At 37.2% G+C, this 144,179-nt stretch overlaps 2 protein-coding genes and 1 pseudogene across 3 annotated transcripts in view; 1 reads left to right on the top strand and 2 right to left on the bottom strand.

Moving 5' to 3' along the window:
• LOC306668871 (sperm motility kinase 4A-like) overlaps positions 1 to 1,660 on the bottom strand; it is a gene marked incomplete at its 3' end in the record, with an annotated part of 1,948 nt that extends 288 nt beyond the window's left edge. The window contains exon 1 of the mRNA XM_079152630.1: positions 1 to 1,660. This exon is cut by the window's left edge and continues 288 nt beyond it. Coding sequence (XP_079008756.1) covers positions 1 to 1,254 — 1,254 coding nt within the window. The 5' untranslated portion in view covers positions 1,255 to 1,660.
• A 6,566-nt stretch (positions 1,661 to 8,226) lies between these two features.
• Positions 8,227 to 9,006, top strand: LOC306668870 (developmental pluripotency-associated protein 2-like; annotated as a pseudogene). The gene has a single exon. The product of its transcript is annotated as a developmental pluripotency-associated protein 2-like (transcript).
• A 27,082-nt stretch (positions 9,007 to 36,088) lies between these two features.
• STK31 (serine/threonine kinase 31) lies at positions 36,089 to 122,781 on the bottom strand (the record flags this gene model as incomplete). Its single annotated transcript, XM_079152629.1, has 24 exons — positions 36,089 to 36,319; positions 39,526 to 39,594; positions 51,307 to 51,429; positions 54,498 to 54,647; positions 55,860 to 55,946; positions 56,134 to 56,259; positions 56,863 to 56,988; positions 59,006 to 59,086; positions 60,429 to 60,530; positions 62,094 to 62,225; positions 63,582 to 63,701; positions 68,464 to 68,580; positions 69,172 to 69,351; positions 76,968 to 77,090; positions 78,974 to 79,133; positions 81,850 to 81,965; positions 83,556 to 83,730; positions 84,938 to 85,296; positions 107,945 to 108,103; positions 111,808 to 111,882; positions 115,974 to 116,072; positions 120,149 to 120,201; positions 120,291 to 120,337; positions 122,732 to 122,781. 24 exons carry the CDS (start codon positions 122,779 to 122,781, stop codon positions 36,089 to 36,091), a joined length of 3,060 nt encoding a protein of 1,019 aa, XP_079008755.1.
• Positions 122,782 to 144,179: the final 21,398 nt, after the last annotated feature.

Here is a 144,179-nt window from a genome sequence, read left to right as displayed (position 1 = left end):
AGGGGGTGGGTCCACGAGGAAAAAGCGGAGGGGAATGGCAGGCACGCTGGCACTGCCACCCCCCTCCTGCCAGGTCCGCCTGGCCTCGTCGGGCTGCTGCTGCTCCCAGGGCGAGGGAAGGGCAGGCTCGCTGGAACACCTCTTGGGGAGGAGGATGCGGGGAGGCCCAGGGCCTGGGCGAGGCCCGAGCCCTCGACGCCGCACGGGCTTCACCTGGCACTGGCAGCCCGCGCCCTGGCTGCGCTGGTGCTTGAGCAGGAGATACGTAGCCATGGCGTTGTCATACCTCTTATTTGACAGGGACACCCAGATGTCGTAGGGGTCGTAACCCAGGTCGAACATGGTGGTGACGATGGCGGGGTCTGGGAGGAGAGGGGACGCCTCGCCAGGACCGGGTGTCGCTTCCGCGCCCTGGCTCAGCCACGGGTGCCCCAGCACCTGCTCCAGGGTGGGCCTCTGCGCGAGGTCCACCGTCAGCATCTCCCGGATGAGGCTCTGCGCGCCCTGGGAAAGGTGCGGGGGCAGCTCGTAGGCGCCCTCGGTGACCCGCCGCCTCACCTCGCGGGCCGTGTTGGCCAGAAAGGCGCGGCTCCCGGTCAGCATGAAGTAGAGGACGACGCCCAGGCTCCAGACGTCGGCCGGGGGGCCCTCGTAGTCCTCCCGCCGGGCCACCTCGGGGGCGGAGTAGAGGAGCGTGCCCCAGAACCTGCTCAGCTTCTCCCCGGGGCTGAAGCGGGTGCTCAGGCCGAAGTCGATGAGCTTCGCTTGGCCCCGGGCGTCCAGCACCATGTTCTCCGGCTTGAGGTCCAGATGCACGATGCCCTTCGCGTGGCAGTACCGCACGGCTCCCGCGATCTCTCGGAACAGCCTGCGGGCCTCCTCCTCCGGCAGGCCTCCGGGTTCCGGGACGAGGCTCCGGAGATGTCCCCCACCTGCATGTTCCATGACAATGTACAGATACCTGTTGGTCTCAATGACCTGGAAGAGCTGGATCACGTTGGGGTGGTCCAAGCTCGCCATCAGCTCAGGTTCACATAGGAAGGGGAGGGTCCAGACTCTCTTCGCCACGACCTTCACCACAACCTCTGTCCCCGTGAGGCGATGGCGGGCGAGCTTCACCTTGGCGAAGCCGCCTTCCCCAATGCCCTGCAGAACTTCATAATGGTCCGTGAGGGCCGGCTCATAGGAGCCCGGCCCCTGGGGCTCTACACTGCTCTCACTACTCTCACTGCTTATCCTAAAACGGAACACCATCTTAGGATGCTAGCTAAAAAAAAAATAATAAACTAAAACAAATAACCAAAATAAAAAACCAAAAAACGAAAGCAAGCAAAAAAACAAAGGGAAAAAAAACCCAAATCAAAAAACCCAATCTCCAAAGACCACAACCACCAGCCACCAACCACCAACCGCCAACCACCACCAAACGCGCTATCTATCTGGGAGTCCGACAGGTCACCACCAAGAGCTTCCTGTACTTATGGACAAAAACCCACCTGTGGCCACTCTCTTATATACCTGCCCTTTGACATTCCCTCACAATGGCTCCTTGTGAGGTCAGAGCAAGCAATGACCCAGTCACACCTGGGCATAACCCCCAGCGGTCATCTCACTTTGGGGCCTCCATGACCTTTTCCACTCTCATAGTAATAAGAAGAAAACACTCTGGAAGGGTTTTTTGTTTGTTTTTTTTTTTTTTTTTTGCTTCAGTGGGTTATGGATACTGATATTTACTTCTTCAGAAATTAAAATTTATACGGAACTTTTCATTTTGAGTCTGAAAATCTGTAATAACTTTTTGGCTATGGAAGACCTCATATCTACACTCAAGGTTTCCACTTCTCCCCTGCCCTGAACTGAGCAGCTTTCTTCCACTGGGCCCTTCTCTAATGATGGACTCCCACACCTTGGGCAGAGCAATGGAGTCAGCTGTCTATGAACTGAGAACTGTGAGACTGTTAGCACCAGAGGTGCTTTTCCTCCTCCAAGTTGTTCTTGTTGGGTGTTTTGGTCACAGTGACAAAAAAAGCTAATTAAAACACAACCACACACACACACACACACACACACAAAAGCTATAGGTAACCACTACACTAAAGAAGTTATAGTTGTATGAGTTTTCATGGTACCAAAGAGTCTGAATATCTGCATGTCCATGACTAAGTAAGTACCACTAAAATTTCCTAAAATAATTTCAAAGAGTGATTAACATAAATATATTTGCTACATAACTCAAACTTTTTACCTGGAAGCTATGAAGTAAGAAAATGATGTTCCATTTAAGAGGATGTATGACAGAGAATTTTTTTTAACAAAGAAAATACATACCCCATATATAAATTGAGTCCTTAAAATCCTTCAAGGATGCAGTTTTAGATTCTGTGTCAAGGATAATTTTAAAACTTTACATCTAAATGAAGGATAAATTTATTGTAGTCTCCCTCACCCAAATAACTCTGATTTTTTTGTTTCAAAATCACCTTTACAAAAACCTTCCCTGCCGAAGCCCACTGCAGGATGCTATGGATCCAGAGCTACACCTGGTGGCCATTTACAAATTTACAAGAAACTTTTCCAAACCGCCATAAGTTAAAATGTATCACTGTTAATCAAAAATCTCCCCAAACAACAGTACATTATTACTTAATAGCTGAGGAAATTAAGACTTTCAATGAGAAGCAATTTTTAATGAAAAAATGTACCATGGAACAATTCATTTGTTCCACATTTTTTCAGTTTCCAATTGTACATTTATATATGTGTAAATTTGTTTCTGTTAAACTATAATTCAAAGACAAATTTTTAAGACTGATATCATTGGAATCAAAAGAACAAATCATTTTATAGCTCATAAGACATATGACCAAGCTACTTTCTACCCCTGTCACACTGATCTCACAAATGAAAACCTACATCAATGTGATCAATATTACAGAACCTAGATACTTTTAATTTTGCTGCTTTACTAAGCATAAAATACTATCCAAGGATTAATTTGACTTCTCTGAATTTTTTTTACATATGTATTTTTAGTTGTAGGTGAATACAGTATCTTTATTTTTTAAATTTTTGTGTGGTGCTGAGCACCGAACCCAGGGCTTCCGGCATGCTAAGTGAGTGCTCTACCACTGAGCCACAACCCCAGCCCTACTAGAATCTTAATTTATAATTTTTTTAAATTTCTTTCAAATTTGAATAGTTATTTTATGTGCTTTAACTATTAACCCTTGGTCTCCTAAACACATGCTAAGTTCTTCTGGTCAGCTCTCATTCTTTATTTTCAATATGTTTTTACATTTTTTAATTTATTGGTGATATTCATGATCTTGTCATCTATTCCAAGCTAAGAAATATACTCTCTCTCCACAAACATGACAAACATTTTAAATTTTGTTTGTTTTAATGTATGCACATTCAAAATCAGAGCAAATCTTCCACTAAGATGAGGGAAATAAATGGAAATGTAACTGGTAAAACCCAGAGTGCATTCTTCCAGGGCATGACTTTTACATTAATTCCCAGATTAGCTACATCAGAGATACTTAAGGATACTTGTTATAAATATAGATTCCTAAGTCACAACTCTGATGTACTGAGGCAGAATCACTGGTATAAACACTATTTTTTTTCCTTTTGAACCTATTTTTTATAGATAATCAGGTCATAAAGGAGTAACAAAGAAACCTAATAATCAGGAGTCTCTCAAAACAACAGATAGAGCCTGGATTCAGCAGACCATGGACTGAGACCTCTGAAACCATGAGCCAAAATAAACTTTTCCTCCTTTATGTTGTCTTGTTGAATCATTTGGTTATAGGCACAAAAAGCTGACTAACACACTTTACTATAAACTGGTTAAGTTGTACTGTTTCTTCTTTTTGCACAAATAGCTCCTATTCCTTGTATTGTTTCCAGTACAGACTTTTTCATTCTGTCCTTATTGTACCATATTGTCTGAATAAATTTAGACCAAATAAAAAAAAACTTTACTGATATAACACATCATGTTTTCTTTATAAAATGTCTTATTTTTTAGTAAATTGTATGAATTATATGTATTAATAGGGTTCGGTGTGGTATTTCAACAAACATGAACAGTATGTACTAACAGTGTCCCTTCAATCCACCCTCCCTTTGACCCTTCCCAACCTCTCATAATCACCATTCTACCTTCAGGTCAGTATTTTTCAGTTTCCATACATGAACAAGAACATGCAATACTTATCTTTCTGTGCCTGGCTTATTTCACTTAACATAATATCCTCTAGTTCTACCCATTTTGCTGCAAATGATCTAATTTCATTCTTCTTTATGGCCAAATAATATTCCATTGTGTATATAAGCCACATTTTCTCTATCCATTCATGTGCTGATGGGCACATAGGCTGATTCTGTATCTTACTCAGTGTAAACTGTGTCACAATAAAACAATAAAAATAGACCTGCAAGTATACTGATTTCATTTCCTTTGAGTATATACTCAGAAGTGGGATAGCTGGATCATATGGCAACTCTATTTTTAGTCTTCTAAGAAACATCCATACTGTTTATAATAGCCGTGATAATTTATATTCCCACCAACAGTGCATGAGATGTTTTTTTAATCCATATCCTTGCCAGCATTTGTTATTTGTGGTTTTTTGTTTTGTTCTTACAATAGCCATTCTAGCTGGAGAGAGAAGATACCTCACTGTAGGGCTGGTTGGTTCCTGGTGCTGAAAATCAAATCCAGGACCTTGTCCATGATAGGAAAGAGGTCTACAATGAGCTCACAGTGGTTTTGATGTGCGTTCCCCAATGGCTAATAATATTAAGCATTTTTTCATATATTTGTTAGCCACTGTGCTTCTTCTGAGGTGTGTCTGTTCAGACCATATACCCATTTTAAAATTAAGATGCTTTGGTTTTCTGTTGTCAAGTTTTTCAATTTCTTATATACTTTGGATATTCTTTGTCAGATAAATAGTTGGCAAACATTTTCTCCAATTCTGTAGGTTTTCTCTTCACTATTTCCTGAGGTGTGCAGAACCTTTTGGTTTGATGCAATTCCATTTGTTAATTTTTGGTTTTCCTGTGTTTGGAGGTCATATCCAAAATGTCATTGTCTATACCAATGTCTCAATATGTTTTCCCTATATTTTCTTCTAGTTGTTTCATAGTTTCAAATATTACATATAGGTCTTCAATCCATTTGGAGTTTATTTTTGTACAGAGAGATATAAGGATTAAGTGTCAATTTTCTGCATATCAATAACCAATTTTCTCAGCATTATTAAAGAGCATATTCTTTCTTTAATGCATATCTCTGGCACTTTTGTAAATGATCAATTGGCTTTATGTGTAGGTTTATTTCTGGCATCTCTACTTTTTTCCCTTGGTCTATCTATTTTTATGCCAGTACCATGCTGTTTTCATTTCTAGGCTCTACAGTATGTCTTGAAATCAGTTATTATGGCTCCAGTTTTGATCTTTTTATCAAGGTTGCTTTGGCTATTTGGGGTCTTTTGTGCTTCCACATGAATTTTACTATTTTTTTCCATTTCTGTGAATAATGACATTGAAATTTTAATAGTGATTACAACTGATCTGTAGATTGCTTTGGAAGTATTTTACCAATGTTAGTTCTTCCAATCCACGAAAACCGGATATTTTTCCTTTTGTTCTGGCTGTTACAATTTCTTTCATCAATGTTGTATAGTTTCAGCGTACACATCTTTAACCTCCTAGGTTGTATTTATTCCCAAGTATTATAATAGGATTATTTTTGTGATTTCTTTTTCAAATAATTCATTGTATATAGTGTATGAAAATACTAACTTTTGCATATTGATTTGTACCCTGCAATTTCATTGAATTGATTAACTCTAAGAGTATTTTTTGGTGAAATCTTACAAGTTTTCTATGTATAAGATCTTGTCATTACAAACAGAGACAATTTACTTCTTCCTTTCCAATTAGGATATCTTTTATTTCATGTTCTGCCTAATTGCTCTGGCTACAATTTCTAGTACTCTGTCCAATACAAGTGGCAAGAGTGGGCACCTTTATCATGTTCTGGTCTTAGAGTAACTGAGAGTAACTCAACTTTTCACCATTGAATGTGATGTTAACTATGGGACTGTCTTAGATGGCCTTAATTATGTTGAGGTATAACCCTCCCATACCTAATTTGTTGGGTATTTTTATCATGAAAGTATGATTAATTTTGTCAAATGCTTTTTCCTGTGTCCACTGAGATCATCTGGTTTTTGTCCTTTTTTCTGTTAATGCAGTGTATCACACTTATTGATCTGCATATGTACAACCATGCTTGTATCCCAGAATAAATTCCACTTGATCATGGTATATGGTCCTTTTAGTGTGCTGTTGAATATGGTCCATTATTATTTTGTTGAGGATTTTAACATTTATGTTCATCAGGGATACTGGCCTATAATTTCCTTGTAGTGCCTCTATGTTTGAATGTACTGGAAACTTAATCAGCAAATACATATGTTAATGGCATTTGGAGGTGAGATATTTGGAAGATGATCGGGTCATAAGGATTCTACCCTCATTAATGGATTAATCCATTTGTAAATTAATCAATTAGTGGGTTATTGAGGATGGGCTTTGTTATAAAAACAAACTAGCATGCTTGCTCTGTCTCACCATGTGACACCCTGAACTATCTCGAGATTTTACAGCGTACCACCAGCAAGGCTCTTACAAGATGTAGTTCCTCATCCCTGAACTTGTTAATCTTCAGAACTGTAAGAAATAGGTATCTTTTCTAAATTTTCCAGATTTTCATATTCAATTAACAGCAACAGAAAATTGACTAATATGATGTTATCAGGTAATGCTGCCTTGTAAAATGAGTTTGAGAGTACTGTTCTTCACTTTGGGGGAATTTTGTTTTTGTTTTCTTAAGAGTTTGAGAAGAACTGGCACTAAATCTTCCTTAAATATTTGGTGGGATTCACCATTGAAGCCATCGGGGTCCAGGTCATTTCTTTTTTGTGATTTATTTATCATCAGTTCTTCTAACTACCTATTTTTTATCTGTCCAAATTTTCTGTTTCTTCATGATTCAGTTCTGGTGGAGTTGTATGTTTCTAAGAATTTGTCCATTCATGTAGGCTATACAATTTATTGGTGTATAATTGTTCATAGTAGTCTCATAATGCTTTGCCTTTCTATGGTATCAGTTGTAATCCTGCCTCTTTCATGAATAATTTTATTTTTTTCTTAGTCAAGTTTAAAAGTTTGGCAATCTTATCTTTTTTTTTTTTTTATTGTAAACAAATGGGATACATGTTGTTTCTCTGTTTGTACATGGCGTAAAGGCATACCATTTGTGTAATCATAAATTTACATAGGGTAATGTTGTTTGATTCATTCTGTTATTTTTTCCCTTCCCCCCACCCCTCCCACCCCTCTTTACCCTCTATACAGTAGTTCCTTCCTCCATACTTGCCCCCCTCCCTAACCCTAACTCTAACCCTTCCCTCCCCCCCATTATGTGTCAACCTCCACTTATTAGCGATATCATTCGTCCTTTGGCTTTTTGAGATTGGCTTATCTCACTTAGCATGATATTCTCCAATTTCATCCATTTGCCTGCAAATGTCATAATTTTATCATTCTTTATGGCTGAGTAATATTCCATAGTATATATATACCACAGTTTCTTTATCCACTCATCAACTGAAGGGCATCTAGGTTGGTTCCACAGTCTGGCTATTGTGAATTGAGCAGCTATGAACATTGATGTGGCTGTATTTCTGTAGTATGCAGATTTTAAGTCCTTTGGGTATAGGCCAAGGAGTGGGATAGCTGGGTCAAATGGTGGTTCCATTCCAAGTTTTCTAAGGAATCTCCACACTGCTTTCCAGAGTGGCTGCACTAATTTGCAGCCCCACCAGCAGTGTATGAGTGTACCTTTCTCCCCACATCCTCGCCAACACCTGTTGTTGCTCGTATTCTTGATAATCGCCATTCTAATTGGGGTGAGATGGAATCTTAGGGTGGTTTTGATTTTGGCAATCTTATCTTAAAAAAAAAAAAAAAAAAAAAAAAAAAAACCTCACAGTCCGCTGCCTTTGCCTTCTTGCAGTATTCCTGAAAATGCCAGGCTCAAATGACAGTATCACTGAGAAGAACTTCTTTGAGGAGGAATTAGATGAGGAAAATGTGACTTGAACAGTGGTCTCCGTTATAGAGGAACCTAAATAAGAACTTCTCATGGAAACAAGTGTTTCTTCAACTGCAGATATCAAACATGCAGTTGACCTACCACAAACTAATGAACAATTCAAAGCTTGCCCAAATCCTAACTGTAAAATATCACTCCTCCTCTTGCCAACCATTTTGCCTCTGATTAATAACGTTTCTCGGGACATTTTATGAAACTGGTGCCAACAATTTGAGTACCAATGGCCAGAAAACAGAGGTTTACTTGAGGTTCCAGAAGCATGCACACCCCAGAAAAAATGATATTCCCGAGACATTTCAGGAGGCCAGATTAAAGCCATGTTCCAGGAAATGCAAGGCAGTGACCGATGCAACAGGGCTACAGAAAGGTCGTAATAAGAAAGAGGAAGAGACTAATATAATTGAAGTGGTAACTTCAGCTCAGGAGTCCATGTTGGCATCTTGGGCAAGGATCACTGCCAGAGCCGCTCAGCCAAGGTTGTGAATTCATGTCCCATCCCTACTTCTGAGGAGGCCTTTTTACTGCAAACCTCTGGTGTCAGGCGGTGTGTGGTTCATGGCCAGCTTCTCTCTGCAGACAGCAGGCTGGATTCGCCTGCAGTTCCATGCAGGTTAGACCTGGGTGCCTAACACTCCCAAGAGGATGATTTCTCTCTTCCTGTTACCAATCTGTACCTTCCCATCCCCAGGACTAGAAGATACTAGTTATGCCCTGAATGTGTAAAAAGGAATAAGATGATGATGAAAGGATTAATTATAACGGGAGAGAAAAAGCAATGCATTGTAGAATATGAAAAGGTGTCACCTTAAGCAATGTTGAAGTCTTATTTTGATCTGAAGGCAATTGAGAATAAACAGAAAAAGATCTTTCTGCCTTCCCACTATTGGCCCCAAAACAAGACATAAATTTTGCAAAAATTCTTCCCTACTAGGACAAGTGGTGGACAGCCCATAGGTAAACTGTCACGCAGCTTGATAATTTCTGGGTTGTGTCCTGAACATCTTCATCTTCAGTGTCTTCTAATTACTTGTGTCAAACTCAAGTATTAACTATAAACTTTTTTTTTTTTTTTTTTTTTTTTTTTTTTTTTTTTTTTTTTTGGTACTGGAGACTGAACTCAGGAACACTCAACCACTGAGTCACATCCCCAACCCTATTTTGCTATTTTGTATTTTATTTAGAGACAGGTTCTTACTGAGCTGCTTAGCTCCTCACCATTGCTGAGGATGGCTCTGAACTTAAGATCCTCTTGCCTCAGCCTCCTGAGCCCCTGGGATTATAGACATGCACCACCAAACCCAGCTACACTTTTTTTTATTTTGAGAAGGGCTAGGTGTCCAGGGAAACTGAGCAAAAGTGTTCTCATATACTTCTCTAGTTGCCACTTGTATTATTAATTTTTTTCTGTGTACTGAAGATCGAACCAAGGATACTCTAACACTAAGCTATAACCCTAACCCCCTGCCTCTTTGTTTGGTACTGGGGATTGAACCCAGGGGTGCTTAACCACATCCCCAGCCCTTTTAATTTTTTAGATTTTGAGACAAGATCTCACTGAATTGCTTAGGTCCTCGCTAAGTTGCTGAGGCTGGCTTTGAACTTGCAATCCTCCGGCCTCAGTCTCCAGAATCATAGGATTACAGGCAAGCACCACACCCAGCAAACCTAGCCCCTTTTTATTTTAAGAAAGGGTCTCACTAAATTGCTGAATCTGCCCTCAATCTTGCAATATTGCCTCAGCCTCGTAAGTAGCTGGGATCATAGGTGTGCACCATCACACCTGACTTCAATATTAACTTCTATTAATGTGGTACATTTGTTACAATTGATGAGTCACTATTGGTACTTATTATTAACTGTCTACAATTTACAATTTATATTTGGTTTAATTCTTTTTGTTGAGCGTCTTACCTTTTTTTTTTTTTTTTTTTTTTTTTTTTTTTTGGTACTGGGGATTGAACTCAAGGGCACTTAACTACTGAACCACATTACCAGTCCTTTTTTGTACTTTATTTGGAGAGAGGGTCTCAGTGAGTTGCTTAGGGCCTCACTAAGTTGTTGAGGCTGACTGAATTCTCCTGTCAGTCTCCTGAGGTGCTGGGTTATAGGTATATGCCACCATGCCTGGCACATTTTAGGATTTTGATTTGTGTGTGTGTGTGTGTGTGTGTGTGTGGTTCTGGGGACTGAACCCAGGAGTACTCTACCACTGAACAATATCCACAATCCTATAAATTTTTTTATTTCAAGATAGGGTATCACTAAATTGCAGAGGCTGGTTGGGTGTGGTGGTGCACATCTGTAATCCGAGAGATGAAAGGACTACAAGGTTGAGGTCAGTCTCAACAATTTAGCAAGACTCTGTCTAAAAACAAAAATACTGGGGGTATAGCATGGTGGTAAAGCACCCCTGGGTTCAATTCCTCATACCAAAAGAATAGTTGCTAGGGCCGGTTTTGGATTTGCAATCCTCCTGCCTCAGTTTCCCAAGTAGTTGGGATTACGTATCTGTGCCACTACACCAGTCACTGACCAATGTTGGATGACATGTATGCAACATGATACTTCATGAAGAACAGCTTCACTGCCCTATTCCTCCACCCATCAGGTCTACCTGTTTCTTTCTCCTGTCAGTCCTCTGTAAATCACATTTTATCTACTATTCTCATTGCTTTGCCTTTTCTAGAATGCTTTATACTTAGAATCATATCATGTGTATTTAAGGTCTCTCCATGTTCTCATGGATTTTTTTTTTAGTGCTCAGTAATATTCCATTCTTAAGATATGCCACAGTTCATGTATGCATTCACCTACCAAAGGACACCTTGGTTGCTTCAAGTTCTGGCAGTTAGGGATAAAGCTGCTATAAACAACAACAACAAAAATTCTCTCAGTCTCATTAATCTTTTGTATCATTTTTATAGCCTCTATTTATTTTTGTCTAGATCTTTACTGTTTCTTTCCTTCTGCTGATCTTGGTCTTCATTCTTTTTCCAATTCCTTGAGGTATAAATTCAGGTTGCTTATTTGACATCTTTCTTTTTTCTTAATATATGTTTATTTCCATGAATATCTTAAAATTGCTTTTGTCTCATAGGTTTTGATATGTTTCCATTTTCATTTGTCTCAAGTTATTTACTTTCCTTGTTTTCTTCTTTGATTCATTGGTTATTTGAGTGTGTGTTAATACCCATATATTTGTGAAGTTTTCAATTTTCCTAATATTCTGAATTCTAACTTCATACCATTGTGGTCATAAAACATTCTTGGTATGATTTTAATCTTACTAGATTTAAGATTTGTTTCATGAATTCACATATAATCTGTTCTGGAAAATATTCCTTGTACTCTTGAAAAGAAAGTGTATGCTGTTTCTGATGGATGGAATGTTCTCTGTATGTTAAATCCATGTGGTCTATAGTGTTCATGTCTGAAATTTCCTTATTGATTTTATCTGAATGTTCTATCATTGAAAGTGGAGTATTGATATTCCCTATCATTAAACTGTTGTCTATTTCTCCCTGCAGTTTTTTAAACATGTTTTATATAGTCAGACGATTTGATATTAGGTGCACACATATTTATATAATTGATGAATTTACCCTTTCTCACAAACTGTCTCATGTGGCAGGTTTTTACTTTTAAATAAACTTTTAAGTTTATTTTGCTAAAGTATAACCACCTCTGCTCTCTTCTGGTTAAAACTTATTACATGAAATATCCTTTTTCATCTCTTTACTTTCAGTCTGTGTTATCTCAAAACAAAAGTAAGCCTCATATAGGCTGGATTTTAAATTTGCTTTTTAAATCTATGCAGTCATTCTTCATCATTTGGAGAATTTATTCTTTCTACATTTAATCATTAATGGGTAAAGACATGTTGGACATTATATTGTTTTCTGAATGTTTTGTAGTTCCTTATTCTAGTCATCATCTCTTACCTTCCTTGTGATTTGATGATTTTTCATATTGTTGAGCTTTGATTATTTTATCTTGCATATACCTACTACAAGTTATTTGTGATTACCCTGAAGCTTACACAAAACATCATACAACTGTATGTTTTTAGCTGATAACAACTTGAACAATATGTAAAAACACTACACTTTTAACTTTTCCAGTCCCACATTTTATTACTGAGGTCCCATTTACATTTTTTATATATCATTTAGATTTTTTATATAAACATTTTTATATATCATCTGTTAGCAAATTATGACAGCTATTTTCTACTCTTGCTTTTTAACCTTTGGAGTTAAAAGTGTCTCATGCACCACCATTAATAGTATTAGAGTATTGCCAACTTGACTATACTCTTACCTTTATAGTGATATTTACACTTTAATAAGTTGTTAGTGTCATTTGACTTCAACTTAAAGAACATGATATAGTGTTTATTTCATTCTTTTTAGATATTAATGATAGTGGATGTATTTTGACATAGTATACATTCATGGAGTATAACTTACTCTAATTACAATCCCATTCTTCTGATTATACATGATGTGGAGTTTCACTGGCTGTGTATTCATATACGAATGTAGGAAAGTTATGTCCAATTAATTTTCTTTCCTATTCCCAACCTCCTTCCCTTCCCTTTATTCCCCTTTGTCTAATCCAGTGAACTTCTATTCTTCCCTCCCCTGCTTATTGTGTGTTAGCATCCACATATCAGAGAGAACATTTGGCCTTTGTTTTTTGGGGACTGGCTTATTTCACTTTGCATCATAGTGTCCAGTTACATCCATTTACCAGCAAATGCTGTAATTTCATTCTTCTTTGTGGCTGAGTAACAGTCAATTGTGAATATATACCACATTTTCCTTATCCATTCATCTTTCAATAGGGCACCTCAGTTGGTTCCATAGTTTGGTTTTGTGAAGAGAGCTGCTATATACACTGTAATATGCTTATTTTAAGTACTTCGGGTATGTGATGAGTTCTGGGATAACTGGGTCAAATGGTGGTTCCATTCCTAGTTCTATGAGGAATCTCCATACTGCTTTCCAGAGTGGTTGGACTAATTTGCAGTCGCACCAGCAATGTATGAGTATACCTTTGTCCCCACGTCCTTGCCAACATTTGTTATTCATATCCTGATATTGCTATTCTGACTGAACTGAGATTGAATCTCTGTAGTTTTAATTTGCATTTCTCTAATTGCTAGAGATATTGAACATTTCTTTACATATTTGTTGAACGATTGTATTTCTTCTTCTGTAAAGTGTTCAGTTCCTTTGCCCATGTATAGATTGAGCTATTTGGATTTTTGGTGTTAAGTTTTTTGAGTTCTTTGTATATCCTGAAGAATAATGTTCTATCTGAGGAGCAGATGGTGAAGTTGTCTCCCATTCTGTAAGCACTGTTCACATTCTTGTTTACTTTGCTGTGAAGAAGCTTTTTAGTTTGATACCATCCCACTATTATTGATTCTTGATTTTACTTCTTGTACTTTAGGAATCTTATTGTGGAAGTCAGTTCCTAAGTCGACATTATGAAGGGTTGGGCCTACTTTTTCTTCTAGAAGGACCAGGGTCTTTGGTCTAATAGCTAGGGCCTTGATCCACTTTGAGTTGAGTTTCGTGCAGGATGAGAGATAGGGATTCAATTTCATTCTACTACATATGGATTTCCAGTTTTCCCTGCACCATTTGTTTAAGAGGCTATCTTTTCTCCAGTGTACGTTTATAGTGCCTTTGTGTAGTAAGAGATAACTGTATTTATGTGGGTATGTCTCTCTGTCTTCTACTCTAATCCACTGGTCTTCAAGTCTGTTTTGGTGCAATACCATGCCCTTTTGTTACATAGCTGTGTGGTATAGTTTAAGGTCTGGTATTGTGATGCCTTCTGCATCACTCTTCTCACTAAGGATTGCTTTGGCTATTCTGGCCCTTTTATCTTTCCAAATGAATTTCATGACTTCTTTTTCTATTTCTCTGAATAATATCATTGGAATTTTAATAGGCATTGCATTAAATGGTAGTATGGCCATTTTAACAATACTAATTCTAGAGCATGGGAGATCTTTCCATCTTCTAAGGTCTTCTTCAGTTTCTTCAGTGTTCTGTAGTTTTCATTGTAGAGGTCTTTCACCTCTTTTGTTAGATTGCTTCCTACGGTATTTTTTGTTTCTCTGTTCCGTTTGTTTTTGTTTTTTGAGGCTATTGTAAGTGGGATAGTTTTCCTAATTCCTCTTTCAGTCAATTCATTATTGATATATAGGAGCACAATTGATATATGGGTGTTAATTTTATATCCTGGTACTTTGCTGAATTCATTTATGAGTCCTAGAACCTTTCTGGTGGAGTGTTTTTTTGTTTTGTTTTGTTTTGTTTTTGTGGTGCTGGGGATCGAACCCAGGGCTTTGTGCTTGCAAGGCAAGCATCTGGTGGAGTTTTTGGGTTCTTCTCAATTAAGATCATATCATCAGCAAATAGGGATAGTTTGAGCTCTTCCTTTCCTATTTGCATACCTTTAATCTCTTTCTTTTTTTTTTTATTTTATTGTAAACAAATGGGATACATGTTGCCTCTCTGTTTGTACATGGCGCAAAGGCATACCATTTGTGTAATCATAAGTCCACATACAGTAATGTTGTTTGATTCATTCTGTTATTTTTTCCCTTCCCCCCACCCCTCCCACCCCTCTTTACCCTCTCTATACAGTACTTTCTTCCTCCATACTTGCCCCCCTCCCTAACCCTAACTCTAACCCTAACATTAACCCTTCCCTCCCCCACATTATGTGTCATCCTCCACTTATTAGCGATATCATTCATCCCTTGGCTTTTTGAAATTGGCTTATCTCACTTAGCATGATATTCTCCAATTTCATCCATTTGCCTGCAAATGCCATAATTTTGTCATTCTTTATGGCTGAGTAATATTCCATTGTGTATATATACCACAGTTTCTTTATCCATTCATCAATTGAAGGGCATCTAGGTTGGTTCCATAGTCTGGCTATTGTGAATTGAGCAGCTATGAACATTGATGTGGCTGTATCTCTGTAGTATGCTGATTTTAGGTCCTTTGGGTATAGGCCAAGGAGGGGATAGCTGGGTCAAATGGAGGGTCCATTCCAAGTTTTCTAAGGAATCTCCACACTGCTTTCCAGAGTGGCTGCACTAATTTGCAGCCCCACCAGCAGTGTATGAGTGTACCTTTCTCCCCACATCCTCGCCAACACCTGTTGCTTGTATTTTTGATAATCGCCATTCTAATTGGGGTGAGATGGAATCTTAGGGTGGTTTTGATTTGCATTTCTCTTATTACTAGAGATGTTGAACATTTTTTCATATGTTTATTGATTGCTTGTACATCTTCTTCTGTAAAGTGTCTGTTCATTTCCTTAGCCCATTTGTCGATTGGATTATTTGTATTCTTGGTGTAGAGTTTTTTGAGTTCTTTATAGATTCTGGATATTAGTGCTCTATCTGAAGTATGATTGGCAAAGATATTCTCCCACTCTGTAGGCTCTTTCTTCACATTACTGATAGTTTCCTTTGCTGAGAGAAAGCTTTTTAGTTTGAATCTATCCCAGTTATTGATTCTTGCTTTTATTTCTTGTGCTATGGGAGTCCTGTTGAGGAAGTCTGGTCCTAGGCCGACATGTTGAAGATCGGGACCTACTTTTTCTTCTATAATCTGCAGAGTCTCTGGTCTGATTCCAAGGTCCTTAATCCATTTTGAGTTGAGTTTTGTGCAGGGTGAGAGATATGGGTTTAGTTTCATTCTGTTGCATATGGATTTCCAATTCTCCCAGCACCATTTGTTGAAAAGGCTATCTTTCCTTCATTGCATATTTTTGGCCCCTTTGTCTAGTATGAGAAAAACGTATTTATTTGGGTTTGTGGCCATATCCTCTATTCTGTACCATTGATCTTCCTGTCTATTTTGGTGCCAATACATGCCGTTTTTATTACTATTGCTTTGTAGTATAGTTGAAGTTCTGGTATTGTGATACACCCTGTTTCATTCTTCCTGCTAAGGATTGCTTTAGCTATTCTGGGTTTCTTATTCTTCCAGATGAATTTCATGATTGCTTGCTCTATTTCTGTAAGGTACGTCATTGGGATTTTAATTGGGATTGCATTGAATCTGTATAGCACTTTTGGTAGTATGGCCATTTTGACAATATTAATTCGGCCTATCCAAGAACATGGGAGATCTTTCCATCTTCTAAGGTTTTCTTCGATTTCTTTCTTTAGTGTTCTGTAGTTCTCATTGTAGAGGTCTTTCACCTCTTTTGTGAGATTGATTCCCAAGTATTTTATTTTTTTCGATGCTATGGTGAATGGGGTAGTTTTCATAATTTCTCTTTCTGAGGATTCCTCACTTATGTATAAAAATGCATTGGATTTATGAGCATTGATCTTGTAACCTGCCACTTTACTGAATTCACTTATGAGTTCTAACAGTTTTTTGGTGGAATTTCCTGGTTCCTCTAAGTATATAATCATATCATCCGCAAATAGGGATAGTTTGAGTTCTTCTTTTCCTATTCGTATTCCTTTAATTTCCTTGGTCTGTCTAATTGCTCTGGCTAGAGTCTCAAGAACGATATTGAATAGGAGTGGTGAAAGAGGGCATCCCTGTCTTGTTCCAGTTTTTAGGGGGAATGCTTTCAGTTTTTCACCGTTTAGAATGATATTAGCCATGGGCTTAGCATAGATGGCCTTTACAATGTTAAGGAATGTTCCCACTATCCCTATTTTTTCTAGTGTTTTGAGCATGAAGGGGTGTTGTATTTTATCAAATGCTTTTTCTGCATCTATTGAAATAATCATGTGATTCTTGACTTTAAGTCTATTGATATGGTGAATTACATTTATTGATTTCTGGATGTTGAACCAACCTTGCATCCCTGGGATAAAACCCACTTGATCGTGGTGCACTATCTTTTTAATATATTTTTGTATGCGATTTGCTAAAATTTTATTGAGAATTTTTGCGTCAATGTTCATTAATGATATCGGTCTGAAATTTTCTTTCCTCAATTTATCTCTGTCTGGCTTGGGTATCAGGGTAATATTGGTTTCATAGAATGAGTTTGGGAGGGTACCCTCCTCTTCTATTTCATGGAATACTTTGAGAAGTATTGGAATGAGCTCTTCTTTAAAGATTTTGTAGAACTCAGCTGAGAACCCATCTGGTCCTGCACTTTTCTTTGTTGGTAGGCTTTTGATGACCTCTTCTACTTCATTACTTGAAATTGTTCTATTTAAATTGTGTATGTCCTCCTCGTTCAATTTAGGCAATTCATATGTCTCTAGAAACTTGTTGATGTCTTCGAAATTTACTATTTGGTTAGAATATAGATTTTCAAAATAGCTTCTAATTATGTTTTGTATTTCAATCGTGTCTGTTGTGATATTTCCTTGTTCATTCCGAATTTTGGTGATTTGGGTTTTCTCTCGTCTTCTCTTTGTTAGAGTGGCTAAGGGTTTATCAATTTTGTTTATTTTTTCAAAGAACCAACTATTTATTTTGTCAATTTTTTGTATAGTTTCTTTTGTTTCAATTTCGTTGATTTCAGCTCTGAGTTTAACTATTTCCTGTCTTCTACTACTTTTGGTGTTGGTCTGTTGTTCTTTTTCTAGGGCTTTGAGCTGAAGTGTTAGGTTGTTTATTTGTTGATTTTTACTTCTTTTATTGAATGCGCTCCATGAAATAAATTTTCCTCTAAGTACTGCTTTCATAGTGTCCCAAAGATTTTGATATGTTGTTTCTTTGTTCTCATTTACCTCTAGGAATTTTTTAATTTCCTTCCTAATATCTTCTGTTATCCATTCATCATGTAATAGCATATTGTTTAATCTCCAGGTGTTGGAGTAGCTTCTGTTTTTTACTCTTTCATTTATTTCTAACTTCAAACCATTATGATCTGATAGAATACAAGGTAGTGTCTCTATCTTCTTGTATTTGCTTACATTAGCTTTGTGGCATAATATATGGTCTATTTTAGAGAAGGATCCATGTGCTGCTGAGAAGAAAGTGTATTCGCTCTTGGTTGGATGGTATATTCTATAAATGTCCGTTTAAGTCTAAATTATTGATTGTGTTATTGAGATCTATGGTTTCTTTGTTCAATTTTTGTTTGGAAGATCTGTCCAGTGGTGAGAGAGGCGTGTTAAAATCACCTAGTATTATTGTGTTATGGTCTATTTGGTTTCTGAAATTGAGAAGGATTTGTTTGACATACATGGATGAGCCACTGTTTGGGGCATAGATGTTTATGATTGTTATGTCTTGCTGATTTATGGTTCCCTTAAGCAGTATGTAATGTCCTTCTTTATCCCTTTTGACTAGTTTTGACTTGAAGTCCACCTTATCTGAAATGAGGATGGATACCCCAGCTTTTTTGCTGAGTCCATGTGCATGATATGTTTTCCCCCATCCTTTCACCTTTAGTCTATGTGTATCTCTTTCTACGAGGTGAGTCTCTTGCAGGCAACATATTGTTGGATCTTTCTTTTTGATCCAATCTGCCAGTCTATGTCTTTTGATTGATGAGTTCAGGCCATTAATATTCAGGGTTATTATTGAGATATGATTAGTATTCCCGGTCATTTGGTTCATTTTATTTATTTATTTATTTATTTATTTTGAGACGACTTGGTTCTTCCTTTATTTGACAATTCCTTTAGGATGGTTCCTCCCATTGCTGATTTGTTTCTTTGTTTTTCATCTCTTCCTCGTGGAATATTTTGCTGAGAATGTTCTGTAATGCTGGCTTTCTTTTTGTAAATTCTTTTAGCTTTTGTTTATCATGGAAGGATTTTATTTCATCATCAAATTTGAAGGTAAGTTTTGCTGGGTATAAGATTCTTGGTTGGCATCCATTTTCTTTCAGGGCTTGAAAAATGTTGTTCCAGGCCCTTCTAGCTTTTAGGGTCTGGATTGAAAAATCTGCTGATATCCGTATTGGTTTCCCCCTGAATGTAATTTGATTCCTCTCTCTTGCGGCCTTTAAAATTGTCTTTATTTTGTATGTTGGGCATTTTCATTATAATGTGCCTTGGTGTGGATCTGTTGTAATTTTGTGTATTTGGAGTCCTATAAGCCTCTTGTACTTGATCTTCCATTTCATTCTTCAGATTTGGGAAATTTTCTGATAGTATTTCATTGAATAGATTGTTCATTCCTTTGGTCTGTTTCTCTAAGCCTTCCTCAATTCCAATAATTCTTAAATTTGGCCTCTTCATGATATCCCATAGTTCTTGGAGATTCTGTTCATGATTTCTTACCATCTTCTCTGTTTGTTCAACTTTGTTTTCAAGGTTAAATATTTTATCTTCAATGTCTGATGTTCTGTCTTCCAGGTGTTCTATTCTATTGGTTATGCTTTCTATGGAGTTCTTAATTTGGTTTGTTTCCTTCATGTCAAGGATTTCTGTTTGGTTTTTTTTCAATATCTCTAACTCTTTATTGAAGTGATCTTTTGCTTCCTGTATTTGCTCTTTTAACTGTCGATTGGTGCGATCATTCAGTGCCTGCATTTGCTCTTTCATCTCGTCATTTGCTTCCCTGATCATTTTAATTATGTACATTCTGAACTCCCTTTCTGTCATTTCTTCTGCCATGCTGTCGTTGGGTTTCATTGATGTAACATCTAGATTTGTTTGCAGCATTTTCTTTCCTTGTTTTCTCATATTGTTCAGGTATCAGTTGACCGCTGTGATATTGCAGATTTCCTCTATTGTCTTATAATATCCCTGAAGATTTCTATTATATCCCCTCTTAGTCTTCAGTAGCCTGAAGTCTTGGAGAAAGTTGATAATGCAGTGCTCCACAAGGGAGCTGACTCCCTAGGGTGGTGGCCTTCCGGTGGGGTATATTCCCTGCTAGTGGGCAGAGGTACCTTCACTTCCTGATGAATGGTCATCCAGAAGGGAAGTAGGATGTGGGCTGATGCAAGACCAGTTTGGGCCTGTGTCTCTGATTTTACAGTCCTTTTGGGAGAACCTCACCCAACAGGGAGGAGTCACCCGGTGGGGAGGTCTCGCTGGTCGGTTTTCCTCCCAGAGGTTCCGTTCAATTCACAACTACCGCCTGAGCTGGGCAGCCTTCTTCTGCAATGTTCCCAGGGACCCAGACCTACCTCCTGGGCCTGGAAGCCTCACCCTTCGCAAACAAATCTCCTTCGGCTGCCTCTCCTCAGAGAAGCTGCCTGCAGTCCTGGAGCCTTCGCTCCGCCCCTCAGTTTGTCTGTGGGGCTCTTCCACCAAGAAGCCGTCTAGGACCCTGCTCTGCACTTTTCGCCTGGCTATGCGGCCCCTCCTCTGAGCAGCCACCTGGAGCCCCTTACAATCGCTCCGAGTCCCAGTGACCTGCCACACGCCTTTTCCTCCGGCAGCCACCGGTTGTTCCATGCGGTCGCTCTAAGTCCAAGTGACCCACCACGCACCTCTTTCTCCACCAGGCAGTCACCCAGAGATCTGGTGTGTCACGAGTCCCAAGAACTCACTGTGCACCTTCTTGTCCCGACTGCCTCCCGTAGCCCTGGTGCAGTCACTTCAAGCCCAAGCACCCCGCCGCGCTCCTCCTCCTTCTCCAGACAACCCCCGTGTTCAGGAGCAGATGCTCTGGGACCAAACCACTCACCACACTGTTCCACCGGATAGCCGCCCAGAGCCCTGGCGCAGCTGCTCCAATTCCAAGCGACGTGCCGAGCCCGTATTTCTCCTTCTCCTCTGGGCAGCCCCCTGTGTCAGGGGTGGTCGCTTTCAGTCCAAACAGCTCACCAAGCACCTTCTCCTTTGGGCAGCCTCCCAGAGCCCGGGTGGGTTGCGCCGAGTCCAAGCGCTGTGGTGAACAGCCACCTCTCCAATGCTCACAGTTGTCTGCGATCACTGCTCCGGCGGGGGGAGGGGCGTCTCGCCGGCAGCTCTACTTCGCAAAGATCCCTGATTTCAGGGCTACCGCCCCGCCCGGGACACCTGCCCCGTCCGGGACGCCTGCCCAGTGGGAGACTCTCGCCCGGCTGCTTTGAGTTGGTCCCAAGTCTCTCTATATCTCCTCTTCTTGAGTCCTGAGTCCTGGAGCAACACGAAACGCAGCCACCCTCTAGTCCGCCATCTTGAATTCCCCCTAATCTCTTTCTTTTGCCCGATTGCTCTGGCTAGAGTTTCAAGGTCTTTGTTGAACAGAAGCGGTGAAAGAGGGCATCCCTGTATTGTTCCAGATTTTATAGAGAATGTTTTCTATTTTTCTCTATTCAAAATGATGTTGTCCTTGGGTTTAAGATACATAGCATTTACAATTTTGAGGTATGTTCCTATTATTCCTAGTTTTTCTAGTGTTTTGAGCACAAATGGATGCTGGATTTTGCAGAAAGAAGAATGCTTTCTCTGCATCTATTGAGATAATCATGTGATTCTGGTCTTTAAGTCTGTTGACGTGTTCCGAATGTCAAACGAACCTTGCATCCCTGGGATGAACCCCACTTCATCATAGTGGACTATCTTGTTAAAATGTTTTGTATGTGATTTGCCAGTATTTTGTGAAGAATTTTTGCATCTGTTTATTGTGGGTATCGGTCTTAAGTTTTCTTTTTGTTACGTCTTTTGTCTGGTTTTGGTATCAGGGTGCTACTAGCTTCATAGAATGAGTTTGGAAGGGTTTCCTCCTTTTCTACTTCATGGAATAATTTGAGGCATATTGGTGTTAATTCTTCTTCAAAGGTCAGGTAGACTTCAGCTGAGAATCTGTCTGATCCTAGGCTTTTTTGTTGGTAGGCTTGTGATGGCTTTTTCAATTTCATTGCTTGAAACTGATCTGTTTAAATTTTCTATGTCCTCCTGATTCAATTTGGGTAGGTCACTTGTTAATGTCTTCATGAGTTTCTCTTTTATTGGAGTGTAAAGTTTTCAAAGTAGTTTCTGATTATCATCTGTATTTCAGTGGTGTCCGTGGTTGATATTTCCTTCATCATGGATTTTAGTAATTTTAGGATCTTTCTCTTCATTAACTAGTCTGAGAATTTGTCAATTTTATTTTTTTCAAAGAACCAACATTTTGTTTCATCTATTTTTTAAATTTTTTTCAATTGCATTGATATCAGCTCTGATTTTTAATTACTTCCTATTGTCTTCTGCTTTTGGTGTTGATTTGTTCTTTTTCTAGGGCTTTAAGATGTAGTTAGGTTATATTCGGTGACTATTTTTTTAAGAAATGAGCTCAATGCAATGAACTTTCCTCATAGAACTACCTTCATAGTGTCACAAAAATATTGATATGTTGCTATTCTTATTATTTCATCCATTTCTTCTGCTATTATTGTTCACTCAGTAGTGCATTATTTAGTGTCCAAGTATTAGAATAGCTTATATATTTTATTCTATGGTTGATTTCTAATTTCAATCCATTATGACCTGATAAAATGCAAGGCATTATCTCTATTTTTGTGTATTTGCTAAGAGTTGCTTTGGGGCCTAAGATATGGTCTATTTTAGGAAGGATCTATGTACTCCTGAGAAGTATATTCAGTCATTCATGGATGATATATTCTATGTATGTCTCAAGTCTAAATTATTGACTTTTTAGTTCTATAGCTTTAGTTTTTATTTGGAATATCTATCGAGTGGTGAGAGATCTGTTAGTTACCCAGTATTATAGTATTATTTTGTTGTGATCTAATGATTTTTGAAATTGTGAAGGGTTGTCTGATGTATGTAGATGCTCCATTGTTTGGGGCACAAATATTTAAGATTGTTTTGTCTTGTTGATATACAGTTCCCTTAAGCAGTATGAAATGGCCTCCTTATTAATTTGTCACTTTGTCTCTTCTGATTTTGACTTGCAGTTCACTTTACCTGATATGAGGATAGAAATCCCTGCTTATTTATGAGATCCAAATAAGTTTTTTCCCATCCTTTTACCTTCAGTCTGTGGATGTCTCTGCCTATGAAGTGAGGCTCTATGTCTTTTGATTGATGAGCTTAGGCCATTTACACTCAATGTTATTATTGAGAAATGATTTTTATTCCATTTTATTTCCATTTTTTAATTTGAACTAGTTTCTCCTTGACTATTCCTTTAATGTAGTCCATCCCTTTGCTGGTTTTCACTTTCATTTCATTTCTTCCTCACAAAATATTCTGAGTATGTTTTGTAGTGCAGGCTTTCTAGTTGTGAAGTTTTTTAACTGTTGTTTATCATGGAAGGTTTTTATTTCATCATCAAATATGAAGCTTAAATTTGCAGGGTATAATATTCTTGGTTGGCATTCATTTCTTTCAGAGTTTGGTATATATTATTCCAGGATCTCCAAGTTTTGACAGTCTGGTTTGAATAATCAGCTGGGATCCTGAATGGTTTCCCTCTAAATGTAACCTCTCATTTTTCTCTGGCTGCCTTTAAAATTCTATCCTTATTTTGTATGTTGGGCATTTTCATAATAATGTGCCTTGGTGTAGGTCTGTTGTAATTTTGTGTATTTGGGATCCTGTTTGCCTCCTATTCCTAAGGTTTGGAAACTTTTCAGATATTTTCACTGAAAACACTGTGCATTCCTTTGCTTGTATCTCCAAACCTTCATCTACCCCAAGAAACCTTAAGTTTGGTCTTTTCATGTTATCCCATATTTCTTGGAAGCTCTGTTCATGGTCTCTCAACATCTTTTATACATAGTGAAATTTATTTTCTGGATTACATATTTTGTTTTCATGGTCCAAAACTCTGTCTTCTAAGTGGTCTAGTCTGTTGGTGAAGTCTTCCAATGTATTTTTAATTTGGTTTATTAATTCCTTCATTTATAGAATTTTTTTTTCCTGAATCTCTATTCATCTTTTGCTTCCTGTGTTTCCTCCCTTACATTGTCTTTTTTCAACTATGGACATTCTAAGCTCCATCTCTGTCATTTCTTCCACTGTGGTGTTGATGGATTCTTTTATTGAATTATATTTCTTTGAGGTGATTTGTTGCCTTGCTTTTTCATGTTGCTCATGTGTCTACCCATTTGACAGTATGGTTTTGGGGCAGTAGAGTTTTACCCTGTGGACTTACAGTATCTTTGAAGATTTCCAGGGTCTCACAGTTTAGGGGAGACAGACAATAACAACAACCAATGTAAACAATTTACAGTATCAGGCCAAGTATTTCCTGCTTTGGTATCTACTATAGTAATTGTCAAATAAATGGAGATGATATGATTAGTTATTGCCCATGTTAAATAAGTTTACATACGGATTTACAATTTTAAGTTGTTAACAGGGACAGAAAAAAAGTAATATAAGATATGATATTTGTGAGGGAAGAGGAGAGAAAATAGAAGTAAAAGATAAAGAATGATAGAGAGTTCAATAAAGGTTGACTGTTAGCAGTGGAAAAGAAAGAAAATCAAGGGAAACAAGTGAGAGAAAAGATAGAAGAAAAATTAAGAATAAAGAGTACAAGAACAAAACATATATTGTAATCAAACATCTTAGTCCTCAAAATATTGATCTATAAGAAATAACTGCCTTTAAAAATGCTAGGAATGAGGGGAAAAAAACAGGTATGATTATGTGTAAGTGTCCATGAACCATTCAGTTCACAATTGTAGAGTAGAAAAAAATAAAATAAATAAAAATAAAAAAGGATCTTCATGAAAAGTTAAAGAATTGTTTTTGTTGGAGTTCTTGGCTTCAGAGATGGTAGGTGGGGTTGCTGGAGTGTGTTGGGAGATCCCATAGGCAGGATTCCTGTCGGTGGGGTTTAGGTTTAGTTTACCTCCGAACTCTTCCTCAGATTGGTCTGAAGATTTTAAATCAGTTTACCTTTCAGACTGTGCAGATGTCAGACCACACTCAGAGGCTGTCCCCCAAGAAAAACGACTGGATTTCACTCCTGCAAAGGAGGGGGCAATTCTTGTTCCCCTGAGTACAAGTGAACTTCATGTTTTTAGGACTCTCAGGTTCAGACTCAATCAATTCCTCCCCTACCCTTCAAATTCTCAGCTGGATGCAACTTTCCCAGCCAAATTTTCAAGCCACCTAATCTTTCAAGCAGCTGTTCTGGAGGAGGCAGGAGGAAGCCAGCCAGGTGTGTTTCTCAGACCAGTTTTCCCCTGTGTAAACCCCTCTCCACTTTTGATTTTCTCCTGGACTCTTAGACACCACTATGCTGTGCACTGTGGGTTTGCCAAACCTGTTTTGCAGGTTAGACACAGTTGTTAGGATTCAGATCCCCCAGCTGCTGTTCCACCATGGTGGAGCTGCAAAACAGTTCCTTCCCCTGATTTCCCTGGTAGCCAGGAGAGATTTGGCTTCTTCCTCCCCCCCCACCCCCCCCATAGTATTGTTGTGCAAGATACCTTTCAGGTTAGTATGACCGTATCTTTTATCTCCATATCCACACACACCTCAGACCTCCTAAAATTGGGGGTTCCTTTAATTGATTACTGTTCTACTATTTTAGAGAAGAGGAGACTATACACCCTATACCCAGCAGCAGAAGCACTGGGGGATTTCTTTGTTATACCCAAATGCCTGAGTCCCTGATCTGCTTTGAAGTCCAGAGTTAATTCCCAGAAAAGTTCCCCTCTCACCTTGCTGAGAAGCTGTGTCTGAATTCTTGTTTTCATGCCACAGAGCAACCAGGAAAGTGACCTTCTCTAATCTGCCATTTTGAGTGACAATGGTTCCCTTTTTAATTTTTAACTAATACATAAAAACTGTATGTATTTATGGCACACTACATGATGTTTTGACACATGTATAAAAATATGTAATGTTCAAATCAGGGTCAATCTATCTCCCCAATTATCATTTTGGTGAAAACACTCAAAATCCTTTCTTACAGCTTTAAAAAACAGTACATTATCATTAACTACAGCAACTGAACACCAGAACTTCTTTCTCCTAACTAAGCATAACTTAACACCCATTAATCAACCTTTCCCACATACTTCCCTCTGATTCCCTTTAGTGTTCACTATAATGACTGAAAGGGCTTGTTAAAAGAAATTGTTAAGACTCCATTACCCCAGAAATTCTGATTTGGGAGAGAAGTAGAGCCAAGAATCTGCATTTCTAACAAGCTCCCAGGTGATGCTGAGACTGCTGATAAAGGAACCATACCTCAATGGAGGGATTCATTCTCTCAAGCAACATGAAATCTTAAGGCTCGTACAAAGGTTCCAAATTAATAAGGAACACCAGCTCCTTCTAACTCATTCTCCACCACCTTAGTTCATGGCTCATATCTTCAAGGTCACCTCATTACCCAAGGGAGTGGCTCAATTTCTATTAATCATGTTAGCTTTTAAATAGTAGGAAAGGCGTAAAAGCAAAAGAGTACATGTCCTACTTCATTAAGAAGCCTTATTTGCAATAACCTAATCAAACTGCCTCAATTAACAAAGGTAATGGTAAATGTAGTCTTGCTAAGTACACTACACCCCAAATCAACTACTGGTGTCTACTGCTAAGAAAGAAAGGAAAATTGCATATTTAATACTCAACTAGAAAAATGCTATACTACTTTAGGTTACATACATTTCAACCACCATGTCCAGTAATTTTGCCTAATTACTTCATAAATCTGACCCATATATTTCATCTCTATATCTACTTCCCTCGATCTTGTTTCATCACCTCTCACCTACTTTGATTACCTTCTAACTAGTCTCCCTACTTCCTACCCTGATAAGTAGAAAATCAACTATGAAGAAGTTAAAGCTGCTAATTCTTCGATGACTCCCTCTTTTCTCCAAAAAGAAATCAGGTATATAAGCATTTTATTTTCATATAGAGTCCTAATCTATACCATTCTACATTTTTAAATTACTAACCCCAACAAACTGTTTCTACCTTCACCTTTTTCTAGCAAATTAAGATACTCTTGCTTCTCTCTTCACATTTACTACTCATCCTTGAAGATTTAATTAAGAGGTTGGAGTGACGTTCAGTAGTAGAACACTCTCCTAGCATGTGCAAGGTCCTGGGCTTGATACCTGGCACCACAAAAAAATGAAAACTCCATACAATTTCAATGTGAGTAATGGGGACTAACTAGCTAGATCAGTCCAGAGTTCATTTAAAAAAAAAAAAAAAAAAAGATTTAATTAAGGGAGAGGTAGAGTAAGATGGCAGCTCAGTAAGATCCTCCAATGATCCTCTCCCTCAGATACACCAAATCGAACAACTAATAACAAATTACCTTCACAAGAGCTTAGGAAATCAGGTAAGAGATCAAGTGCCTGATTTTCCTGTAACAAAATGAAGAAGGCAGGTAGGAAAGAGTTGCCTAAGTCACCCCCACATCCACCCAACTCCAAGCAGCCCAGCACAAGAGACTCTTCTCCCTTGGGGGAGGAAGAAAGAACTAAATTTAGACCTTAGACTTGAAGTCTAGCACCCAGGCATATGATGGTAAAGCCCAGTGCTGGGCAAAAACCCTATGACCCCTACACCACCAGGCTAATACACCCACTGCTGCTGCAACTATTAGGCTAGTCAGCTAAATGCTCCCTCCACCCCTCTTCCAAATCTTGGGCAGCAGAACAGGGAATAACACTCTACCCACTGGAGAGTAGGGTATGAAAGTTAGTACAAGGCTTTGTCTTGGAGCCCAGAGGAAGACCAACCACAATAAGACCAAGCAACCAATAAAACTAAAGGCCCTATAGCAGATCAGAACTCACAGATGGGAGCCTCTAGATCAACCTCAGCATTAAATGGAAACCTATGCACCAGTGGGACAGACTCAAGATTCAGTTTGCATTATTTCCAGTGTTGGATTAAGTCCAGGATACTCTTTCCCTCCTGAGACTATGCAGCTTAGCATCAGCCTTGGTGGCCAAGGGACTGGTCACCAACCTTGGGCAGCACAGCTATCACCAAGTCAGTGGTCACAAATGGGTCTCTAGCACTGCCCTACCACCAGGCAAAGACCTGTGTCCCAGTGAGACAGAATCATGTTTCAGTCTGCATTACCTCCAGCTACAAGTGGAATAATCAGGCCTCAGTGCAACCCTGAGACTATGCAAATCCTATCTTCAAGCTCAGATGCAATCCAGCCTATCATCAGTCAAGGTAACCAAGGGACTGCCATCACCAACACTACCCTACCCTCAGGCAACAAAGAGTAGTAAAAGACTCTACTCACTGGGGGTAGGACAGGGTAGTATGCACAATACTTTGCCCTTGAAATTAGTGCCCAGTTGGTGAAGCCTAACACTGGGTAAAACCGAACAACTCCCATCCCTAGACCTGCCCAGGCAAAGAACCTGTAGAACAGCTCCAAATACCAGAAGACACATGAATGCAATCTACCAGACTTCTGTTGCAGCCATCTTCATCTGTTGCTGGGTGCAGCAGTCATGGGCCATGAGCCCATCTCAGCAACAGACAGTCCACTGAAACATGGGCCTTGGTTCTATCCCAGTGTTATGCTGGTGTTGGTGGGCTGTGGACTCAGATGTGACAGTATGGCAACACTGGTAACCACAGGGCTGACTGAGACACCTGGGGCTGGTCCACAGAAGGTAACTATGCCCAGAGCTAGGCATTCTTCTGCAGTGCCTGAACACAGGCTGGGAACTGCAGTCAAAGCATCTGACCTACCTCAGCCCCAAGGACAGTCTTGTGGGTAGAGACTACTATTTCTAGGTACTCTCTTAGTTCTTTTTGAACAACACATAACAGTGCATGTATCTGGAACAAACCTGGGTTTGTACTGCCCTCTACTACAGCAATAGTAAGAACACACCAATAGCAGATATCCAGAAAATCTGGACCTGGGTTTCATCCAATGCTAAAATAGTGGAGATGACAACAAGCTCAGAGAAAATAATAAGCCTACATAGAATAAGGAATAAGAATATAAGAATAAGATAGACACACCATCAAATTAGGAAAGCTGAAAAAATGCCTAATACTTCAATGCCCACTTGACATCACATACCAACAAGCATCAAGAGCTTTCAGGAAACTATGACATCATGTAATACTCAAAATACAGTGCCAAAGGAAAAAGCAGCCAAAATTTTGGCCTTGTCCTCTAAGGTCAGCCAGGGCCCAGAGAACAATGGGACTCCTCTCTGGGCCCTGCAACTCTGGTGAGTAACCTGATCTGCCAATCAGGGAGATCAAGAGGACCCTAGAGAACAGGAAGCCAACCAGTGCATATTCTGCAGAGAAGGGTCACTGGAGAGGGAAATGCCCTGATGCTCCCAAGAGAAGCCACGTATGGTCAGTAAGACTGACCCATCCTGGTACAGAGGAAAGCTACAGGAGCCAAGAGGAGTCCCCTGTGTTTCTCATTTGATAGCAAAGCAATAACTTTTTTTTCCCTTTTGTCAAAAAAAAAAAAAAAAAAAAAAAATACAAGAGTGATCTCTGAGGAATCTCAGCTAATTCTTAAGAGTAGATAGGAACAAGGTCAGTTTTGACCAATTTGGTCTTAAACACCTGGCAGGAGAGTGTGGCCTAAGCACAGTCCTATAAGGACATTTAAAAGAAAAAACAATAGCTTTTTAGATGTAACTTAATAAGTATACTTGTGTCAGCCCTACTGGAGACTTTACTTACTTGTGTGGGAATCCTAATAATAATGATTACAAAGGACTCTAGAATTGCAAGTTTGTCCTGAGTTAATTTGATCCTGCTCTCATAGACCTACAAATCTTCCTAAACTCCTACACTGATAAACTCAATCTGTTTTTCACTGATATGATTGTAAGTTACTGTCTTTATGGTTTTCAGAGACTGGCTGAAATACTAATTGCTTTTGTGCTATTTACAAAAAATGTAATGCTTTCTTGTCTTACTTACTGTTGTCTTGGCATGACCCCTGCTCTATGTATGCCTTGTCCAGTCACCTGTTGTCTACCACTGTGGACCCCTGAACTGCTCTGATGCTGAATACCCTTAACTGTCCATGGCCCATCTGATAGAGAAGAGGACTTTAGGTACTTCCCCCAACTTTGCCCTTTTTCAGCAGCAAGCAGCTTGGAGATGGTGTCACCCATTTTTCTATAGAAATGGAATGTAGAAATTGACAGTGGGGAAATGTAACAGTGGTCCACTTTGTGCTTTGAATAAAGCTCTGCTGCTGTGCCTCTGCAATTTAATTTTTTAAATGGACATGTTTCTTTCTCTTCCTCTTTCCCTGCTCCTCCCTAAACTCTCCCCCTCCCTAATTTCAGGGAAAACAGGATTACCCTTCTTCCCCATCTTAGGCAGAGTTATCGGTCCTTGAGTACACACCCAAAATAGGAACAAAGTAATTCAGACTTTGGGGATGATACCAGAAGATCTCAGAAATGACTATCTCCCAAATTAACACGTGAATTACAACTTTAACAGAGAACACGTGGAATATAGCCTTTGAATCACCTCTTTAAAAGCCATCTGTTCCTGCTGATGGACAGAATCACAGCCTCTGGGACAGGAGTCCCCTGTGTTTCTCATTTGATAGCAAAAGAATAACTTTCTTTTTCCATTTTCTCAAAAAAATCAATAAATAAATAAAATAAAATATAGTGCCAGAAACTGACCAGATAGTAATCAGTACAGGAGAACTCTCAGAAAATTTAAAACATCTGTTTTAAGGAAACTCAATGAGCATGAAGAAAACAGAAGCGTTTTAATAACCCATAAAATAAATTTAACAAAGATGGAAGCAATTTAAAAAGTCAAACAAATTCTTGGGCTGAAAATATACTCAGCAAAATTAAAAACACATAGAAGGTATCAATAGCAGGATAGAGAAAACAGAAGAAAGACATAAAATAGTCTGTAAAATATCCAGTTGGAAAAGAATGACAAGGAATAAAACTTAAGGCAACTTTGGGACATTAAAAAAAACAAATGTCCAGGTTACTGGAGTTCAAGGAGGACTTGAGAATGCCAAATGGGTAGAAAGTTTATTCAAAAAAATAACAAACTTTTCAAACCTAGAAAAGGATACAAATATCCAGGTACTAGAAGGTCAAAGCCTACTCCAAGATCTAGTTAAGCTCTCAAAAGTGAAAGATAAACAGAAGACTCAAGACGGAAAGAGAGAAGAAATGAATAAAACATATAGGTGTCCCAGTCTGCAAGACAGCAGACTTCTAAGTAGAAACCTCACTGGCCAAGAGAGTGGCAGGAAGTTTTCACAGTACTGAAGGAAAAAAGCCTGTGAACTAAGATATATTGTATCCATCAAAGCTATCCTTTAGAAATGAAATGAAGATAAAGACATTCCCAGACAGACGAAAGCTGAGAATATTTCTATATCAGAACTGTTATCCAAAAAAACAATAAAGGAAGTTCTTCAAACACACACACAAAAAAACAATGACTAAGAAGAAAACATCAGAAAATATAAAACTCACTGGTAAGGGTAATTAAATTTAGAATGCTCTACTATTATAAGCATAGTGCATAAACCATTTTTTTAGCATGAGAACTAAAAAAACACAAAGATAATAATAAGTACATTAATATATTAGGAGACAGGCAATATAAAAAGTAAAATGGAATATTAAAATTCAAATGAGGAATGAAGTGAAACTAATTTTCTTATTAAAATATTTTCTCTTGTTAATCTGTTTCTATTCTTATCCTTATGATGTTAAGTTGCTATCATTTCAAAACAGCTTGTTACAATCAAAAAATGTTTTTCTTAGCTTCATGGTAACCACAAAAGTCTACAGTAAACAAACCAAAAATAATAAACAAGGATTAAGACATACTACAGTAAATTATTTTACCACAAACACTGGCAAACAGAAAAAAGTAAACTAAAAACTAGAAAAAAAGTTACACAATGGCTGTAGCAAGATTATACCTATCAATAATTACCTTGACTATAAATTGATTACATTCTCCAATTAAAAGAGTGATTGAATGGTTAAAAAAAAATAAAAAAAATAAAAAACCAACTATATATTGCTTACGAGGAATTCCCTTCACCTGGAATATCACACCACACAGATGAAAGTGAAATAATGGAATAAGATATTCCATGTAAGTAAGGTAAAAAGAATGCAGGAATAGCTATACTTAAATCAGATAAAATAGACTTTAAATCAAATGCTGTAAAAAGAAAAAGTAACGTCATATAATGATAAAGGGGTCAATTTAGCAAGAGGAAATAACAATTCTAATTGCACAGGCAACCAATATTGCAATGCCCAAATGTAAAAAGCAAGTATTAATAGTCCTAAATGAAGAGATCAATTTCAACACAATAGTTGGGAAACATAACACCCCAGATTCAACAATGAACAGATCATCAAGAAAGAAATTCAACAAAGAAACAGCAGAGGTAAAATTCACCCCAAGTCAAATGGACCTAACAGATATCTATAGAATATACATTTTTCTCTTTAGCATATGCAACATTCTCCAGGATGTGAAAGGCCGCAAAACAAGTCAACAAATTTTTAAAAATTGAAATCATATTGAGTATCTTTTCTAACCAAAATGCAATAAAACTAGAAAGCAATTAGAAGAAAAATTTTGGACACTATACAAATACACAGAATTTTTTTGAAAACCCGATGGATCAAGGAAGAAATTGAGAAGGAAATTTTAAAATTTCTTGAAAAAAAAAATGAAAATCAAGACGTAACATACCCAAACCTATGGGATACAGCAAAAGCAATACTAAGAGGGAAATTTATAGCAATCAATGCCCACATCAAAAGAAAAAACAGACTTCAAATAAACAACCTATCACTGTATCTCAATGAACTGCAAATTAAAAAAAAAAAAAGACTGAACCCAAAACTAGAGGGAAAGAAATAATAAAGATCAGAGCAGAAATAAAATGGAGACAAAAAAAAAAAAAAACACAAAAATTCAACAGTCATTTCTTCAAAAAGGTAACACAATATATAAACCATTAGCTACACTAAGAAAAGATTCAAAGAAATAAAACCAATAATAAAAAAGAGGAGACATTAAGCCCTAAATAACTTAGGGAGACCCTGACTCAAAATAAAAAATAACATGAGCTGGGGATATGGTTTGGTAGTAAAGCCACTCTGAGTTCAATCCCCAATACCAAAAACAAAAAGAGAGACAGATATTACAACTGACATCACAGATGCATAAAACAGCATTAGACATTATTATGGACTATATGCTGACAAATCTGATAACTGAGAAGAGCAAATTCCTAGACACATATGACTTTACCAAGACTGAATCATGATGAAATAGAAAACCTGAACAGAACAGTAAAAGAATAAGACTGAATCAGTAATAAAAAGCCTCCCATCAAAGAAAAGCCTGGGACCAATGACTTTACTGCTAAATTTTACCAAATATTTAAAGAAGAAATAATGTGAATTCTGAACTTATTCTACAAATATAGAAGAAAAAGGAATTCTTCCAAACACATACTACAAGGCCAGCATTACCCTGATATCAAAACCAGATAAGGACATAACAAAAAAAAAGAAAACTACAGGCCAATAGCCTCAATGAAAATAGACACAAAAATCCTCTACAAAATATTAGCAAGGTGCGTCCAAAAGCATATTATAATAAAGGTTCATTCACCATCATGATCAAGGGCATTCATTCCAAGGATGCAAGGTGGTGGTTCAATATATGCAAATCAATAAATGTGATATACATTACATAAACAAAATCAAGGACAAAAACCATATAGTCATCTCAACAGATGCAAAAAAGATATTAGATAAAATTCAACATTCCTTCATGATAAACAGTGAGCAAATTACACATAGAAAGAACATACCTCAACATAATGACATTTATAATAAGCCAACAACTAACATTACAGTGAATGGGGGAAAGCTGAAAGTTTTCTAAGATCTGGAATAAGATAAAAATGCTATTTGCACCATACTTCTTCAACACACTGCTGGAATCTAGCCAGAGGAATCAGGCAATAGAGAGAAATAAAGGGCATCCACATTGAAAAAGTCAAATTACATTAGGCTTAAATGTAAGACTGAAACTATGAAACTACTAGAAGAAAACACAAGGAAAATGCTTCAGGCTAATGGAATGGGCAAGAACTTTTTGGACAAGACCCCAAAAGCACAGGAAACAAAAGCAAAAATTGAGAAATGGAACTACATCCAACTAAAAAGTTTCTACACAGCAAAGAAAACAAAGAGACAATCTACAGAATGGGAGAAAATATTTGCAAACTACAAATCTGAAAGGGGGCTGATATGCAGAATACTTAAGGAACTCTATAAAAATCTCAACAGAAAAAAAAATAAATTAAAAACCTGATTTTTTTAAATGGACAAATAGACCTCAACATTTTTCAAAAGAAGACATACAAATGACCAACAGGTATACGAAAATGCTCAACGTCATCAATCATCAGGGGAATACAAATCAAAACCACAATGAAGTATCACCTTACCCTAGTAAGAATGGCTAAATAACAAGTGCTGGCAAGGACGTAGAGAAAGGAGAACTTTTGTACACTATTGGTGATAACATAAATTAGAGTGATTATGAAAAATAGAATGGAGATTCCTCAAAAAATTAAAAACAGAACTACCATATGATCCAGCAAGCCTACTCCTGGGTATATAGCCAAAGGAAACTAAATCAATGTATCAGAGAGACATCTACATTCCCATGTTCACTGAAGCCCTATTCACAAAAGTGAAAACAATGTAATTATCCATCCACCAATGAATGGATAAAGAAAATGTGGTATATACACAACAGAATACTACTCAACTGTTGAAAATGAAATCCTGTCATTTGTGGCCATATGGATGGAAATGGAGGTCTCTGTGTTCAGTTAACAAAAAGACCAGTATTGGGCTGGAGTTGTAGCTCAATGGCAGGGCTCTTGCCTAGTGTGCGTGAGGCACTGCATTCAATCCTCAGCACCACATAAAAATTAATTAATAAAATAAAGGTATGTGTGCATTTACAACTAAAAAAATTTTTTTAAAAAAACTAGTACTGCATGATCTTACTCACACATGGAACCGAATAAAGCTGATCTTATAGAAGCTGAGAGTAGACTAATGGTTATCAGAGGCCAGGGAGAATATGGAAAGGTGGGGAGGGTTGAAGAAAGGCTAATCCATGAGTACTAAGTTACAGTTAGGATAAAAAAGTTATGATGTGCTACTTCACAGTGGGACAACTACAGATAATGTACTGTACATTTCAAAAAGCTAAAGAAAGAATTTTGAAAGTTTTCATCATAAAGAAATGTGTGGAGATGATGTTTAACTTGATTTAAACTTTTGTATGCTTAAATGTAAACATGTATATGTACACATGTATGGGAACATTACATGGTATTCCATTAATATGCATAATTTGTTTTTAATAGTTAAAATAAATTTTAAAAGAATTTTAAAACAATAAATAAGATTAAGTTATCACATTCTCTAGAAAGTTTTCCCTAACACTACTGCTCGGCAGGATGAATACTCCTGGATAATCCCATAATGCCCAGTGCTAATACTGGATATTCCATATTGTATTATGAAGATCTGTTTATATATCTGAATCTCAATAAACTGTGGGTTTTATAAGTGCAAAGACCATGTTTTAATTACCTTTATGTTTCCAGAACTGGACACAAAGTACATGACAACTATCATTTGTTGAATAAGTACCAGTCTTCATCACCAACCAGCCAACATACTGAAAATCTGTGTAGAATATGAGTCTAGCAATCTAATCTAATCTAATCTAATCTAGCCTTTCAATTATCACAGTCTAATTACTCAATTCCAAAAATCATGGACAGAAAATCCTTACTTAATAACTCCAAGTTAAGCAAAATCTCAAAGCATACAAACAACTTTTAGGCATAGCCAAACATTTTTTATTTTTCACAACCTGAATACCAAAGATGAAATCCAACTAGTTCCAGAACAATTCCAGATCTTTGTTCTATTAACCAAACTAAACAAAAATTTTAAAAGGAAGATCTGCAACATCAATAGAATTAGTATTTATAAATCAATGTTGGCTTCACCATTTCTTGTCTTTTCTTTATATTTATCCAAGTTTTCCATCTTTAATTCGTCATCCTTTTTATATTGAGTATATTCAACCTCTTTTTCTGGGTTTGGAATTGATTTCCCCTTCGGTAGCAAGAAACATTCAGCATTCAGAACTTGCTCAGCGGTCATTGAACTTCTAAAATATATCAAGCTACAGAGGAGGGATTTGACATTATCATCCTGCAAGGAAAAACAAATGTAAAACAAAAAAAATCAAAATCAAAACAAATGAACAAAAGGACAATCTGTCACTGACAGAAGCTAAAGTCAAATTATCCTAATTAAAGATTCCTATCAACTTCAACTACTTTTTAATGTAAAGGGATAAAGCAACAGAATCTAATTATTGGGGGGAAATGCTGAAATCTCTCAAAAAAACAAGTGCAATTTCAACAAAGGACATTTTCCCCTTTTCTGTCCTTTATTAGGCACTGATTCGAGTTTCACATCATGAAAATTTCACACTAAAACTCCTCTGCTTAGAAAGTTAAACTTCACCTGGTCAACTAGTTTTGGTTCCAGTTTTGAAGTGTTCACCTCTAGGAACCCTTCTGTGACCACTACCATTATCATCACCATTACAGAAGCCAGACTTTATTATGCACCACTATTTCAAATAACATTCTCTGTATTATCATAAGTAAACAATTCTAGGACATTACCACAGAATTACTTCCACCTCCAAAGGCATCGTGGTTTGTCTTCTATTTGCCCCCTATGATTGCTCCAACCAGAGTACATATTACACAGAATTAAAAGCATCTATTTACTATTAATGCACTTACTAGACTCCAAGGTTCTAAGGTCAGAAACTTCAGTTTATTAATTCATCCCAAACAATGAGCAATGTTTGAGATACAGCACATATTCAATATACATTTATAAGTGAATGAATACCACTGTCCACACAGCACTACATAGAAAATATTTTTAAACATATTTAAAGAATGTATCTTCAATAGCTATAAACAACTGAAAAATTAGAAAATCTAAATGAGAAAAATAACACACATTCTCTAAAACCACAAAAGTAAATATAGAACAAATTAAAGTCTTATATTCTTAGACCAAAAAAAAAAAAGAGACTAAAATATATGTGCCAATTTCAATTTATGAAGTTTATATAACTCCAACAAAAATACAATGTTTTTTTTTTTCCTTGAAACTAGAGCAGTAAACTTTAAAGCTTTTAGAAGAATAACAAGCAGGAATAGTTCTGATTATTTTAAAAAATTAATAATGGGGAAGGATTACCCAAAATTCTGATGTCTTTATGGATATAACTGTTTTCTTTTTTCATATTTTTAATGGTGCATTATAGCTGTACATAATGGTGGGATTTGTTATTGCACACAATATAACAATATAATTTGGATAATATTATTCCCCAGTAATTCCCCTTTCTCTCCCCTCTTCCCTCCCCGTGGTCCCTTTCTTCCATTCTACTGATCTTCCTTCAATTTTCATGAGATCCTCTCCCCATCTTTCTTTTCCTCTTCCCACTCTAATTTCCACATAGGAGCTAAAACATAAAACCCCCAACCTTCTGAGTTTGGCTTATTTCAACTTAACAATGTATAACTGTTTTCTTAATTTCATTTTTGGGTTGTTCATTGCAAGTGTATAAAATACAATCAATTTCTGTAACTAATCTTCTATCTTGAAACTGTGCCTTCCTTGTAATTAGTTCTAATAGCTCTGGGTAAGACAAGAATGCATTCTGTCACCACTTATAAGTGGTGACTTATTCTGTCACCACTTATAAGTGACTTATTCTGTCACCACTTAAGCAAACCATATGCTTAATAAGGAACTTAAACCTTGAAAATATAAGCAACTCCTATGATTCAATAATAAAAAAATCCAATTTAAAAATAGGCAAAGAATCTGCATAGGCATTTCTTCAAGAAAGACAAGAGTAACAAGCACAGGGGAAGACAGTTGACATCATTAGTTCCTAAGAAAATGGAAATCAAAACAATGATGAAATACTCTTTCACACCCACCAGGGTCACTAGAAAAAGTCTTACAACTTGAAGTGTTGTCAAGAATAAGGAAAACCTAAAACCCTGACACATGCTGGTAATAATGTAAAAAACTACTGCACTGTTTTTGCAAACTAAACAGAACTGTGACAGTAATTCTACTCCAAGATATTTATCAAAGTGAAATGAAAACATGTCCACACAAAAATCTGTATAAAAATGTTTACAGAAGCATTATTTCTAAGTGCAAAAGGCAGAAACAACCCAAATGTCCATCAACAGACAGATACATAAAATGGTAGAAAATAACTTTTCTACTAAACTAGAAAGAACAAGGGTTCCAGGATGTTCACTGTGGCGGAAGCATAACTTCTGAAAGAATGCCATCTAACAGCAAGTAATATCAATCATAGACTTTTCAAAGTGGAAACCATTATCTTCTTTGTTATCTCATTCTGTACAGTCAGAATGCGTAATGCAGTTTCATGATTTCCCAAAAGTTGTCTCAAATACTTTTATAAAAAAATTTTTTAGTTGACAACAGGCCTTTATTTTATTTATGTGGTGCTGAGAATCAAACCTAGTGCCCTGTACATCCTAGGCAAAAGTGCTCTGCCACTAAACCACAATCCCAGTCCTCAAATACTTTTTACTACTACCCAAAAAGTATGGCAAACATCACAAACATTATCTCTAAAGTGTTTTTTTTAAACGAATTCATGGATATTACTATCAAAAGACAAAATATTTCTGCGGTCAAATAAGATTATTGTCTTAAATAAAGTTATGTGTATTCCCTCTCTGACACATATCCAAACTATTAAAATGGCATAAGAACTTTTAGAATCAGATATTTACACTTTTAACCTTTTAACATGTGATCACACTATACTCCTTCCTTCCCTGTATAATTAAAAATTAGCTTCCCCAGAACTACTTCATATTCTATTTTGAGATCTTGGTTGTTTACTTATTCACATTTCTAAATTGTTAATTTCATTTTTAATGCTACCATCCTTGTAAACCCAACACCTAGTTCAATTCCCAGGACAAGATATAATCAAAATATTTTGGCTGAAAACATGAATTACAAAGCAATTTAAATGACAGGTGAGAATTTTTTAAAGATGTAGATACTCATAAAAAGCTAAAACATTAATTTCAATATAATCTTGAAACATTAAACAATATTTTTCCTTATTAAATATAGATATAGATATATATAATATATGTGACATACAACCTCGTAATATTAACTATTTGACAAAGGTATAAAAAGTAAGGCACTTGAAGTTTTTTCAGTACTCTTTACTATGAATCTCTCTTGGACATTTTCAATCAAATACTTAAGTTTACATTATTATACATTTCAAACCAGTAAATGACAAAAAGGTCACATACCAAATGATACTGATCCACTTTGGGGATTCCATCTTCATTTGTCTCAAATTCCTGATTTTGAACAGAAAGCTGTAAAAGAAAATAAGTATGAACAGATTTCAAGTTTATCAAAATATTAATCCTATATGAGAGTCAAATATGAAACTCTTTAGATCCTGGTGAACAGAGAAAAGCTCATTTACAAAAATACTTAATCTTGCAGGATACAAAAACTTTGATAATAACTACTTGCTCACAAGCAACCAAATGGTTCCTGAGGTTCCTGAAGTACTAGTCAGAGTTTATGAATATATTATAAATGATAATACTTCCTCATAACAAAATGTGTTAAAACTTAGTAGTCTACATTATTCTGGCTTCAACAATACTTAAAAATGAAGTACCCAGAAAATAAATCAGGTAAGTTTCCTTCCACTCCAATACCTAACTTGTATTCAAGAAATATAAGCTAAATTAAGCAACTATGAAATATGGAGATTTCTTACACACACAAAGGTATTCTGAGTTCCATATATAACATCACCTAACCCTAACAACCATCAGTCAGTGACTACTCTTGTCCTATGCACAAAACCAAATATGTTACTTCTAAGGAAAATCCTAAGCATCTCTTAATTTCATCAATAAATATTTTAGTATATTACCTCCAAAAGATAAGGTATATATCTTATTTATTTTGACATTATCCCCATAAAAATAACTTCAATATCAAATACCCAGTTTTCAATTCTTGAACCATCATAAATTATTTTACTTTTTACAATTCATTTAAATCCAGGTCAAAGTAGTTCCTCACATTATAACCTAGAAATAACATAAAATGTAACCAAAGGAAAATTCTGAAGGATGAAAAGAAAAAATTAAGCTGATTAAGAGACTACAGAGAGACCTAGGTCGGTGCCATCACTGGTTGGTCACAGTTGCGGAGCGAGCTGGCGGGAGAGTCAAGCCACTTGCATCGTGGAGGTAGCAGACGGGCACCCAACCCGCCTGCCGTGGGGAGCTGGGTGGAGGTGGCCAACCCGTCCAACCACCAGGCCAAAGACAGATGCCATCACTGAACAACCCCGACTGACCACCATGCTGAGATCTTTCACCATCACGGAGTTAGCCAGAGGCTTCTTTACAGACTGGTGCAGGCATTTTGAATTATTCCCGAGGGCATGGCCATCATCATTGGAAGGGCAACCCCCTTCCTGAGACACCTACAGGGAGCTAGAGGACCTTTGACAAGACCCAGGAGCCAAGAAGAGGAGGTACTGAGAGACTCAGGACCAACTCAGAGTCACCAGGGAATACACCCCACCTGAAGTCTACCACCCCTAGAAGGCCAGCTTCCTAGTGGAGTACCGCATTATCAAGTTCCTCCAAGACTTCAGGCTACTGAAGACTAAGAGGTGAGTTACTGGAAATCTACAGAGACAATATTAGTCAATAGAGGAAATCTGCAATATCCCAGACTTTCACTATTAGACGGGTAGTTACCTGAACAATATGAGAAAACAAGGGAAGAAAATGTCCCAAACAAACCTAGATGGTATAGCAATAAAATCCAATGACAGCATGGCAGAAGAATGTCAGAAAGGGAGTTCAGAATGTACATAATCAAAACAATCAGGGAAGCAAACAAGGAGATGAAAGAGCAAATGCAGGCATTGAAGGATGAGATGAAAGGCCAAATGCAGGCAATGAATGATCGTACCAATCAACAGTTAAAGAGCAAATACAGGAAGCAAAAGATCATTTCAATAAAGAGTTAGAGATATTGAAAAAAAAAAACAAATCCTTGAAATGAAGGAAACAATAAACCAAATTAAAAACTCCATAGAAAGCATAACCAATAGGATAGAACACCTGGAAGACAGAACCTCAGACACTGAAGACAAAATATTTAATCTTGAAAACAAAGTTGACCAAACAGAGAAGACAGTAAGAAATCATGAACAGAATCTACAAGAACTATGGGATATCATGAAAAGGCCAAATTTAAGAATTATTGGGATTGAGGAAGGCACAGAGAAACAAACCAAAGGAATGAACAATCTATTCAATGAAATAATATCAGAAAATTTCCCAAATCTCAAGGATGAAATGGAAAATCAAGTACAAGAGGCTTATAGGACTCCAAATACCCAAAATTACAACAGACCCACACCAAGACACATTATAATGAAAATACCTAACATACAAAATAAAGACAGAATTTTAAAGGCCACAAGAGGGAAAAGAATCAAATTATATTCAGGGGGAAACCAATATGGATTTATCAGCAGATTTTTCAATTCAGACCCTAAAAGCTAGAAGGGCCTGGAACATTTTTCAAGCCCTGAAAGAAAATGGATGCCAACCAAGAATCTTATACCCAGCAAAACTTACCTTCAAATTTGACGATGAAATAAAATCCTTCCATGATAAATAAAAGCTAAAAGAATTTACAAAAAGAAAGCCAGCATACAGAACATTCTCAGCAAAATATTCCATGAGGAAGAGATTAAAAAACAACAATGTAAATCAGCAAAGGGAGGAACTACCCTAAAGGAACACCCAAATAAAGGAAAACCCAAGTCATGTCAAAGAAAAAAAAAAAAATGAGCCAAATGACCAGGAATACAAATCATATCTCAATAATAACCCTGAATGTTAATGGCCTGAACTCATCGATCAAAAGACACAGACTGGCAGATTGGATTAAAAAGCAAGATCCAAAACTCTGCTGCCTGCAAGAGACTCATCTCATAGAAAGAGATACCCACAGACTAAAGGTGAAAGGATGGGGAAAAACAAACCATGCACATGGACTCAGCAAAAAAGCTGGAGTATCCATCCTCATATCAGATAATGTGGACTTCAAGCCAAAGTTAGTCAGAAGAGATGAAGAAGGACATTTCATACTGCTTAGGGAAAGCATAAATCAGCAAGACATAACAATCATAAATATCTATGCCCCAAACAGTGGCTCATCCATATACATCAAACAAATCCTTCTCAATGCCAGAAATCAAATAGACCACAACACGATAATACTAGGTGATTTTAACACACCTCTCTCACCACTGGACAGATCCTCCAAACAAAAATTGAACAAAGAAACCATAGATCTCAAAAACACAATCAATAATTTAGATTTAATGGACATTTATAGAATATACCATCAAACAAAGAGCAAATACACTTCCTTCTCAGGAGCACATGGATCCTTCTCTAAAACAGACCATAAATTATGCCACAAAGCTACTGTTAGCAAATATAAGAAGATAGAGATAATACCTTGTATTCTATCAGATCATAATGGATTGAAATTAGAAATAAATGACAGAGTAAAAAACAGAAGCTCCTCCAAAACCTGGAGATTAAATAATACGCTATTGTATGATGAATGGATAACAGAAGATATCAGGAAGGAAATTTAAAAATTCTTAGAGGTAAATGAGAACAAAGAAACAACATATCAAAATCCCTGGGACACTATGAAAGCAGTTCTTAGAGGAAAATTTATTTCATGGAGCACATTCAATAAAAGAAGAAAAAAAAATCAACAAATAAACAACCTAACACTATGGCTCAAAGCCCTAAAAAAAGAATAGACCAACACCAAAAGTAGTAGAAGACAGGAAATAGTTAAACTCAGAGCTGAAATCAATGAAATTAAAACAAAAGAAACAATCGAAAAAATTGACAAAATAAATAGTTGGTTCTTCAAAAAAATAAACAAAATTGATAAACCCTTAGCCACACTAAAAAAGAGAAGAAGAGAGAAAACCCCAATTACTAAAATTCGGAATGAACAAGGAAATATCACAACAGACACGAGTGAAATTCAAAACATAATTAGAAGCTATTATGAAAATCTGTATTCCAACAAAATAGAAAATCTCAAAGACATCAACAGTTTCTAGAGACATATGAATTACCTAAACTGAATGAGGAGGACATACACAACTTAAATAGATCAATTTCAAATAATGAAACAGAATAAATCATCAAAAGCCTACCAACAAAGAAAAGTCCAGGACTAGATGGGTTCTCAGCCAAGTTCTACAAAACCTTTAAAGAAGCGCTCATTCCAATACTTATCAAAGTATTTCATGAAATAGAAGAGGAGGGAACCCTCCCAAACTCATTCTATGAAGCAAATATCACCCTGATACCTAAACCAGACAGAAACACATGAAGGAAAGAAAATTTCAGACCAATATTCTTAATGAACATTGATGCAAAAATTATAAACAAAATCTTGGCAAATCGCATCCAAAAATATATTAAGAAGATAGTGCACCACGATCAAGTGGGTTTTATCCCAGGGATGCAAGGTCGGTTCAACATCTGGAAATCAATAAATGTAATTCACCAAATCAACAGACTTAGAGTCAAGAATCACATGATTATTTTGATAGATGCAGAGAAAGCATTTGATAAAATACAGCATCCCTTCATGCTCAAAACATGAAAAAAATAGGGACAGTGGGAACATTCCTTAACACTGTGAAGGCCATCTATGCTAAGCCCATGGCCAATATCATTCTAAATGGCGAAAAACTAAAAGTATTCCCCCTAAAAACTGGAACAAGGTAGGGATGCCCTCTTTCACCACTTCTATTCAACACTGTCCTCAAAATTCCAGCCAGAGCAATTAGACAGACCAAGGAAATTAAAGGGATACAAATAGGAAAAGAACTCAAACTATTCCTATTTGCTGATGACATGATTATATATTTGAAGGAACCAGAAAATTCTACCAGAAAACTTTTAGAACTCATAAGTGAATTCAGTAAAGTAGCAGGATATAAGATTAATGCTCATAAATCCAATGCATTTTTATACATAAGTGATGAATCTTTGGAAAGAGAAGTTAGGAAAACTACCCCATTCGCAATAGCCTCGAAAAAAATAAAATCCTTGGGAATCAATCTAACAAAAGAGGTGAAAGACCTCTACGATGAGAACTACAGAACACTAAAGAAAGAAATTAAAGAAAACCTTAGAAGATGGAAAGATCTCCCATGTTCTTGGACAGGCAGAATTAATATTGTCAAAATGGCCATACTACCAGAAGTGCTATACAGATTCAATGCAATTCCAATTAAAATCCCAATGACATACCTTACAGAAATTGAGCAAGCAATCATGAAATTCATCTGGAAGAATAAGAAACCCAGAATAGCTAAAGCAATCCAGAAGAGTGAAGCAGGGGGTAACACAGTACCAGACCTTCAACTATACTACAAAGCAATAGTAACAAAAACAGCATGGTATTCGCACCAAAAGAGACAAAAGATCAATGGTACAGAATAGAGGACACGGACACAAACCCAAATAAATACAATTTTCTCATACTAGACAAAGGGGCCAAAAATATGCAATGGAGAAAAGATAGCCTCTTTAACAAATGGTGCTGGGAGAATTGGAAATCCATATGCAACAGAATGAAAATAAACCCCTATCTCTCACCCTGCACAAACATCAACTCACAATGGATCAAGGACCTTGAAATCAGAAGAGACCCTGCATCTTATAGAAGAAAAAGTAGGTCCAGATCTTCAACTTGTTGGCTTAGGATCAGACTTCCTCAACAGGACTCCCATAGCACAAGAAATAAAAGCAAGAATCAATAAATGGGAAAGATTCAAACTAAACAGCTTTCTCTCAGCAAAGGAAACTATCAGTAATGTGAAGAGAGAGCCTACAGAGTAGGATAAAATCTTTACCACTCGTACTTCAGATACAGCACTAATTTCCAGAATATATAAAGAACTCAAAAAACTCTACACCAAGAATACAAATAACCCAATCAACAAATGGGCTAAGGATATGAACAGACACTTCACAGAAGATCTACAAGCAATCGACAAACATATGAAAAAATGTTCAACATCTTTATTAATAAGAGAAATGCAAATAAAAACTACCCTAAGATTCCATCTCACCCCAATAAGAATGATGCTTATCAAGAATACAAGCAACAATAGGTGTTGGAGAGGATGTGGGGAAAAAGGTACACTCGTACATTGCTGGTGGAGATGCAAATTAGTGCAGCCACTCTGGAAAGCAGTGTCGAGATTCCTTAGAAAACCTGGAATGGAACCATCATTTGACCCAGCTATCCCACTCCTTGACCTATACCCAAAGGACTTAAAATCAGCATACTACAGAGATACAGCCACAACAATGTTCAGAGCTGCTCAATTCACAATAACCAAATTGTGGGTCCAACCTAGATGCCCCTCAATTGATGAATGGATAAAGAAAATGTGGTTTATATATATACCATGGAAATCACACAAGCAGTTGGTCTAGTAAGTGCACCCTAATCCCCATAAGCAGAAGGATTCCATCCTAACGTGGCTGGCTCAGGAAGTAGTCTGTATCTGCCACAAAGAAAGGAGCATAATAGTTAATCTGAATTGTCAACTTGATTTAAGAGATGCTTAAGATTAAGAGGCTTCTGGATGTGTCAATGGGGGTGTGTCTAGGAATGACTTGCATGTATACTGGAGTGGAGATCCTCCCTAAGCATGGGCAGCACCATCCAATAAGATGGTGGCTTGGATGGAATAACAGTTGGAAGAACAAGGAAGCAGCAGCAGATGCAAGCCCTACTCTTCTTCTATGGGTTCCTGATTTCTGCTGTGATTGCCTGAGAAGATCAGACTCTCTCTCCTTCACTCTTCCAAAGTGACTCTACCCATGATTTTCCATGGAGTTTCCAGAGGTCTTTGGTCTCAGCCTAGGGTAGTACCGTTGATCCCTCTTGCTCTGAGGCTTCAGCCTCTTAGACTACACAACTACTGGTTCCTCCAGCTCTCCAGCCTGCCAACAGCCACTGTGGACTATACACCTTCTGATCATGTAAACCAATCTCAGGATCTAGAGGATCTTACAGAATCTATAGGATTCTGTTCCTCTAGAGAACCCTGACTAGTACAGGGGGGATCCTGCCACAACAAGCAGCCTGCTAAGAAAGCTTTACCCCATAGACTAGAAAATCCATTTCCATACTTACAAGTATTAGGCAGCTCAGTGTTAGGAAGCTCCTTTCCCTTCCTCAACCACCATCAACAGCAATCAATGACCCATGCAGATCAAAATATAACTAAAAAAGCTCTAAAAATCAGATTGCCATTAAAACCAAAATTCAAAGAGTAATCCAGGACCTATGTTAAACCTAAATGAGGTGACTAGCTGCTAAAATAAAAAGTTCGTCAAGACTCAGAACCTATTACTATTGTAGCCAAATGTCCAAGATACAATAAAAAGTCATTTGTCATCCAAAGAATCAATAAAAATTACAACATCAATGAGAAATTGCACTTGATAGAAGGTGAATCATGTTGTAATTATCTGACAATAACTTCAGAGTAATCATCATAAAAATGCTTCACAAAGCAATTATAGTTTCTCTAGAGCAAATGAAAAAAATGTACCATTAAAGAAAAAGAAGTTACAAAAAAATACACACAAAAATCACAGAACTGATAAAATCTAATAACAAGAATCTTAAATTTTGATGGGCTAAATAGGGTGAACAAAAAAAAGATGTCAGAAGATAGAATCAATGAAGTTCAGAAGAGACCTACAGAATTTATTCAGTCTTCTGCTTACAGAGAAAATAGACCAAAAAATGAAGAGAATCTCAAGGACCTATGATATCAAAAGATTCAACTTCTAGAGTCGCAGAAGGAAAAGATAAATACAATGGGTCTAAAAGACTACTTGAAGAATAATGGATTAAAAATTCCTATATTCTCAAGATTAACGAAGTAGAGCATACCCCAAACAGGAAAAACCTTTTCAAAAATAATGAAACTTCTATAAAGACAAAAAAAAAATCTTGAAACTAACCAGAGAAAAAGGAAACACTACCTACAGAGAAATATCAATTTCAATGACAAAAGACTATGTGAAAGTGATCCAGTACAAAAGAGGGCAGTAGTGCATTTTTTAACTGATAAATGAAAAAAACTTTCAACCAAATATTCTAAATGCAGTTAAACTATCCATCAGAAATGATGATATCAAGATGAGGGAAAATCAAAAGAATCTGTTACAGGACAACATAATCTCAAAAAATGGCTAAATGAAGTATTTCAAAAAAAATTATTTCCTGAAAAAACATAAGTCCTGGGGTATTGATAAGGAAGAAATAACAATGGAAAGAACAAAAATATGATTAAATACCAAAAACTTATGGATTTCTCATCATGAGTTTTCTAAATCATATATGATGGTTGAAACAAAAATTTTAACACCATCTGATAAGACAATGATCATTAACATTGGGGAGGATAACAGAATCTAAATGGATGTAAGAATTCTATATATGATTCAAAGTGATAAAATGGTGATAAGCCACATACACATACTGTGCCCAGATCAACCACTAAGAAAATCAAGGAGGCAATACACTCTATCAACTTTTCCACCTGCTCCTCAATCCCCAGTGCACACCACTCTGGCTAGACTAAGTTCACTCTGATCTCCAGGCTCCTACTAAGCTAAAATCACCCACTGTATTATCACTATTATGATTATCTACCATAACTTCATCAGCCACAATGAGATTTTCCCCAACATTTACAAGTTTCAGAGATTATAGACAGGGTGGTTCCTGGAGGTAGAAGGGAAGATGATCAGTACAAAAGAGGGTTAACACTGATGACCTGCTCACTGGTGGAAATGCCTCCACTGAGGCTCCAAATATGAAGGTATCAAAAGCATAGTAATCACTGGTGTTGATACTGTCATGAACCATTACTTGCAGGAACCAGGTTCAAAGAAGCCTACAAGAAGTACATTAAAGATTACATGAAACTGACCAAAGGCAAACTTCAATAATATAGGCCATAAGGGGTAAAATCCTTGCATGATAGAGGCACATCTTTGTTAATTTCAAAAGTTACCAGTTCTTTACTGATGAAAATATGATCCAGGTAGTCTGCTGGACTACCCATGAGTGGCCCCACATATGATTTTCTTTAAGGATGCCTCAGAAATGAAAAACTCAGCAAATTTAGCAATTACCTTCAACTTATCACTGTTGTGATTGCTATTCATCATCCACACAACAGAACTTAAGATAAATGGGACTAATATCATCTTGAGTCTGTCATTTATTTTGACCATGATTTATGTGAAATAAAGAACATGTTTTTAAGGAAAAAAAATCATGTAGGTTATCTACAAATTAAGTGCTTTTAAACTAAAAAAAACTACAAATATATCAAGATGGATTACAAAATTTTCCAAGTTACTCACATGGAAGGCAAGAAAAAAGAAATAAGAAACAAAGGAAACAAACAAAACCAATAATAAAATGGTGGACTTAGCCCTAATAGCAATAATTATCTTATATATAATGATCTAGGTACCCCAATTAACAAATACAGATAAGTAAATTAAAAACATGATACAAGAAACGTGCCTTATATATTCAAACTTACTTATATATTCAACAATATAGACACCTTTATAGAGTAAAAAAGACAGTAATTTATACCATGTGAACATTAATTCAAAAACATAGGATGAAATCCTATGCTAAAGTCACAAAAGGACCCAGGTACTGCCTCAGAGCTGCGTTTTTAAAGTGGGCACAAGTCTAGGGATCCAAGTTATCCCTCCTACACCCAGGGAAAACTGAGGCTCAGGAGGTAGGGATATTCATCCAGAGTCAACAAAGAAAAATCTATACAAGATGGCCAAGAAGAAGTACCCAGCACTCACCTCCTCCAGAAAGAAGAAAAACAACAAATAAATAGCATCATTTCAAAGTGAGTGGTTTAAGGAGAGCACTGGAGATGAGCAAAGGAAAAAGAAGAATCCTGCAGACACAGATACCTAGGATGGCAACACAGAGACATAAGAGTATACCAGCAACTGCAACCCTGGCTCCCCAAGGAAGGAGAGATACACACAATTACATGAGAAAGGGTAAACGGACGAGTCTCAGCATAACCAATAGTTACAGACACTGGCAATCCTAGCTAAAGGACAGTTTCACAATTGTCACAGGTTTACAACCCAGTTAAGGAAGCTTCTGGGAATCCACATGGTAGCTTTTCTTCAAAGATATTGCATTATATCCCCCACATTCCTCAGAATACAAGCTGCCACCAGGTTGCCCTAGCTGTAGAATAGAGTCACTGGAAATTCCTATTTCCCTAGGGGGCTGAAGTTTCTGCATATCACCATTCTTGGAGAGCCCCACAAACATTCCAGCACATTGCATAAGAGGCTGCAGCATCAGGAAAACAACTAGACCCAGTGATGTAAATGCTACTGCAGGCAACCAATGTGCACTACAGGGGAACAGGCAGTTCAGCACAATGCAGGGTGCCACTCCCAAAATATGAGGAACCAAAACCTGAGGCCTATGCCCCTTCATCCTACCACCCACTGCTGCCATCCACCACCAGCAGACCTGAGGGCAAGCCTCTACTCTACACAACCTCCACCACCATTGCTAAGTGTCACTGTCACTGGTAGGCATCATTGAGGGGATCTGACAATACAACTCCCATAAGCCTCTGCTGCTAGCAGCACTCACTCCATCAATTCCCCATCAAACCCCTAGAGCAGTCAGAGGTTCCCACTACCAATGGCACTCACCCAAGCAAAAGTCAGAGACATGTCCCCCCCAGTCCATAACCTTAGTACCACTGCCAGATGCTCCTACCATTAGCAGAGCTTGTCCCAGCCTAATGAAATGTCCACCATGTTCCACGTCCCTGGTGCCACTATTTCTATTGCTGGAATGGCTACATACTGCTGGAGTAGCCACACAGTAGAAGTCCTATCCTTATTGCTGGATCTACCTATAGGGATCACTAGAGTTCCCCTACCCACCACTATGCAGCCCTCAGAGGCAGATGGGCTCTTCAACCCCACCACTGTATGCACTGCACCCAAATTCATCAAATACAACTAAAAAAGTTACAAGGAAACTAGTACAATGCCCAACTGGAACCAAATCCCACAAAGCCCACCTGAACAGACACTCTAAAATCTTCAGGAGAAAGTTTTCTAATACAAAAGTCACTTTATAAAATTGCTAGAGACAACTGATTCACCAGATGTGCAAATACCAACACAGAGACACAAGAAACATGAAAAAGCAAGGTAACATGATGCCTGCAAAAAAATCTAGTAACACTACTAAAAGACTCCAAAGAAAAGGATATTGACAAAATGTGGGAAAAAGAATTCAAAATAATGATTCTAAGGAAACTCAATGAGATACAAGTAAATACAGACAGAAAATTCAACAAACTTAGTAAAATTACACATGGTCTGAATGAGAAATTCAGCAAAGAGATAAAGATCATGGAGAAGAACCAAAAAATAAATAAATAAAAATCTTGGAACTGAAGAATTCAGTAAGTCAAATGAAAAACATAGCTGAAGGTCTAAACAATATATTAGATCCAGCAGAAGAAAAGACTTCCAAACTTAGGAGTTTTTTAAAATATCCCAACCATACAAAAATGAATGATAAATACATGACAAAATCATTTTCTCTGTTAATCTTGATTTTAAGAAAACTAAGACAGTAATATAATATCTATAATATAAACCAAGTCAAACTGTAAAAAATTTACAGTTGGTAATAAGAAATGTATCTACAGTTTATGATAAAACTTAAAAAAAAAAAAAAAAAAAAAAAAAACTCTGCCATTGTTCTTTATCCAGAACAATGTTAGGAAGAATCACTATAATCATCACTTTATATAATAAAAAATATATATATGTATATAAATGATTGATCTATTTAAAAAAATAACATACCCACAATAAAAGGCAACCATAAGCATATAAGTCTGAACTTGGAGAAGGAGGTTTTCCCATTTTCAATTCAGGTGATATCAAACTCAAGCCACCAACCATCATGTTCACTGATGTTCGCTGACTCTACAAAAACAGTATTTTAAATATTTTAAGGTCAACAAAGTAGATGGGTTTTGAACAAAATATTCTGCATCTGATTAATAGAAATTCATTTGAAATATTTCATTTTCTGGCTCTCGAATATATTATCTAGATTTGATATTAAAAATTGCTTTTAAAATCAGTTTCATAAAATTAACAGTGAGACTGATTACACTCAAGAGTATAGACTTGGATAGATCAAAAGACACTCTTCTTTATTTTAGTAAGTTTCACAAAGAAATGCAGCAATGCTACTTTCTAATTCTGAAAACTCTAATTTTTATAAAAACAAAATTTCTTTCCTTACTGATCATTTTCTATATATACCATTTCTAACATGTCAAAGGATGATCAGTAGCTATAGTATATGACTCTTAAATTCAGTCAGACCTGGGTTGTAATCCCTACTCCTCCACTCATTAGTAGTGTAACCTTGGGGCTTTAACCTTAATGGGCATAAATCTAATTTATAAAATAGAAATAATGTCTATATTTCAGTTATTATAAACATTAAAGTAATTAGCATAATGCCCAGTACATAACACTTAGTGTTAATTATATCTTCTCCACCTACTACCTTGATCCTTGCTTCTCAAAATTTGATCCACAGACCAGCAGCTAAGGCACCAACTGGGAAATTACTATAAATTTAAGAATCTCCATTCCACAAATACTGGATAATAATGTGCATGTAAACAAGATCCCCAGGTGATTTATATGCACTGTGAAAACTGAAAAATCAAAGGTCTTGACTACACACTACTTTTCCAATTTTAAGAGCTGTAAGAACTGGTTAATATACTTCAACCTAAATATAGTATGAAAAACATAGCAAAAGGTGGGTTCAACCAGTACCTCAGAGCAAATAATTTTAACTGATTATTAAAATGATGTTTTCAGAAATAACAGGTAAAAATGAGTATGAAAGAGGAAGAGTAAACCTGGCATGGTGGCACACGCCTGTTATTCCAGTAGCTCGGGAGGCTGAGGCAGGAAAATCATGAGTTCAAAGTCAGCCTCAGCAACTTAGCAAGGTCCTAAAGCAACTCAACCAGACCTGTCTCTAAATAAAATATAAAAACAGGGATGGGGATGTTGCTCAGTGGTTAAATACCAAAGGATTCAATCCCTGGTACCAAATTAAAAAAAAAAGGAAGAGTTATTCTTCAAGTAGTCATATCTACAGCAGTACAAATGATATGTCCAAAAGATAAACTAGCCAGGATCCTTAGAAGTTGATAATCTTAGTGGCACATGCCTGTAATCCCAGCAACTCAGGAGGGTGAGACAGGAGGACTATAAGTTCAAGGCCAGCCTCAGCAAGTTAGCAAGGCCACAAGTAACTCAGTAAGACCCTGTCTGAAAATGAAAAAACAATTAAGTCTGGGGTGTGGCTCAGTGGTTAAGAATCCTGGTTTCCATTCCTGGTATAAAAACAAAAAAATATTGAGGACCTTTTAAAACTCAGAATTCAGTCATTTTTCTCAGGATGTTTTCTCAATTTTCAGATGAATATGATAAATATTTTACCAAATTAATCTGTATAAATCCTGTTTTATTACAGTTTTAAATTTACATTTTCTAATCTGTTTAAGCTACCATATGAAAGCCACTGGACTACAGATACACTAATGGCATAATCCTACAACTTGCAGATGACCAAAGTACAAAGCATTATGACACAGAAGTGAAAGGGAATCAATCAGATAATAAAAGCTGGCAAGGACATGGAGAAACTAGAATCCTTATACATGGCTTATGAGGATGTAAAATATTATAGTCACTCTTAAAAACAGTTTAATTTCTCAAATAGTGAAAGAATTGCCACATTATCTAGTAATTCTCCTCCCAAAGAAAATGAGAACATTAGTTACACAAAAACATGTACATTAATGTTCACAGCAACATTATTCATAATAACCAACAAGTGTAAACTCAGATGTCAATTTATGAATAAACAAAATGATATGTACATACAATGAAATAATATATTTGGTCATAAAAAGAAATGACGTTCTGATGCATTCTGTAACATGGATGAACTTTAAAATTGCTATACTAAGTAAAATAAGCCAATCACAACAGACTACATATTGTATGATTTCAATTATATAGATGTCCATAATAAGAAAACCATAGAGACAGAAAACATATTAGCTGATCTGAAGGCCTGACTAGAGGGAGAAATGAATAGTGACTGCTTATCAGAATGGGATTTCCTTTTGGGAATAATAAAAAAATGTTCTAGAAGTAGACAGTGGTGATCAGTGCACAACTGTATCAAGGTACTAGAAACTAATACTTATTTGCATACTTTATAAGAGGTGAATGATATCTCAATAAAGCTGGTATATTTACAATAGGAATTGCTGATTCAGTCATTTCACATCATATACATATTTCAAAATATCATGCAGTACATATTAAACATGATTTTTATTTGTCAATTTAAATAAAGAGGAAATTAACCCCTCATGATTATGTGTATTTTGAGACTGCCAATTCTATAAAAAAAATTTTCCCAAATGCTCTTAATTGTCTGATCTTTGCTATCTCTGCTAACTGCCCACTCTAAGGCTTCAAATTAACAGTCATTGTAGCTGAGTCAGAATTTAAACTAAATGATAAAACCCAAAGTTACCAGGTTTCTATAAGTACACATTATAAATTAAAAATAGCAAAGTAAATATTTTTAAATTTAATCTATGGGGGAGAGGGGACACAGCAAAGAGGAGTTCTTGTATATTTCTTAGTGACTGAATATTTCCAGGTGATGGTAAAATAATTAACTGTTATGTTGTCAATGCTATTGAATGTAATGTAATGTCAGGTTGCTCATAATATTTATGGTTAAAATATACAATGCAAAATCTTGGAAACTCTTGTTCTAGCACCTGATTGTAAACAGGTAATTGCTTATACTACTCACACACCATAACTGAAAGCACAGGTCCTACAATAAGTTACTATATCATGCATAAATGCTGACTTACTGTCTAGTAATATTAAATAAAAGTCTAGAACCTATTTGTAAAACTATGATATTTTACCACAGATTTGGTGAAGTCAAAATCTCCAACAATTCCTTGTTCACGATTTAAAGCAAATACATTGTTCTGATGAAGTGCTCCGTGAATTATGTCAGCCTTGTGCAATGTATGCAGGCCCTGAGCAACACCTTTCATAACCTTTAAAGCTTCCTATAGGTAAGAACACAGACAAGAGGTTAGAAAATAGGCAAATCATTTTAATATATGACTCTTTTCCCTATTAAAGACTTTCAGAATGAGTAAAATTTTCTCCAAATAAGCCTTTATTAAGAACACAGCATACTACTATAGTGACGCAAGCATACCCATGTTTACAGCAGTACAACTTACACTAACCAAATCATGGAACCAGTCTAGATGTCTGTCAATGGATGAATGAAGAAAGAAACTGTGGTACATATACATGATAGAGTCTTATTCAGTCATCAAGAATGAAGTTATGTCATTTGCAGGAAAATGGATGGAACCTGAAAGCATTATCAGGCAAAATAAAGTCAGAAAGTTAAGGGTCATATGTTTTTCTTTCATATATAAAACCTAGAGAGGAAAAAGGGTCGGAGAAGCTCATGAAAACAGAAGGGAGACCAGAAGAGCAGAGGAAGTAGATCAGGGTTAGGGAGGAGGAAGGAGGGAAGGGAAAGATAAGGGAATGAGGAATGATACTGACCAAAATATATTGTTTTACTGTGTGCATGTATGAATATGTAACAGCAAACCCTACTATTAATGTAATTATAATGTAATGTAATTATAATGGTGTAATGTAATGCACCAATTTTTAAAAAGGTTAAAAAAAATATAAAGGCCAAATAAAGTCTTGATTATCTAATTTTATGTTTGTGTGTTTATGACTGCAAAAATATACAAATATATACACATTATAAAATGTCTAAGAAAATTTAGAGGACAATGACAACCATGTAAAGCAACTGGAAGAGACTGAATATAGTGTTGCTAGGTAGGAAGAATGAAAGCCTCCTTTTTGTTGTTACTAATTTTAAAATTACAATAATAAAAATTAAAGTTGACATTTAAGCACTAATTAAATTCTATACTAGGCAATTTACATATAGTATAGCTTAATAGTTTATAAGCTTGGGATGAGGAACCAAGAATACCCATATTTCAAGTCCCAACTCTCTCTCTGACTGAGGGACACTGCAAGTCACTTAATCTAAGCCTCCCTTTTCTCATTTGTATAACAGAATTATGTCACATCACAGAGTTGATGTGATAATTAAATTAGAATAACTCAAGTCAAAATTTTACACAATATCACATGTGGGATGATCTAAATATTTGATATTAAATATAAGGTATTATTTTCTCATCAATATATCCATGGAAATTGTTATGACTTACTTCTGAAGTTAAAGGCACACTGGCTTGAACGGCACTCAGGTTTGCCCTAGGATAGTATGGGACCATCAGATAAGCCATAGGATCAGACTAAGAAGCAAAACAGAGAAGGTGGACTCACAGTTAAATACTGTTCACCATATTTTTATTAAACACTGAATTCTATAAGATAACTTTAAGCTTTATTTAGAAGGAATAAATTACTGCTCTAAAACTTGGAATCAAAACTTAATATAAAAAAAATGTTTTCTACAAGAGATAAGCATAACAACTTTACCTTACACAAAAACAGGAATATCAATGGCAGTAACCCTGAATCTTCTTTAGCTTCTCTCCAAGCTCTGTGATAGGTAGCTGCCCTCTGAATCACTCTGGCTTCTGTGTCAACATCCACAGAATAGCCCTTGTAACAAGACAGAGACACTGGTAATACCAATATTAAAAATCCCACTCTAATTATGTATCACTCCAACTTAAGCATAATAAATAATTTTAAGTAGATTAGATTGCATTTAATTTTCTAATTTTATAAGTACTTTTTCTGCTTTGAATACTGTAATTATGAAAAGAAAAATAATTCTACATTATACATTCTATTATATTATAGCTTATTATTCATTCTATTATATGTAGCAACTAAAGCTAACTCAATAGTGTCACAGATACATCACAAAAGAAATTAAGTAGGGCGCGTGTGTTGGCAACATAGCAGATATTTTGAAGAGAAATCTAAATATAAAGCAAATTTTTAAAAGGTTATTGGATAAATTGTAATAACTGAATGGGGGGGGCAGGCAGGGGGGGAAAGCAATGAATGCCACAGATACTACTTAGGAAAATGAAGGAAACAAAAGCAAAAATTAATTCTGGCAACCATATTCAAAGAACAATCATCATGCCAGTCAACTTATATACTTTATAAACGGTGAGTTTTTTATTTCCTGCAAAGTAACACCATCACTTCCCAACTTGTGAAACTCCCAAAAGTCAGAACTTAAACAATTACCTTTAAAAGAATCGTCTGTCCATTAACTTCAGAGCACACCAAAGGACGCTTGCTGCTAAGTTCCTTCATGGGCTCAGCATCAAGAATATCTCGTTCCAAGCTCATAGTAAGAAGACCACCAGAGTTCTAGGTACAAGTTTTTAATACAGTTGAAGAATTTAAAAATGTCTAGCACTTGTAAATCATCAACGTAGTTAACTATATGCTGTTAAGTGGAATGAACATCATCAACCCTACTAGAAAAACCAATAAAACAAAATGTTGGAAGGTTTTTATATTTTTTTTCTAGTTTCTAACTCAAACTCCTCCTGCCCACAGTGTAATCACCATATAATAATCACTGCTACAGTTCTAGAACAGATCTTAGAAATGACAAGGGTTAACCAGATAGGCTTCCAAGAAAACCTAATGTTTACTTGAAAACCTTCATGCTTCTGCAAAATATTAAAATAATGACAAAGTAGTTGTAGAACAGAAATAAGAAATCTAAAGATTATGACTGCTATCAAGTAATTCTAACAACTCTGCCTCTGTTTGAAGTCCTCAAAAATAAAATAAGCTTTCAAATATTTTAATTCTACCAGATATTTCTGCAACTTTTTAAAAGGAATAATTTTTCACACTGAAATCTGACAATTAACATTTTAAATCATTTTACTATGGTGCAGTTTATAGTAAAAAGGGTCAGAGGAGTATTTCCTAGTTAAGTGTCATTAGCATATATAAGTAATCCACAATACATGTAATCAACCTACAAAGGAATCCTGAGCATACTTCCCAATTAAACATCTTAAAATCATTAAAGCCTTCAATAAACCATGATTCAAACCTTTTATGATCTACAATAAAGCAGATTAACATATTTTTAGAAGTTAATTTTCAAGGCCTGTATGGCATACATAATCACTCACCTATAGAACATGAGATGGTCTCTGTACTAGGGTTGCAAAGTTGCAGGTAAAACTCATATTATTTAAAGTCCAGTCTGGAAAGACTTTATATTAATTAAGAAATTTTGATCTTATATATTTATGAAAATAAACCCATGTGTTTATTTTCATACAAACATCCCTTTCTGAACTATATTTAAGCTATTATTATAAAATTAAATGACAAGCATGAAGAATAAAATTGGCCCTCCATATTCATATATTCCACATCTGTGCATTCAACTGTAACTTGAAAATGTTTTTTTAAAGTGTGCACTGAACATGCGCAGACGTTGTTGTCATTATTCCCTAAACAATACCATGTAACAACTATTTATATGGCATTTACACTGTACTAAGCATCATAAGTAATCTAGGATGATTTAAAGTATACTGGAGGATAGATGTAGGTTACATGCAAATACTAAGCCATTTTATGTAAGGGACTTGAAAATCTTGGATTTAGAATGAAGTGGGGGGTCCTAGAACCAGTAGATACCAACTAACAATTGTACCTCATCTAGTTCCTCAACCCTACCAGACAACATAAAACAGAGAGGTAATAGATTCTGCCCTGAGAGCTAGAATTTACCAATCCTGCTCCATACTACCCAGGTCTAATATGTTAATCTCTCAGCCTTTGAATCTTGCCTGCCTAGAAAACCAGACCCATCTCAACAACTTTACCTTAAATTTTTCCCAGCCTGCTTTAACTTGAAAACACAATGGGTTTAAATTCCTCATGGCTAAGAGCATCCTGTTTTTATATTAACTCTCAAAACTGCAGTTAAAATTTTATTGTTTCAGGCTGGGGATATAGCTCAGTTGGTAGAGTGCCTGCCTCGCAAGCACAAGGCCCTGGGTTCAATCCCCAGCACTGCAAAAAAAAATAAAAATAAAAAAATAAAATAAAATAAATTCTATCATTTCAAAAAATAAGCATCTCTAATTCAAATAAGTGGATGCCATCTCCTGAATGAGAATGTGGAAAGGAGAATATAGAAAATATCATGTAAATGAACATAAAAATTCAAATCAGCACTGTGCAACTACTTAAGATAGTCTTGAGAAAAGGTTCTAATACTTCAAAAATGTTCATCAGAAACATTTTTATAGAAAGGATACTATAAATTTAACACTGATATGCAATCTGAATATTATCACTTTTCTACACTCTCTGCAGAGTAGTAATTCTCAGAGGAAACAAAGCTTACCATGTATTTAAGTAATCCTATTTCAGGATGAAGCAGAGGCAGCTCTGGGAACCATTTCTGTGCCAAGCTATTCAGCTTCTCCTAAAATTAAAAATGTATTTTTTTATTGTAGATCAACACATGTGACAAGTTCCTTTTCAGGAAAATAAAGCATATCAGCATCAGTCTTTTCACATATCTAATAAGATATACAATCACTGATTTTGATTTCTGCTTTAAGAAATATCAAGCAAAAACCAAGTGATACCTTGAATCCAAATTACCATGTTACAAACAGAAGAAAAACTTAATTACCAATTTTATGCCTTGTATACACATATAAACCTAAGGTCAAAGTTCATACTCATTTCCAAAATAAAATGAAAAAAAGTGTGATACTACACCACTTTGAATAATAAACTGCCATTATTTCCCCAAATACTAAGAAAATGGTAGCATTTTAAAATAATGGCTGTCTCATTTAGAAGGAAAAAAAATCATAAAATCCTGAGACAAAAAATAAATATGTAGCTCTGCAACACTCACTTTGAAGCAAATGTGAATAGTGAAGATCCTTACAAAAGGAAAATCATGTCATATGTTTAAGAAAAACTTCTAAACATTTGTAGATTTTATCCAAAGACTCCTAAGGTGTTACGTATATCTGATTAGTTTGGTAATTAAAGCATGACACTTAAAATGTCTATTATTTAATAGCATTTTATTTTCAAATCACTGTAAATTGACTTCTCCATAATAACCCTGACATAAAATACAGTATTTTTTCCATTTTAAAGAGAAAATACACTAATTCTTCTAAGATAACAGATATCAGGAGTAGAGTAAATGACTCAAAGACATAACTTTCCCAAAAAACTAGGTAGTTTCATCATGTTATATTCACCAATGAAATTATGTTACTCCATTAATGTTTACATTGTAACATTATGCTAAGTGATGATCTCATAGGTTTAAGAAATTCTTATGCTTTATGTTAAACAAAGATGCCATGTGTGTGTGTGTGTGTGTGTGTGTGTGTGTGTGTGTGTGTGTACTATAATCTCAATTGTGAAAACATGCAGAAAAAAGACTAAAAGGAAGTCAAAAGTTAATGGTGATTACTACTGTTATCACTGAGTGAGAAAGTTATGGTGACATTTTTGCCTTTTTTATAACTTCCTGTAATTTCCACATTAGTATAATGGTCATGAATTATTCTGTCATGAATTAATTTCACTGGAGGTATAGCTCAGTGATAAAGTACTTGCCTGCATATGGGAGGCCCCAGGTTTCATTCGTAGCATTGTCAATTTCTAAATTCATATAAACATTTCTATGCCAAGATAACACCTCTGGCCCTGTGATTATAGTCCATTTTACAGAATGCTTATTTGAATTTTTAGAGTAAAATCTGATTTAAAATTTCAAAGAATCAAATACTTACATATTCTTCCCTCTCATGATAAATTTCCTGAAAGACACTATTGCGCAACTGAGTAATTTCTTGTTTTATTTTTTCAATTTCAGATCCATCATGGTCATCAGACTTTAATCAGAAAGAAAAAATGGTTTTACAGGCTCATTAAGTAGACTGAAAATAAGTCTTCCTACAAAATTATTTCAATTTTAATTTTAAAATTAGTTAAATTTTAGCCAAGATAAGATAAATATGTATCTATGTATCCTTCAGTACTTCATAATACTTGTTAAAGTCATCATAATACTTGTTGAAGTAACTTAGATCAGTTTATTCTAACACTGATTTTTCTAAAACCTGCAGAAAGGAATTATAATCAATAAAGATAAAATAAATTACAAAGGTTTTTGTCTCCTAATTTGCTGTAGATTTTCTCAAAGATAAAGATGACCAACTGCAATCAGAAAATAAACATTAAGAACAGCAATCAAAATTGAATTCCCTGGAACTGTTTTTCACATAAGACTTGGTGAAAAAAAACAACAAACCAAACTTTAAAAAGAAAAAAATAGTGAATGTGTGAAGGATCTACTACAGGAAAAATGATGTAGGACTCAAGTAACTCTGTAAAACTCTAATGAAGTTTTAATTTAAAAATCACCTTCAAAGATACATATACTTTTAAAAGTTACATACTTTTCTCCAAATGTTGAAAAATTAGACTAACAAAAACTTCCTCACAGTCCAGACTACTGGTAAACTCTTAAACCATGAAATTAGTTCTAGAATAGTTACCACTCCACTCCCAATTAAGTGTTCAGAAGAGGAAATGAGATAATCAAGTTGGATTTTGACATAATACAATCCTTTAGTAAAAATATTAAATCCTCAGGAGAATAGAGAGAATTGACAGGTAACTCACAATGTTTCAAGCCTAAAGAGTTTAGTTGAGATTAGAAGACCCTAATCCCTCCAGTTCTGTTATCATATGAAAACAACTTAAAATACTTGCAAGAAACATTATTATGACCCTGTCTCAAAAGAAATAATCTAAAAGAGCTGGGGATGTAGCCCAGTGGTAAAGCAACCCTCTGTTCAATACCCAGTAGCAAAAAACAAAAAACAAAAAAAAAAAAAAAAAAAAGTAAAAAAAGAAATACTATGTTCATTCATTTATTTTAAAAAAGTAAACAAAAAGACACCATGATCTTAAAAATGACAAAATTATACCTCTGCAGAAGTACCCTATTTAACACCTGCATGCAATAGGTTTATACTATAATAGTCTAACAATTCAAGGCAAAAAAGTTTTAAAAATTACTCCAAAATGTTCATGTTACTAAATACCAAGTTAGCCATGTAAAATGTTTTTAAAGAACACTTAATTACAGCTGGGGATGATACATGGTTGGGTGGTAGATCACTTGTCCAGCACACTGGGATTCAATCCCCAGCATGGCAAAAAGAAAAAAAGAGAATACAAGAACCTTTACTTATATGGGAAAGTGTTTACACTATTAATGTAGTCTCAATTATTTATATACTCAGAGAAAAAAGCTAAAAGTATATAAAAATGTGAATATAACAGCTCTCTTATTTTGAAGAGCATATTTATGTATCATTTTTATGAATAAAACCCTAGCAAAATGAGGTATAAATAGAGTTCAATTAGAAACTACTGTTTTTCCTTACTTCTTCCAAATTATTCTTTTCAACCAATTTCCATCTTAGTCGAGCTTTTAAGCCTTTCAATGTCTTCTTAATGGACAGCAAGTGATCCACACTGGGGCTCTTATTTAAACATTCAATAATCTGCTTTTTAAACTAAGTAAGAGAAAGAATTACCATATTTTCAAATACAACAAACAGCAATATTAACAGTTGCTTACTGACCACTTATAACTTTTCTAAGATTTGACTGAGTTAAGACTAAAATGCTAAGACAATTCTGTAATTTTCAACAAGACAGTGGTACCCACTTATTTCCTAATTATCCACATTCCAAGAAATCTGTTTCAGCACTCAAAATAGTGAAGTCAAAAGTAATACTTCAACTAAGACATACAATAAGACATACATTGTTAATATGAATTCATTCTGGAATTTCTAGTGAAGATGTAAATTGAAACAATCTTTCCTAAAAGTGGTTTGACTGTATGTATTAAGCTTTAATAATTTTCATGCATTGTAACTTGGGAATTACAACTTTAGAAATCTGAGAAATTATAAAAATTATGGACCAGGCACAGTGGCGCACACCTGTAATCCCAGTGGCTTGGCAGGTTGAGGTAGAAGCATTACAATTTCAAAGCCACTCTCAGCATCTTAGCGAAGCCCTAAGCAACTTAGTGAGAGCTTGTCTCAAAAATAAAAAAGGCTGTGGCTCAGTGTTTAAGCAGCCCTGAGTTCAATCCCTGGTACAAAAAAAAAAAAAAAAAAAAAAATTGTTTTTTATTTTATGGCAGGAAAAAAAGGTACCTTAACGTCCAACATATAGGAAAGGTTAGACAATATTATACTTCTATACAGGAATGATAATTTATTTACTCAAAATGCCACAACAGAAGAATCATTAATCATTCATGCTCATAATATACTATTCAAATAATGTAATAAAGCATTATGTTGTGTGTGTATGTGTGTGGGTAACTGTATCCAAAAAGGAAACACTAAATCACTCTTTTAGGATAAGAGATTATAATTATATTTTCAAGTACATAAGAAAATCAAAGATGTTAGACATAATAAAAAATGCATTTAGTCAGACACAGTAACACACACCTGCAATCCCAGCCACTTGGGAGGCTGAGGCAGGAAGATAGCAAATTTGAGGCCAGTCTGAGCAACTTAGCAAGAACCTCTCAAAATAATATAAAAAGGGTTATGGATGTAGCTTAGTAATAGATCAACCCTGGGATCAATCCCGGCTGTTAAAAAAAAAATACATACATACATATGGTGTATAAAATTCATACATATGCACATATTTATGTCAACAAAATCACCATTCCTACTTTATAGTGAACTCAATTATATGCCTTCTAACTATGGCTATATTGCTTTTCCAGTAATAATAAATAATTTACTGACACGAGATTTAAACTACTTGAGAAAAATTTAAATATTAAAAAAACCCAAAGTATCAATTTAGAAGAACAGTAAGAGAAAACAAAATCCAACCTCAGCACTGTTCCTATACTTGGACTGTACAGTGGCAATGAGCCTTTCCTCTGAATGGATTTTCTGTAGTACTTGACTGTAGGTATTTAAAATGATCTCCTTATCTGCATCACCTTGCTCCTAAATAAAATCACATGTGGAATTATGCATGAGAGTACTGAAATAATTAAAACCTATAATAACAATACATACACTTCAAAATTACACCTTGAATTACTATATTTATTTTAAATTATTTCTCAAAAACAATTTTTTTTCAATACAGAAGACTCATATCAAAGACATTTAATGGAAAATTTTATTCCTATTACTCTACATATTATTCCTGAAGCTGTATGGAATAGAATGTTAAGTAAAGAAACAATATTTAGAACTTCAACATTCATTTTGAGAAATCATCTATTAACAACCACTTCTAATACTACACCTGACAAAAACCAACCAAATCTATTTGACAAAACCAACCAAATCTATTTACCAAGAGGGAAATTCAGTTGTTCATAGTGCAAAAAGTAGAAAAGAAAGAAGTAAAATAAAAAGTATAATCACTGAGACTTTGGAAAACAGCTTGAACAACTAGGTAAGAATCCTAGTGAGCAATGTTAAGATTACAAAATGCTCCTCAGGAACAAATCAACACCAAAAAAAACAGGAGAAGACAGGAAATAATTAAAATCAGAGCTTAAGTTAATGAACTGAAACAAAAAACTTCAAAAAAGTCACCAAAAAGTTGATTAGTTGAAAATAAAATTGACAAACCCTTAGCCAAGCTAACCAAGACAAAGAGAAAACACACTCTCTTGACTAATTACTTTAGTAATTTACTACAATTTGTGATTAAAAAAAAATACCACCCCAGATAACTACTGAAATACAGGTGATAATCAGAAACTACTCTGAAAACCTTCACTCCAATAAAAGAGAAACTCATGAAGACATTAACAAGTGACCTACCCAAATTGAATCAGGAGGACATAGAAAATTTAAACAGTTTCAAGCAATGAAATTGAAGAAGCCATCACAAGCCTACCAACAAAAAAGCCTAGGATCAGACAGATTCTCAGCTGAAGTCTACCTGACCTTTGAAGAAGAATTAACACCAATATGCCTCAAATTATTCCATGAAGTAGAAAAGGAGGAAACCCTTCCAAACTCATTCTATGAAGCTAGTAGCACCCTGATACCAAAACCAGACAAAAGACGTATCAAAAAGAAAACTTAAGATCGATACCCACAATAAACAGATGCAAAAATTCTTCACAAAATACTGGCAAATCACATACAAAAACATTTTAACAAGATAGTCCACCATGATGAAGTGGGGTTCATCCCAGGGATGCAAAGTTCGTTTGACATTCGGAAATCAATAAATGTAATTTATCACGTCAACAGACTTAAAGACCAGAATCACATGATTATCTCAATAGATGCAGAGAAAGCATTCTTCTTTCTGCAAAATCCAGCATCCATTTGTGCTCAAAACACTAGAAAAACTAGGAATAATAGGAACATACCTCAAAATTGTAAATGCTATGTATCTTAAACCCAAGGACAACATCATTTTGAATAGAGAAAAATAGAAAATATTCCCTATAAAATCTGGAACAATACAAGGATGCCCTCTTTCACGCTTCTGTTCAACAAAGACCTTGAAACTCTAGCCAGAGCAATCGGGCAAAAGAAAGAGATTAAAGGTATGCAAATAGGAAAGGAAGAGCTCAAACTATCCCTATTTGCTGATGATATGATCTTAATTGAGAAGAACCCAAAAACTCCACCAGATGCTTGCCTTGCAAGCACAAAGCCCTGGGTTCGATCCCCAGCACCACAAAAACAAAACAAAACAAAACAAAAAAACACTCCACCAGAAAGGTTCTAGGACTCATAAATGAATTCAGCAAAGTACCAGGATATAAAATTAACACTCATATATCAATTGTGCTCCTATATATCAATAATGAATTGACTGAAAGAGGAATTAGGAAAACTATCCCACTTACAATAGCCTCAAAAAACAAAAACAAATGGAACAGAGAAACAAAAAATACCGTAGGAAGCAATCTAACAAAAGAGGTGAAAGACCTCTACAATGAAAACTACAGAACACTGAAGAAACTGAAGAAGACCTTAGAAGATGGAAAGATTTCCCATGCTCTAGAATTAGTATTGTTAAAATGGCCATACTACCATTTAATGCAATGCCTATTAAAATTCCAATGATATTATTCAGAGAAATAGAAAAAGAAGTCATGAAATTCATTTGGAAAGATAAAAGGGCCAGAATAGCCAAAGCAATCCTTAGTGAGAAGAGTGATGCAGAAGGCATCACAATACCAGACCTTAAACTATACCACACAGCTATGTAACAAAAGGGCATGGTATTGCACCAAAACAGACTTGAAGACCAATGGATTAGAGTAGAAGACAGAGAGACATACCCACATAAATACAGTTATCTCTTACTACACAAAGGCACTATAAACGTACACTGGAGAAAAGATAGCCTCTTAAACAAATGGTGCAGGGAAAACTGGAAATCCATATGTAGTAGAATGAAATTGAATCCCTATCTCTCATCCTGCACGAAACTCAACTCAAAGTGGATCAAGGCCCTAGCTATTAGACCAAAGACCCTGGTCCTTCTAGAAGAAAAAGTAGGCCCAACCCTTCATAATGTCGACTTAGGAACTGACTTCCACAATAAGATTCCTAAAGTACAAGAAGTAAAATCAAGAATCAATAACAGTGGGATGGTATCAAACTAAAAAGCTTCTTCACAGCAAAGTAAACAATCAAGAATGTGAACAGAAGACTGGGACTGTGGCTTGGTGGTAAAGCACATGCCTAGCACATGTGAGGCACTGGGTTCAATCCTCAGCACCACATAAAAATAAATAAAATAAAGGTATTGTGTCCACTTACAACTGAAATTTTTTTTTTAAATGTGAACAGAGAGCCTGCAGAATCTGAGAAAATCTTTATCACCTGCACCTCAGATAGAACATTGTTCTCCAGGATATACAAGGAACATCAATAAACTTAACACACACAAAAGGCAAACAGCCCAGTCAATAATTGGGCAAAGGAACTAAATACTTCACAGAAGAAGATACACAACCAGTCAACAAATAAATGAAGAAATGTTCAGGCTGGAGTTGTAGGTCAGCAGTAGAGTGCTTGCCTTGTACGTTTGAGGCTCTGGGTTCAATAGCACCATATAAAAGTAAATAAATATAATAAAGATTTTGTGTCCATTTGCCACTAAAAAAATTTTAAAAGAAATGTTCAACATCTCTAGCAATTAAGAGATATGCAAAGGGCAAAGGCCTGGGGATATGCCAGAGTGCTTGCCTTGCAAGCACAAAGCCCTGAGTTCAATCCCCAGCACTGCCGGGGGAAAAAAAAAAAAAAAAAAAAAAAGAGAGAGAAAAAGAGAGATGTAAATTAAAACTACAGAAATTCAATCTCACTCTACAGAGATTCAATCTCACTCCAGTCAGAATGGCAATTATCAAAGAAATACAAACAACAAATATTGGCAAGGAAGTGGGGGAAAAGGTACTCTCACACACTGCTAGTGGGACTGCAAATTAGTTCAACAACTCTGGAAAGCAGTATGGAGATGCCTCATAAAACCTGAAATGGAACTACCATTTGACTCAGTTATCCCACCACTCAGCATATACCAAAGGACTTAAAATCAGCATACTACAGTGATGCAGCCACATTAACGTTTACAGCAGCTCAGTTCACAAAACCAAGCTATGGAACCAGCCTAGGTGCCCTTCAACAGATGTATGGATAAAAAAATAAATAAAATGTGTTTACATATACACAATGGCTATTCCTCAGCCACAAAGAAGAATGAAATTACGGCACTTGCTGGTAAACAGATGTAACTGGAGACTATGATGCAAAATGAAATAAGCCAGTCCCAAAAAAACAAAGGCCAAATGTTCTCTCTGATATGTGGATGCTAATACACAATAAGCAGGGGAGGGAAGAATAGAAGTTAATTGGATTAGATGAAGGGGAATGAAGGGTAGGGAGGGAGGTTGGGGAATAGGAAAGATAGAACGAATTGGACATAACTTTCCTATGTTCATATATGAATACACAGCCAATGAAACTCCACATCATGTACAACCAGAATGGGATTCTAATTACAATAAATTATACTCCATGTACATATGTCAAAATACACTTCACTGCCATGTATATTTTAAAAGATCAAATTTTTAAAGTTGGTCTAAAAAGAAAATACTCTTCTGAGGAACTAATTTTTAACCCACCATGTTCCACCATCCCAGATGTGGAGCACCTATAAAAATTTAAATGGAGCCACAAATATACAACTTATAGAAACTTTGAAATAATATTTGAATATTTATTATGTTTACAGAATTGATAACTTGAGACTTAATAGGTTACTTTGATACAGGAATACAGAATATACACAATAGAGAAAGGGAACTACTAATTAATCTTCTATGTCTACTTCTAAAACTCTTCCAAATTTTATTTCAAGTTTTCACAAAATCTAAGGAGTCTCTTCTTAAGTCACTATATTTGATGAACTCAATAATCAAATGATAAAGAAAGCTGATCCACAGAGATGAAGAGAGATTTCATTGAATTAAACATTAGCTTTTAAAATGTGAACTGTCCTATTAAAGTGAAAATACCACCCTACAAAAGAATAAGATTTTGCACTGTATATGGATTAGAACTTTATGTGTTACTCTTTCAAACAGGACTACAAGAGGAAAGATCAGACAAGTCTAAATACTTCCTAGCTAGCAAAAGAATTGGTTAATACTTTCTAACTAGTAAGGAAACCATTGTTCCAAAGGAAGTAATAATAAAGAATATCAATACTCACAATCAGAGATATTTCCAGCTCTCTGCAGATGCATGACTCAGTCTTCTCTAAGATTTCATCAATATTACCAATTGTGTCTTCAGAAATCAGTGATTCTTCCAAAGACAGATCAAAAACCTCATTTGCAAATAAATAAAAACAAGAAGTATCTCAATTTATTCATTCAGTTAGGATTCATTTTACCCTTATACCTGAAACAAAGCATTAGGAATGGGCTGGGGAGATAGCTCAGTTGGTAGAATGCTTGCCTCACAAGCATAAGACCCTGGGTTCAATCCCCAGCACTGCCCAAAAAAAAAAAATTAAAAAATTTTTAAAAAAAGCATTAGGAATACCCAGCCTTATGTAGAGGAAACAAAATTACAAGGAGAAAAAAAAAAAGTACTTTATCCTCATAAAACACAGGAAAGTTACATGCATATACCACACCTAAATAAAATTAGTGGTTAAGAAAGGTGAGAGGACAATCCAGAGGAAAAGAGAAAAAAAGCAAGAACAAAACCAAAATGATGTTTTTTGACAATAATAAAAGGAGCAGTCTGACTAAAAGTTGATAAAGAACCTTGATGTTCAGGTAGCAAATTTAAATCTGACAAGTATTATTAAACCATGTCAGCTTTTAAACAAAGAAAGGCTATGATTAATGCATATGGAGTTTTTTTCCCCCATTTTATGCCACGAACGGCACTGAACAAGAGCTTTCTTTACCTTCATGGTGCTCTGGAACCATGCTACAAGATGCTGCAGAGAAGCCTCAGTTTCACTCCTCACATTGGTGAACTCCTGTCTTTTATCACACTTCCACTCATAAAACTTTTTAAGTATTTCTTCGGAATTGGTTCCTTCTTTGCCCTGTCCATACACTGCTTCTAAGGAGGTTGATAAATCCTACAAAGAGAAATATTTCTTTTTATTAAAGTTTATTTCCAGGCATGGTGGTATACACCTGTAATCTAGTGACTCAGGAGGCTGAGGCAGCAGAATCACAAGTTTAAGGTCAGCCTTGGCAATTTAGCAAGACTCTGTCACAAAAAATATACATGTAAAGGGCCATAAACTTAGCTCAATGATAAAGCATCCCTGAGTTTAATCCCTAGAACCAGAAAAAAAAGGTATTAAACAGTACTTGAGTTTCCATTCTTAAGAAGTTTATAAATAAAACTTAGAAATGAAAACATAAAACTATCTAAAAGGTGATTTTTGGACCACCGTAGTAAAAGTTATATTAAGTCAATTCATTACAAAAGGGAAGCTTTATATTCTTAGGTTTTTAATAAAGTAGAAAGTGGCCTCTTTTCCCTGACTTGAAATAACAGTAATGTTTGTCCTGACATGGTTGTTCCCAGTATATTGCTAAATAAAAATAATATTACACACCAAAATATACCAATAATTCCAGTCAAGTAAAGACATTAAACACATACATATACTTAAAAGCATTTTTAAAGGACTGGGGAATATTTTTAAAAAGGGATTTCATCAAAATAGAAAGGAAACAAAGTACAAGAAGGGTATCGAGAGGAAGGGAGTCCAGAAGGGCATATGGATGTAATGGGAAATAAACTCTACTAAATTACACTATGTCCACATACTACAATAATACCACTTATATATATAATTATAATGCACTAATTAAAGTAATAATATTAACAGAAGAGAGATAGTAGAGCAGGCAGATCAGGGGCAAGGAGAAGGGGAAGGAAATGTAAGATACTGGGGGATGAGATTTATCAAATTATGTCATGTGTCTGTATAAATATGACATAATGAATCAATTATTTATGATTAAAATGTCCCAGTTTAAAAAAAAAAAAAAAAAAGGATAGAAAAGAAAAAAATAAGAACTGGAAGAGACAAGGTAGGTACCCAACACAATCTGCCGGCTCTCTCCAGGAATCAAACCCTAAAAATGGTACGGAGACAAGAGAGAAGTTTGATAGTTTCCAAAAAACTTACCACAAAAGTCAGAAAAATCCTAAGAAAGACGGTGGATGATGCCTACCACTAAAGAATAGTCCTTGCAAGTGTGAAAAGGCCTACACCAGGCTGGGACTGTAGCTCAGTGGTAGACCACTTGCCTAGCATGTTTGAGGTACCAGGTTCAACTCTCAGCACCACATAAAAATAAATAAAGGTCCTTTGACAACTTAAAAAAAAGTATTTAGGAACATTTAACTAAAAAAAAATAATAATAATAATAATAATTTTTTTAAAAAGGCCTATACCACAGCAAAGAATAAAAGAACTGGGGAATAAAAGAACTTTCTTCATATACCCCACTCTCTCTCTTTTATTGGGCAGGAAAGCAGCAGCACCAACAAGAGGCAATGGGGTTACACCACATAAGGACACAGCAAAAACTGATAACCAGTACAGAAGAGCTGGCCAGCCCCTGACCATTCTCTTTCCTTCCCATTTCTTCTGAACACATGGGAGTACTTATGTCCAACAGTGGTTAAGGTAAAGGAACAGGGAGGAATGCTGATTAAGATCATCTAGGAGAGAAGCAGACAGGCGATAGCTGAACCCCAACTGCAACACCAGAAGTTCTGCACCCCAAAAAACAACCCCTATTCCCTAAAGCCATCTGAAATCTTTAAAAATTGTAGTGTAGGATATCACTCTTACCCTGCCTCTCTACCATGTTATCCCCTACCTATACAACAACACAGAACTGAGGCAGTTCTAGTCCCAAGGAAATAAGGAATCCTAAAGATGGGTAAAGGGAAAGATGAAATGTGTAAAATAAATTCCTTGAGAGAAGTACAACAAACTAAGCCACCTTATAAAGGAAGCAAAATCAGTAACAGATTCTCAGATAACAGTAAGAACTCAAAATAAGCATAACAAATATTCTCAACAGAAAAGAATACTGGAAATAGAACCTCATAAATAATAACCAACTAAAAATAATAGGTATGAAAGCAATAATATTTAAAATAAAAAACACAATGGACTGGCTAAATGGCAGAAGAGATACAGCTAGAGAACCAACTGGTGAGGTAGATGGGTAAGTCAAGGATACCTCCAAAAAGCCACAACAAGGATAAAAAGAAAACACTAATAGTTAAAATATGCAGAGGACAAAAGAAGTTTAAATATCAATCTAACAGAAGATTCTGAATGAAAGAAAAATTCAATGAGGTGGTGTGGAGTTGGGGCAGTTTCTTAAATATGTATCAAATATTTCCTAGAATTAAAGAAAAAGAACTCAAAACTGAACTGACTCAAATCAAAACCTAAACATGTTATAGTGTGATTTAATAAAAGTCAAAAGAAAATTTTAAAGCTTTCAGAGGGACCAAAAAAAAAAAAAAATCACAGAACGAAAATTAGACTGATATCAAAAATTGCAAAAATCAGATGACAAGAGTTTATCATTATCAAAGTTCTATAAAGAAAAATGGCCTTTGGACCTAATAATTTTATATCCAGTTAAACAATTATTTACAGGAGAGACAGAAACATGAGCTGATAAATTCAGCAAAGAGCAGAATAGAAGATCAACATACAAAAATCAATGGCTTTTCCATACACCAATAACGAATACCCTGAAAAAGAAATCAGGAGAACATTATCATTCACAATTACCTCAAAAACACAAAATACTTAGGAATAAATCTAGCCAAAGAGGTGAAAGACCTCGACAATGAACATTACAGAACACTGAAAAAGAAATATAGATGACACTGTAGCATGTTCGTGGATGGGCAGAATTAATATCATTAATATGGCCATATTACCAAAAGCAATCTACAGGTTCAACACAATCCCCATCAACATACCAATGACAGTCTTTACTAGTACACTAAAACCCAAAGTCCTAAAATTCCTAAGGAAAAATAAAAGACCCACAATAGTCAAAGGAAATCTGAGCAAAAAGAGCAATGCTGGAGGATCACAATACCCAGCTTCAAATTATATTTACTACAGAGCTATGATAACAATAACAGCATGGTATTGACACAAGGACACCAAGACCAATGAAAAAGATGACAAAGACAAACCCACACAGATATAGTCATGTGATCTTTGACAAAGATGCCAAAAACATGATGGATGAAATATAAAATTTTTAACAAACAGTGCTGGGAAAACTAGATATCCATATATAGAAGAATGATATGTTTTTTTGTTTTGTTTTGTTTTGTTTTCTGGCAGTAATAGGAATTGAACCCAGAAACTTGAGCATACTAAGCAAGCACTCTACCACTGAGCCACATCCTCAACCCTACATATAAAAGAATGAAACTGGATTCTTCTCTCTCACCCTAAATAAAGGTACACTCAAAAGTAGATCAAAATCTAAGAATTAGAACAGAAACTTTGCAACTACCAGAAGAAAACACAGGGGCACCATACCAACACATAGGCAATGACTTCCTCAAAGCTCAGGAAATAATATCAAGCATAAATAAATGGGATGGCATCACACTGAATTGTTACTGCACATCAAAGGAAACAAAGTATGAAGAAATGGAGAATGGGAGAAAATCTTGACCAGCTACCCTTTCAAAGGGGATTATATACAAAGAACTCAAAAAATCAACACCAAAGATTAATAATAATCCAATCAATAATGATTAATAAATGAACTAAACAGATAATTCTCTAGAGAAATACAAATGGCCAAAAAATATAAGAAAAAATTTTTCAAAATCTTTAGCAATCAGGGAAATAAAAATCAAAACTGCACTGAAATTCTCCCACCACAGAATGACAATCATCAAGAATATAAATTATAATAAAGGCTGACAAGGATGTGGGACAAAGGAACAACTTACACATCGTTGGTGTAACTGAAAATTAGTACATCTATGGAAATCAGAGGGAGATTCCTCAAAAAACTAGGAATGAAACCACCACATGACCCACATATTTCACTTCTTAGCTGTATTTCTCCAAAAGAATTGAAAGCGGCATACTATGGCAGTACCAACACTTCAATGTTTATAGCGGCACAACTCACATCAACCAAGTTATGGAACCAACCTAGGTGTCCATCAAAAGATGACTGCATCAGGAAAATGTAGTATATATACACAATGGAATCTTACTCTGCCATAAAGAATAATAAAATTATATCATTTGCAGGAAAATGGATGGAACTGCAGATCATCACATTGAGTGAATAAGAAAGTCAAAGCTCATAAGTTCTCTCTCACATATGGAAGTTAAAAAAGAAAAGAGTAAATAAAGGAGAGGAACTACATAAAAGTAGAAAGGAGACCAGTAAAGTTGAGGGAGAAAAGGAGGGAAAGGGGAGGTACTGGAGAATGAAACTGGTCAAATTGTACACATATATGAATGTGTCACAATGAAATTGCCCTATTATGCATAATCATAGTGTATCAATAAAAAAATTTTTTAAAGAAAGAAAAAAAAGTCACCATCTCAGCCACTCATATAAGAAAATACATAGTTTAGCATCAGCATCATTCCTGACTCTGAACATTTATATGTCAGTGTTAAACAATGATTTTCTTATATTATTCACACATAAGTTATTTAACAGTTGTTTTTTTTTTTTTAAAAGACACCTTTTATACAGTGAAGAATCAGTGAGTTTGGGATGACTAGACAGCACAAGAGCATGACCAGAATTCCTTCATCAGCTGTTAAATGACAGCAAAAAAAAAAAAAAAAAAAAAAAAAAAAAAAACACCTATGATGCTACGTTTTAAAAAGTTACCCTGCACTGTTTTTTAGTATAACAGACACAACTAACGGATCAGAAAATGGGTCCTCTAGAAATTCGAAGACGTTATGCTAGGTAGGTTTTGTTTAATGTTTCTTCCAGGGTCATCTACCTCATTAATAATGATTTTTGTCTTAGAAATCTCTCTTTGAAGCCAGGAGCAATGGCACACACCTATAATCCCAACTACTTGGGAGGCTGAGGCAGGGGGACTGCAAGTTGATGACCAGCCTAGGAAATTTAGTGAGACCCTGTTTCAAAATAAAAAATAAAAACAGTTAGGGATGTAGCTCCACAAAAGTGCCACTGATTTCAATCACTACTGGGGGGGGGGGGTGTCTCTCTTTGATGTTATAAATTAACATGATTTCTTATTCTGCTATGAATGCCACTGAGCTAGTCCCCATCTCACATTTTCACCATATCATCCCAGGCACTTTTTCTGCAGTGTTAACAACACCATCTTCATCCTATTATGACAATTACCTGGACTCAGTACAATTTCAGTTATTTCATCATTGGTCAATGAATGAACAACTGAAGACTCGTTAGTGATATTAAAACTTCTTCAGTGCTCACTTTTAGCTGACTGAAGGACTGACTCTAAAGGAATACTTTTTTGCATGAGAAAGGTCAGACATCATTTTTCTCCTCACTTGACAGAATTCTTTGAAGTCACCACCTTGTCATTATCATGACTGAATACAATCACAGGCCACAGTCTATACTAAGCATGCACAACTATGTCTTTAAATGGTGTTCCAAATGCTGAAAATAGTATGACATTCTTTATGCTGAACTCTTTTTGATTACTTTCCACACCCACACCTTGTTCACTAGCATGCTAAATATAAGAAAGTGTTTTTATATTTAGTCTTCATTGATCTAAGGATACTTTGGTCACATGGTTTAATTGGAGGAAATTATATGGCATAAACATTACTTTTTAGCCAGGCACAGTGGCACATGCCTGTAATCCCAGTGGTTCAGGAGGTTAATATAGGAGGACTGTAAATTCAAGACTATTCTCAGCAACTCAGCAAGACCTCAAGCAAATCAGCAAGATCACGTCTCCTGTCTGAAACTAAAGGATAAAAAAGGTGCAGAAGTGATGTGGCTCAGTGGTTAAGCACTCCTGGGTTCAATCGCTGGTACAAAAAAAAAAATTATCAGAATTTCAGCTGGAGGGTAAGGAGAACAGCTGTCAAGGAATGACAAAATCTTATAGTCATCATCTAATTCAGCTTCCCTGCAATGCTGATGAAAAGAAGCCTGGTGATCTATGCCTTTTTGTTAGAATAATGGACTGATAAGAAACTCACTTTTAAAACAGCAAGAATGCAATCACAGCAGTTCATACTTATGCTTGCCTGCTGCTTTAGCACATCCTAGCACAGTCATTCTGTTGCTGGCACGTTTAAATCCTGTAGGGGCTGTCTCTTTAGTTGTAAGCAGTGTTTTTCTGTGGCAATAACACCAAAACAGTGGTGTTTCATCAGCATTCTGGACCATTCTAGCATGACATTTTCTATCAGCAATGACCCTCATCAAAATCAATGAATTTCTCCATTGCTTTATCATCAGCAAAACTGTACCACACAAATCTCTAAAAGTTTAATGCCGTCCATTCCTCAAATTTCTACAGCCTGTTGCATATTCAGTTTCCTTCAATTTTCAGTTCACTGTGATAGATCTTTGCTTATTCCATGATAAGCATACAATTAAGTGGTATGTGTTCATTGCTACATTTAGGAGTCTACTCTTTCAATACATGATCAGGATCTTCATTTTTAGCTTTATCCAGTGTTTTTCTATTTTTCATCAACTTCCTTTATCACTTTAGCACAACTTCTGCTTTTACTTGTACAATATAGCCTTCTGTTTTACAGGTCATATATGGTGGTTATTCTAATAACACACTCTAAAGTTGCTTCACACCTACACCACTGGTCAATTTCTTCAACTATGTGACTTTCTGTGCTATAAACAAAAATGCTTTCTTTTTTCTTATCACTGTTAACTACACGGGTATATGCAGGCCTTTTTAACATTCTCAACAATATGTTCACGCCACAGAGTAAAAAATAAACATGTTATAAATACTTGTAGTTCTAGGCTTATGTGGGGCATTGTGGGAACATGCCATTGGCACAACAGCTTTGCATAATGCCCATTATTACCCTTTGTGGACATTCTTGAGAAGGGGAATGTGGGCATTCACAGAAAATATATACTGCATCTGAATAGGGCTGGGAGGACTTGTATTTCTTTGTGGATGCTGAAAAACTTGAGTTGTATCACCCTCATTTTGACTGCAACCCTTCATATGAGGTCAGGTATGGAACTTCCAATTTATGGCTTAAAGTATCTGGCATTTTACCCTATGTGTAGGATAGATAACACATGTATATATAAACACTCAGTATATTAATATAAATTTTTAATTCCATTTAAAAACTAGTATTTGGGCCAGGGCAGTGGCCTGTAACTCCAGCAGGAGGGTGAAGCAGGAGAATCACAAGTTTAAGACCAGTCTGAGCAACTTGTAAGACCCAATCTCAAAATAAAATTTTTTTAAAGTGCTAGGGATGTGGCTCAGTGGCAGAGTGCTTCCCTAGCACAGTTGAGTGCCTGGGTTCAATCCCTACTACTAGAAAAAAAAAATTTTTAAACCGGAATTCAGTAAAGAAGAAAAAGCTGTGCAACTATCAGTAATTTCTGAAATCTCAAGGTAAATGCTAATTTCACCTCTCTCACAGAATAAATTTATAATTTAATGTATATTTAATATATTTTTAATTCCAACCTGTAATGTTTTTAAGCGCTGATTAAGTGGTAATTCATCCACTTCCAGAATAAAAACTTCTACTGCCATGTATAGCTTCTGTTGTACTTCATTTCTTTTGGCAATCAAAACGTTCCCTTCATTCTGGAGGAAGGAAAAGAAAAACCACCATTAATATACCAGGTGTTTTTCACACATTTACCTATATGGACAAAAAAGTTATTTCTAAACTTATTACATTCACAAAGCATTGTAGCATTTAAGACAAACACTTTTCTCCTTAACACTAAAGATACAAAGAACTTCCCTTCCCTTAATTAAAACATTTAAGTTCAATAACCCTGCCCTGCTAATCTTTTTTTTTTTTTTTTTTGCCTACTGTGTCTATAACGAAAATTTTTGATAAAAATTATATAACTTCCATTACACACTATTTTTCTTTTATTCCCATCCCATTCTTAATTCTTTCATCTAGTCATCTTTCGAGATTTAGTTAAATTTCATCAGGACAAAGCCTCCAATTTGCCCAAAAGGTTGTAAATTATAAAGGTAAAAGATAACCAAGAACCCTATGCATTATTTCTATTATAGAACTTACCATTTTATATTGGAACTATTAGTATATCCATCCCATACCAAAAAAGAAAGAAAAAAATTATGTCCTAAAAAATATATATCTCCATTATCTATAATAATATCTGGCACATATACTAAAAAGCTTGAATTTCTGGATATTTCTTCTTGCATAAGCTCAGACATCTTATACTATAAATAAAAAGAAAACAATCTCAAGTAAAACTTCTTTCATCAAAAAATAAAACAGCAAACAAGGAATTATGCAGTACACAGATAAATAAAAGTAACAATTCTAAGACCCAAATTAAATACAAGATGGTTAATTTTTGAGTACAATTATTATTGCATATTTACCCAGTAATCTACTCTTCAATTTACAAAATGAACCTTAAGTCCCAAAACATCAAGAGTAGTAGGAACAATTATTTGCTTTAAGAAAGAAAAAGGTACATTTGCATTACTAGAACACCATGTCTGAAAGTTAAATTAATCCTCCTTACTCTCTGACCTGAATTACTTTCCTATGCCCAAACCACTAAAACAAAGTAGACCATAAAAACCAGTTTTTCATCTTACTATAAGAAAATTCATTAGGAAGTTTTTTACTGATCATGTAGTTTAAATATTCAGTCACACACACTTGGGTTCAAATTCCATATTAACATTTAAAACTATACAATCTTGAGCAATTTCCTTAACCCTTGTGAACCTTATACAATAGGAACAAAAATGCCCATTTTAAAAGTTAATGTGAGAGGGAAAATACTAGGGAACCATTCTGGTCAAATTATATTGTTATATCATATGCCTATACAAAGTATGTAACAACAAATCCAACCATTATGTATAATTTACAAGGTTGGCTGCAATGGCACACTCCTGTAATCCCAGCCTCAGAGGAGGCTGAGGCAGGAGGATCACAAGTTCAAGGACCAACTCAGCAACTTGGTGAAAACCTAAGCAATTTACTGAGACTCTGTCTCAAAATTTAAAAAAAGACTAGGAATGTAGCTCAGTGATAAAGCACCCCTAAATCCAATCCCCAGTATCAAAGGTTTAAAAAAAAAAAAAGAATTTGTTCCTAGTCCAGATACTATCATACAGTGTAAATAATTTTGCTCAGTAACGCATGTGAACTATTTTATCAGATTTTCAAGAGAACAGAGAAGAATTAATCAAAGAATACTCATGCAAAAGGAAAAGGGTTCTGTTAACTATTTATCCACAATCACCAATTATCTTTTTTCTCTTTCTTATAAGGCAATACTTTTGTAGCATCTTCATATTTACAATTTGATTATACAAAAAAGTATGCATTTAAAATGTGAATAAAGCATTTATTTTATGCAAATAATTTCAATAGCTGCACTCCATTTCTGTTTTCTCAAAAGACAGTAGATCTTCATGTTCAACTGATTAAAAAACATAAAAGAGAAAAATTCTCAACCCACCACATTATGACAAGTTTGGATCTGCTCCTGAGCCAGACTGTATTCTGCCCAAATTTTCTCTAATTCGTTCAAAGAAGTTAGAGTAGTAATGCACCCTTCATCCAACACTTCTATAGCATCTGAAAGGTCATTTCCAAAACGAACACTGATGTTGACACGCCTGTTTTTAAAAAACAGAAAAAAAGAAAAAAATCAAGAAATCAAAGTTAGTATAAGAAAAACTTACATTTTATTGGTCTAAAGGTTACTATTACCATTACTGGCTATGAAGAGGTTTTTTGGGTTTTTTTTTGTTTTTTTGTTTTTGTTTTGGTGGTGCTGGGGATTGAACCCAGGGCCTTGCAAGCACTCTACCAACTGAGCCACACTCCCCAGCCCCTGAAGAGATATATTTTAAAACTTTCCATAAAATCATATGTAACCTTAATAAAAACTTGATTTAAAAAACTGGGGGAAATAATTTTTAAAAACGTGATATAAAAAGACAACTTCAAACATCTGAAGATTTAAACAATATCAAATGGCCTTTTTAAATTTTTAATTAATTTTTTAGATATACATGAGAGTACAGTGTATTTTGACATATACATACATGGAGTATAACTTATTCTAATTAGAATCCCTTTTTTTTTTTTTTTTGCAGTGCTGGGGATTGAACCCAGGATCTTGTGCTTGCAAGGCAAGCACTCTACCAACTGAGCTATATCCCCAGCCCCAGGATCCCATTCTTGAGGTTGTACATGATGTGTAGTTTCACTACTGATGGATTCATGTATATCAAATGGACTTTCAATTTCTGATCTATAATCATATTTGTAAAAACTTCTCTAAAAATTTTAGACACAGCCAATCTTGTTGAGCAAGACTAGGCACATAGTCCTTATGCCCTAACAAATAGATCAGCATTTGCTGAGTTTAAAAATACCATCTCCAAAAAAAGAAAGGAGAGGCAGGTTAATTAGCAAAACTAACAAAATCCATTCACATTATTTTTTCTAGCTTCCAAGTAGACTGCCACCATTCTAAGAGGACATTATTCCCTCAAATATGGATTAAAATATATTGTCATTTTGGCCCAAAATCCATCTCAGAGCTTTGCCAGCACTGGCCACTTGATTTTTGGTAGTATATTAAAAGTTCATTAGGCTGTAAAAGGACCAACTTACTCAAAGTCTTAAAAGACACACCACATGCCAACTGATAAGATTTACACTGAAAAAAATACACTTCCAAGGGGCGGAGAAGACCAACATACAGTGTTTATTCAGGGCAACATCTCAGGGTATCAAAGTGCAGCAGAAAAGTGAATTGCTGGTTTTAAGTCCAGTGTATAGGAGGAAAAGAGTGAGACTGTTTCAAGAACTATTATATTTGCACTCCAGACTGACAATTTAACAATCTTAATGAACCCTCTTTTAAGAAAAAATTATCCACTGTTATGGTTTAGTTATGAGGGATGCCCCAAAAGCTTATGTGTGAGACAATGTACGATGAATTTTCACTTAACCTAGAGTGTATTAACCCCCCCACCTGATAGGGATGATAACTATAGGGAAGTAAAGTATGGCTGGAGGAGATGGGTCATGGAGTGTGGGGTGCCTTTGGGGTGTAGATTTTGTTCATGGAGAGTGGAGCTTGCTCTCTCCCTCTGCTTCCTGGTACCATGCTGCCAGAGACTTTCCTCCACCGCACTTTTCCACCATGAAGTTCTGCCTAACCTCAGACCCAGAGGAATTAAGTTGGTCATCTATGAACTGAGATCTCTGAAGTCGTGTGCCCCAAATACATTTTTCCTCCTCTAAAATTATTTTTGTCAGGTCTTTTGGTCACATCAGCAAAAAAGTTGACCAAAATACCTACATAATTCTATTTTTTTATTAAATTTAAAATACATTTTATTTCTTCCCTTCCAAAATACTAATTTAAAGAAAAAAAATTGTTTCTACTTAAAAAAAAAAAAAAAGAAACCAATCAGAAGAAACTATTAAAATACTGCCTTTGTTGGGGAAATGAGGCAATGAGGTTTAACAAAGCATAAAAACTATACCTGGAACATAAAAAGAAATCTGAAGGAGACACTCTGGGATGCTGCCAGTTGCTGGCATCATGAAGCAGTGCCAAAAACCTACATAATACAGACTTTAAGGAATATTGAATAAACTCTGCATAACACCTGTAAACTAATTTCTTTTCTTCCAACTCTATGAAGATCACTTCATAAATAATATATTCTTTAGGCAGAGTATAGCAAGTAACTTAGATTCCTGAAGCCTTTACTTTCAGTACACTCAAGAAAATAACCCCACGCAAAACAATAACATGGTAGTTTTCCATCAAACTACCACTTAGAAATTGTGTTTTTGGGTTTTGTTGGGTTGGTTGGTTTTCTGTCATTTTTTGTTTATTGTTTGTTTGTTTTAATGCTAGGGATTGAACCCAGGGGTCCCTAACCACTGAGCCACATCCCCAGCCCTTTGTTCTTACTTTTTATTATGAGACAGGGTCTTGCTAAATTGCTTAGGGCCTCACTAAATTGCTGAGGCTGGCTTTGAATTTATAATCCTCCTGCCTCACCTCCCAAACCACTGGGATTATAGGCTTGTGGCACCACACTTTGTCTTTTGTTTCTCTAATTTCACTCTCAGAGATGACCTTAGGACAATAAAGTTTCAAGTAGTGACAACAGAAAATTAACAACAAAGACTATAAAATTACTTTCAGGAATAACTATTTTTAATTTCTCTCTTTAAAATCATAAAAATACAAACATTAAATTTCAAACCAAAATAGTAGGTATACAACTTTAAAAAGTACTCAAAATTAGTTAACATTTATTTTCAATTATCCTTTCGTCTCAAAAATATGCTTTTACATACCTAATTTCTTTCAATTTTTCCACCTTAGCTGCCAGATTTTTCATTCTGGTACCTACACGAGTCTTTAGAGTGCTTTCTAAATGTTTAGTCAAATCCACCGTAGCTGCTTTCTCTTGCTGAAACAAAAAACACACACATATGCTAGTGAAACCCAAATAGGAAACTGTATTTTTACCATTATTTAAATGATTTTTTTTTAGATATGATTTAAAGTTAAATAATGTTAGTGTCAAAATGAACTGAATTGTTGGACACCAAGCTGGTGTCAGAGAATTGCACCATTGATCCTGGAACAACACATGAAATACCGGGAAAAAAATACGCATTTGAAAACCTCATAGTATTCTTGGGAAGAAGAAAAAAAAAAAAAAAAAAAAAGGTGAACCTGAATCTGAACAAACCCTGAAACCTAACTACCATAAAAAGGAAACATAAAGAAAACATGAAGATTAAGTGATTCTAGAGACATACCAACCAAAATGCAATGTATGAACCAAACTGGAGGGAATTCAGACTGGAAGAAATCAATTGTAAAAGGACTTGCATGGAGCAAAATGGAAAATCTGAATACTGTCTGAATATTAAATGATATTAAGGAAGCACTACTTATTTTTAGTATGAATAGTATTATGGTATGATTTGGTTGTTTTTTGTTTTGTGGGTTTTGTTTCAGGCTGGATGTTAAACCCATGCACATGCTAAGCACGAACTCAATGAGCTACACCAGCACCAGTCCTTTCCTATTAACATTATATACATACTAAAGAATATGAAATTGTACAAATGGGAATTGTTTTAAAATAATCCACGAAGGACAGATTTAACAAAGACTAGACCACCCAAGATTGTAAAAACCAATATTGAGTAAATGAGGATTAATTAATTCAATTCTCTCTCCTTCTGGAATGTTTGAAATTTTCCATAGCTAAAAGTTTTTTTTTTTTTTAAAGAACATACAAGGAGCTGGATGTGCGGGCACACATGTAATTCCAGCAACTCAGAATACTGAGGCAGGAGGATTCCAAGTTCAAAGCCAGCTTCAGCAACTTAGCTATACCCTAAGAAAATGAGATCCTGTCTGAAAATAAAAAAATTTTTAAAAAGGGCTGGGGTTGTGGTTCAGTGGTAGAGTGCTTGCCTAGCATGTATAAAGCACTGGATTTGATCCTCGGCTCCACATATAAATAAATAAAATAAAGGTATTGTGTCCATTTACAACTAAAAAATTTTGTTTTAATTTAAGAAAAAATTTAAAAAGGGCTGGGAGGTTGGAGTGGCAGCTCACTCGTAGAGCACTTGCTTAGCACATGTGAGGTACTGGATTCAAACTTCAGTACCACATAAAAAAAGAAAAAAAAAAAAAGGTATTGTGCCCATCTACAAATAAAAATATTTTTAAAAATTAAAAAAATATTGCTGGGTGATATAGCTCAGTGGTTAAGTGCCCCTGAATTCAATCCCTGGTACTCACACACACAAAAAAAAGAACATAAAAGGAAATATAAATGAGAAATTAAATTTCAAACATCCAATGAAATCCAAACATGATTAGTTTAAAGTGTAAGAAAAAAATTTCATCTATAAACAGATGTTAGGAAAGGAGAAAATGAATTGGGGAAGGAAAAAAAGTGACAAAAAGTTCTATAAGAGCAGCTGAATGCACTTCTCAGCTGAACATTCTTTACAACTTAAGCTATTAAACATACCTGCAGCTCCTGGGAAATTTGTTCTACTTTCAATTCTAATGCCTTATAACTTTCGAGAAGAACCTCCTTCTCTGTCTTAAGTTTTTCATTCTCTTCAATCAGTTTCTGGTCCTGCTTAATTTTTGCCAGGCTGACATTAGACCCTAAATTAAAGTCACCAACAGCCAAACTTTCCCTATTAAAAACAAAAGCACTCATTTTTAAAGATATACTATATAAGGCTAACAAAATTCACAAATCAAAATTATCTTGGATTTTTATAATTTTAGCTTTAACTATGGAAACTAAAATCTTTATCTCATTCAACATTTAAAATTTTTAATTTAATGCAAATTAGATTTTACAACTGAGTCATGCTTCAAAAACAGTGCCTCTAACTATCCTATATTCCAAATTTCTCAAAGCACAATCAACTAAAGAAAACAAGGTAAACAGCATTTCTGTACTGTTTCTTTCGAAGCCTCACAATCATGTCCCTGCCCTGTCAGTTCGTTCCTAAAACACTTGTAAGATCCCATCAAACAGCTATGTCACCCAAGACCTGCCATTATGGCTTGACTCACAATGCAGAGAATATTTGCTATATATAAATATCAAATCTGGTTTTTTGCTTCAAGCTGATGATTTAAAATGATCTAAAAAGGGAAATCCTACATATATGTCTGAGTTGCCAGATATGCCAATTCCTCTGGATCTGCTTATTACATATTATGTGCATATAATATCACAATGAACCCCATAAATATGTACGATCACTGTTAATTAAAAATATTTTTTTAAAAAGTGAACTCCTTTTAGAATAATCAAATTCCATCATAACAACTTTTCACAGGAAGAACAAAGAAACTCATTCAAATATTCTTATAGCTATAAGAGAAAACACCATATCTTTTTCTTTCTCTTCTTTCTTCCCTTCTCCCCCCGCCCCCCAGTCCCACCCCATCCCACCAGTCCCACTCTTCTTCCCCAACACACACACTGGAGAATAAGCCCAGAATGGTGCAATGCTAAGTACATGTTCTACTACAGTGGTGCTACACCCCCAGACCCAACCTCAAATATTATTTGAAACTCTGGTTTCTGCAACAGTAATTCCCATTTAAGGGGAGATTTTTATTTTTCATAAAGGCATTCAAAAGAGCATGAAAGTTGATTCATGATTTTTTTCAAAAAATCCAGAAATTATTTTTCTTTCAAATTCCTTTTAATGAAAACATTAAAGAAGAGAGGTGTTTGAGAAAAATATGAAATACTAATATTGCTTCTCAAAAATCACTGACATAGTTAAGGATCCCAAAAGCATGAATGAACATTAACTTCTACAAGGGCCACTACCATAAATTTAAAATTAGTTAAAACTAAGAACCCCACCACCCTCTTACTTTGGAAATGTCACAGGATTTCCCACATCATTTTCATTCTTCAAATCAAGAGTCAGCCTTCCATTTAAACGTCCCTTTGGCCTACTGAAGGTTGACTGGTTTGATCTGTGCCCCCACAAGGGAATGGGGTTCTTGAGGTTCCTGAGAGCAAGCTGACTAGGATCCGATTTTTTTTCCTCACAGGTGTTAGGGCTGGAAGAGAGTTTGCATTTTTCTGCAAATCCTTTCTTAGCCACCTCTTCCCCTATATCAACACTGCCATACTCAGCCTGAGCAATAATTGTTCCATCTTGATAGGTTGCTTTAATTCTCATTTTTATTTCCTTTTCAAAAATCAAGCTCCCCAAAAAGGTTCTGCCCTAAAAAAGACACGAAAGAAGACATAAACCAGTTATATCACATTTCTCTTCACTTTTGTTTCTACCATTTTTTTTAGGTATGTTTCTTCATTCTATAATCTCTATGTAAGTATCTTACCTTGTTGTTGATGACATCAAAAATATACTTCTTGAATGTATTCCAATAACATATTTGCTAAAAACCTTCCATTCCAGAAATAGAGCTAATACCTGTATAAGTAGCCATGTTTATGAATTTTTAAATGTATACTAATTAAATGTCTAGAACAATTTTTTAACCCAAGAGATTGTGTTAACCACTCTGGCCCCATATAAATATTTGGTGTCCTGATATCTTCCCAAAAGATCTAAAATCTGCATACTACAGTGATACAACCACCTCAATGTTTATAGCAGCATAATTTGCAATAGCTAAATTATGGAATCAACCCAGATACCTGTCAATAGATGAATGGATTAAGAAATGGTGTCTCTTTCTCTCTCTCTCTCTCTCTCTCTCTCTCACACACACACACACACACAAAATGGAGTTCTACTCAGTCACGGAAACGAATGAAATTATGGCATTTGCCAGTGAATGGATAGAAATGCAGAATATCGATTGGATCAGCTGCGCCAGGGCTCCGGGCGGCTATCCGGAGGAGCAGCGTGGACTCAGGACTCAAGAAAAGGAGATATTGAGAGACTTGGGACCAACTCAAAGCAGCCGGGTGAATGTTTCCCACTGGGCAGGCATCTCAGACGGGGCAGTAGCCCCCGGACAGGGCGGTAGCCCCGAAAGCAAGGATCTTTGCAAAGTAGAACTGCCAGCGAGGCGCCCCTCCCCCCGCCGGAGCAGTGATCGCACACAGCTGGGGGCATTGGAGAGGTGGCTGTTCACCACAGCGCTTGGACTCGGCGCAACCCACCCGCGCTCTGGGAGGCTGCCCAAAGGAGAAGGTGCTTGGTGAGCTGTTTGGACTGAACGTGACCACCCCTGAACACAGGGGGCTGCCCAGAGGAGAAGGAGAAATACGGGCTCGGCACGTCGCTTGGATTGGAGCAGCTGCGCCAGGGCTCTGCGCGGCTATCCGGTGGAACAGCGTGGTGAGTGGTTTGGTCCCAGAGCATCCGCTCCTGAACATAGGGGGGTTGTCTGGAGAAGGAGGAGGAGCGCGGCGGGGTGCTTGGGCTCGAAGTGACTGCACCAGGGCTACGGGAGGCAGTCGGGACAAGAAGGTGCACAGTGAGTTCTTGGGACTCGTGACGCACCAGATCTCTGGGTGACTGCCTGGTGGAGAAAGTGGTGCGTGGTGGGTCACTTGGTCTTAGAGCGACCGCACGGAACAACAGGTGGCTGCCGGAGGAAAAGGCGTGTGGCGGGTCACTGGGACTCGGAGCGATTGTAAGGGGCTCCAGGTGGCTGCTCAGAGGAGGGGCCGCATAGCCAGGCGAAAAGTGCAGAGCAGGGTCCTAGAGGGCTTCTTGGTGGAAGGGCCCCACAGACAAACTAAGGGGCAGAGCGAAGGCTCCAGGACTGCAGGCAGCTTCTCTGAGGAGAGGCAGCCGAAGGAGATTCGTTTGCGAAGGGTGAGGCTTCCAGGCCCAGGAGGTAGGTCCGGGTCCCTGGGAACATTGCAGAAGAAGGCTGCCCAGCCCAGGCGGTAGTTGTGAATTGAACGGAACCTCTGGGAGGAAAACCGACCAGCGAGACCTCCCCACCGGGTGACTCCTCCCTGTTGGGTGAGGTTCTCCCAAAAGGCCCGTAAAATCAGAGACACAGGCCCAAACTGGTCTTGCATCAGCCCATAACCTACTTCCCTTCTGGATGACCATTCATCAGCAAGTGAAGGTACCTCTGTCCACTAGCAGGGAATATACCCCACCAGAAGGCCACCACCCCTAGGGAGTCAGCTCCCTTGTGGAGCACTCACTGCATTATCAACTTCCTCCAAGATTTCAGGCTACTGAAGACTAAGAGGGGATATAATAGAAATCTTCAGGGATATTATAAGACAATAGAGGAAATCTGCAATATCACAGCGGTCAACTGATACCTGAACAATATGAGAAAACAAGGAAAGAAAATGCTGCAAACAAATCTAGATGTTACATCAATGAAATCCAACGACAGTATGGCAGAAGAAATGACAGAAAGGGAGTTCAGAATGTACATAATCAAAATGCTCAGGGAAGCAAATGACGAGATGAAAGAGCAAATGCAGGCACTGAATGATCGCACCAATCGACAGTTAAAAGAGCAAATACAGGAAGCAAAAGATCACTTCAATAAAGAGTTAGAGATATTGAAAAAAAACCAAACAGAAATCCTTGAAATGAAGGAAACAATAAACCAAATTAAGAACTCCATAGAAAGCATAACCAATAGAATAGAACACCTGGAAGACAGAACATCAGACATTGAAGATAAAATATTTAACCTTGAAAACAAAGTTGAACAAACAGAGAAGATGGTAAGAAATCATGAACAGAATCTCCAAGAACTATGGGATATCATGAAGAGGCCAAATTTGAGAATTATTGGAATTGAGGAAGGCTTAGGGAAACAGACCAAAGGAATGAACAATCTATTCAATGAAATACTATCAGAAAATTTCCCAAATCTGAAGAATGAAATGGAAGATCAAGTACAAGAGGCTTATAGGACTCCAAATATACAAAATTACAACAGACCCACACCAAGGCACATTATAATGAAAATGCCCAACAAACAAAATAAAGACAGAATTTTAAAGGCCGCAAGAGAGAGGAATCAAATTACATTCAGGGGGAAACCAATACGGATATCAGCAGATTTTTCAATCCAGACCCTAAAAGCTAGAAGGGCCTGGAACAACATTTTTCAAGCCCTGAAAGAAAATGGATGCCAACCAAGAATCTTATACCCAGCAAAACTTACCTTCAAATTTGATGATGAAATAAAATCCTTCCATGATAAACAAAAGCTAAAAGAATTTACAAAAAGAAAGCCAGCATTACAGAACATTCTCAGCAAAATATTCCACGAGGAAGAGATGAAAAACAAAGAAACAAATCAGCAATGGGAGGAACCATCCTAAAGGAATTGTCAAATAAAGGAAGAACCAAGTCGTCTCAAAATAAATAAATAAATAAATAAATAAATAAAATGAACCAAATGACCGGGAATACTAATCATATCTCAATAATAACCCTGAATATTAATGGCCTGAACTCATCAATCAAAAGACATAGACTGGCAGATTGGATCAAAAAGAAAGATCCAACAATATGTTGCCTGCAAGAGACTCACCTCGTAGAAAGAGATACACATAGACTAAAGGTGAAAGGATGGGGGAAAACATATCATGCACATGGACTCAGCAAAAAAGCTGGGGTATCCATCCTCATTTCAGATAAGGTGGACTTCAAGTCAAAACTAGTCAAAAGGGATAAAGAAGGACATTACACACTGCTTAAGGGAACCATAAATCAGCAAGACATAACAATCATAAACATCTATGCCCCAAACAGTGGCTCATCCATGTATGTCAAACAAATCCTTCTCAATTTCAGAAACCAAATAGACCATAACACAATAATACTAGGTGATTTTAACACGCCTCTCTCACCACTGGACAGATCTTCCAAACAAAAATTGAACAAAGAAACCATAGATCTCAATAACACAATCAATAATTTAGACTTAACGGACATTTATAGAATATACCATCCAACCAAGAGCGAATACACTTTCTTCTCAGCAGCACATGGATCCTTCTCTAAAATAGACCATATATTATGCCACAAAGCTAATGTAAGCAAATACAAGAAGATAGAGACACTACCTTGTATTCTATCAGATCATAATGGTTTGAAGTTAGAAATAAATGAAAGAGTAAAAAACAGAAGCTACTCCAACACCCGGAGATTAAACAATATGCTATTACATGATGAATGGATAACAGAAGATATTAGGAAGGAAATTAAAAAATTCCTAGAGGTAAATGAGAACAAAGAAACAACATATCAAAATCTTTGGGACACTATGAAAGCAGTACTTAGAGGAAAATTTATTTCATGGAGCGCATTCAATAAAAGAAGTAAAAATCAACAAATAAACAACCTAACACTTCAGCTCAAAGCCCTAGAAAAAGAACAACAGACCAACACCAAAAGTAGTAGAAGACAGGAAATAGTTAAACTCAGAGCTGAAATCAACGAAATTGAAACAAAAGAAACTATACAAAAAATTGACAAAATAAATAGTTGGTTCTTTGAAAAAATAAACAAAATTGATAAACCCTTAGCCACTCTAACAAAGAGAAGACGAGAGAAAACCCAAATCACCAAAATTCGGAATGAACAAGGAAATATCACAACAGACACGATTGAAATACAAAACATAATTAGAAGCTATTTTGAAAATCTATATTCTAACCAAATAGAAAATTTCGAAGACATCAACAGGTTTCTAGAGACATATGAATTGCCTAAATTGAGCGAGGAGGACATACAAAATTTAAATAGATCAATTTCAAGTAATGAAGTAGAAGAGGTCATCAAAAGCCTACCAACAAAGAAAAGTCCAGGACCAGACGGGTTCTCAGCTGAGTTCTACAAAATCTTTAAAGAAGAGCTCATTCCAATACTTCTCAAAGTATTCCATGAAATAGAAGAGGAGGGTACCCTCCCAAACTCATTCTATGAAACCAATATTACCTTGATACCCAAGCCAGACAGAGATAAATCGAGGAAAGAAAATTTCAGACCAATATCATTAATGAACATTGACACAAAAATTCTCAATAAAATTTTAGCAAATCGCATACAAAAATATATTAAAAAGATAGTGCACCACGATCAAGTGGGTTTTATCCCAGGGATGCAAGGTTGGTTCAACATCCGGAAATCAATAAATGTAATTCACCATATCAATAGACTTAAAGTCAAGAACCACATGATTATTTCAACAGATGCAGAAAAAGCATTTGATAAAATACAACACCCCTTCATGCTCAAAACACTAGAAAAAATAGGGATAGTGGGAACATTCCTTAACATTGTAAAGGCCATCTATGCTAAGCCCATGGCTAATATCATTCTAAACAGTGAAAAACTGAAAGCATTCCCCCTAAAAACTGGAACAAGACAGGGATGCCCTCTTTCACCACTCCTATTCAATATCGTTCTTGAGACTCTAGCCAGAGCAATTAGACAGACCAAGGAAATTAAAGGAATACGAATAGGAAAAGAAGAACTCAAACTATCCCTATTTGCGGATGATATGATTATATACTTAGAGGAACCAGGAAATTCCACCAGAAAACTGTTAGAACTCATAAGTGAATTCAGTAAAGTGGCAGGTTACAAGATCAATGCTCATAAATCCAATGCATTTTTATACATAAGTGAGGAATCCTCAGAAAGAGAAATTATGAAAACTACCCCATTCACCATAGCATCGAAAAAAATAAAATACTTGGGAATCAATCTCACAAAAGAGGTAAAAGACCTCTACAATGAGAACTACAGAACACTAAAGAAAGAAATCGAAGAAAACCTTAGAAGATGGAAAGATCTCCCATGTTCTTGGATAGGCCGAATTAATATTGTCAAAATGGCCATACTACCAAAAGTGCTATACAGATTCAATGCAATCCCAATTAAAATCCCAATGACGTACCTTACAGAAATAGAGCAAGCAATCATGAAATTCATCTGGAAGAATAAGAAACCCAGAATAGCTAAAGCATTTTCCTTCGCAGGAAAAATGAAGCAGGGGGTATCGCAATACCCGAACTTCAACTTTATTACAAAGCAATAGTAACAAAGAAGGCATGGTACTGGTACCAAAATAGACAGGTAGATCAATGGTACAGAATAGAGGACACGGACACAAACCCAAATAAATACAACTTTCTAATACTAGACAAAGGCGCCAAAAATATGCAATGGAGAAAAGATAGCCTCTTCAACAAATGGTGCTGGGAGAATTGGAAATCCATATGCAACAGAATGAAACTAAACCCATATCTCTCACCCTGCACAAAACTCAACTCAAAATGGATTAAGGACCTTGGAATCAGACCAGAGACTCTGCAGATTATAGAAGAAAAAGTAGGTCCCGATCTTCAACATGTCGGCCTAGGACCAGACTTCCTCAACAGGACTCCCATAGCACAAGAAATAAAAGCAAGAATCAATAACTGGGATAGATTCAAACTAAAAAGCTTTCTCTCAGCAAAGGAAACTATCAGTAATGTGAAGAAAGAGCCTACAGAGTGGGAGAATATCTTTGCCAATCATACTTCAGATAGAGCACTAATATCCAGAATCTATAAAGAACTCAAAAAACTCTACACCAAGAATACAAATAATCCAATCGACAAATGGGCTAAGGAAATGAACAGACACTTCACAGAAGATGTACAAGCAATCAATAAACATATGAAAAAATGTTCAACATCTCTAGTAATAAGAAATGCAAATCAAAACCACCCTAAGATTCCATCTCACCCCAATTAGAATGGCGATTATCAAAAATACAAGCAACAGGTGTTGGCGAGGATGTGGGGAGAAAGGTACACTCATACATTGCTGGTGGGGCTGCCAATTAGTGCAGCCACTCTGGAAAGCAGTGTGGAGATTCCTTAGAAAACTTGGAATGGAAACACCATTTGACCCAGCTATCCCACTCCTTGGCCTATACCCAAAGGATCTAAAATCAGCATACTACAGAGATACAGCCACATCAATGTTCATAGCTGCTCAATTCACAATAGCCAGACTATGGAACCAACCTAGATGCCCTTCAATTGACGAGTGGATAAAGAAACTGTGGTATATATACACAATGGAATATTACTCAGCCATAAAGAATGACAAAATTATGGCATTTGCAGGCAAATGGATGAAATTGGAGAATATCATGCTAAGTGAGATAAGCCAATCTCAAAAAGACAAGGGACGAATGATATCGCTAATAAGTGGAGGATGACACATAATGGGGGGGAGGGAAGGGTTAGTGTTAGGGTTAGAGTTAGGGTTAGGGAGGGGGGCAAGTATGGAGGAAGAAAGTACTGTATAGAGGGTAAAGAGGGGTGGGAGGGGTGGGGGGAAGGGGAAAAAAAATAACAGAATGAATCAAACAACATTACTGTATGTGGATTTATGATTACACAAATGGTATGCCTTTGCGCCATGTACAGACAGAGAGGCAACATGTATCCCATTTGTTTACAATAAAATTAAAAAAAAAAGAAATGCAGAATATCATGCTAAGTGAAATAAGTCAAACTCAGAAACTAAAAGGTTGAATGTTTTCTCTCACAGGCAGAAGCTAGAGTAAAATAAAAGGGGAGGAAAGGATAGGATAATATAATGATAAAGGGAAGATCAGTAATATAAAAGGAGAGCTCAAAAGGCAGAGTGGAAGAATGGGTAAGGGGAGGTAAGGTAGAATATATTCTTTAAAAAATCAATTTGCGTGCATATATAAATATACAACAGTGAACTTCACCTTTATGCATAGATAGGAAGAACCAACTCAACATAAATTAACAAAAAGAAATCTAGTAGAGAATGGAGAATGGGAGAGGGGAGGGAGGATTAGAGGAAAGGGAAGAATCATGAACTGAAATCAAATTTCATGCATGTATGAGTTTGTCAGGATGAACCCAACTACTATGTATAACTATAAAGTATTATAAATTATAATGGTGTCCTGTAAAGCTATAGTACATAAAAATAAATTTTTGGTATTTAGAAAAGGTACTCAATTTCAACAAAACTTAGAAACAGTTTTAAAGGCAGAGTCAAGTACTGTGGTTTTAAAGCAATACAAAAGGAGTAAAAAACCAGAAACTCAAAAAGCACAAAAATAAATTCTTTTAGAAATCAACAAAGGAAATTATGGAATGTGCAATGCTAGAAATTCCTATATGTACACTTTCTTAAATAAAATTTTAAGGAGGCCACAGCAGTATGAGAAGCTATATGAAAAACGAGGTGCTTGCTAACTTTTAATTATTTACTATTAATCTACCACACGAATACAAATATATCTAAAACAGATTTAAGAATGAAACATATAGAAACAACTTGAATAAGAACTTTTCTACTCTTCCAGAAAACAAATTTCTTAAAAAAATTACTTTGATATGATCTAATTACTTCTTCTTTTCCCATATTTCACTCAGTACCTTTCCTGATTTTCACCCTACACTATAAATGAAATGAACAATTTCTGTCAGAACCTGTAAAACATAAATTCAAATAAAACTGGTGGGTACTGCTCAAGTTTACTGATTGACATCTTCCTTAGGGACATAATTAAACTGATAGTCCATCTCTCTCTTAGAGAAAGGAGATTTATTTTTAGCTATATTCCCACCAGATAAATAGGAAAAAACAATATAATTTATGGAATTAGAGCACACCAAGTAAGAAATCATTATCAATAATACTCAGAAAAATAAGAATGCAGAAATCAAATTAAAAAACTGAAAATATAAGCTAACCAGATTAAAAAAAAAATCTTCAAGATCCAAGAAATTTAGTAATATTGGTAAGGATTAAATATTTTCTAATTTTTTTTTAATTGTACAGCAGTATAGAGGGTAGAAAGGCCTATGTAGAGGTTCTTGACTTTTTTTGTGCCATGGGCTCTTTTATCAGTGTGGTAAAATCTTTTGAACCCCTTTATCAGAATGTTTGAAGTATGTAGCAATACAAAGAAAATTATTTCACTGAGATACAATTTAACACCAGGTTTAAAAAATCCAGGCCTAGAAGAATTTGTATGAGGGGACAGAGGAGGTTCAAACTAGGTAAGTTTAAGAATCACCAACCATCACTATAAAAAATTTTTAAACCATTACAAAATAAATTTAGCCCACAATCCAAAATAAAAAAGCTTTTAGGTTATAACAAAAACATAAAAGTCGGGCTGGGGAAATAGCTCAGTTGTAGAGTGCTTGCCTCATAAGCACAAGGTGGGGGAATCTCTTGAAAATAGAAGACCATTAGATAGAGGATCAGAACTAAGGGGAGGAAGGAGGAGAAGGAAAGGGGAGATACTGGGGAACAAAACGGACCAAATTATATTTTTATATTGTGTGCATGTACAAATATTTAACAATAAAATTTACTACTATGTATAATTGTAATACACCAATTTAAAAGTCTGAGAAAATAGGGGGGAAAAAACAATCTGGACAGCACATGAATTCAAATGGAAATAATCTACTTTCTACAAAAATTCAAATTACCTAAAGCTGAATTTTATAAAGGTACACAACTCCTTGCTTAGAATTTTTTATGTAGAATTCTGATTTTTAGACTTCTCTCTGAAGTCAAATTCCTCTTAGTTATGGTCACTCACCACAATTAGTATCAAGTTATTCAAACAGATTCTCCCTGAATAATTATATCCACAAAGACAAAACCCTGAAATTGAGTTCTTAGTTCTAACTAGCAATGAGAGTGACAAGGTAGATGATACCACTGGTGTTTTGTACTATACTTTGCCATAAACATATACACCAAGTATTCTTTTGTAAATGTTCAACATTTTAATTTTTATCACGAGAAATGTATTATATTTTCCACTAAATCTGTGAGAGAGATATATACATGTAGTTTTAAAACATATTTAAGTATTTAAGAGGTAAGTTAGCTTTTAAATAAATCTGGTCATTGGTTTAGAACACAGAATTTTCAATCATTTAAAAAAGGATTAACATTCTGAGTGCAGTGGTCCATGCCTGTAATCTCAATGGTTTCGGGACTAAGGCAGGCAGACTGCAAGTTCAGCCTCAGTAATTTAGCAAGACCCTGAGCAACTTAGCAAAATAAAAAAGGGCTGGGAATGTGGTTCAGTGGTTAAGCACCCAAGTTCAATCCCCAATCCTTAAAGAAAAATAAAAGTAATGTCTAATGTCACTTTTTAATTATTTCATTTAAATATTTCATTTAAATTATTTCATATTAAATTAATTCATATTAATTTCATATTAATTAATTTCATTAAATTATTTCATAAATATTGTTTCATTTAAATTATTTCATTCAATTATTTCATTTAGTTTTCCAAAATGGTAAACTTTGTTCAGAACAACACAGCTCACTTGCTTTAAACTTTATTCTACCTACTCTTGGGTAGGTGTACTAGAAATGGGCTAAAATCTTTACACTGTGAAAATCCAAATTTCAAACTTTAGCTCTCATTCTGATTCTCCAGATAATTTTTAAAGTATGAAAGGCATATATAAAAACTTAAATCTTGGGTTGATCTTCAGCTATTTGTAGGCACCATTCTGAGTATCAATTTCAACCATGTTACAGCATGATGTGAACATACTGATTAAAAACAGTGCTCAACAATAGTAACAAAAACGGCATGGTACTGGCACCAAAGTAGACATGTAGACCAATGGTATAAAATAGAAGATACAGAGACAAGCCCACATAAATATGGCTATCTCATACTAGACAAAGGCACCAAAATTATGTATCAGAGAAAAGATAGCCTATTCAACAAATGGTGGTGGGGAAACTAGAAAGCCATATGAAACAAAATGAAATTGAACCTCTATCTCTCACCCTGCACAAAAATCAACTCAAAGTGGATCAAAGGCACTAGAACAGACACTGCTCCTAACAGAAGAAAAAGCAGGACCAAATCTTCATGTTAGCTTATGACCTGACTTCCTTAACAAGACTCCTAAAACACAAGAAGAAAATTAAGAATCAATAAATGGATTTGTATGCCATGATCACCTGCAGTCTGCCAGCATATCGACACCTTTTTTGAGGGCAGATTTCTGTCAGACTCCTATCATCGGCCACTTGCCTGCCTCTCGACTGTCCATCGCCTGCCTTTCACCTATCCATCACCCAACGCACGAGGTTCACCTCCCCATCGTCCCACAACTGTCAGCAAACTGATCGCGGACTGCCAGTGGAGCACCAGCTGCCTGCTGTTGCCTGGAAGTTCACTGTGACAGTACTTGCAGGTCTGATTACGCGTAGCTGCCACCATTTTGAGACAACAGCCAGGCCCCAGAGGACCCCTGGCTGGACTGACTGAGCCCCATCTCTAGGATCCCTCAGCCCAACCGATCACTCCCTGCCTTTGGGGCCCTCACATCGACTGACTGCTCCCTGCCGCCAGGACCCCCAGACCAACTGACTGTGCCCTATCACCGGGACCCCAGATGGACTGATTGCACCCAACCTCCAGGATCCCGCAACCACACCAAACACACCCAACCTCCAGGACCCCTGCCTGACCAACCACACCCCGCCTTCAGGACCTCCAGCCAACCACGTCCACACCCTGAGCTGCAGCTCCCAATGTGCCAACACATTTGGAAGCCAGAGCGGCCATCTTGGATAATCCTGGAAGCTGGAGCTCCAATCTTTAGGTGGGGCAAATCCCATCCTGAGACGCCTGCTAGAGGCTTGAAGCTCATTGTCAGGTACCTCTCATGCATCAGGCTGCTAAAGACTTTACTATATTTCATTACTATATGACTGTTTCATTACTATATGACTGTTATACTGTAGATTTTCTTTTTTCTCCTTAGAGAAAAAATTTAAGTTTTTATTTTTTACTTTTCTTGCTCTCTTTTCCTTTTGTTTACCTGTTCCCTCAGAGTCTTTTTCCCCCTTTTGGCATGCTAACACCCAATTTCTTTTGATTACACTCTCACCCTATTATCTAGAACTTCTGTATTTCTTTTCTTATCACATTAACAGCCACATTCTACATCCCTCTGCATCCTCTTTGTCCTCCATTAGAAACTGCAGACCTTATTGCAAATCTGTTTGTTTTACTGAAGATAATATTTGAACTCATTCTGTTTATTATGACAATTTTGTTATTGTCCTCATAGGGGCTATTTGGTCTAGGATTGCACAGTGTCTGAATTGGGCACTGCTAACACTGATCTCCCCTTAAAGAAAGAGTTTTGGAAACCTATAGGGCCACTATAAGCCTATAGGGGGAAACCTGCAATACCCCAGATCTGCACTGCTAGAGGGGAAGATACATGAACAACATGAAAAAACAAGGGAAGAAAATGATCCAAACAAATCTAGACAATGACAGTATGTTAGAAGAAATGTCAGAAAAGGACTTCAGATTATACATGATTACGATGATTCGTGAAGCAAAGGATGAGATAAGAGAGCAAATGCAGGCAATGAATGATAATACCAATAAGCTGAAAGAGCACCTGCAGGAAGCAAAAGATCATTTCAACAAAGAGATAGAGATGCTCAAAAAAAAAAATCCAAACGGAAATCCTTGAAATGAAGGAAACAATAAACCAAATAAAAAACTCAATGGAAAGCATCACCAAAAGACTAGACCACTTGCAAGACAGAACCTCAGACAATGAAGACAAAATATTTAATCTTGAAAATAAAGTTGCCCAAACAGAGATATGGTAAGAAATCATGAACAGAATCTACAAGAACTATGGGACATCATGAAAAGACCAAATTTAAGAATTACTGGGATTGAGGAAGGCACAGAGATACAAACCAAAGGAATGAACAACCTTCAATGAAATAATATCAGAAAATTTCCCAAACCTGAAGAATGAAATGGAAAATCAAATACAAGAGGCTTATAGAACACCAAATGCACAAAATCACAACAGATTCATACCAAGGCACGTTATAATGAAAATGCCTAACATTCAAAATAAAGAGGATTTTGAAGGCTGTGAGAGAAAAGCATCGGATTATACCAATACATATAGCAGCCAACTTCTCAACCCAGACTCTAAAAGCTAGAAGGGCCTGGAACAATATATTTCAAGCTCTGAAAGAACATGATTGCCAACAAGAATCCTATACCCAGCAAAACTAACCTTCAAATTTGAAGATGAAATAAAATCCTTCCATGATAAACAAAAGTTAAAAGAATTTACAAATAGAAAGCCTGCACTACAGAATGTTCTCAACAAAATATTCCATGAGGAAGAAATGAAAAACAACAATGGAGGTCAGCAAAGGGAGGAACTACCTTAGAGAAAAACCACTCAAAGGAGAAACCAAGCCAACTTAAAAACCAAAAATAAGCCAAATTACTGGGAATACAAATCATATCTCAATAATAACCCTGAATGTTAATGGCCTAAACTCATCAATCAAAAGACATAGACTGGCAGAATGGATTCAAAAGAAATACCCAACAATATGCTGCCTGCAAGAGACTCATCTCATAGAAAGACATCCACAGACTAAAGGTGAAAGGATGGGAAAAGACCTACCACACACATGGACTCAGTAAAAAAGCGGGGGTTTCCATCCTTATATCAGATAAAGTGAACTTCAAGCCAAAGTTAGTCAGAAGGGATAAAGAAGGACATTTCATACTACTTAAGGGAACCATAAATCAGGAAGACATAATGATAGTAAAGATTTATGCCCCAAAAATGGTGCGTCCCTGTACATCAAACAAATCCTTCGCAATTTCAGGAATCACATAGACCACAACACAATAATTCTGGGTGACTTTAACGCACCACTGTCACCACTAGATAGATCTTCCAAACAAAAACCAACCAAAGAAACCATAGAACTCAATAACACAATCAATAACTTAGACTTAATAGGCATATATAGAATATTCCATCCATCAACGAGCGGATGGAATCAATTTCTTCTCAACAGCACATGGAACCTTCTCGAAAATAGACCATATGTTATGCCACAAAGCAGCCCTTAGGAAATGCAAGAAAATAGAGATACTGCCTTGTGTTCTATCAGATCATAATGGACTGAGAGTAGAAATCAATGACAAAATAAAAAAAGGAAATTACTTCAACACCTGGAGACTAAATAATATGCTATTGAATGAAACATGGATAACAGAAAACATCAGGGAGGATATAAATTCTTAGAGGTCAATGAGAATGATGACACAACATACCAAAATCTCTGGGACACTATGAAAACACTAAGAGGAAAATTCATCGCATGGAGTGCATTCCAGAAAAGAATGAAAAGTCAACAATAAATGACCTAACATTACAGCTCAAAGCCCTAGAAAAAGAAGAACAGAATAACAGCAAAAGTAGTAGAAGACAGGAAATCATTAAAATCAGAGCTGAAATCAATAAAATTGAAACAAAAGAAACAATTCAAAAAATTGACAAAACAAAAACTTGGTTCTTTGAGAAAGTAAACAAAATAGACAAACCCTTAGCCACACTAACAAAGAGAAGGAGAGAAAACTCAAATTACTAAAATTCGTGATGAAAAAGGAAATATCACAACAGACACCACTGAGATACATAACATAAAGAGAAGCTACTTTGAAAATCTGTATTCCAACAAAATAGAAACTACCGGAGACATTGACAAATTTCTAGAGACATATGCTCCTCCCCTACTGAACAAGGAGGACATACACAATTTAAACAGATCAATATCAAGCAGTGAAATAGAAGAAGCCATTAAAAACCTACCATCCAAGAAAAGCCCAGGACCAGACAGATCCTCAGCCAAGTTCTACAAGACCTTCAAAGAAGAACTCTTTCCAATACTTCTCAAAGTATTCCAGGAAATAGAAAAGGAGGGTACCCTACCAAACTCATTCTATGAAGCTAATATCACCCTCATACCCAAACCAGGAAAAGACACATCAAGGAAAGAAAATTTTAGACCAATATCCTTGATGAATATAGATGCAAAGATCTTTTACAAAATATTGGCAAACCGTATCCAAAAACATATTAAGAAAATCGAGCACCACGATCAAGTGGGGTTCATCCCTGGAATGCAAGGATGGTTTAACATCCATAAGTCAATAAACGTAATCCATCATGTCAACAGACTTAAGGATAAGAATCATATAGTTATATCAATCGATGCAGAAAAAGCGTTCGACAAAATACATCACCCCTTCATGCTCAAAATACTAGAAAATATAGGGATAGTAGGAACATACCTGAACATTATAAAGGCTATTTATGCTAAGCCCATGGCCAACATCATTCTTAATGGAGAAAAACTGAAACCATTCCCTTTAAAAATGGAAACAAGACAGGGATGTCCTCTTTCACCACTTCTATTCAACATTGTCCTCGAAACTCTAGCCTGAACAATTAGACTAAAGAAATTAAAGGGATACGAATAGGAAAAGAGGAACTTAAGCTGTCACTATTTGCTGATGACATGATTCTATATTTAGAGGATCCAAAAAACTCCTCCAGAAAACTTCTAGACCTCATCAATGAATTCAGCAAAATAGCAGGCTATAAAATCAACACACATAAATCTAAAGCATTTTTATACGCAAGCGACAAAACAGCTGAAAGGGAAATGAGGAAAACAACCCCATTTGCAACAGCCTCAAAAAAAAAATAAAATACTTGGGCATCGATCTAACCAAAGAAGTAAAAGATCTCTACAATGAAAACTTCAAAACATTGAAGAAAGAAATTGAGGAAGAAGACCTTAGAAGATGGAAAGATCTCCCATGTTCTTGGATAGGAAGAATTAATATTGTCAAAATGGCCATACTACCTAAAGTGCTATACAGATTCAATGCAATTCCACTTAAAATCCCAATGACATACCTTACAGAAATAGAGCAAGTAATCATGAATTCATCTGGAAGAATAAAAATTCCAGAATAGCTAAAGCAATCCTTAGCAGGAAGAATGAAACAGGGTGTATCACAATACCAGAACTTCAACTATACTACAAAGCAATAGTAACAAAAACGGCATGTATTGGCACCAAAATAGACAGGAAGATCAATGGTACAGAATAGAGGACATGGCCACAAACCCAAATAAATACGTTTTTCTCATACTAGACAAAGGGGCCAAAAATATGCAATGGAGAAAAGATAGCCTCTTCAACAAATGGTGCTGGGAAAACCGGAAATCCATATGCAACAGAATGAAAATAAACCCCTATCTAGATCTCACCCTGCACAAAACTCAACTCAAAATGGATCAAGGACCTTGAAATCAGACCTGCATCTTACAGAAGAAAAAGTAGGTCCAAATCTTCAACTTGTTGGCTTAGGATCAGACTTCCTCAACAGGACTCCCATAGCACAAGAAATAAAAGCAAGAATCAATAACTGGGATAGATTCAAACTAAATAGCTTTCTCTCAGCAAAGGAAACTATCAGCAATGTGAAGAGAACGCCTACAGAGTGGGAGAATATTTTTGCCACTCATACTTCAGACAGAATGCTAATTTCCAGAATATATAAAGAACTCAAAAAACTCTACACCAAGAATACAAATAACCCAATCAACAAATGGGCTAAGGATATGAACAGACACTTCACAGAAGATCTACAAGCAATCAACAAACATGAAAAAATGTTCACCATATTTAGTAATAAGAGAAATGCAAATCAAAACTACACTAAGATTCCATCTCACCCCAATTAGAATGGCGATTATCAAGAATGCAAGCAACAACAGGTGTTGGAGAGGATGTGGGGAAAAAGGTACACTCATACATTGCTGGTGGGGCTGCAAATTAGTGCAGCCACTCTGGAAAGCAGTATGGAGATTCCTCAGAAAGCTTGGAATGGACCCTCCATTTGACCCAGCTATCCCATTCCTTGGCCTATACCCAAAGGACTTAAAATCAGCATACTACAGAGATACAGCCACATCAATGTTCATAGCTGCTCAATTCAGAATAGCCAGATTGTGGAACCAACCTAGATGTCCTTCAATTGATGAATGGATAAAGAAACTGTGGTATATATATACAATGGAATATTACTCAGCTATAAATAATAATAAAATTATGGCATTTGCAGGCAAATGGATGAAATTGGAGAATATCATGCTAAGTGAGATAAGCCAATCTCAAAAAACCAAAGGACAAATGATCTCACTGATAAGCGGATGATGAAACTTAATGCGGGGTGGGAGGGGGGCAAGAATGGAGGAAGGAGGGACTGTATAGAGGGAAAAGAGGGGTGGGAGGGGTGGGGGGATGTAAAAAATAACAGAATGAATCAAACATCATTACCCTATGTAAATGTATGACTATGCAAATGGTATGCCTTTACTCCATGTACAAACAGAAACAACGTGTATCCCATTTGTTTACAATTAAAATAAAATTTTTAAAAAAAGGCCAGTAGCCACCTGGCTTCCTGTAAAATTAAAAGGACCATGCAAGAAACACCTTCAGTAGCATTTATCAAGAGTTGTTACGACACCTAAAAGGCCATACTGAACGGTTCATCTGGTGACTGATAGCTGGCATCGTTATCTTGGTTGGGATAATCGCCTCTGCCATCTACTGCAGTGGTGGCATTGCACCAGCAGCCACAAACAGCTCATTTCCTTCAACAATTTCAAAAGAATTTTACTGAGACCTGGCACACTCAAGTACATATTGATCAGGAAATTTTGAGTGAAATTCAACAATTAAAAGATTCTGTTATATCACTAGGTGAACAAGTACAAGATTTATGATGGGCTCAGAGACTCCAATGTCATAATATTACCCAATTTTTTGTTACTAGAGTTCCATACGATGATACTAAGATTCAATGGCAAAATGTACACAATCACCTAATGGGACTAGATCCTTTCAATAATGCCTCTTTAGATGTGTTAAAATTACAATCTCAGGTTCTGGTCATAGCCCATGCAAAAGTGCCTATTCTTAAGAATAAAGAAGTTTGGGGCAGTTTAGCTGAAGGAATTTCTTCTCTGAACCCTTTCAAATACTTATCTACACGTAGTTGGGTTACTAATAAAAACCGTACTGTTAATTTTATTTGTTCTTATTTTGCATAATTTGTCAAGCAGGATGGAAATGATTAAAGTGCCAGAAAACTGATTCCAAGGCTAATCATGCTTGCTATGCGCCAAAGGACCCGCACTCCTGGAATCATGGAAAGTACTCCCTAAATCTGAGTAGGGCCTATGGCCTTGACTAAGGACATAGGGTTCCAACTGCATTACCTGCTGAAATTATTCCCTTAGTATTAGCAAATCAATTACTTATCACCTTTCTTATAATTGCCTGATTTCACTGTACTTGAAATAAACTTTCCCCTGCCTATTCTTAATTCTATATAGGAGCGATTTCTTAATAAGTTTACCTGCACAGCCCCAGCAGCTTCCTGGAACACGTGGACACCATTCTCCTGCTCACCTCCTGAGACCACAAAGGGGACTTCACCTATGATGACCTCAAGGTCCCCTCCTCCAAGCCTCTCCCTACCAGGGTCTCCATGCTCAGTTCCAGAACTCTGAAAGAAAGGGTCCCCCCACTTTGCCCCTTCTCAGCTTAAAGCAGCCAAGTCAGACTTGGTGCCCCAATTCTTTCTTTCCTTTCAGAGTCTGAAATGAAGGTTATGGAAAATAATGTTCCTGCAACATAGCCCCCAAAGAAAAATGGAGAGAGGTGCAGCTCCAGAGGAGGGAAAGGAAACTAGCCAAGGAACAATGGGTCCTGGGGGTAAGAGGCAGATACTGAATGCTGGGCCCTAAATCATGAACTTCCCCCATGGTTAATTAGTCCGAAACGGAAGCACAACAAATACCAATGGGCAAGATTTGAGTACTCATTCCTGGGATCTGGACTCTTATCTCCCCAGACAACACTGAGTTTCAAACTTTTTACAACTACCTTCCTAAATTAAAGTTTTAACCTGTTCAAGTAGCCTCTGTCAAAACTGCATGTACACAGATCCCAATGATTGCACCATTGTATCCTATAAAACCAAAATCCCCTGTGTAACTGAGGGCCATTTTCCCCATGCAGAAAATGGGTCCCAGCAGCATCCATGTCCACAAAGGAATAATGGTTTCTCCGAATCTGTTGAGGTCTGCTTCCTGTCCTTTTGCACTTACAATCATAAAACAGCTTTTTTTACCCTGACATCGTCTTCAAAGGTACTCTGTACAATCTCCCTTTCCTATCTCTTCTTGGCATTTTGGGCAAATCCTGAAGCAGACCAGAGACCGCCCCCCCATCCAGAAACCCTTACCATAATTATGCAGAAACCCCCACCATATGAGTAACATATAAGTTTCTCTTCTTGTCAGAAAGCATTATAACAGAATATCAGCACAAATTTCTACAAAAAATACTCAATGTGGGATAGGACTTCCTGTTTCTTGTGAGGACTAGGTTACTCTGTCTTGCAAAAACTAAGTTTGGCCACAGACTTGATGATGTCACTTCTACTTTTGTTGTAAAACCTCTGACTAATCTAAAAAAATGGGACAAAAAGCACTTTCTGTGAACTCAAGAAAAAAAGTACTTTTATGTAGACTCCTAAAAAATGTAAACTTCCCAAACTCCCTCACCCCCACCTATTGTGTATAAAGTTCTAAAACTTTCCAGAGTCAAGGTCCAAAGAATTTTAGGTGATAACCCCTCTGGATCCTGCAGTCAATAAACCTGCTTCCTGGGGGGGGGGGGGGGGGGGGGTCAATAAATGGGATGGATTCAAACTAAAAAGCTTCTTCTCACCAAAGGAAACAAACAATAACGTGAAGACAGAACCTACAGAAATGGGGAAAAAATCTTTACCACACGCACCTCAGATACAGTACTAATCTCCAGGATATATAAAGAATTCAAAAAATTTAACACCAAAAAAACAAATAACCCAGTCAATAAATGAGTTAAGGAAGTGAACAGACACTTCACAGAAGAAGATATACAATCGATCAACAAATATATGAAAAAATGTTCATCATCTCTAGCAATTAGAGAAATGCAAATCAAAACTAAGATTTCATCTTACTCCAGTCAGAATGGCAATTATCAAGAATACAAATGATTCAGTCGGTAGAGTGCTTGCCTTGCAAGCACAAGGCCCTGGGTTCGATCCCCAGCACCACAAAAAAAAAAAAAAAAAAAAAAGAATACAAACAATAAGTGCTGGCAAGGATGTGGGGAAAAAGGTACACTCATACATTGCTGGTGGGACTGCAGATTGGTGCAAGCACTATGGAAAGCAGTATGAAATGGACCACCATTTGACCCAGCTATCCCACCCCTCAGTTTACGCCCAAAGGACTTAAAATTAGCATACGACAGTGACACAGCCACATTAATGTTTATAGCAGCTCAATTCACAATAGCTAAACTATGGAACCAACTTAGATGCCCTTCAACAGATGAATGGATTAAAAAAATGTGGTATATATACACAATGGAATATTACTTAAAGAAGAATGAAATTATGGCACGTGCAGGTAAATGAATGGAAATAGAGAATACCATGCTAAGTGAAATAAGTCAATCCCAAAAAACCAAAGGCCAAATGTTTTCTTTGATAAGCGGATGCTGATCCATAGTTGGGGGGTGGATAGGGAAAAATGAAGGAACTTTGGAATACACAGAGGGGAGAGAAGGAGGGGTAGGGCAATGGGGACAGGAAGAACAGTAGAATGAGACAGACATTATTACCCTATATATGTATGAAAAAAATTTAAATTTTTTTTAAAAAACAGTGCTCAAGGCATTTCATCGCCCAGAACACTTTCTGCAAGTGTGGGGAGTATTTTGATGTTTTTGTTCTTTATAAAATCCATACTATTCACCCATTTATTCAAATTCTAGATAAAATAAATACTCATCTAACATGCAGGGAGATGAGGCATAAAAAATGAATACAATATTTGGGAGTTGGAGTTGTGGCTCAGTGGTACATACAGCAATTGCCTGGCATATGTGAGGTCCTGAGTTCCATTCTCAGCACTGCACACAAATTAAATTTAAAAAAAAGATCCACTCACAACTAAAAAATATTTTTAAAAAAATGAATACAATATTTGTCTCTACCAAAACAGTCTTATCTCTACCAAACTCACTAACGTGGGGTAGAAAAGTTACATTTTTACATGACTTACATACTGAGCAACTAAAACAGCTGCAAGGGAACAAATGAGTGTATTAGGAAGTATTCATATATGAGCCCTCAGCTTGGAATTACTGACTAAATGAGAACTTCCTAAGCACAGATATTCAAGAATAACTATTTGTTTCCAGAAAACGGTCTACTAAAAAGCTCATCTCTAATCAGCAATTTTTTTTTTTTTTTTTTTTTTGCTGAGCTAAGCATTCAAATACAAATGTTTATACATAGTACTGCCTAAAAAGAATCTATGGAGCATACAAACACAGTGTCAATGAAGTTTATTCCTTCAGTTCCAACACTAACTTAAAAAATGCCTTCTAGCACTGATGAACATCTTTTTCTAGTGCTTAGTGATTGAGCACTTACCTAAACTGCAAGAGATCCTGGGTTCAACCCCAGACCACAAAGAAAACAAAAACAAAAAAAGTCTTTTTTTTTTCTTCCTTAATTCTTGTTTGTTTCAATCAACATACATCTGTGTATCACCTTACAATGAAAATAGCAATGGATTTGGATGAATTCTAGCCATTCTGGCTCTGCACTAAGTAGCTTTATGACTTCGAATAAGTCATTAAATTGTTGTAGACCATTATATCCTTATTTGGGAAACATGGGAACAGCAGATCAATTTAAAGTCTGTGACTTAAGATTCTAGGGTTCTAGGCACGTGGGAAATTCAAAACAAATCTTTTACCTTGGTCAAATTATTAAAGAAGAAATTAATAAAATTTTATATTTTAAACCAAAAATACTAGATATCATTTTATATCTACATTCTGTGAAAGTCTGAGCAGCAATTTAACATTCAACACACCTACCTACAAAATTCTCAAAACACACAAAAAGATGCAAATGTAAGGTTTCCAAATTATAAGTACTGCTCCTTATAATGCTAATTAAATCATTTTTCATGTAAACCACTTGTGTTGCTAAACAAAACTATTACAGACCTATCACTTTGAAATGTAATATCCCTCACCAGCACTACCACTCACAAAAAGAAACCATCATTATTGCATAATAGACTCAAAAGGAGGTATTCATCTAAGTCTAACCCTGAAATTATCAAATGTCTTCCAAAATTAGGTAACTAACCCACAACTCAATGGAAATACATACAAACTAAAACCCAGATTAGCAGAACCCACAACTTGATGGAAATACAAACTAGAATCCAGATTAGCAAAACATCACTGTCAATGACTGTATCACAGTATGAACCTCTGCCAAAATGATAAAATCTGATTAAGTATAACCCCACTAATTTCAGTTTGTGATATTTACAGCCAGGGTTAGGTTAAATATCACTTTTACTTAATACATTCACAAAAACAAATGATAACCAAGTGATTGTATTCATTTCCTCTAGCATGTGAAAAAAATCCTTTCAAATTTTTATGTCATAAGAAACTACTCGCATTTGATTTATATATATATATATATATATCACTTTTATCTACTCATCAAGAATGTCTACCTAGCAAAGATGAGCATGATTACATTATTGCTTTTGAATTATTTTATACATTGTGTGTATGAGTCTGTGTGTGAGCACACAGTGAGCACACACATGCATATACGATGCTGGGGATCAAATCCAGGGCCTTATGGATGTGCATGACAGACAAGTACTCTACCAGTAAGCTATATCCCCAACCCTGAATTGCTTTATAATTCATATTTTCTACTAATTTACACAGGCTTGTATACTAAACAAAGTTAATGAGACTTCACTTATATTTTTTAAAGCGCAGTTTTATTTTCACTAACAAAAATGTTTAAAATCTGTGACTTGCTTGCCTGATCAAACTGGGTAACTTCTTGGCCAGAAGGAATCTGTAGTCCCCAAAGTCTATACTTTTTGGCAACGCTGGAAAATTGCAGCTCCAAAGGAATTTCTACTATGTCAGATCGGTTTAGAATTTCAGTGTTTCCATAGTCGACATACCTCACCAGACACTAAAATAAATAGGGAACAAATATCAACACTGAATCAAGTTAAATATTTTCAAAGAAACCATAATTTGCTTTCTGTTGATTACCTGTATATCGAGATAGCATTTTACCTCAAACTAACAAAAAACATTCAGGATCAGAACTCTATCATCAAAGGAAATTCATGAAATCGCAGTGTTTCCATGTTTGTTACGACTTAAATTCCAACAGTCCCATTTCTCATTTTACTTTTTTCTTAACAACTGGTATTTCACACAAACATGAACCTATTGAATTTATGACCCTCTTCTTTAAGTTAAAATCAATCAACATAAGTTCAAGTTGGAAACAATAAAATCTAAAAAGAAAGGCAAAGTTATCAAACTCCCTTTGATAAAATTACACTGACTCCAGCTAGACCTTGAAATTCACCCTAACTCCCATATCTAAAATGTTTTTTTAAAGTTTTTTACAAAGTGAAATGTCACCTTCCCCCTTGATTTAAAAAGTTAAAGCTAATCCAAAATTACATGCAAAATATGATTTCCAAGTGTCAAACTATGGGAAAAAATTCTATTAAAAAGGACTGTTTCACTAAGATAAACCATTACCTATGACAATAATAAACAAATGAGATTTTTTTACAAACAAGATAATCAGAACATTAAAGTTGTTTCACCTTAACACTTTATTATACCAAGAAAACTATTTATAAAACACATACATTTTAAAACATAATACTTTAAGTCCAGAAAGCAAATGTAGAAGAAACACTAAGGGAAGACTTGTGAAATGTTTTTACAACACCAGCATGTGTAATTGCAACCAAAAAAAACTATTCAGAATCTCCTCTCCCCAAATACCCTTAAACATCTTCCACAAGTTCTCAAGGTAAAAAGTTAAAAAAAAAAAAAAAAAAAAAAAACTCAAAGAAAATTCATCACATTTAAACCTACGAATGAGAACATGGCAAACCAACCCTCATCATTAAAAATATTTGCAACTACAGCATCCCTTCATGCTCAAAACACTAGAAAAAATTGGGGTAGTGGGAACATTCCTTAACATTGTAAATGCCATCTACGCTAAGCCCATGGCCAGTATCATTCTAAATGGTGAAAAACTGAAAGCATTCCCCCTAAAAACTGGAACGAGGCAGGGATGCCCTCTTTCACCACTTCTATTCAATATCGTCCTTGAAACTCTAGCCAGAGCAATTAGACCAAAGAAAGAAATTAAAGGGATACGAATTGGAAAACAAGAACTCAAACTATCCCTGTTCACTGATGACATGATTATATATTTAGAGGAACCTAAAAATCCCACCAGAAAACTTTTAGAACTCATAAGTGAATTCCGTAAAGTAGCAGGTTACAAGATCAATGCTCATAAATCCAATGCATTTTTATACATAAGTGATGAATCTTCAGAAAGAGAAATTAGGAAAACTACCCCATTCACAATAGCATCAAAAAAAAAATAAAATACTTGGGAATCAATCTCACAGAAGAGGTGAAAGACCTCTACAATGAGAATTACAGAACACTAAAGAGATTAAAGAAAACCTCAGAAGATGGAAAGATCTCCCATGTTCTTGGATAGGAAGAATTAATATTGTCAAAATGGCCATACTACCTAAAGTGCTATACAGATTCAATGCAATTCCAATTAAAATCCCAATGACATACCTTACAGAAATAGAGCAAGTAATCATGAATTCATCTGGAAGAATAAAAATTCCAGAATAGCTAAAGCAATCCTTAGCAGGAAGAATGAAACAGGGTGTATCACAATACCAGAACTTCAACTATACTACAAAGCAATAGTAACAAAAACGGCATGTATTGGCACCAAAATAGACAGGAAGATCAATGGTACAGAATAGAGGACATGGCCACAAACCCAAATAAATACGTTTTTCTCATACTAGACAAAGGGGCCAAAAATATGCAATGGAGAAAAGATAGCCTCTTCAACAAATGGTGCTGGGAAAACCGGAAATCCATATGCAACAGAATGAAAATAAACCCCTATCTAGATCTCACCCTGCACAAAACTCAACTCAAAATGGATCAAGGACCTTGAAATCAGACCTGCATCTTATAGAAGAAAAAGTAGGTCCAAATCTTCAACTTGTTGGCTTAGGATCAGACTTCCTCAACAGGACTCCCATAGCACAAGAAATAAAAGCAAGAATCAACACCTGGGATAGATGCAAACTAAAAAGCTTTCTCTCAGCAAAGGAAACTATCAGTAATGTGAAGAGAGAGCATACAGAGTGGAAGAATATCTTTGCCACTCATACTTCAGATAGAGTGCCAATTTCCAGAATATATAAAGAACTCAAAAAAACACTACACCAAGAATACAAATAATCCAATCAACAAATGGGCTAAGGAAATGGACACGTCACAGAAGATGTACAAGCAATCAACAGAAACATGAAAAAATGTTCAACATCTTTAGTAATAAGAGAAATGCAAATCAAAACTACACTAAGATTCCATCTCACCCCAATTAGAATGGCGATTATCAAGAATGCAAGCAACAACAGGTGTTGGAGAGGATGTGGGGAAAAAGGCACACTCATACATTGCTGGTGGGGTTGCAAATTAGTGCAGCCACTCTGGAAAGCAGTATGGAGAGATTCCTCAGAAAGCTTGGAATGGAACCACCATTTGACCCAGCTATCCCACTCCTTGGCCTATACCCAAAGGACTTAAAATCAGCATACTACAGAGATACAGCCACATCAATGTTCATTGCTGCTCAATTCACCATAGCCAGATTGTGGAACCAACCTAGATGTCCTTCAACTGATGAATGGATAAAGAAACTGTGGCATATATATATATACAATGGAATATTACTCAGCCATAAAGAATGATAAAATTATGACATTTGCAGGCAAATGGATGAAACTGGAGAATATCATGCTAAGTGAGATAAGCCAATCTCAAAAAACTAAAGGACAAATGATCTCGCTGATAAGTGCATGAGGACATATAATGGGGGGTGGGAAGGGTTGGGGTTAGGGTTAGGGTTAGGGTTAGGGTTAGGTTTAGGGTTAGGGTTAAGGAGGGTGGTAAGAATGGAGGAAGGAAGGACTGTATAGAGGGAAAAGAGGGGTGGGAGGGGTGGGGGGAAGGGGAAAAAAATAACAATGAATCAAACAACATTACCCTATGTAAATTTATGATTACACAAATGGTATGCCTTGACTCCATGTACAAACAGAGAAACAACATGTATCCCATTTGTTTACAATTTTAAAAAAAAAGAAATTTTGCAAAATAGCAGCGAAAAAAAATTTGCAACTAAGAAAAAAATATACCTAACTTCAGGATCAAATGTGCTTTTACTATTCATCAATCTTAACAAAATGAACTTTAAAGGTTACACATGAGCAAGGACCAAACATTATTAAAAACTGAGATGCAAAGAAACAACCAGTCACCAAAAATAATCCACAAGCTACATCAACTATTCTTTGACAATCTAAGATAATTATAAAACAACTTAAATTTAGAAGACTATTCCTAAATCTTATCTGTTTTCAAGATGCTAATTTCTTTTGTGTTCACTAGGAGAAAAACATGTTTCAACTTATAAGTTCACTAAATCAGTCCTTATTAGTACTATGAATATGCAATAATGGGCGAAATAAGCCATCAAATTTTGGAAGCAGAATATTCCTTAAGGCAAAAAATCAAACACATATTTCTTGCCTTTTCATCACTGATGATTTTCAGTACTTTGCATCTGTACCAACACTTATCTTCAGAAAATAATCCACCATAAATCTACAGAGAAAAATAAAGCAAAATTATTTGGCATCTTTTTTTAAAATGTTTTTTAGTTGTAGATGGACACAATATCTTTATTCTTTTATGTGGTGCTGAGAATCAAACCCAGTGCCTCACATATGCAAGACAAGTGCTCTACCACTGAGCTGCAGCCCTAATGAAAAGCACACTAAGTAGATTAGCATTTATTAAGTGCTTACTGTGTGCCAATAAGCATTTTACATACAATAACTTATTAAATTCTCATAACTTGATAAGGCAGATGTTTTGTTTTTACCATTCTGTACCCAACTGTCATAAGTTAGTACACAGAAGAACCTCTCCAAGTCCATTACACTATTCTGCATTTCAAATAAAAGCTTCAGAGGCTGAAGCAGGAAGATCAATAACAAGTCTAAAATCAGCCTAAGCAACTTAGTGAAACTCTGTCTCAAAATAAAAAGAAGGCTGGGGATGTAGAGTGCTAGCCTCACAAGCATGAGGCCCTGGGTTCAATCCCCAGTACTGCACCAAAAAAAAAAAAAAAAAAAAAAAAAAAAAAAAACCACTCAAAACAAAAAAAAACACAAGTATCAAAGACTTAAAATGATACTGTTTTAATGTGTGAAAACATAAACAGTTATAATTATTCTTATACCTAAATATGCTGAGTATTCTACATAAGTCTAATTCTCAACCATGGTGGAATCTATATGTCCTATCAACCAAGATATTTTTATACTTCTTACTTTATATGATATTAATGATATCAAAGGGATAAAATTAGACAATAACCTGAACAATGAATTTTCATTTATTCAATAAATTTACATTTCAGTTTAATAAAAAAGCCTAATAAAAAAACTTGGCATACTTTCAGTCATTTGCTCTGCCTTAGCACTACTGACATTTGTGACTTGATTCTTTGAAGGTGAGCAGAGGACTGTCCTCTATCCTATGCATTTTAAGATATTTACCAGCATTTCCCTGACCTTCATCCACTAGATGTCAGTATTATCACTTTCAGTTGTGACAACCAAAAAACTTCCACAAACATTTTCAAATGTCTCCTAGGAGTAGGAGTGTGGGATACAAAAATCACTCCAGGTTGATAACCACATTGTCACACATTCTCAGTTGAGGCAATATTTTCCCCAAGGGAATGAAAAGTGGCTTTTAGTGGACAGAGGAAAAGGGATCTTAGCTATTAAAATGGTTTGTAGCCCTACCTGACAACATAGATATACAATATATCTTTGATATTAAAACATGTTTAGGAAAAAAGGCCCATCAGGAAAAAACAAGTCTAAAATGCTCCTTAGGAGAGAATCATGAAAAAAGGGTTAAGGAACACTACTTTCAATGACAGAGTATAAAATTAATTTAAAACATATCAGTGAACTGGAACAAATTCACAGATTTATTTTAAAGCAAAAGTAATACACAGTGTGAAATCTAAAAACCCTTAATTCCCCAAAATGACAAAGACAAAACCAAAGACAAAAATGTGTATTAAGCAAATCAAAGGCTACAAATGATAGGTCTGTTTAATTAGTACTAAACTCTGGTTCCCTCAGCTAACATTCAACAACTAGAAGTCAAGAAAGAACACCAATAGCATGGAACCTTCTCCCAATCATTTTACTTCATTTTTTAGTACGCAAACAGATTTGGTAGCAAAAACAGATAATCAACAGTTCTAATCCAATTTCAAACTCTGTAAAAGATCAGATTATCTTTAATTAGGCTTTGTAGTAATATACCAATATAATTAACATTTGGTATAAGGCAAGTGAAAAAATGGAACATTATTATAATCCAGCTGATGCAAGAATGAGGATACTTGTATCCAGGAATAGAGCTGGGATCCAACCAAGCTGAGAAATCTGAAGTTCTTGGCTCTAAAAGTGTAAATAATCAGAAGCACCCTAACATATAAATCTGTCCCAAATAGTCTTATACTGAGAGAACAGTCAGAACTATGTATTCATTCCAATTATGCCTGGGCCCAATTTTCTTGTCCCACAACTCCATCTATCCATAGCAACTGACCTGCCCTACAAGGTGAAAAGAAGAAAACCACTAGGATCACCAAGAAAATTTTACAAAGTATAATCAGAGATGAGCAAGTAATAATTTATAATCAGATTACTATAACTGAAGCTAATTTGAATTTTTGGAAATGCAAGTGATTTATTTTATAGTCAACAGAGAAAAAGGTATTAATATTGTTAATATTAAAACCATGTTAAATATAATCATAGACTTCAGTGATGCTAACAAGAAACTTCACAAATTGCATTACTTTATCCATCTGATAATTAGTTCCAAACTACGTTCCTTCTTCTAAATTTCTTTCACATTTTTACATATGCCATTGGGATTTTAATTGTTTTAAAACTAAACTAACAGAGGTACATTATTAAAAAAGAAAATCGAAACACATAAAAGGGCTGAGTTAGTTCAGTGGTAGAATGTAGACATGTGCTTAGCATGTGGAAAGCCCTAGGTTCAATCCTCAGCAAACACAAATAACTATCAAAAGAGTAAGACCACTCTCCAACCTGTGTCTCCAGAAAATAATTTTACATTTACACTAATTTCACATATACACTAGGATGTACGTGCTACCATCTGGGTTTTATTTACATATATGTGCTTACCTTGTGTACACCATCCTGTGCCTTATTCCTTCTTAGAAAACACAGATCTAACCCTGTCTTAAGTCTCTTTGGGCTACTACAGCAAAATACCTTAGATTGAATATCTCACAAATAATACATTCATTTCTCACAGTTCTGAAGGCTGGGAAATTCTGGAACAAGCAACCAGCAAATTCAATACCTACTATGTTTCTATTCCTCAGAGACAACACCTTCTTGCTACTTTCATATATCTTCACATGGTGGAAGAGGTAAACAAGTTCCCTGACACTTCTTTTATACGGACATTAATTCATGATATTATCACCTCTCAAAAGGCCCCAACTCAGTACATAACCTTAGGGGTTAGGACTTCAACATGTAAATTCTTGGGGGGGGGGGGGGGGCGGAATTTAGACTACAGCAATCTCCCTATTTAAACAGCCAAGGCCTGGAGCAAGTCAATAAAAGGTAGGCACCCACCAAACAAAATTTATGGAGGTACTCACTCTCAGGTGCCAACTCGGCACTTGAAATACAAAGGTGAGTACCTCTGAAATTTTAACACTTGCCTCATCCTAGTACCAGCCCTCAAAAAATGATCAGTTAATATTCCAAAATCCATTAAATTTTCCAGTATAGAGTTAACAGTCAAAGAGGTGGGTGGATCCACCCTTAACTAGCTAGTGACTTTCATAGAGAGTTATCCTGGCTGTTTCTAAATTTCAGGAAAAAAAATATAAAATAATAAAAACACCTGCCTTATAAGGGCACTATGAGGATTAAATGAATTAGCAAAAAGTGCTTAGAATACTGCCCCACAAAGGAAGTAAATGTTAACTATTATTATTACTACTACTATTGTAAAATACTGAAGGACGTTTAGTTAACCCTCAGTTGTGCCCATTACAAATAATGCTGAAATTTTTTTTAAATGCTGAAATAAACATGTTTGTATAAACGTATTTGTGCACTTATAGAAATGTTCAAAGGGTAAATTCTTGTCAAAGAAATTAATGCACCCAAGGGCATCTAGTATTATGAAAAAACTGGTTAACACTCTATAGAGTCAATTATTTAAAATAAAGATGTTGATAAAGAAATAATGGCTTTTTAATTAGTCATGCTGGCAAAGTTGTTACATCCATATGGGGAAAAATATTTGACCTCTCCCTTATATCATAACCAAAAATTTGCTGGAAATAATTGTAGCCTTTAAAACAGTGAAACTTCTCGAGACTTATCCATATTGCAGCTGATATTGCAGCTGTCAGGTTTTCTTTCTGTTTTAAGACAAAATAATATTCAGTCCATTAAGTATTTTTAAATGAATATATTTACTATGAGTATTGTTTACACATTCTAAAATCCTTTCAAATAGACCCGAAAGACCAAAACTATAAAAATATGAGATGTAAGAGAGCTAACAAGAGGGATGAAATAACTATATCCAAGAATATGGCTCACCTTCTTTGGATCAAGATTCCCAAAAACTGAATTGGCATGGGGACAAACTTCAGAGAGTGAAGAACCAATCTTCATAATATCTTTATTTCTATTGATATTCTAAGAAGAAGAACAGATAAAGTTTGAGATTCAGTAAATTACTTAACAATGTTATATAACTGAGGGTTCTATTAATCATTTAAAAGATTCTGAAACATTAGACATCAGACTGAATTCTTACATCAGTAGTTTTTCATAATTAAAATGAGTTCTTATAAGAAATGAGACTAGTCTATAAAAAATGTTTACTTCCTAATTGGCTTAAATTAACTTGGAATTCAAACAAGATACCAACTGTTAGTAAGTTATAGATAAACAGGGTTCCTGGAGACTGGGTGATTCCAAAGCTAGTAAATAAAAGAGGATCCTAAAGCTAGGAAATAAAAGATAATCCTAGAGCATCTGATGGTGTCAAAAAAAAAAAAAAAAAAAAAAAAGAAGTGCTCAGAAAAAGAATGGAACATATTTAAGGACCAAGTAATCCATCTGTGTTCTTTGACCAACTTTTGTCCTAATGGACAAAACTGAATTATCTAAAGAACAAAATAAATAATGACAGCAATGGGTTATAAATAGTGGAATAAATATTCATATATATATTAATATAAGTAAATTATTAAATAATTTTAAATGATAGAGAAAAGACAGCTCTTCCTTACAGAATAACAATTAATAAATGCAATGCAAAAGGAATGAGAAAAGAAAATCAGCATTAGCCAAATATCACAGTAATAAATAATAAAATTTGTGGGTGAGCTGGGAACAGTGGCATACGCCTGTCATCCCAGATTCTCAGGAGGCCTAGGCAGGAGGATCCCTAGTTCAAAGCCAGCCTCAGCAAAAGCGAGGAACTAAGCAACTCAGTGAGACCCTGTCTCTAAATAAAATACAAAATAGAGCTGGCGGTGTAGCTCAGTGGTAAAGTACCCCTGAGTTCAATCCCCAGTACTCCCCCAAAAAAACTGTGGGTGAAAAAGCTGAGTAGAAACAAGATTAAACAGCTCCAATGTATCGTTCCCTAAAACATTTATTAGTAACAAAAGGAAAAGAGTAATTATGATGGAAAAAAAACAGAAGATACCACCTTAATCAAGCACATCAAGGTTAACATCATCAATAATGAAACATATTGACATCATGAATTCCCCAATATTCTGCACTCAGGAGGAAACATCATCATTTCTGTGTATTCCTGCCAATTTATATGGAAGAAATCATTAAACAAACTTAAATGAAGGGATACTATATGAAAAAAACTGAGTAATACTCATCAAAAATATCAAAAGTCACGATATGGGAAAATTTGAGAAAGTATCAAAGGTTGAAGACCTAGGAACACAACAAAGTACAATGTGAAATCTTAAATTAGATACTGGTACAGAAAAAAAAAAAGATCAAAAGAAATAAAACTGATAAAATTTAAATAAAGACTATAGTTAATAGCACTGTACCAATGCTAATTTTCTAGCTTTGATCATTATACTATGGTTATAAAAGAAATGAGCATTAAGGGAAGTTGGGTGAAGAGTAGACAGAAAGCCGGGTGCAAACACCTGTAATCCCAGCAGCTCAGGAGGCTGAGGCAGGAGGATCCCAAGTTCAAAGCCAGTCTTGATAAAAATGAGGAACAGAGCAACTCAGTGAGACCCTGTCTCTAAATAAAATACAAAATAGAGCTAGGGATGTGGTTAGTGATTCAGTTGCCCCTGAGTAGTTCAATCCCCAATAGCAAGGGAAAAGAAAAGTGTATACAGAAAAATTCCATACTAATTCTGCAACTTTCCTTTAGTCTAAATCTATTTCCAAGTAAAGAATTAAATACACATACGAACACACACACTCTTTCTCTCTCTCAAGAAATACATGAACAAAATTTTCAGCAAAGCTATAAAAAATATGATTACCTGTGATGACTGAACTCTGGGAGAACAGTTCCAAAAACAATATAACAAATATCAGTATCTCCATATCAAAAAAAAAAAAAAAAAATCAAGAAAAGTTAAACTAACCCCAAGAAACCTTAGAGTTAGCCCTTGTGAACATACCCCCCAAATTTGCTAAGTTCAGAATACCTCAAAATATTCCACATAGTCATACTGTTACTATATGGACTAAAATAAATGGAAACTCTTTCTTTAAAAATAGTAAGTAGAGGTAAAATACTTAAGATCCTTTGTCACTCATCTGACTGGGCACAACAATAATTCTGAAGTGTTCTAAGTGGCTTATTTGGCAGAAATCCACAGTGGCAGCAAAACAATATATATGAATAGATCTTCACCCTGAGTTGCCTCTACGTATTTCCAAATCTCTTTTTTCATGCTCATATCCACCCTAATCCCAACTAAAGCTTACAATTTGCTTCTTGAAATTAATTAGATTCATGTGGATGCCACAGTTTTAACATTTCATCTTTTCATCCATTTAAGGAATGTTTCCCAACCTTTTGAAATGTATTTAAATTTCTAAAGGAGCCTCAAATTCGAGACTTAAATCAGATGTGAGCAAATTGGGCCATTGGTTTTGGAAAATAAAGCTTACTGGATTACAGCTAAATGCACTGGTTCACATCTATATCTACAGCTGTTTTAACACTATAATAGCAAAGTTGGCAGAACTGAATAGCTGCAAAAGAGACTCTGTGGCCTACAAACTATTTCCTAACCAATACTTTTAACTTGTAGCTTAAATCAGAGATCCAAATTTAATCAACAGCTTCATAAATAAGATCAACAGAAATCAAAGTCCAGAACTGTACTAATCAACACAATAGCCAATAACTACTTAAAATGTGGCTAGTCTAATTTGAGATGTGCTTTAAGTCTAAAATACACAATGGATTTCAAAGTCTTAATATGAAAAGGTAAATATAAAAGATCTTATTCATATTTTACGCTGATTATATTTTCAAACAATATTTTGAATATGTTAAGTTGAATAAAATGTATTTTAATAAAATTAAATTTACCTGTTCCTTTTTACTTTCTTCAATGTGGCTGATACAATATATTTAAATTTATTGTGTGGTTCACATTATAAGTCTACCAAACAGCACTGGTCTAGAAAATGTTATTTAAGCAAATATATGATGTTCCAATATAATGAGCTTCAACATATAATTTACCATCCAATCTGAAGCATAGAGTGATAAAGGTACTATTAATCCAGAAACAATGGATATAGAACTAGAACATGTGGGAACCCTTTTAGGGAATATGTGCATAAGCAGAATATTTGTTAAGCAAACAGGAAAAAAAAATGAGTTTTCTTTCTCTTCTAGAGAAGTGGTATCAAGAGATACGGTAGCTTTTTCTCCTCCCTGGCTTTTTATTCACTTTACAATCAGCCACCATCTGAAGAGCAAAGAGCTTTCAGGAAAGTTCTTTGAGCTGGCATAAGAGCATTGGGAATGGTCCAGTGTTTGACATACCATCACAGGCTTTCCTATGCTCAGTCTCTAACAAAACTAAGCTGTCCCAAATCCGTGGTAATATAATTGTTTTCCTTTATAACAAAAAGGTTGAGAAAGCACTAAATTTCTTCATGTCGTGTGTGCTCAGGCAGACTTTGAGGGGTTTGTTCTGTAAGACCTAAAATTCTTGAGATTGTATGAATGAAAAACATCAGCAGGACCTATGATGGGTCCATGTGTGCTAAATATGTCCATGATAGGACCAAGCAAGCTTTCCTTATAAAGGAACAGAAAATCTTTGTGAATGAGTTGAAGAACAGCACAGAATCAGAAAGCTAAATAAATGGAATTTAATTAGAAAATGACAGTTTAAAATTTCTTTCAAGAAACAATCTTTAAAAAGACCCCTAGATGGGGCTATAACTTCACCAATTATACAATACTCTCTAGCCTCTTTAATTAGGTTGGAATTAATTATACTGAGTAATTCTGAAGTCAAAATCTTGATAGTTTTAACTTTTTTTTTACTCATTATTATGAATATACTACTCATACTTCAACTATAGTTCCAGTTATAACCAGTTATATCTTAATAATGCTTGGGGCTAAATAATTTAATAAAAAGTAGGCAGTGATCATGAAAAATATATTTACTCCTGGTTGTTTTGTTGTTGTTGGGGAAGATGGGTTGGGGGAAGGGGGAATCAACCCAGCTGCTATTTACCTGGGCCCAAAATGTTACTGCATCTTCTACATGACTTCCAACCACATCTTCGACTAAAACCAAATCACAATGTAAAGAAAATTAGAAATTAATCAATATAATCTAGCTCTTACACCCAAAAAATAATTGTAAGCATCAGTACCTTTATTATAATGTATATCTTCATCCATTTGGACAATTCCTGAAAAACTAAAACAATTCAATACCTTGAATTAGCTTATAATAATCCATCCATTAACAATTAAGACCATACTACACATGCTCAAATTCTTTCAAGTATGTTCTACCCTAATGAATTCTGTCAAAACTCAAACTCCATATTAAAAATGAGCTAAAATATATTTCCTTCAACAGTTCTATTCTTGTGAGAAAACTGTAGCTTACAATTTCATCATTTATAATCTCTATTCCTAAAATTATCTTTAACCAAACTTTTACAAATTTACACTGAAAGATACAGAGGTTCCTCAAAAGACTAGTCATGAAACCACCATGTGACCCAGCTATACCATGCCTCAGTATTTATCCTAAAGAATTAAAGTCATCATACTACAGTGATACAAGCATACCCATGTTTATAACTGCACAATTCACAACAAACTACAGAACCAGCCTAGATGGTTATCGATGGATAAATAAAGAAAATGTGTTATACATACACAATGGAGTTTTATTCACCCCTACAGAAAAATGAAATTATGTTATTTATAGGAAAAGGGATGGAACTAAAGAACATTATGTTAAGCAAAATAAGCCAAACTCAGATAATCAAGGGTCATATGTTTTCTCTCATATGTGGAAGAGAGGCAAAAGGAAAAAAAAAGTGGGGGTAACAGATCACAAGAAAATCAAAGGAAGATCTACAGAGGAAAGGGACCAAGAGATGGGAGGGAGAGGGGACGGGCTGAGGAGTGATACTGGCCAAATTTATGTTGCTATATTGTATGCACATACAAATATGGAACAAACCCCATCATAATGTACAACTATAATGCGCCAATAAATAAAAGGGGAAAAAATTAAAACAGGAATAAATTTACACTGAAGATGTCATGCATTTTGATCACTTACATAAATCAAAACTTTGGAACAATGTACATTTTTCATAATAAATTAATACCTTCTCAAGAGGAAGGCTTCCATAATGTAAGCAAAGAGAAACATCACAGATGCTTCATACTGATAACTAATTTTACTTAAAAGGCACAGAGGCTGCTGTTTTTTGAAAATACCCTGAGACTAAAGACGGTGAAATATATCAAGTTTTGCCCATGACTCCAAAAACAATTTCATTACATACCCTTATACTTTCCCAACCGCAAGGTATTTCAAAATAAGTGTCTTCCACTTTGTAATTTTATTCTGGACACACTAGAATATTGTACTTTCCATTCATAAATACTGAAGGAAAATAAAATGTTTTAAGTGTTCCAATACCGATTTTATTTCCTTCTCAGAAAAAAAGTAATTAACAGAAGATATATATCAACAATCTGATATATATCAACTTGGCATGATTAGCTGGCAAGACTTTTTCTCTTTTTTCCCCCCAAATACTATTTTTATGATCTTGAGTTTTAAGACAAATACTCTGTGCAGCTATATGTTGTACAGGACGAAGGGAGAGGGGAGTTGAAAATCAAAAGCTCTTCACAGAACAGTTTTTAAAAGACCAACATCTTAAAGTCTGTCATGTTTTTAAAAAGTACTTTTTTAAGAGCTTTAAAAGTTATCTATGAACACCACTATACCAAAGTTTGAACTAAGCTCTCTCAGAAAAGGTTATTAACCCTTCATAACAGAAAAAAAAAAGGCTCATAAAAATCTCAAACTTCATTCTTATGATTTTTGTTACAACTTTAAAAATTTTTTTTTCTTCAAATACACTAAATGCCTTTCAAACATCTTCAAAATAAGGATTCTCCAATACTGGTCAAAAGTAATTTTTAAATTCAATTGACTGAAAACCTGTAAAACAAAATTGGAATCTGTTTAGAGAGATTATGTTTCTCTGTAAGACATTATGTCTGAAACTTAATTAAAAAAAAAAAAAGTTTACTTTGGAAAACTCACCACTTGTCCTAAGAAGCTAATTTCTACCAGTTTTTAAATCTTATTTTTAAATGATTTGCCCACACGACCGACCACGCAGCACTGCCGCAGTACCCACTTTCTTCCACTGTGGATTACCAAACCTCCACTTCAAAATGAGAATTTGTACGAGGCAGGCACAGGTGGCTTGACTCTTGTTGTATGAGGGCCTTTGGAAATTAAGTGGGGCAGATTTGGTGGAAAGGGAGCAATTAACTCCACCGCAGCACAGGCCTGGGGTCCCGATCTTCACCAACACTCAGGCCTGTTATCTGCTGGCCATTTTCGCTTCCAGGCACCGAATTCTGAAACCGGGGTGCCCGTGGCCCCTCAGCGGCGCCAGGCGGCCCTACGCGGCCCCACGCGGCCCCAGGGTGCAGAAGGCCGGAAAATAGGCCTCGACCCGAACTGGAGCCCTAAACTGCAACCAGCCCCAAAACTAAGGTCCTTCAAGCAGCCACCATCCCACCTGCCACAAGGACTCCTACTGACCTCACATTTTCCGTCACAGACGCTCTTGAAAAGTGGCCCTGGCCCCACATGTCGAACCCTCCTCACACCGCCGCCCGCCACAGTAGAAAGCCCTCGGCCGAAGCCGCGCACGTGCAGACGCTTACCGCGCGTGCTTCGGCGCCTCGGGACCCACACTGCGCTTGCGCGCACGGCGCTGAGCCATCATCCGGGTTTAGCGGAAGCTGCAGCCACTTCAGGTGACCGCGGAGGCGGTGCCCTTGTGCAGAGACCTGCACGCCTAAAGTAGTACTGAGGCTGCGTGCTGGCCATTTACAGACCCGGATCACACCTGTGGGCCAGTGGCTGGTTCAGTTTTTGAGCGTTGAACCACCAGGCAACACTGTGGCGTGCGATTGTGTGGTCTTTCCTAATTTATTAATACGGGGTTAAACCTCAAAACTCCCAAACTACATTTCCAACATATTTTGTACAAGACGCAAATGAGAAAATTACCTTAATAATAGAAAATGTGTTTTACAAGTCAGTTGCTTTACATGCGTTTCTAAACCCGGCTTTAGCATACGCTTTCTCTTGCCGGGTTTTTTTTCCACGAAGTTAAAAAGTAAAAAATTTAATGTACTTTAGCTGTAAATATTGCACGTTGTGGCAAATCTTGCACAATTTAAAATTATCTCCAATTAAATTTTACAGCTTGATTGAGGTATAGGTTATGCACAAAAACTGCATAAGTGTACACTATGTTAAGTGAATAATTATATATACTTTTGAAATCACCACCATAATCAAGATGAGTATTTCCATCAACCCCAAGAGTTTTCACACAACTACTTACAATACCTGGCTCCCCCTCATCTACCTTTTGACTTACTTTCACCGTACATTAGTTTGCACTTTCTAGAATCACTATTAACAGAATCACACATCAAGTAAAGACCATTCATAGCTCTGTAATTTTCACAACCATATTGAAATGATCCTTAAACAACCCATAAAAGGGACTTAGTTCCCTGTTTACTACTGTTTTTTTTCCAAGGAATTTGCCCATTTCATCTAAGTTCCCCCCCAAAATTAACATAAAATTATAATATTCCTTTAGTATATATACTTTTGGTATCTGTAGAATCTACAATCATGTCACCACTTTCATTCCTAACGTTAATAATTTGTGCCTTTTCTCCTCACTAGTCAGACTATAGGCTTATTGGCCTCAAAAAAAACTGCTTTTGAACCGGAGACGGTGGGGCATGCCTGTAATCTCTGCAGTTTGGGAGGCTGAGGCAGGAGGATCGAGAGTTCAAAGCCAACCTCAGCAAAAGGAAGATGCTAAGCAATTCAGTGAGACCCTGTCTCTAAATAAAATACAAAATAGTGCTGGGGATGTTGCTCAGTGATCAAGTGCCCCTGAGTTCAGTTCCCAGTACCCCAAAAGGGAAAAAAAACAAAACCAGCTTTTGGTTTCCTCAATTTTTCTGTGTTGCTTTTCTATTCATTTCAATTTGTGCTCTGACTTTTGTTATTTCCTTTTTCCTATCTACTTTAGTTTTCTTTTGCCTTTTCTCCTTCTTTTTCTAACTCTATAAGGTATAGGCTGAGGTTTCCAATTTTAAATCTTTCTTCTTTACTTATATAAGTATTTGTGTTATAAACTTCCCTCTGGCACTGCTTTAGCTATGTCCATTCAGTTAAAAGTACTTTTATTACCCTTTTTTGTTTGTTTTATTTTGTTTTGACCCATAGATTAGATGTGTTACATAATTTTCAAATATTTGGAGATTTTTCAGATATACCTGTTATTGTTTTATAATTTAATTTTGTGATTAGAGAACCTATTTTATGATCTGAATCATCTTAAAAGTGTTGAGACTTGTTTTATGACATAATTTGACCACTCTTAGTAAATGTTCCATTTGTACTAAAAAAGAAAAGTCTATTCTGCTGTTACTGTTTTGTACTATAAATATCAATTAGGTCAAGTTGGTTTTAGCATTTTTCAGGTCTTATACATCCTTACTGACTATATATCTACATGATACATTGGTTAAAGGAGAATCTTCAGTTATTAATACTATCCTGCTCTGTGTAAGAAGCACTAACACAAGCAGCAAGGTTTATCTGCATAGGCCCAAGGATTCTATTAGCTTCAAACTGCCAATTATATATACTTAGTATATATTATATACTTCTACAATTCTCTCTCTTTCTTCTTTCCTCCCTCTGTCCCTTCCTTCCTTTCTTTCCAGTGCTGGGGATCAAACCCAGGGCTTGCTTGCACATGCTAGGCAAGCACTCTACCACTGAGCTCTTTTAATCCTGAGCCCTAGATTATTTTCTTTTTAATTAACACATAATCATCACACGTTCTTATGGGGTACAGTGTGGTATTTCAATACATACACACATGTGTCATGATCTAATCAGGGTGATTAGCACTTCCATGTCCTTATCACTTCTTTACCTTTGGAGTCTTTTAGGTGCTCTAGGACTCACTTGATTCTGAACTATTCACATTAGAGTGAGAAATGAAAGGGAAGAAAAGATGGGGAAAGCCAGCTGGGATAGGGAGATTCCATGTTCTCAAGGTCCATGTGGGAATGTGCAAGACCAGAACCCACGGGCTCCCAGATCTTCTACAAGCATCTTATTGGGCTCTCAACACCAGAGTCCAGTCCTGAATGTGAGTGTATGAGTCTAAGTATATGTGTGCATGAGTGTGAGTGTGTGTGTGCATGTGTATGTGTGTGTGAATGTGACTATATACCTAAATTTGCATGTATGTGTGTACAAGTGTGTAAGTGTGGGTGTGTGCAAATGTGTGGGTTTGTGGATATGTGTGCGAGTGTGTGTGTGTGCCATTGTGTAAGCTAATGTGTGTGTGTTTGTGAGCATGTGTATGTAAATGTGTGTGCATTTTTGCCATTGTGCGTGCATGTGTGTGGGTGTGCACAAGTGTGTGTAAGCATGTTTCTGTGTGTGAATGTGTGTTGTGAGTCATGTGAGTATGTGTGTCTGTGTGTTATTGTGTGTGTGAACATGTGTGTTTGTATGTATATAAGGGTGTGTAAGAGTGTGTGTGTGTGTGCCCAAGTGCGTGTGCAAGTGAGTGTGAGTTTGCTAGTGTGTGTGAATGTGTGAGTGGGTACAAGCGTGTGTGCATGCGTGTGTGGAAGAGTGTGTGAGAAAGGAGGATTGCAAGTTCATGGCCAGCCTCAGCAACTTACACCCTAACCAACTTAGTGAAACCCTGTCTCAAAATAAAAAATGAAAGGGCTGGAGATGTGGCTCCGTGGTTGAGCATCCCTGGGTTCAATCCCTGGTACCAAAATTAATAATAATAATAATAATAATAATAACAACTACCGAACCAAACACATTCAGGGAAACTGTGTCTAACAGTAATGCAACCTTCCAACCCTGACATTTCTCCAACAGCCAAAGACCAAAAGCCACATGGTGACTGTGCAGATGAAGGGGAACAGTGGCCCGTGTTCCAAGACAGGGGCGAAATCCCCATCCATGGAATGTTCTGTGCTTGTCACAGGCACCTCCTCTCACACCCTCCAAGACTAGGCACTGCAGTTGACTGGAGACCATCTTTGGCATTCATTACACTTAGAAACCAGAGCAGCTTCCCCTGTAGAGATCAGCCTGGGATTGTATCTTGCCATGTTTCCAAGAGACCTAGGAGCCCCTGAGACTTGTGTTGTATATTTTGGCACAGAGGAAGGAGCTCTCAGAGAGTTGGCCAGTGGCCTTGTCCTTCTAACCCACCCTCCTGGCCACCGCTAGCAGTCGGCTTAGGAATGGCTGGGCCGTGCTTCCTGCCATATGGACCATGGATGGAAGGCTGAGGCATCTTGTTCTTGGAGGCCAAGGAGGGCAGGCCTGATTTCAAATCCTGCTCAGCCCGTGCATCATTGCTGTTCTTAAACCAGCCCCTCCTCCCATCAAGACTTGGTTTTCTCATCTGTAAAATGGAGATGCTCAGGTGACCTGAACAGGGCTACGATGTGTTAACCCATGGGCAGACTCTTAACAGGCGTGACACACAGTGGGCCCTCGTTGCATAGTAGAGTTTTGCCTTTTAGTACAGCCTCCAACCTGAACAGGACGTCTTGCTCAAGCATTGGTGGCATGCTGGTTGAATCCCTCTGGTGCAGGGTGAACAGTTCACCACCTGTCACAAAGGATCTTCTGGATAGAAGAGCTTGGAATACCAACTGCCAAGCTGGTGTGTATGCTGGTGGGTGTGTTAATAACCCCCCAGGACGTTCCTATCCTCATGTCCAGAGCTTCTGCCAACATCAGGGGCCTCAGTCCTTCCACCATGGAGAGCTGAATTCTGCCAACAACCCCAGAGCTTTCAGTGGCAAACACAGCCCTGTCAACATCTTCATTTTAACCCAAGGAGACCCATGTCACCCTTCTGACCTTTAGAACCTGAAACAATCAGTTTGTATTGTTTTAAGTGCTAAATTTGTAATAATCTGGCATGACAACACCAGAAAACTATTTAACATGTGCACCTCCCCTTCCTGTATGCCTGCCCTTCTCACCCAGGCTCTGGAGAGAAGTTGGCATCCTGGATGCCTTTCCTGGACCAGGTATTGTGCTGAGCAATTTACATGGGCTCAGCCACTTGATTCTCACACCTGCCTCAAACATAAGCACTAATCCATCACTGGCTGAGCATCTGGCAGGAGTGCTGCCAGGGTATCAGGATGTGGCCCCATGCTGGGACATCACGGGCCTCTGCTTGGAGCAGCCCAGTAGGCCAGGCATGGGTGTGGTAGTTTAATCAGCTTTGTGTTACTATAATGAAATACCTCAGGCAAGCTGCCTGTGAAGGAAAGAGGTTAGTCAGGCTCAGTGGTGCACACCTGTAATCCCAGTGGCTCAGGAGGCTGAGAAAGGAAGATCGCAAGTTCAAAGTCAGATTCAACAATTTAGCAAGGACCTAAGCAACTCAGCAAGGCCCTGTCTCCAAGTAAAAAAATAAAAAATAAAAAGAGCTGGTGATGTGGCTCAGTGGTTAAGCACCCCTGGATTTAATCCCCAGTACCAAAAAAGAAAGAAAAAGAAAAGAGGTTTATTTAGCTCACAGTTTTGGAGAGTCAACATCCAAGCTCACGAGGTCCCATTGGTTCAGCATCTAGAAGGACCTAACAGTGAATGGCAGGAGGTCATATCTCAAACCAGGAAGCAGAGAGTGGGGAGAGTCTAGGCCTGCTCCTTTTGAAACAACCCCTCTTGCAGCACACTAAGGTGGCTGATGAGAAATACCTTAACCCTCTTCCAGCCCTCCCCACTCCCAGTGGCCTAAGGACCTTCCATTAGACCCCTCCTTTGAAAGGTTCCACTGCACCTTCTGATACCACCACCCTGGGGACCAAGCTCCAACACATGGGCCCTGGGGACACCCACACCATATTGAAACCATAGCAGTGGGGCCGGGAGGCCTGGACTAAAGGGCAGGCAGGAGTGACCCTGGCCACATGAAAGCCAGTCAGATTTCCTATTGTCCTCATCCACAAGGACTGCCACTTGTTCTGCCCAAGGAGGACAGATGCGACACTAGGTGCTGCAAATGTGGCCATGCTGGATGTGCTGCCTGTAGTTCCTTCTGCACCCAAGGCTGAGCCCAGGTGTGCTCACAAAGACCCCTGCAGCCCAAGATGTGTGCCGGGCACTACCCACCACCCCTAAATCACCATTTCCGTCCACTGTCTAAGCAACCCGTGCCCTTCTCCTGTCTGGACCTCACAACAGTCTTCATTTGAACCAGTGGCCTGTATGTCTCAGAAGCATTTACCTAACAGAGTAATGTTCGTTAGCCTTTTCTCTTTGGAAGAACAAGACTTGCACATTATGGAAAGCATGCAGAAAGACTTTTCCATCCACATGGCAAACATTGATCATGGGTCTTCCAAGCATCTGCACAATGGCAGAAGCTGAGGGTGGCAGAGCCGAGCCAACCCTCAGGCCATCTCCACCTCAGCGACTTATGGGTTGTGGAATCGGACCGAGAACGTTTCCTAGAAGTCTCTCATTTCTACCTCCCAGAGCAAATGACCATTATTAGCATTTGGCTACATCTACCTCCAGGATTATTTCCCCATAAAATTTATACATATAAACACACATTTAAACAGTATATATCTTTAAAATATAGTATCCAGCCATCCAATGACTCTGCCATCTGCTTTTTTCACCTATAGCTTTTGTTTTCCCACTTAAGAATTGCTCATGAACATCATGTCATCTCAATGCATTTCCTACAGCATCGCTCACAAAATACCACGAAGAGGTGGTGGAAGTTTCCCAAGGCCAGGTACTTCTGTTCTTGGAAAGAATAATAAGAATAGGGGAGGTTGTGGGTGGGGACAAAGGGAATGAGCCCCAACTCAGTGTTGGCTCCCCTACAACAGTGTTGGCTCCTCTCCCATGCAGGATTGGCTGGCCTTCATGCTTGCCTAAAAGCTGGACTCTCTTCACTGAGGTATGAGCTGGCCCCATCTGGGATATTCTTCTTGGTACTAGGAATTGAACCCAGGGTGCTTAACCACTGAGCAGCATCCCCAGCCCTTTTTATTTTCTATTTTGAGTCAGGGTCTCAGTAAGTTGCTGAGACTGGTCTCGAACTCAAAATCCTCCCACCTCAACCTCCCAAGCTGCTGGGATTACAGGCATGCGCACCGTAACTCAGGTTAGTGTGGGTTTTTGAAGGAGAGACACAAACATCCCTGGGCGGAAGTGGCGCACACCTCAAGTATGCGGTTGCCTGGGTTCTCTGCCCTGTGGCCCAGAGTCCAGCTCCAGACCCAAGAAGCAGAACTCATGAGAATCAGAGCTGGAAGGGGACCTAGAGGGCTCCTGGACCCAGCTGCCTGTGTCAGAGGTGGAGCCACGGAGACCCAGAAAGGCTTACATGGTGCTAGAACCAGGACGAGAACTGGGTCTCCAGCCCCACCGGCCACCGCACCCTTTCCCAGGGCAATTAGGGCAGAAATGTTTCTCCCTGTGGGGGAGAGGAGGGCCTGTGTCACTTTTTTTTTTTTATTTTCTCTTTCTTTTTAGTTATACATGATATTAGGATTCATTTTGACATAATTATGAAAACATGGAACATAATTTGCTCTAATTTTAATTCAGTTCCTAGTACTTCCCCTTTCCCCTCCCCACCCATGTTCCCTTCCTTCTATTCCACTGACCTGCTATTTATGTAAAAGGTTTTTTTTTAACTAGTGTCTTATGGACATACGTGATGGTGAGATTCACTGTGGTACAGTAATATATGTACATAGGAAAGTTAGGTCGCATTCATTCCATTGTCTTTCCCATATCCCGTCCCCTTTATCCCCTTCATCTAGTCTACCCATCCTTGATGGAATTCCCTCCCTCTTACTCCCTGACCCTGACTTTATTTTGGACTAGTTTCTGCATACAGAGAAAACACTTGGTCTTTGGTCTTTTGGGACTGGGTTATTTCACTTAGATCCATCCACTTACTGGCAAATGTCATAATTTCATTTCTTCTTTGTGGCTAAGTAATATTCCATTGTGTATATATACCACATTTTATTTATCCTTTCATTTGTTGAAGGACACCTAGCTTGGTTCCGTAGCTTAGCTATTGCAAATTGAGTTGCTATAAACATTGATGTGGCTGCGTCACTATAGTATGCTGATTTTACTTCATGATAGACACTAAGGAATAGGATAACTGGGTCAAATGGTGGTTCCATTCCTAATTTTTAGCAGAATCTCCACACTGCTTTCCAGAGTGGTTGAACTATTTTGCAGCCCCGCCAACGTTGTATGAGTGTAACTTCTTCCCCACATCCTCACCAACACTGATTATTATTTGTATTCTTGAAAATTGCCATTCTGATGAGAGTGAAATGGATCTCAGTGTAGTTTTGATTTGCATTTCCCTGATGCTTGAGATGCTGAACATTTTTCCATGTGTATGTTGGCCATTTCTATTTCTTCTTTTGAGAAGTGTCTGCAATGTGTTATTTTTTATTTTGGCATTTTAGAAATTTGCAACATGCAGAGCTGCTCAAGCAGGCACTTTGCAGGAAGAATATATTACTGAAGGATGGGAGCCTGCAAGGGAGACTGAGTAGAGAAGGAGAAATTGCTCCCTGGCTCTGTGACCTTAGGCAAGTGGCTTTACCACTCTGAACTCAGTTGTACCCCTTACAGAACAAGGCTGACAATGCGTCCTCCACAGGTAGTGTAAAACTTATAGATCAAGTATGTTAAATGTCTTATATGTGGGAGGGGGCTTAACTGAAGGTAGAAATTGGCAGAGTTAATTACTAAGAAGCTGTGAGGCTTAATTTTATGTTTTATAAGGATATACCATGGGCTGTGAGCTGATCTTAGTTCTTGGCTCCTGTGTGACCCTAGATAACTTAGATAACCTCTCTGGGCTTTGCCTTACTTCTCTGTAAAATGAGAATATAATAGAATTTACCTCACAGGATTGATATACAGAGTAACTAAGATAGTTAATACATGTAAGGAATTTAGCCCAAAGTCAGGCATTTAAATGGTGCTCAGTTCATGCTGGTTCTCTTGTTGCTGGCATTGCTTTCATCATGACTACCCTCTGAAAACCTGGGAGGGCTTTCCCCGCATTTAGCTGTTGTAGCCCATGTCTGGGAGGGGGCTGGTTAAGGGAACTGTGTTCATTGAGCATCTACTCTGGCTGGTGCTGAACTAGGTGATGTCACATGCTTTATTTCATGTAATCTTTCTAAAATCCTCTGAAACAGGGATTCCTCAATCTCGTTGGTACAGATGGCTAATATTGCATAGCAGTGAAAAGGCTTGTCCAAAGTCACGAATCTGCAAAGTGGAGGAGCTGGGATTCGAACCCAGAGCTGTGTAAACTCCTGGCTGCTCTCTGCACCAGACCCACCCAGGCCGATCTTTAGTCACTATCCTTCCCCCCTTGTTTCCCTGAATATCCATTTCTTAAGTGAGTTCCTTCTTGAATTGTGCTTCACATAGTAAATAACATCTCACTGAAATTTACCTTCTTTGATCAAATATGTTGTTGAAGACCTACTGTGCATGAGGAGCTACTGCTCTCTGTTCACTCAATTACCCAATGGGCATGTTCTCACAGTCTGTGTGTGTTGCAGCACTGTTACACACTTCTTCTCATTTGATTTCACAGTCAAACTTCAAATAGTTAGAACTATTATTGTCCCATTTTATAGATGAGGAAACTGAGGCTATGGGAGGTGAAATACTTGGTTTAAGTTAATTTAACTTATAGGGGATAGAGAAAGACATCAATTTGGTGTTTTTGAGTTTGATTTAGGAGCCCCTTAACCTGTACTAGTAAGTATATGTTATGTTTATCCATCCTTCCATCCATACATCAATCCATCCATCCAACCATCCGCTCTTCCACCCACCCATCCAACCATCCATTACTTCACTCACCCACCTCTTGCCTGCATTTATTCAACCCCATCCATCCATCCATCACCCATCCATCCATTCACCCATCAATCACCTCTCCCTCGTATCCTCCTTTGCATCATCCATCCATCCATCCATCCATCCATCCATCCATCCATCCATCCACCTATTCATCCATCCACCTGTTCATTTATTGTAAAAGGGAGATTGCACTTTTAGATAAGAAATAGTCTATATTTATAGGGATCTTCCTGCCCTGGCTCATGCTTCCCCATACAGCACACACCTGTGGCTATTGACATCTAAATGTAAATTAATTACTTCTAAATAAAATCTAAAATGTGGTCACTCCGTCTCATCAGTCATTTTTCAGTTGCTCCACATGCAACTAGTGGTTCCCATAACAGGCAGCACTCATCTACTGTGGAAAGTTCTATGGCACAGTGCCACTCTCAAGGCAGAGGCTGAGAGATACATGAGACTGGAAATCTAGGCAGGCTGTCAAAAGTTCTGGGATGTACATAAAGCACCATCTAAGCACCACACACCATCTGGATAGCAGCAGCAGCCACAGTCTCTTGTTGGTAATGAACTTAGTAATTTGCAAAATCCAGCTGTGGTCGTTTGCTATTTAAACATTTTGCTAAGTGGGTGTTTGAAACCTATTTTACAGATGAGAAGGCTGAGGCTCAGACAGGTGGAGAGACTTAGGCAGGGCAGCCTGGGCATGTTCTGCTGCATCCCCTTGCAGCTGTGGGGAAGCCTGAGAAGCCAGTGCTCCTCTCTCCCTTGCTCAGAAAATGCCCTGCATCTGACATGCTTCACCTCATCATTATTCTTTTTTTTTTTTTTTTTTTTTTTTTTTTTTGTGGTGCTGGGGATTGAACCCAGGACCCTGTGTTTGCAAGGCAAGCACTCTACCAACTGAGCTATCTCCCCAGCCCCTCATCATTATTCTTGAATAACTCGTTAGCCACAGCGAATCAGCTGCAGCCTGACATCTTGCTTCTGGCGAACCTGCTCCCATTTGCCCTTCACTAGAATTCTCCTCCAAAGGCAAAAATAACCCAGTCTTTGCCCTGCTGGGAACTCTCCATGTCTCACGCTTCCTGTTCAGGTACAAACCAAATGGCACACGGGGGCCAGGTGGTCCTCTGCCACCCAGGTTCTGCCACCACCGTCCCAGGCTGCCCTGCTGCACATCCCATTCACCTTCCAACCTCAGATGAACCATACCCCTTCACATTTCTGGGTCTGGGCATTTATTGCCCCTCTGTTCTGATGCCCTTTTAGCCTTTGATGGGCAGACAGACTTGTAGACTTTTCCTACCACTGTTGTCAAATATGGGAAAACTGTGTCCAGTTTTACATCAGGGAGCAATGGAGACGTGTGTGGGCGGGAATGGAGACATGGAGGAGGAAAGAGGACAGGAAAGAAAGAAGAGGAAGTCAAGAGGGAGGAGAGAGATGGAAAGAAGGAAGGGAGAGAGGAAAGGAAGGGGAAGGAGAGAGAAGAGGAAAAAGGAGGAGGGAGCCCAGATGGGGGGGCGGGAGGGGTAGGTAGATGGGAGGAAGAGAGGGAAATAAAAAGAGCTAAAATGATGATGTTTGCTTAAAGTCTTTTTAGGTAATTATCCTTGGGGAGAGGGACTTTGGGGATTTTACTTTTAATTTTGTATTTTAAAATTATTTGTTTTAGTCCATTAACAAATTTGCCAAAGCAGACAACCTTAAGAAAGTAACTTTAAACCAAGACCAGGTCACCTCAGGTGTGGGTCCTTTTCAAGACCCCCTTGCTTGGAATTATGTGCACCTTCCCATGGAGGGACTGTTAGCAGGCAACCAGAAGGAGTGGAAGGTAGGGCAGGCCTCTCCTGTGCCTTGGTCTCCACTGTCCCACGCATAGCCTGGTCCGAACCTGCTGGTCCAGGACCTCGTAAATGTCTGATTAATGACCAGAGGAAAGGAACTCATTATAACACCGTGTATCGTCCAGGTGAAATAATGGAAAGGACGATTACAGCAGTGATACTGCAGGGTACCCTCAATTAGCCATGGCTACCAAATCAAGGACCATCACAAGGCAATCATATTCATTTGAAGTTAATCATTAAGTCAACTGACTTCTTAACAAAAACTGTGACCTGTGGGGAGAAGCAGTCCTCACGGTCCCCAAAGTGTCATCATTAACATCACTGTCTGGGGGCTTGTTAGAAATGGAAATCTCTGTTTCAATAAGCCTGCGTGTGATTCTGATGCATGGTCAAGTTTGAAAATCATTAACTTGGAGGCAGACTCTGGTGCTTTGGCTCAAATGCTGACTATGCCACTTACTGACTGCGTATCCTTGGGATAATGGTCTCACCTTTTTGATCTCTGCATCCTCATCTTTCTTATGAGCAAGTCAGCAGGGCCCACTTCATGGGGCGGGTATGAAAGGACTGAGAGAGTTACACAGAGCAGAGCAGTGCCCATACCGAGCCCCAGCAGATGTTATCTGTGACCCTGTTTCATGGGGTTGTAGCTTTCTTTGGTTGTCAGACTCATTCAGATTTCAAATAGTAAATGTGGGCAGAAAGTTTGTCTTAAAACAGGTCTCTCCAACTTCGATGTGCACAAATATCACCCAGGGATATCGTGGCAGTAAACATTCTGATTTAGTGGTTCTGGGATGCTACATTTCTAGTGAGCTCTCAGGTGGGAGATGCTGCTGGTCCGTGGACTTGGATTCCAGTCCCACCAGGCTTCCACTAGGCTCACATGATAAGCCAGTAGTCACAGGCTGGACCTGGGGAAGGTAGTGAAGCACTGCAGGGCATCCAGGCCATCCACCTCAGGTCAAAGATCCGTGAGCCTTGGAGCAAGTCCTAGAGACGTGACTTGAGACCCTCCTGTGCCTGCTTTCTAGCCTAGACTGAGTCCTTCCCACTCTACCCTCAGCATCCTCATCTGCCAAGTAGACCCCCTCAGTGTCCATTCCCAGGACAGGTGGGGACAATGACACCCTAATTTTCCCAATGAACAAATGGAATACCTTTCCTTAGGACCAGGGATTTGCCAATGTTTAAAGATGGTAAAATTTCATGGCAAGTGACAGGAATCAAGACAAGCTTTTGCTGACAAAGTTGGCAAGTCATTGCTGTTGGTGTGAGCGCTGAATGCCAGCTGAAAACTCTCCCTCTAGCTCTGGCCCTGCGGATGGTCACTCCTGTAGTTGTGCTGGAATCCAGATGGCTCCAGGGAACACTTGTTGGGCTGCCCTTCTGGCTGGCTTCTGTAGAATAAAGGTCATTCAGAAGAAGTCCCAGTATCAACCCCAAAACCTCATTTCCACCACCATCTGCTTTACAGTCAATCTCATAATTCAAGAAACTGCTTATTTCCAAAGGGATGTGCTAGGACTGGGGGGACCAGGGGTCAGACACACCCATTTCCACAGTGAACAAAGAATACTTTTGAGGGAGAGGAAATATGTCCCCCTCCCCGTCAAGCATAATCACCAACACACACACACAGGATCTTGCACACGAACCACGCACATGCACACAGTCTGCCCCAGCCTGCCTGTCTCTATCAATCAGCCCCTTCCCACTTGCTGTTTGCAGACGGAGTACCCTACAGATGTTCTGCGGGGCTGGGAGAAGCTGGGGCTGGGGAGGGAGGGTAGGCAGAGATGTCCTCAAAGAGTTAAAACCTTGCCTCACCAGACCGTGAAAGATCCACAACTCTCCCTCACCCCACCCCCTCAATCCAGCCAAGCTTGACATTTTCCATCCTTCCACAAGAAAGACAGGAAGATATTCCCATGATCCCTTTCTGCATGCCTAACCGTGAGCTCAGGTGCTGTAGCGTTTGCCCTGTGCCGGCCCCATCGACATGAAGGGCCATCTCGTTGCTTCTGCATCTTTTTCTCACCACTGCTTGATTAATAAGCTGACTACTATGCTGGCGGAATACCTAATGCCTCTCCTTCCCCTGTTCTTCCTTTACAGTTTTTTTTCTCCTTTGCTCTATTTACATATACTTTATATTCCCTAATTTTCACCCAAAAAGAGAGAGGGAGAGACAGAGACAGCAGGGCCCATCTCAGTAATTTGATGTAATGACAGCATGTCACCCAAAAGAGGAATTAGAAAAATCTGTAGATATTTAATTTACTATTTTTTTAAATTAAATCTCTCTGAGAGGAGCATTAATATTCATGGACAAGGGGGAAAAGTATACTCAACAGAAAAATTCTAGAATTTTAAAGGGGAGGAGGTGGCTAAGTTTAATGCATTTTTAAGCATCATTATTTTACTAATAGTGCCAGAGTCCTCCTAGTCCTGGTTCCTCCCCATCAGGGAATATAAGTGGGGTTTTCATTTGCCTTCAAGGGTTCCACACTATTGAAGCGGGGAAATTGGCCTCTGTGTTTTCCTTCCCTCCTGGGAGAATATGAATAAAGAAGAAAAACATAAATAAAGACCTCTGCAGAGTCACTAGGCTGGAGCTGTGGTCCCTCTCCAGCCTCCCGCATTGGTGAGACAGTGTTCTGAGGGCCAGTTCTCTGGGTGGGACAGTCCCCGAGGTTTCCAGCTGGACCATCCTATTGTCCTTGGCTTGGATTCTGGTTTTGTGCCCTTGGTGAACTTCTGGATGATCAGAGCTGAGTTGTGTTAAGCCATAGTCACAGGAGTCAGAAAGGAGTGGGGACAAAACAGCCAGCCTCAGAGCACCTGGTTTGGGGCCGCCAGATGGCAGTGGGGGCAGGTGGCCACTCTGTCCAAATGACCTCAGAGCACCTGGTGTGGGGCTGCCAGATGGCAGTGGGGGCAGGTGGCCACTCTGTCCAAATGACCTCAGAGTGGTAGATTCTCCAGGTGACTGTGATGTTTGTGTGGTCCCATGAGGGTCAGCAGGAAGGTGGGCCCTTAGCCAAGAGGGTCACAGATACCCAGCTCTATCATAACCAACAGGGTCAGAAACTCTCCTGAACTTGTGGATCCTGCGTCTGAATCATTTGCCAATTGTGGTACTACAACTAATAATAATAACTGCTATTATGAGCAATACCATGTACTATTTTTTCTTTACATTTTCATTTCTTTTTCTTGTACTGGGGCACTTTACCACTGAGCCACATCCCCAGCCCTTTTTATATTTTATGTTGAGATAGGGTGTCACTAAGTTGCTTAGGGCCTCACCAAATTGCTAAGGCTGACCTTGAACTTGCTATCCTCCAGCATCAGTCACCCGAGCTGCTGGGTTTACAGGCATGTACCACCATACCTGGTTTTCTTTATATTTTTTTGTTGTTGTTGTTGAGTTCAAACTCCCATACAACAAGATATATCAATGTGGGTGGAGTGTGCAGTATATTGGCTATTTCATGCCTGTTCATACTCTACCTGAATCGAAAGAGAGAATGTCACCATCTAAGCAGGAACTCTGGTGCTCCCCCCAAGTCAATGCACCCTCCCCAAAGACAGCCACCTTCTGTACCATGGAAGAGTTTTGCTTACCCCTTGAACTTTATGTCAACAGAATCATACAGTATACATTCGAGTTTTTTCCAAACATTAAGTCTTGGAGTTTTATCCACATCATTGTGTGTAGTTATAGTTCATTCTTCTTATTACTGTTCAGTATCCCAATGTAAAAATAGACCAGAATTCAATTATCCACTCTCCTGCGATGGCCCTGGGGACTGTTTTCCTGGCTGTAATGAACCAAGCTGGTATGAACATTCCTCTCCCTATCTTTCAGGAGTTATCCACCCTCCTTGGGCATCCCTGGCAGGTGCCTGGGGCAGAAGGGGCTTCTCACAAGTCATGTGGAAGGTGGCCTAGGTTGGCAGACAAGCTGGGGTGCCTGGACCCACTACATGCTTCACCCACCCTAGGACTTTGAAAATCCCCATCCCCCAAGCCTCAGTTTCCCCTCTGCACCATGGGATGCTCACAGTGCCAGTCTGGGGCGAAGCTGATCTGACTTGGGGCCAGGGCTTAAGAAACTGAGGCCACTAGCAACTTAAAGCACAGACTGAAAAGCACAATGTTAGCAGAGGGCTCAGGAAAAATGCAACCTGAGCGCTGATCATTCTTGCGTTTTCTGCAGGTGCAGCTGTGACCCAGACCTAAAGGGGTTGGGGGACCCAGCATGTTTCTCCAGTGTTGCCACCACCCTTCCAGGGCCTATCCTCTGTGACTCTATTTCCCAGCATGCTACCCATCTGTACTGCCTTGCCTTTGAACGTGCTGCTCCCTTAGCTTGAATGGCTCCTTTTGCAAAAACAGGTGGTTCACAAAGTCCTTGTGAGGCAGAGAGAATGAAAATCCTTTATGACAGATGAAAACTGTACATTCTCTCCTGAGGAAGAAAACAATGTACATTCCTGCCATTTTGCACACAATACTCCTGGCTTCCCTGACCGCTGAACTCTGGTTTAGGAATCTCTGTTTCCTGGAAGGTTCATGGAAGCCTTTATTCAGATTGGCCCTAAAATAGCACCAGCCCCTCTCCTGAGATGGGTTTCCTGAGCCTGGGGACTTGGGTGCATCCTGCTCATGTGACTTTCTCCTCTGCTTCTGACTCCAGTAGTCAGGGGCTGTATCTGTCTCTGCATCCCAGGAGCTGGCCCATAAGAGGCCTGGAGCAAGTGCCAGATGAACTCCTGATCAGGTTTCCATCAGGAAAGTCCATGGTCTGATATCACAGTAGCTGCAAAGGTAGAGTATGTGGGAGCCGTCTAGAACTTTCCTTCTGGAGGCTAGATCTCTCATTGCAAGGGCAAAGGCAGTCTCTAGTGTGAGCTCTGGAAGAAGGGAGGTCAAAGTCTTCCTAAAGCCCAACACACTCATTCCCAAGAAGCCAGAGTTTCCCCAGCCTTATGCTCATCCTTTAAGTTAACATAGGCAGAAAGAAGAACTGGAGCTGGGTAAGGACTGGGTTCTCTTTCCTACTCTGTCTCTGTCTCCTGTGGGACCCTGGGCAAATCACTACCCCTTTCTGGGCTTCAATTTGCTCATCTGTCAATAGTGGTTGATGTGGGAAAGGGTGGAGTGGGGAATCTTTGAGATGCCCTCCGATTCTAAGAGTTTACAAGCTCTGAAGCTGCTCTTTGGGAAGGCTGTGATTTCCAGCCCAAATGTGCAGGAGAGAAGCAGTCAGGTTCCCTTGCAAATATGATCCTTTTTAGAGAACACCAGAGAGAAAGGGGCAAATCCCTTTTGAAGGACCGTGCAAACCTGTCACCTCCAGCAACCTACACTGAAGTTCATTTACCTTGAAAATTTTCCTACACTTAAAATCTAAGGGGAAAAAATAGTCCCTGTGATGTTTGGCTTACAGAGGAAAGGAAACACGTCAGAATATGTGGAAAGTACAAAAAAATAAGAAGTAAAAGGACAACTATTTCATTTATTGAACAGGTATTTATTTAACACCTAATTTGTGCTGATCACAAGACAAGGAAACTGGTTTCCATATAGCTTTCCTATACATTTCATATCTATATAATATATATATGCACACATATATATATGCATAGAGCATAACATTTGAATTCTGCAATTTTATTTCAATTTCCATTGTATTCATTTTGATATTAGTGGAGCTAGTTCTTCATAAACTCAAGACTTACAAGTCATCTTTTTTTTTCTGTTTATAAAAATGATGTACATGTTTCCTGAAACAAATGTGGATATTATAGGCAAATAAGAGAAAGATTATTTATAACCCCCCCACCCAGATATTTCTCTATACATCTTTTTTTTTTTTTTTTTTTTTGTTCTTTTTTTGTTGTTGGAGATGGACACTATACCTTTATTTTGTTTGGTTTTTTTTATTTTTATGTGGTGCTAAGGATTGAACTCAGTGCCTCACACATGCTAGGCAAGTGCTCTACCACTGAGCCATAACCCCAGCCCCAGCATCCAGGACTTTTGACACACCTATGTATAACCTGTTTTTTCCTGTGCCCATGGACCTCATGATCCCTGGTCATTGTCCCCCAGCAAAGTGAAACACACCAGAGGACAGCAAGCTACCTGGAGTCAGTAATTCTTGTTTGTTCAAGTCACTTATATTCCAAAAAGTACCTGTCACAGAGTGGCAATAAATGCTCCCTAAGTAACACATACTCTGCATAATGCAAAGAATGAATGGAATATTACTCAGCCATAAAAAATGATTTTATATCTTTTACTACTAAATGGATGGATCTGATGCTAAGCAAAATAAGTCAATCCCCCCCCAAAAAAAACCAAAGGTTAAATGTTCTCTCTGATATGTGGAAGTTAACCACAATAAGGGTTGTGAAGGGGATAGAAGTTCAATAGATTAGACAAAGGGGAATGAAAGGAAGGGAGGGGGATAGGAATAGGAGAGACAGTGGAATGAATCTGACAGAACTTTCCTATGTACATATATGAATGCACCACAGTGAATCTCCATGTCATGTACAACCATAAGACTGGGATCCTAATTAGAATAAAATGTACTCTGTGTTTATATAAATATGTCAAAATACATTCTACTGTCATGTATGACTAAAAAGAATAATTTTTTTTAAAAAAAGACTAGAAATTCATTGAATGGAATTATATGGAACTCACAATTACATAATCTGTTTTTAAAGGAGTGTCAACATGTAATCAGTATTTTCTACTATGAAATAATCCCCTATGACATAGCCGGTGACACCTTCATAGTACCAAATCATACACATGAATTGTAACTTTTCCAGTCTTATCTTGTGGCCATTTAGATATCTCTGGAAAGATCCTGGTAGCTATTCTATGCACAAATGCATGATCATTTTCTTGGAATAAATGTCCAGAAGTGGATCAAAAAGCAGGTGCACTCAGTGGAATATTATTCAGCCATAAAAAGGAACAATGTTACAATATGGATGAACCCAGAAAACACAATAAGCAAAAGAATCTAGACTTGGAAGATCACAGGATGTACTTGAAATATCACGTGATCCACTTATAGGAAATGTTTAGACTAGGTGGATCTATCAAGGCAGAGGGTAGATTCCTGATTGCCTGGGGTTGGAGAGAGAATAATAGGGAATGACTGCTTCAGGGACATGGGGTTTCCTTTTAGCATGATGAAAAGGCTGTGGAATTAGAGGTGACGGTTACAACACTATGTGTGCACCAAACATCACTGAAATTATTCAATTGTTTGAAATGGTTAATTTTATGTTATGTAAATTTCACCTCAGTTACAAAAACAAAGCAGGCACAACATCAAGGCCAGCTCACTTCCAATTTGTGCATCCACTACAATGCATCTGAGTGCCTGTTTCCTCAAAACTGGGGTGGCACTTATGGCATTCTGTATACCCGGTTAGCTCTGCAGGCAAAACGTACCAATTGTCGGTGAGATTGGTTTTATTGGAGTCATGCATGTTCATATTCCGTTTACATGTTCATATTTTCTGATTATACTGGAATGTTTGTCTTACTGTTTCTCAAACACACATTTTCCATTGATGATATCATTCCTTGTCATGTGTGTTAGTCATCTTTTTGCCACTGGGACTTAAATGTCAGACCAGAACACCTTTTAGAGGAGGAAAAGTATATTTTGGACTCATGGTTTTTCAGAGCTCTCAGTCCATAGTTGACCAGCTTCATTGCTGAGGCGAGGCGGAACATCATGGTGTGTTGGGAGAAATCCTAGTTCTTGGCTGGCAGCAGTGAACGTCTCAACTGTGTAAGGAAAACTTGCAGGGAGGAGCATTCCACTTTGGCTACATAGGAAAGTAAACAACTGCCCCAAGTTGACCTAGTGTTACCAAGGGAACCCGTATAGGAACCTGGTGGTCTGATCCCCTATGGCACATTGTGATTGGGCAAGAAACCTATAAAATGTATGGCTGTTCCCACAATGAATGAATTTGCAGGCTGCTCACCACAAACCTGCTTCCACCCAACTCCCAGAGTCTGGGTCTTGACTCTGCGTCCTTACCCCAAGTCTGAGCTAGCCCAGCACAAGAGAGACTACAATGGTGGAAGGGCATGGAGGAAAGCAGCTCAGTTCCTGGCAGGTGGGGAACAGGAAGGGGAAGAGAGAGAGGGTTAGGGGGGGAGAGAGAGAGGGAGAGAGAGAGGATAAACCCTTCCATGGCATCCCCGGTGACCTTCCTCCAGCGGAGTCCCACCTCTCAGTAGTCTATTAAGCCATGAATAGATTCATCCATCATATGGATTAATCCGCTGGCAAGGTCACAGCCGTCATGATGGCATCATTACCTAAAAGCCCCACCTCTGAACTTTGTTGCACTGGGGATTGTGCCTTCAACACATGAGCTTTTGGGGAACTTTTCAGATCCAAACCATAACATCATGTACATCTCAAACTTTATCACCCACTTATCGTTTTCCTTTCAATTTTAATGTCACTCTAACTTTACAGTTGTTGCTAATCTACCAACTTCCTCATTCTGTACTGTTCCTACCTCCCTTCTCCTGAGAAAGGCCAGGTCCACCATCCTTGGGCTGGAGCCAGCCTCACCGAGTGGGCCCTGACTGATTAATCCAAGCACAGCGTCTCATTTCTCATTTCAGTGTTGGTTGAGACCTGGACACGCAACACAACTGCAGGCAACGAGATAGAAGGAAATTCTGCTGGGGTCCTGTGGAAGACTGCTTGGCTCTTGTAAGGAGATAATCATGAAGCAATAACTGTAGAAATAAAGAATAAGACCAGATCCATTTTACCCACTGTGAGATGGACTTTGGCCAGGTCTCCACCTATCATGAGGCTTCCATAAAACCTTTCTCTAAGCTGTACATGGTGGTGGTGCCTGCAGTCCCAATTACTGGGGAGACTGAACTGGAAGATCATTAGAGCCCAGGAGTTCAAGACCAGCCTGAGCAACATAGACACCCCAACTTTAAAAAAAGGGGGAAAAACAAAGAATCTAACTCTAATCAATGGGTCACAATGGTGATTTTAGTCCTTTGGAATTCCTTTCAGTGCAGACCCTGTGTCCTTGGTTAGAAATTCTGAGTATTCCTCTTTATTCACTCGGTAGTCACCGTTAAGTGATAGTAAATAAATTCCCCTGTGAGGAAGGATCCGGGCACCCCTTCCTTCCATTCTGGGCTCTAGATTTGAACCACCTTGAAACTAGATGAGGAACTGTGATTTTTCATTACCATGATTGATGTCAATCTTCTGCTTGTGAGTTCTCAGGTTCTTTTTAAGGGGTGAGGTGGAGGCAGTTATACAAATCAAATGTCTTAAACAATTGTCTTTCTACCTATTCTGCCCCCCAGAACATCATGAACATAAACTTGTTCAGATTCATGCCTTGGTGCTCATTAAGTTAATTATGTCCACTAGCCCTCTGACAGTTAAGAGCCACGCTTAGCCTTCAAGATTTCTGCATCTCATCATCTATTTACATTGACATCAGGGAGCCCAATATAATGACACCATCTTCTATCACCAATTCTAACCTGTAGAAGTCAGTCACTGCCAACTTCTCAAATTTTCCAGTATCGTCTCAACCATTACATGTCTTCCTGCCTTGTGAGTGTCAGCTGGGCCTTCTCAGAGGAAATTCAGGTTTTAGCTTCTCCAGTTTAAAAAAATAGATGCACTCTAACATTCTCACTTCCCTGAGCCTTCTGACCCCTTCCTCAGTACTGTTCCAAATAACTTCTGGCATGTCCACCATATCTTGTATACACAATCCTTGCAATCTGTTAGGACCTATTCTAGATATCCTTTCCAGAGCATTAAATCATATATCATGAGTGAGTGCTCCTGTGTCACTCTCTCAAGATATTCTTCCCCCACTCTACTCCTTGATTCAACACCCTCAAGATCTACTCCCAGACATTTCTTGGGTTCCAGTTAATACACTTTGACCGAAATCTGAAATTCATTTGGAGTATAACCAATCCTCCTAGAGGAAAGACTGTATTTCTCCCTTGGTGTATGCTGAGTCCCCATCCTATTAGTTTGGAGTCAATGAGAGGTAACAGGGGCGGGGGGTGTTTGAGTAGGACAGGTGTTACTTTGT

This window comes from Sciurus vulgaris (assembly GCF_902686455.1).
Source record: "Sciurus vulgaris genome assembly, chromosome: 8".
Lineage (NCBI taxonomy): Eukaryota > Metazoa > Chordata > Mammalia > Rodentia > Sciuridae > Sciurus > Sciurus vulgaris.
Note: the sequence above shows the minus strand (reverse complement) of the source record. Positions and strands in the feature narration are given on the sequence as shown.